The sequence below is a fragment of the Equus asinus genome, chromosome 1 (genome assembly GCF_041296235.1).
Source record: "Equus asinus isolate D_3611 breed Donkey chromosome 1, EquAss-T2T_v2, whole genome shotgun sequence".
Classification (NCBI taxonomy): Eukaryota; Metazoa; Chordata; class Mammalia; order Perissodactyla; family Equidae; genus Equus; species Equus asinus.
Window position 1 is genome coordinate 57,345,561 of NC_091790.1, and position 144,179 is coordinate 57,489,739.

The following is a 144,179-nucleotide window of genomic DNA, read 5'->3' on the forward strand; positions in this document are numbered from 1 at the left end:
AACTCGCTCTGCACAGTGCTCTAACAGCCTACCGGGAACATCTCTTACAAAGGCCTGTGAAACGCAGTTTCTTTGCGGGCCTGATCTGGCTGAAGTAGAACTTCTGCTCTGGGTGTGCTACATTGCCCTAGAGCTGCAAGGCAGAAAGTGCTGCGTTCTTTCCATAGGGGCAGATGGGCCCCAAAGCATCTTTTTTTTTGTTGTTGTGGTTTATTAATGTTATGATGGATTACAAGCTTGTGAAATTTCAGTTGTACATTTTTGTTAGTCATGTTGTGGGAACACCACTTCCCCCTCCGTGCCCTCCCCCCACCCCCCCTTTTCCCTGGTAACCACCCATCAGATCTCCTTCTCAATATACTAATTTCCACCTATGAGTGGAGTCATATAGAGTTCGTCTTTCTCTGACTGACTTATTTCGCTTAACATAATGCCCTCGAGGTCCATCCACATTGTTGTGAAGGGGCCAATGTCGTCTTTTTTTATGGCTGAGTAGTATTCCATTGTGTATATATACCACATCTTCTTTATCCAATCATCAGTTTCTGGGCATGTAGGCTGGTTCCACGTCTTGGCTATTGTAAATAATGCTGCGATGAACATAGGGGTGCAACGGACTCTTGAGATATCTGATATCAGGTTCTTAGGATAGATACCCAGTAATGGGATGGCTGGGTCATAGGGTATTTCTATTTTTAACTTTTTGAGAAATCTCCATACTGTTTTCCATAGTGGCTGTACCAGTTTGCATTCCCACCAACAGTGTATGAGGGTTCCTCTTTCTCCACAACCTCTCCAACATTTGTCGTTCTTGGTTTTGGATGTTTTTGCCAATCTAACGGGGGTAAGGTGATATCTTAGTGTAGTTTTGATTTGCATTTCCCTGATGATTAGCGATGATGAACATCTTTTCATGTGTCTATTGGCCATGTTCATATCTTCTTTTGAGAAATGTCTGTTCATGTCCTCTGCCCATTTTTTGATCGGGTTGTTTGTTTTTTTGTTGTTAAGCAGTGTGAGTTCTTTGTACCTATTCTCCTCAAACTCTTCCAGAAAATTGAGAAAGATGGAGAACTCCCTAACACATTCTATGAAGCCAACATCACTCTGATCCCCAAACCTGACAAGGACAACACAAAGAAGGAGAACTACAGGCCGATATCACTGATGAACATAGATGCAAAAATCCTCAACCAAATTTTGGCAAACCGATTACAGCAATACATCAAAAAGATTATACACCATGATCAAGTGGGATTTATACCAGGGACACAGGGATGGTTCAACACCCGCAAGTCAATCAACGTGATACACTACATCAACAAAATGAAAAACAAAAACCACATGATCATCTCAATAGACGCAGAGAAAGCATTCGACAAGATCCAACACCCATTTATGATAAAAACCCTCAGTAAAATGGGTATAGAAGGAAAGTACCTCAACATAATAAAGGCCATATATGATAGACCCACAGCCAACATCATACTCAATGGACAAAAGCTGAAAGCCATCCCTCTGAGGACAGGAACAAGACAAGGGTGCCCACTTTCACCACTCCTATTCAACATAGTACTGGAGGTGCTGGCCAGAGCAATTCGGCAGGAAAAAAATATGAAAGGAATCCAAATAGGTAACGAAGAAGTAAAACTCGCGTTGTTTGCAGACGACATGATCTTATACATAGAAAACCCCAAAGAATCCACAGGAAAACTATTAGAAATAATCAACAACTACAGCAAAGTAGCAGGGTATAAAATTAACGGGCCCCAAAGCATCTTGCTTCCAGCTCTCTGGGAAGCTAAGAAACAACTCGCTCTGCACAGTGCTCTAACAGCCTACCGGGAACATCTCTTACAAAGGCCTGTGAAACGCAGTTTCTTTGCGGGCCTGATCTGGCTGAAGTAGAACTTCTGCTCGGGGTGTGCTACATTGCCCTAGAGCTGCAAGGCACAAAGTGCTGCCTTCTTTCCAAAGGGTGAGAAGGGCCCAAAAGCATCTTGCTTCCAGCTCTTTGGGAAGCTAAGAAACAAGTCGCTCTGCACAGTGCTCTAACAGCCTACCGGGAACGTCTCTTACAAGGGCCTGTGAAACGAAGTTTCTTTGCAGGCCTGACCTGGCAGAAGTAGAACATATGCTCTGGGTGTGCTACATTGCCCTAGAGATGCAAGGCACAAAGTGCTGCCTTCTTTCCAAAGGGTGAGAAGGGCCCCAAAGCATCTTGCTTCCAGCTCTCTGGGAAGCTAAGAAACAAGTCGCTCTGCGCAGTGCTCTTACAGCCTACCGGGAACATCTCTTACAAAGGCCTGTGAAACGAAGTTTCTTTGCAGGCCTGACCTGGGAGAAGTAGAACATCTGCTCTGGGTGTGCTACATTGCCCTAGAGCTGCAAGGCACAACGTGCTGCCTTCTTTCCTTAAGGGCAGATGGCCCCTAAAGCATCTTGCTTCCAGCTCGTTGGGAAGCTAAGAAACAACTCGCTCTGCACAGTGCTCTAACAGCCTACCGGGAACATCTCTTACAAAGGCCTGTGAAACGCAGTTTCTTTGCGGGCCTGATCTGGCTGAAGTAGAACTTCTGCTGTGGGTGTGCTACATTGCCCTAGAGCTGCAAGGCACAAAGTGCTGCCTTCTTTCCAAAGGGTGAGAAGGGCCCCAAGGCATCTTGCTTCCAGCTCTTTGGGAAGCTAAGAAACAACTCGCTCTGCACAGTGCTCTAACAGCCTACGGGGAACATCTCTTACAAAGGCCTGTGAAACGCAGTTTCTTTGCGGGCCTGATCTGGCTGAAGTAGAACTTCTGCTGTGGGTGTGCTACATTGCCCTAGAGCTGCAAGGCAGAAAGTGCTGCGTTCTTTCCATAGGGGCAGATGGGCCCCAAAGCATCTTTTTTGTTGTTGTTGTTGTTTATTAATGTTATGATGGATTACAAGCTTGTGAAATTTCAGTTGTACATTTTTGTTAGTCATGTTGTGGGAACACCACTTCCCCCTCCGTGCCCTCCCCCCACCCCCCCTTTTCCCTGGTAACCACCCATCAGATCTCCTTCTCAATATACTAATTTCCACCTATGAGTGGAGTCATATAGAGTTCGTCTTTCTCTGACTGACTTATTTCGCTTAACATAATGCCCTCGAGGTCCATCCACATTGTTGTGAAGGGGCCAATGTCGTCTTTTTTTATGGCTGAGTAGTATTCCATTGTGTATATATACCACATCTTCTTTATCCAATCATCAGTTTCTGGGCATGTAGGCTGGTTCCACGTCTTGGCTATTGTAAATAATGCTGCGATGAACATAGGGGTGCAACAGACTCTTGAGATATCTGATATCAGGTTCTAAGGATAGATACCCAGTAATGGGATGGCTGGCTCATAGGGTATTTCTATTTTTAACTTTTTGAGAAATCTCCATACTGTTTTCCATAGTGGCTGTACCAGTTTGCATTCCCACCAACAGTGTATGAGGGTTCCTCTTTCTCCACAACCTCTCCCACATTTGTCGTTCTTGGTTTTGGATGTTTTTGCCAATCTAACGGGGGTAAGGTGATATCTTAGTGTAGTTTTGATTTGCATTTCCCTGATGATTAGCGATGATGAACATCTTTTCATGTGTCTATTGGCCATGTTCATATCTTCTTTTGAGAAATGTCTGTTCATGTCCTCTGCCCATTTTTTGATCGGGTTGTTTGTTTTTTTGTTGTTAAGCAGAGTGAGTTCTTTGTACCTATTCTCCTCAAACTGTTCCAGAAAATTGAGAAAGATGGAGAACTCCCTAACACATTCTATGAAGCCAACATCACTCTGATCCCCAAACCTGACAAGGACAACACAAAGAAGGAGAACTACAGGCCGATATCACTGATGAACATAGATGCAAAAATCCTCAACCAAATTTTGGCAAACCGATTACAGCAATACATCAAAAAGATTATACACCATGATCAAGTGGGATTTATACCAGGGACACAGGGATGGTTCAACACCCGCAAGTCAATCAACGTGATACACTACATCAACAAAATGAAAAACAAAAACCACATGATCATCTCAATAGACGCAGAGAAAGCATTCGACAAGATCCAACACCCATTTATGATAAAAACCCTCAGTAAAATGGGTATAGAAGGAAAGTACCTCAACATAATAAAGGCCATATATGATAGACCCACAGCCAACAGCATACTCAATGGACAAAATCTGAAAGCCATCCCTCTGAGGACAGGAACAAGACAAGGGTGCCCACTTTCACCACTCCTATTCAACATAGTACTGGAGGTGCTGGCCAGAGCAATTCGGCAGGAAAAAAAAATGAAAGGAATCCAAATAGGTAACGAAGAAGTAAAACTCGCGTTGTTTGCAGACGACATGATCTTATACATAGAAAACCCCAAAGAATCCACAGAAAAACTATTAGAAATAATCAACAACTACAGCAAAGTAGCAGGGTATAAAATTAACGGGCCCCAAAGCATCTTGCTTCCAGCTCTCTGGGAAGCTAAGAAACAACTCGCTGTGCACAGTGCTCTAACAGCCTACCGGGAACATCTCTTACAACGGCCTGTGAAACGCAGTTTCTTTGCATGCCAGATCTGGCTGAAGTAGAACTTCCGCTCGGGGTGTGCTACATTGCCCTAGAGCTGCAAGGCACAAAGTGCTGCCTTCTTTCCAAAGGGTGAGAAGGGCCCCAAGCATCTTGCTTCCAGCTCTTTGGGAAGCTAAGAAACAAGTCGCTCTGCACAGTGCTCTAACAGCCTACCAGGAACATCTCTTACAAGGGCCTGTGAAACGAAGTTTCTTTGCAGGCCTGACCTGGGAGAAGTAGAACATCTGCTCTGGGTGTGCTACATTGCCCTAGAGATGCAAGTCACAAAGTGCTGCCTTCTTTCCTTAAGGCCTGATGGCCCCTAAAGCATCTTGCTTCCAGCTCTTTGGGAAGCTAAGAAACAACTCGCTCTGCACAGTGCTCTAACAGCCTACAGGGAACATCTCTTACAAAGCCCTGTGAAACGCTGTTTCTTTGCAGGTGTGATGTAGCTGAAGTAGAACTTCTGCTCTGGGTGTGCTACATTGCCCTAGAGCTGCAAGGAACAAAGTGCTGCCTTCTTTCCAAAGGGTGAGAAGGGCCCCAAAGCATCTTGCTTCCGGCTCTCTGGGAAGCTAAGAAACAAGTCGCTCTGCACAGTGCTCTTACAGCCTACCGGGAACATCTCTTACAAAGGCCTGTGAAACGAAGTTTCTTTGCGGGCCTGATCTGGCTGAAGTAGAACTTCTGCTCGGGGTGTGCTACATTGCCCTAGAGCTGCAAGGCACAAAGTGCTGCCTTCTTTCCAAAGGGTGAGAAGGGCCCCAAAGTATCTTGCTTCCAGCTCTTTGGGAAGCTAAGAAACAAGTCGCTCTGCACAGTGCTCTAACAGCCTACCGGGAACATCTCTTACAAAGGCCTGTGAAACGCAGTTTCTTTGCGGGCCTGATCTGGCTGAAGTAGAACTTCTGCTCTGGGTGTGCTACATTGCCCTAGAGCTGCAAGGCAGAAAGTGCTGCGTTCTTTCCATAGGGGCAGATGGGCCCCAAAGCATCTTTTTTTTTGTTGTTGTGGTTTATTAATGTTATGATGGATTACAAGCTTGTGAAATTTCAGTTGTACATTTTTGTTAGTCATGTTGTGGGAACACCACTTCCCCCTCCGTGCCCTCCCCCCACCCCCCCTTTTCCCTGGTAACCACCCATCAGATCTCCTTCTCAATATACTAATTTCCACCTATGAGTGGAGTCATATAGAGTTCGTCTTTCTCTGACTGACTTATTTCGCTTAACATAATGCCCTCGAGGTCCATCCACATTGTTGTGAATGGGCCAATGTCGTCTTTTTTTATGGCTGAGTAGTATTCCATTGTGTATATATACCACATCTTCTTTATCCAATCATCAGTTTCTGGGCATGTAGGCTGGTTTCACGTCTTGGCTATTGTAAATAATGCTGCGATGAACATAGGGGTGCAACGGACTCTTGAGATATCTGATATCAGGTTCTTAGGATAGATACCCAGTAATGGGATGGCTGGGTCATAGGGTATTTCTATTTTTAACTTTTTGAGAAATCTCCATACTGTTTTCCATAGTGTCTGTACCAGTTTGCATTCCCACCAACAGTGTATGAGGGTTCCTCTTTCTCCACAACCTCTCCCACATTTGTCGTTCTTGGTTTTGGATGTTTTTGCCAATCTAACGGGGGTAAGGTGATATCTTAGTGTAGTTTTGATTTGCATTTCCCTGATGATTAGCGATGATGAACATCTTTTCATGTGTCTATTGGCCATGTTCATATCTTCTTTTGAGAAATGTCTGTTCATGTCCTCTGCCCATTTTTTGATCGGGTTGTTTGTTTTTTTGTTGTTAAGCAGTGTGAGTACTTTGTACCTATTCTCCTCAAACTGTTCCAGAAAATTGAGAAAGATGGAGAACTCCCTAACACATTCTATGAAGCCAACATCACTCTGATCCCCAAACCTGACAAGGACAACACAAAGAAGGAGAACTACAGGCCGATATCACTGATGAACATAGATGCAAAAATCCTCAACAAAATTTTGGCAAACCGATTACAGCAATACATCAAAAAGATTATACACCATGATCAAGTGGGATTTATACCAGGGACACAGGGATGGTTCAACACCCGCAAGTCAATCAACGTGATACACTACATCAACAAAATGAAAAACAAAAACCACATGATCATCTCAATAGACGCAGAGAAAGCATTCGACAAGATCCAACACCCATTTATGATAAAAACCCTCAGTCAAATGGGTATAGAAGGAAAGTACCTCAACATAATAAAGGCCATATACGATAGACCCACAGCCAACATCATACTCAATGGACAAAAGATGAAAGCCATCCCTCTGAGGACAGGAAGAAGACAAGGGTGCCCACTTTCACCACTCCTATTCAACATAGTACTGGAGGTGCTGGCCAGAGCAATTCGGCAGGAAAAAGAAATAAAATGAGTCCAAATAGGTAACGAAGAAGCAAAACTCGCGTTGTTTGCAGACGACATGATCTTATACATAGAAAACCCCAAAGAATCCACAGAAAAACTATTAGAAATAATGAACAACTACAGCAAAGTAGCAGGGTATACAATTAACGGGCCCCAAAGCATCTTGCTTCCAGCTCTCTGGGAAGCTAAGAAACAACTCGCTCTGCACAGTGCTCTAACAGCCTACCGGGAACATCTCTTACAAAGGCCTGTGAAACGCAGTTTCTTTGCAGGCCTGATCTGGCTGAAGTAGAACTTCTGCTCGGGGTGTGCTGCATTGCCCTAGAGCTGCAAGGTACAAAGTGCTGTGTTCTTTCCATAGGGGCAGATGGGCCCCAAAGCATCTTGCTTCCAGCTCTCTGGGAAGCTAAGAAACTAGTCGCTCTGCACAGTGCTCTTACAGCCTACCGGGAACATCTCTTACAAAGGCCTGTGAAACGCAGTTTCTTTGCAGGCCTGATCTGGCTGAAGAAGAACTTCTGCTCTGGGTGTGCTACTTTGCCCTAGAGCTGTAAGGCACAAAGTGCTGCCTTCTTTCCAAAGGGTGAGAAGGGCCCCAAAGCATCTTGCTTCCAGCTCTTTGCGAAGCTAAGAAACAACTCGCTCTGCACAGTGCTCTAACAGCCTACCAGGAACATCTCTTACAAAGGCCTGTGAAACGCAGTTTCTTTGCAGGCCTGATTTGGCTGAAGTAGAACTTCGGCTCTGGGTGTGCTACTTTGCCCTAGAGCTGCAAGGCACAAAGTGCTGCCTTCTTGCCATAGGGTGAGAAGGGCCCAAAAGCATCTTGCTTCCAGCTCTTTGGGAAGCTAAGAAACAACTCGCTCTGCACAGTGCTCTAACAGCCTACCGGGAACATCTCTTACAAAGGCCTGTGAAACGCAGTTTCTTTGCGGGCCTGATCTGGCTGAAGTAGAACTTCTGCTCTGGGTGTGCTACATTGCCCTAGAGCTGCAAGGCAGAAAGTGCTGCGTTCTTTCCATAGGGGCAGATGGGCCCCAAATCATCTTTTTTTTTTGTTTGTTTATTAATGTTATGATGGTTTACAAGCTTGTGAAATTTCAGTTGTACATTTTTGTTAGTCATGTTGTGGGAACACCACTTCCCCCTCCGTGCCCTCCCCCCACCCCCCCTTTTCCCTGGTAACCACCGATCAGATCTCCTTCTCAATATACTAATTTCCACCTATGAGTGGAGTCATATAGAGTTCGTCTTTCTCTGACTGACTTATTTCGCTTAACATAATGCCCTCGAGGTCCATCCACATTGTTGTGAAGGGGCCAATGTCGTCTTTTTTTATGGCTGAGTAGTATTCCATTGTGTATATATACCACATCTTCTTTATCCAATCATCAGTTTCTGGGCATGTAGGCTGGTTCCACGTCTTGGCTATTGTAAATAATGCTGCGATGAACATAGGGGTGCAACGGACTCTTGAGATATCTGATATCAGGTTCTTAGGATAGATACCCAGTAATGGGATGGCTGGGTCATAGGGTATTTCTATTTTTAACTTTTTGAGAAATCTCCATACTGTTTTCCATAGTGGCTGTACCAGTTTGCATTCCCACCAACAGTGTATGAGGGTTCCTCTTTCTCCACAACCTCTCCAACATTTGTCGTTCTTGGTTTTGGATGTTTTTGCCAATCTAACGGGGGTAAGGTGATATCTTAGTGTAGTTTTGATTTGCATTTCCCTGATGATTAGCGATGATGAACATCTTTTCATGTGTCTATTGGCCATATTCATATCTTCTTTTGAGAAATGTCTGTTCATGTCCTCTGCCCATTTTTTGATCGGGTTGTTTGTTTTTTTGTTGTTAAGCAGTGTGAGTTCTTTGTACCTATTCTCCTCAAACTGTTCCAGAAAATTGAGAAAGATGGAGAACTCCCTAACACATTCTATGAAGCCAACATCACTGTGATCCCCAAACCTGACAAGGACAACACAAAGAAGGAGAACTACAGGCCGATATCACTGATGAACATAGATGCAAAAATCCTCAACCAAATTTTGGCAAACCGATTACAGCAATACATCAAAAAGATTATACACCATGATCAAGTGGGATTTATACCAGGGACACAGGGATGGTTCAACACCCGCAAGTCAATCAACGTGATACACTACATCAACAAAATGAAAAACAAAAACCACATGATCATCTCAATAGACGCAGAGAAAGCATTCGACAAGATCCAACACCCATTTATGATAAAAACCCTCAGTAAAATGGGTATAGAAGGAAAGTACCTCAACATAATAAAGGCCATATATGATAGACCCACAGCCAACATCATACTCAATGGACAAAAGCTGAAAGCCATCCCTCTGAGGACAGGAACAAGACAAGGGTGCCCACTTTCACCACTCCTATTCAACATAGTACTGGAGGTGCTGGCCAGAGCAATTCGGCACGAAAAAAAATGAAGGGAATCCAAATAGGTAATTAAGAAGTAAAACTCGCGTTGTTTGCAGACGACATGATCTTATACATAGAAAACCCCAAAGAATCCACAGAAAAACTATTAGAAATAATCAACAACTACAGCAAAGTAGCAGGGTATAAAATTAACGGGCCCCATAGCATCTTGCTTCCAGCTCTCTGGGAAGCTAAGAAACAACTCGCTCTGCACAGTGCTCTAATAGCCTACCGGGAACATCTCTTACAAAGGCCTGTGAAACGCAGTTTCTTTGCAGGCCTGATCTGGCTGAAGTAGAACTTCTGCTCGGGGTGTGCTGCATTGCCCCAGAGCTGCAAGGCACGAAGTGCTGCGTTCTTTCCATAGGGGCAGAGGGGCCCCAAAGCATCTTGCTTCCAGCTCTCTGGGAAGCTAAGAAACTAGTCGCTCTGCACAGTGCTCTTACAGCCTACCGGGAACATCTCTTACAAAGGCCTGTGAAACGTAGTTTCTTTGCAGGTCTGATCTAGCTGAAGTAGAACTTCGGCTCTGGGTGTGCTACATTGCCCTAAAGCTGCAAGGCACAAAGTGCTGCCTTCTTTCCAAAGGGTGAGAGGGCCCCAAAGCATCTTGCTTCCAGCTCGTTGGAAAGCTAAGAAACAAGTCGCTCTGCACAGTACTCTAACAGCCTACCGGGAACATCTCTTACAAAGGCCTGTGAAACGAAGTTTCTTTGCAGGCCTGACCTGGCAGAAGTAGAACAACTGCTCTGGGTGTGCTACATTGCCCTAGAACTGCAAGGCACAAAGTGCTGCCTTCTTTCCTTAAGGGCAGATGGCCCCTAAAGCATCTTGCTTCCAGCTCCTTGGGAAGCTAAGAAACAACTCGCTCTGCACAGTGCTCTAACAGCCTACAGGGAACATCTCTTACAAAGGCCTGTGAAACGCAGTTTCTTTGCAGGTCTGATCTGGCTGAAGTAGAACAACTGCTTTGGGTGTGCTACATTGCCCTAGAGCTGCAAGGCAGAAAGTGCTGCGTTCTTTCCATAGGGGCAGATGGGCCCCAAAGCATCTTTTTTTTTTTTTTTTTTTGGTTATTAATGTTATGATGGATTACAAGCTTGTGAAATTTCAGTTGTACATTTTTGTTAGTCATGTTGTGGGAACACCACTTCCCCCTCCATGCCCTCCCCCCACGCCTCTTTTCCCTGGTCACCACCGATCAGATCTCCTTCTCAATATACTAATTTCCACCTATGAGTGGTGTCATATAGAGTTCGTCTTTCTCTGACTGACTTATTTCGCTTAACCTAATGCCCTCGAGGTCCATCCACATTGTTGTGAAGGGGCCAATTTTGTCTTTTTTTATGGCTGAGTAGTATTCCATTGTGTATATATACCACATCTTCTTTATCCAATCATCAGTTTCTGGGCATGTAGGCTGGTTCCACGTCTTGGCTATTGTAAATAATGCTGCGATGAACATAGGGGTGCAACGGACTCTTGAGATATCTGATATCAGGTTCTTAGGATAGATACCCAGTAATGGGATGGCTGGGTCATAGGGTATTTCTATTTTTAACTTTTTGAGAAATCTCCATACTGTTTTCCATAGTGGCTGTACCAGTTTGCATTCCCACCAACAGTGTATGAGGGTTCCTCTTTCTCCACAACCTCTCCAACATTTGTCGTTCTTGGTTTTGGATGTTTTTGCCAATCTAACGGGGGTAAGGTGATATCTTAGTGTAGTTTTGATTTGCATTTCCCTGATGATTAGCGATGATGAACATCTTTTCATGTGTCTATTGGCCATATTCATATCTTCTTTTGAGAAATGTCTGTTCATGTCCTCTGCCCATTTTTTGATCGGGTTGTTTGTTTTTTTGTTGTTAAGCAGTGTGAGTTCTTTGTACCTATTCTCCTCAAACTGTTCCAGAAAATTGAGAAAGATGGAGAACTCCCTAACACATTCTATGAAGCCAACATCACTGTGATCCCCAAACCTGACAAGGACAACACAAAGAAGGAGAACTACAGGCCGATATCACTGATGAACATAGATGCAAAAATCCTCAACCAAATTTTGGCAAACCGATTACAGCAATACATCAAAAAGATTATACACCATGATCAAGTGGGATTTATACCAGGGACACAGGGATGGTTCAACACCCGCAAGTCAATCAACGTGATACACTACATCAACAAAATGAAAAACAAAAACCACATGATCATCTCAATAGACGCAGAGAAAGCATTCGACAAGATCCAACACCCATTTATGATAAAAACCCTCAGTAAAATGGGTGTAGAAGGAAAGTACCTCAACATAATAAAGGCCATATATGATAGACCCACAGCCAACATCATACTCAATGGACAAAAGCTGAAAGCCATCCCTCTGAGGACAGGAACAAGACAAGGGTGCCCACTTTCACCACTCCTATTCAACATAGTACTGGAGGTGCTGGCCAGAGCAATTCGGCAGGAAAAAAAATAAAAGGAATCCAAATAGGTAACGAAGAAGTAAAACTCGCGTTGTTTGCAGACGACATGATCTTATACATAGAAAACCCCAAAGAATCCACAGAAAAACTATTAGGAATAATCAACAACTACAGCAAAGTAGCAGGGTGTACAATTAACGGGCCCCAAAGCATCTTGCTTCCAGCTCTCTGGGAAGCTAAGAAACAACTCGCTCTGCACAGTGCTCTAACAGCCTACCGGGAACATCTCTTACAAAGGCCTGTGAAACGCAGTTTCTTTGCAGGCCTGATCTGGCTGAAGTACAACTTCTGCTCGGGGTGTGCTGCATTGCCCTAGAGCTGCAAGGCACAAAGTGCTGCGTTCTTTCCATAGGGGCAATTGGGCCCCAAATCATCTTTTTTGTTTGTTTGTTTATTAATGTTATGATGGTTTACAAGCTTGTGAAATTTCAGTTGTACATTTTTGTTAGTCATGTTGTGGGAACACCACTTCCCCCTCCGTGCCCTCCCCCCACCCCCCCTTTTCCCTGGTAACCACCGATCAGATCTCCTTCTCAATATACTAATTTCCACCTATGAGTGGAGTCATATAGAGTTCGTCTTTCTCTGACTGACTTATTTCGCTTAACATAATGCCCTCGAGGTCCATCCACATTGTTGTGAAGGGGCCAATTTTGTCTTTTTTTATGGCTGAGTAGTATTCCATTGTGTATATATACCACATCTTCTTTATCCAATCATCAGTTTCTGGGCATGTAGGCTGGTTCCACGTCTTGGCTATTGTAAATAATGCTGCGATGAACATAGGGGTGCAACGGACTCTTGAGATATCTGATATCAGGTTCTTAGGATAGATACCCAGTAATGGGATGGCTGGGTCATAGGGTATTTCTATTTTTAACTTTTTGAGAAATCTCCATACTGTTTTCCATAGTGGCTGTACCAGTTTGCATTCCCACCAACAGTGTATGAGGGTTCCTCTTTCTCCACAACCTCTCCAACATTTGTCGTTCTTGGTTTTGGATGTTTTTGCCAATCTAACGGGGGTAAGGTGATATCTTAGTGTAGTTTTGATTTGCATTTCCCTGATGATTAGCGATGATGAACATCTTTTCATGTGTCTATTGGCCATATTCCTATCTTCTTTTGAGAAATGTCTGTTCATGTCCTCTGCCCATTTTTTGATCGGGTTGTTTGTTTTTTTGTTGTTAAGCAGTGTGAGTTCTTTGTACCTATTCTCCTCAAACTGTTCCAGAAAATTGAGAAAGATGGAGAACTCCCTAACACATTCTATGAAGCCAACATCACTCTGATCCCCAAACCTGACAAGGACAACACAAAGAAGGAGAACTACAGGCCGATATCACTGATGAACATAGATGCAAAAATCCTCAACAACATTTTGGCAAACCGATTACAGCAATACATCAAAAAGATTATACACCATGATCAAGTGGGATTTATACCAGGGACACAGGGGTGGTTCAACACCCGCAAGTCAATCAACGTGATACACTACATCAACAAAATGAAAAACAAAAACCACATGATCATCTCAATAGACGCAGAGAAAGCATTCGACAAGATCCAACACCCATTTATGATAAAAACCCTCAGTAAAACGGGTATAGAAGGAAAGTACCTCAACATAATAAAGGCCATATATGATAGACCCACAGCCAACATCATACTCAATGGACAAAAGCTGAAAGCCATCCCTCTGAGGACAGGAACAAGACAAGGGTGCCCACTTTCACCACTCCTATTCAACATAGTACTGGAGGTGCTGGCCAGAGGAATTCGGCAGGAAAAAAAATAAAAGGAATCCAAATAGGTAACGAAGAAGTAAAACTCGCGTTGTTTGCAGACGACATGATCTTATACATAGAAAACCCCAAAGAATCCACAGAAAAACTATTAGGAATAATCAACAACTACAGCAAAGTAGCAGGGTATAAAATTAACGGGCCCCAAAGCATCTTGCTTCCAGCTCTCTGGGAAGCTAAGAAACAACTCGCTCTGCACAGTGCTCTAACAGCCTACCAGGAACATCTCTTACAAAGGCCTGTGAAACGCAGTTTCTTTGCAGGCCTGATCTGGCTGAAGTAGAACTTCTGCTCGGGGTGTGCTGCATTGCCCTAGAGCTGCAAGGCACAAAGTGCTGCGTTCTTTCCATAGGGGCAGAGGGGCCCCAAAGCATCTTGCTTCCAGCTCTCTGGGAAGCTAAGAAACTAGTCGCTCTGCACAGTGCTCTTACAGCCTACCGGGAACATCTCTTACAAAGGCCTGTGAAACGAAGTTTCTTTGCAGGTCTGATCTAGCTGAAGTAGAACTTCGGCTCCTGGGTGTGCTACATTGCCCTAGAGCTACAAGGCACAAAGTGCTGCCTTCTTTCCAAAGGGTGAGTAGGGCCCCAAAGCATCTTGCTTCCAGCTGTTTGGGAAGCTAAGAAACGAGTCGCTCTGCACAGTGCTCTAACAGCCTACCCGGAACATCTCTTACAAAGGCCTGTGAAACGCAGTTTCTTTGCAGGCCTGACCTGGCAGATGTAGAACAACTGCTCTGGGTGTGCTACATTGCCCTAGAGATGCAAGGCACAAAGTGCTGCCTTCTTTCCTTAAGGGCAGATGGCCCCTAAATCATCTTGCTTCCAGCTCTTTGGGAAGCTAAGAAACAACTCGCTCTGCACAGTGCTCTAACAGCCTACCGGGAACATCTCTTACAAAGGCCTGTGAAACGCAGTTTCTTTGCAGGCCTGACCTTGCAGAAGTAGAACAACTGCTCTGGGTGTGCTACATTGCCCTAGAGCTGCAAGGCACAAAGTGCTGCCTTCTTTCCAAAGGGTGAGTAGGGCACCAAAGCATCTTGCTTCCAGGTCTTTGGGAAGCTAAGAAAGAACTCGCTCTGCACAGTGCTCTAACAGCCCCCCGGGAACATCTCTTACAAAGGCCTGTGAAACGCAGTTTCTTTGCAGGCCTGATCTGGCTGAAGTACAACTTCTGCTCTGGGTGTGCTACATTGCCCTAGAGCTGCAAGGCACAAAGTGCTGCCTTCTTTACTTAAGGGCAGATGGCCCCCAAAGCATCTTGCTTCCGGCTGTTCGGGAAGCTAAGAAACAACTCGCTCTGCACAGTGCTCTAACAGCCTACCGGGAACATCTGTTACAAAGGCCTGTGAAACGCAGTTTCTTTGCAGGCCTGACCTGGCAAAAGTAGAACATCTGCTCTGGGTGTGCTACATTGCCCTAGAGCTGCAAGGCACAAAGTGCTGCCTTCTTTCCTTAAGGGCAGATGGCCCCCAAAGCATCTTGCTTCCAGGTCTTTGGGAAGCTTAGAAAGAACTCGCTCTGCACAGAGCTCTAACAGCTTACGGGGAACATCTCTTACAAAGGCCTGTCAAACGCAGCTTCTTCGCAGGCCTGATCTGGCTGAAGTACAACTTCTGCTCTGGGTGTGCTACATTGCCCTAGAGCTGCAAGGCACCAAGTGCTGCCTTCTTTCCAAAGGGTGAGAAGGGCCCCAAAGCATCTTGCTTCCAGCTCTTTGGGAAGCTAGGAAACAACTCGCTCTGCACAGTGCTCTAACAGCCTACCGGGAACATCTCTTACAAAGGCCTGTGAAACGCAGTTTCCTTGCAGGCCTGATCTGGCTGAAGTACAACTTCTGCTCTGGGTGTGCTACATTGCCCTAGAGCTGCAAGGCACAAAGTGCTGCCTTCTTTCCAAAGGGTGAGAAGGGCCCCAAAGCATCTTGCTTCCGGCTCTTTGGGAAGCTAAGAAGCAAGTCGCTCTGCACAGTGCTCTAACAGCCTACCGGGAACATCTCTTACAAAGGCCTGTGAAACGAAGTTTCTTTGCATGCCTGACCTGGCAGAAGTAGAACATCTGCTCTGGGTGTGCTACATTGCCCTAGAGCTGCAAGGCACAAAGTGCCGCCTTCTTTCCTTAAGGGCAGATGGCCCCGAAAGCATCTTGTTCCAGGTCTTTGGGAAGCTAAGAAAGAACTCGCTCTGCACAGTGCTCTAACAGCCTACGGGGAACATCTCTTACAAAGGCCTGTCAAACGTAGTTTCTTGGCAGGCCTGATCTGGCTGAAGTACAACTCCTGCTCTGGGTGTGCTACATTGCCCTAGAGCTGCAAGTCACAAAGTGCTGCCTTCTTTCCAAAGGCTGAGTAGGGCACCAAAGCATCTTGCTTCCAGCTCTTTGGGAAGCTAAGAAACAACTCGCTCTGCACAGTGCTCTAACAGCCTACCGGGAACATCTCTTACAAAGGCCTGGAAATGCAGTTTCTTTGCGGGCCTGATCTGGCTGAAGTAGAACTTCTGCTCTGGGTGTGCTACATTGCCCTAGAGCTGCAAGGCACAAACTGCTGCCTTCTTTTCAAAGGGGCAGATGAGCCCCAAAGCATCTTGCTTCCAACTCTTTTGGAAGCTGAGAAACAACTCGCTCTGCACAGTGCTCTAACAGCCTACCGCGAACATGTCTTACAAAGGCCTGTGAAACGCAGTTTCTTTGCAGGCCTGATCTGGCTGAAGTAGAACTTCTGCTCTGGGTGTGCTACATTGCCCTAGAGCTGCAAGGCACAAAGTGCTGCCTTCTTGCCAAAGGGTGAGAAGGGCCCCAAAGCATCTTGCTTCCAGCTCTTTGGGAAGCTTAGAAACAACTCGCTCTGCACATTGCTCTAACAGCCTACCGGGAACATCTCTTACAAAGGCCTGTGAAACGCAGTTTCTTTGCGGGCCTGATCTGGCTGAAGTAGAACTTCTGCTCTGGGTGTGCTACATTGCCCTAGAGCTTCAAGGCAGAAAGTGCTGCGTTCTTTCCATAGGGGCAGATGGGCCCCAAAGCATCTTTTTTTTTTTTTTTTGGTTATTAATGTTATGATGGATTACAAGCTTGTGAAATTTCAGTTGTACATTTTTGTTAGTCATGTTGTGGGAACACCACTTCCCCCTCCGTGCCCTCCCCCCACCCCCCTTTTCCCTGGTCACCACCGATCAGATCTCCTTCTCAATATACTAATTTCCACCTATGAGTGGTGTCATATAGAGTTCGTCTTTCTCTGACTGACTTATTTCGCTTAACATAATGCCCTTGAAGTCCATCCACATTGTTGTGAAGGGGCCAATTTTGTCTTTTTTTATGGCTGAGTAGTATTCCATTGTGTATATATACCACATCTTCTTTATCCAATCATCAGTTTCTGGGCATGTAGGCTGGTTCCACGTCTTGGCTATTGTAAATAATGCTGCGATGAACATAGGGGTGCAACGGACTCTTGAGATATCTGATATCAGGTTCTTAGGATAGATACCCAGTAATGGGATGGCTGGGTCATAGGGTATTTCTATTTTTAACTTTTTGAGAAATCTCCATACTGTTTTCCATAGTGGCTGTACCAGTTTGCATTCCCACCAACAGTGTATGAGGCTTCCTCTTTCTCCACAACCTCTCCAACATTTGTCGTTCTTGGTTTTGGATGTTTTTGCCAATCTAACGGGGGTAAGGTGATATCTTAGTGTAGTTTTGATTTGCATTTCCCTGATGATTAGCGATGATGAACATCTTTTCATGTGTCTATTGGCCATATTCATATCTTCTTTTGAGAAATGTCTGTTCATGTCCTCTGCCCATTTTTTATCGGGTTGTATGTTTTTTTGTTGTTAAGCAGTGTGAGTTCTTTGTACCTATTCTCCTCAAACTGTTCCAGAAAATTGAGAAAGATGGAGAACTCCCTAACACATTCTATGAAGCCAACATCACTCTGATCCCCAAACCTGACAAGGACAACACAAAGAAGGAGAACTACAGGCCGATATCACTGATGAACATAGATGCAAAAATCCTCAACCAAATTTTGGCAAACCGATTACAGCAATACATCAAAAAGATTATACACCATGATCAAGTGGGATTTATACCAGGGACACAGGGATGGTTCAACACCCGCAAGTCAATCAACGTGATACACTACATCAACAAAATGAAAAACAAAAACCACATGATCATCTCAATAGACGCAGAGAAAGCATTCGACAAGATCCAACACCCATTTATGATAAAAACCCACAGTAAAATGGGTGTAGAAGGAAAGTACCTCAACATAATAAAGGCCATATATGATAGACCCACAGCCAACATCATACTCAATGGACAAAAGCTGAAAGCCATCCCTCTGAGGACAGGAACAAGACAAGGGTGCCCACTTTCACCACTCCTATTCAACATAGTACTGGAGGTGCTGGCCAGAGCAATTCGGCAGGAAAAAATATAAAAGGAATCCAAATAGGTAACGAAGAAGTAAAACTCGCGTTGTTTGCAGACAACATGATCTTATACATAGAAAACCCCAAAGAATCCACAGAAAAACTATTAGAAATAATCAACAACTACAGCAAAGTAGCAGGGTATAAAATTAACGGGCCCCAAAGCATCTTGCTTCCAGCTCTCTGGGAAGCTAAGAAACAACTCGCTCTGCACAGTGCTCTAACAGCCTACCGGGAACATCTCTTACAAAGGCCTGTGGAACGCAGTTTCTTTGCAGGCCTGATCTGGCTGAAGTAGAACTTCTGCTCTGGGTGTGCTGCATTGCCCTAGAGCTGCAAGGCACAAAGTGCTGCGTTCTTTCCATAGGGGCAGAGGGGCCCCAAAGCATCTTGCTTCCAGCTCTCTGGGAAGCTAAGAAACTAGTCGCTCTGCACAGTGCTCTTACAGCCTACCGGGAACATCTCTTACAAAGGCCTGTGAAACGAAGTTTCTTTGCAGGTCTGATCTAGCTGAAGTAGAACTTCGGCTCTGGGTGTGCTACATTGCCCTAGAGCTACAAGGCACAAAGTGCTGCCTTCTTTCCAAAGGGTGAGTAGGGCCCCAAACCATCTTGCTTCCAGCTGTTTGGGAAGCTAAGAAACGAGTCGCTCTGCACAGTGCTCTAACAGCCTACCCGGAACATCTCTTACAAAGGCCTGTGAAACGCAGTTTCTTTGCAGGCCTGACCTGGCAGATGTAGAACAACTGCTCTGGGTGTGCTACATTGCCCTAGAGATGCAAGGCACAAAGTGCTGCCTTCTTTCCTTAAGGGCAGATGGCCCCGAAAGCATCTTGCTTCCAGCTCTTTGGGAAGCTAAGAAACAACTCGCTCTGCACAGTGCTCTAACAGCCTACCGGGAACATCTCTTACAAAGGCCTGTGAAACGCAGTTTCTTTGCAGGCCTGACCTTGCAGAAGTAGAACAACTGCTCTGGGTGTGCTACATTGCCCTAGAGCTGCAAGGCACAAAGTGCTGCCTTCTTTCCAAAGGGTGAGTAGGGCACCAAAGCATCTTGCTTCCAGGTCTTTGGGAAGCTAAGAAAGAACTCGCTCTGCACAGTGCTCTAACAGCCTACCGGGAACATCTCTTACAAAGGCCTGTGAAACGCAGTTTCTTTGCAGGCCTGATCTGGCTGAAGTACAACTTCTGCTCTGGGTGTGCTACATTGCCCTAGAGCTGCAAGGCACAAAGTGCTGCCTTCTTTACTTAAGGGCAGATATCCCCCAAAGCATCTTGCTTCCGGCTGTTCGGGAAGCTAAGAAACAACTCGCTCTGCACAGTGCTCTAACAGCCTACCGGGAACATCTGTTACAAAGGCCTGTGAAACGCAGTTTCTTTGCAGGCCTGACCTGGCAAAAGTAGAACATCTGCTCTGGGTGTGCTACATTGCCCTAGAGCTGCAAGGCACAAAGTGCTGCCTTCTTTCCTTAAGGGCAGATGGCCCCCAAAGCATCTTGCTTCCAGGTCTTTGGGAAGCTAAGAAAGAACTCGCTCTGCACAGAGCTCTAACAGCTTACGGGGAACATCTCTTACAAAGGCCTGTCAAACGCAGCTTCTTCGCAGGCCTGATCTGGCTGAAGTACAACTTCTGCTCTGGGTGTGCTACATTGCCCTAGAGCTGCAAGGCACCAAGTGCTGCCTTCTTTCCAAAGGGTGAGAAGGGCCCCAAAGCATCTTGCTTCCAGCTCTTTGGGAAGCTAGGAAACAACTCGCTCTGCACAGTGCTCTAACAGCCTACCGGGAACATCTCTTACAAAGGCCTGTGAAACGCAGTTTCCTTGCAGGCCTGATCTGGCTGAAGTACAACTTCTGCTCTGGGTGTGCTACATTGCCCTAGAGCTGCAAGGCACAAAGTGCTGCCTTCTTTCCAAAGGGTGAGAAGGGCCCCAAAGCATCTTGCTTCCGGCTCTTTGGGAAGCTAAGAAGCAAGTCGCTCTGCACAGTGCTCTAACAGCCTACCGGGAACATCTCTTACAAAGGCCTGTGAAACGAAGTTTCTTTGCATGCCTGACCTGGCAGAAGTAGAACATCTGCTCTGGGTGTGCTACATTGCCCTAGAGCTGCAAGGCACAAAGTGCTGCCTTCTTTCCTTAAGGGCAGATGGCCCCGAAAGCATCTTGTTCCAGGTCTTTGGGAAGCTAAGAAAGAACTCGCTCTGCACAGTGCTCTAACAGCCTACGGGGAACATCTCTTACAAAGGCCTGTCAAACGTAGTTTCTTGGCAGGCCTGATCTGGCTGAAGTACAACTCCTGCTCTGGGTGTGCTACATTGCCCTAGAGCTGCAAGTCACAAAGTGCTGCCTTCTTTCCAAAGGCTGAGTAGGGCACCAAAGCATCTTGCTTCCAGCTCTTTGGGAAGCTAAGAAACAACTCGCTCTGCACATTGCTCTAACAGCCTACCGGGAACATCTCTTACAAAGGCCTGTGAAATGCAGTTTCTTTGCGGGCCTGATCTGGCTGAAGTAGAACTTCTGCTCTGGGTGTGCTACATTGCCCTAGAGCTGCAAGGCACAAAGTGCTGCCTTCTTGCCAAAGGGTGAGAAGGGCCCCAAAGCATCTTGCTTCCAACTCTTTTGGAAGCTAAGAAACAACTCGCTCTGCACAGTGCTCTAACAGCCTACCGGGAACATCTCTTACAAAGGCCTGTGAAACGCAGTTTCTTTGCGGGCCTGATCTGGCTGAAGTAGAACTTCTGCTCTGGGTGTGCTACATTGCCCTAGAGCTGCAAGGCACAAAGTGCTGCCTTCTTTTCGAAGGGGCAGATGAGCCCCAAAGCATCTTGCTTCCAACTCTTTTGGAAGCTGAGAAACAACTCGCTCTGCACAGTGCTCTAACAGCCTACCGCGAACATCTCTTACAAAGGCCTGTGAAACGCAGTTTCTTTGCAGGCCTGATCTGGCTGAAGTAGAACTTCTGCTCTGGGTGTGCTACATTGCCCTAGAGCTGCAAGGCACAAAGTGCTGCCTTCTTGCCAAAGGGTGAGAAGGGCCCCAAAGCATCTTGCTTCCAGCTCTTTGGGAAGCTAAGAAACAACTCGCTCTGCACATTGCTCTAACAGCCTACCGGGAACATCTCTTACAAAGGCCTGTGAAATGCAGTTTCTTTGCGGGCCTGATCTGGCTGAATTAGAACTTCTGCTCTGGGTGTGCTACATTGCCCTAGAGCTTCAAGGCAGAAAGTGCTGCGTTCTTTCCATAGGGGCAGATGGGCCCCAAAGCATCTTTTTTTTTTTTTTTTGGTTATTAATGTTATGATGGATTACAAGCTTGTGAAATTTCAGTTGTACATTTTTGTTAGTCATGTTGTGGGAACACCACTTCCCCCTCCTTGCCCTCCCCCCACCCCCCTTTTCCCTGGTCACCACCGATCAGATCTCCTTCTCAATATACTAATTTCCACCTATGAGTGGTGTCATATAGAGTTCGTCTTTCTCTGACTGACTTATTTCGCTTAACATAATGCCCTCGAAGTCCATCCACATTGTTGTGAAGGGGCCAATTTTGTCTTTTTTTATGGCTGAGTAGTATTCCATTGTGTATATATACCACATCTTCTTTATCCAATCATCAGTTTCTGGGCATGTAGGCTGGTTCCACGTCTTGGCTATTGTAAATAATGCTGCGATGAACATAGGGGTGCAACGGACTCTTGAGATATCTGATATCAGGTTCTTAGGATAGATACCCAGTAATGGGATGGCTGGGTCATAGGGTATTTCTATTTTTAACTTTTTGAGAAATCTCCATACTGTTTTCCATAGTGGCTGTACCAGTTTGCATTCCCACCAACAGTGTATGAGGCTTCCTCTTTCTCCACAACCTCTCCAACATTTGTCGTTCTTGGTTTTGAATGTTTTTGCCAATCTAACGGGGGTAAGGTGATATCTTAGTGTAGTTTTGATTTGCATTTCCCTGATGATTAGCGATGATGAACATCTTTTCATGTGTCTATTGGCCATATTCATATCTTCTTTTGAGAAATGTCTGTTCATGTCCTCTGCCCATTTTTTATCGGGTTGTATGTTTTGTTGTTGTTAAGCAGTGTGAGTTCTTTGTACCTATTCTCCTCAAACTGTTCCAGAAAATTGAGAAAGATGGAGAACTCCCTAACACATTCTATGAAGCCAACATCACTCTGATCCCCAAACCTGACAAGGACAACACAAAGAAGGAGAACTACAGGCCGATATCACTGATGAACATAGATGCAAAAATCCTCAACAAAATTTTGGCAAACCGATTTCAGCAATACATCAAAAAGATTATACACCATGATCAAGTGGGATTTATACCAGGGACACAGGGATGGTTCAACACCCGCAAGTCAATCAACGTGATACACTACATCAACAAAATGAAAAACAAAAACCACATGATCATCTCAATAGACGCAGAGAAAGCATTCGACAAGATCCAACACCCATTTATGATAAAAACCCACAGTAAAATGGGTGTAGAAGGAAAGTACCTCAACATAATAAAGGCCATATATGATAGACCCACAGCCAACATCATACTCAATGGACAAAAGCTGAAAGCCATCCCTCTGAGGACAGGAACAAGACAAGTGTGCCCACTTTCACCACTCCTATTCAACATAGTACTGGAGGTGCTGGCCAGAGGAATTCGGCAGGAAAAAAAATAAAAGGAATCCAAATAGGTAACGAAGAAGTAAAACTCGCGTTGTTTGCAGACGACATGATCTTATACATAGAAAACCCCAAAGAATCCACAGAAAAACTATTAGAAATAATCAACAACTACAGCAAAGTAGCAGGGTATAAAATTAACGGCCCCAAAGCATCTTGCTTCCAGCTCTCTGGGAAGCTAAGAAACAACTCGCTCTGCACAGTGCTCTAACAGCCTACCGGGAACATCTCTTACAAAGGCCTGTGAAACGCAGTTTCTTTGCAGGCCTGATCTGGCTGAAGTAGAACTTCTGCTCTGGGTGTGCTGCATTGCCCTAGAGCTGCAAGGCACAAAGTGCTGCGTTCTTTCCATAGGGGCAGAGGGGCCCCAAAGCATCTTGCTTCCAGCTCTCTGGGAAGCTAAGAAACTAGTCGCTCTGCACAGTGCTCTTACAGCCTACCGGGAACATCTCTTACAAAGGCCTGTGAAACGAAGTTTCTTTGCAGGTCTGATCTAGCTGAAGTAGAACTTCGGCTCTGGGTGTGCTACATTGCCCTAGAGCTACAAGGCACAAAGTGCTGCCTTCTTTCCAAAGGGTGAGTAGGGCCCCAAACCATCTTGCTTCCAGCTGTTTGGGAAGCTAAGAAACGAGTCGCTCTGCACAGTGCTCTAACAGCCTACCCGGAACATCTCTTACAAAGGCCTGTGAAACGCAGTTTCTTTGCAGGCCTGACCTGGCAGATGTAGAACAACTGCTCTGGGTGTGCTACATTGCCGTAGAGATGCAAGGCACAAAGTGCTGCCTTCTTTCCTTAAGGGCAGATGGCCCCTAAATCATCTTGCTTCCAGCTCTTTGGGAAGCTAAGAAACAACTCGCTCTGCACAGTGCTCTAACAGCCTACCGGGAACATCTCTTACAAAGGCCTGTGAAACGCAGTTTCTTTGCAGGCCTGACCTTGCAGAAGTAGAACAACTGCTCTGGGTGTGCTACATTGCCCTAGAGCTGCAAGGCACAAAGTGCTGCCTTCTTTCCAAAGGGTGAGTAGGGCACCAAAGCATCTTGCTTCCAGGTCTTTGGGAAGCTAAGAAAGAACTCGCTCTGCACAGTGCTCTAACAGCCTACCGGGAACATCTCTTACAAAGGCCTGTGAAACGCAGTTTCTTTGCAGGCCTGATCTGGCTGAAGTACAACTTCTGCTCTGGGTGTGCTACATTGCCCTAGAGCTGCAAGGCACAAAGTGCTGCCTTCTTTACTTAAGGGCAGATGGCCCCCAAAGCATCTTGCTTCCGGCTGTTCGGGAAGCTAAGAAACAACTCGCTCTGCACAGTGCTCTAACAGCCTACCGGGAACATCTGTTACAAAGACCTGTGAAACGCAGTTTCTTTGCAGGCCTGACCTGGCAAAAGTAGAACATCTGCTCTGGGTGTGCTACATTGCCCTAGAGCTGCAAGGCACAAAGTGCTGCCTTCTTTCCTTAAGGGCAGATGGCCCCCAAAGCATCTTGCTTCCAGGTCTTTGGGAAGCTAAGAAAGAACTCGCTCTGCACAGAGCTCTAACAGCTTACGGGGAACATCTCTTACAAAGGCCTGTCAAACGCAGCTTCTTCGCAGGCCTGATCTGGCTGAAGTACAACTTCTGCTCTGGGTGTGCTACATTGCCCTAGAGCTGCAAGGCACCAAGTGCTGCCTTCTTTCCAAAGGGTGAGAAGGGCCCCAAAGCATCTTGCTTCCAGCTCTTTGGGAAGCTAGGAAACAACTCGCTCTGCACAGTGCTCTAACAGCCTACCGGGAACATCTCTTACAAAGGCCTGTGAAATGCAGTTTCTTTGCGGGCCTGATCTGGCTGAAGTAGAACTTCTGCTCTGGGTGTGCTACATTGCCCTAGAGCTGCAAGGCACAAAGTGCTGCCTTCTTTTCGAAGGGGCAGATGAGCCCCAAAGCATCTTGCTTCCAACTCTTTTGGAAGCTGAGAAACAACTCGCTCTGCACAGTGCTCTAACAGCCTACCGGGAACATCTCTTACAAAGGCCTGTGAAACGCAGTTTCTTTGCAGGCCTGATCTTGCAGAAGTAGAACTTCTGCTCTGCGTGTGCTACATTGCCCTAGAGCTGCAAGGCACAAAGTGCTGCCTTCTTGCCAAAGGTTGAGAAGGGCCCCAAAGCATCTTGCTTCCAGCTCTTTGGGAAGCTAAGAAACAACTCGCTCTGCACAGTGCTCTAACAGCCTACCGCGAACATCTCTTACAAAGGCCTGTGAAACGCAGTTTCTTTGCAGGCCTGATCTGGGTGAAGTAGAACTTCTGCTCTGCGTGTGCTACATTGCCCTAGAGCTGCAATTCACAAAGTGCTGCCTTCTTGCCAAAGGGTGAGAAGGGCCCCAAAGCATCTTGCTTCCAGCTCTTTGGGAAGCTAAGAAACAACTCGCTCTGCACAGTGCTCTAACAGCCTACCGGGAACATCTCTTACAAAGGCCTGTGAAACGGAGTTTCTTTGCAGGCCTGATCTGGATGAAGTAGAACTTCTGCTCTGGGTGTGCTACATTGCCTTCAGCAGCTGCAAGGCACAAAGTGCTGCGTTCTTTCCATAGGGGCAGATGGGCCCCAAATCATCTTTATTTTTTTTTTCTTTATTAATGTTATGATGCATTACAAGCTTGTGAAATTTCAGTTGTACATTTTTGTTAGTCATGTTGTGGGAACACCACTTCCCCCTCCGTGCCCTCCCCCCACCCCCCCTTTTCCCTGGTAACCACCGATCAGATCTCCTTCTCAATATACTAATTTCCACCTATGAGTGGAGTCATATAGAGTTCGTCTTTCTCTGACTGACTTATTTCGCTTAACATAATGCCCTCGAGGTCCATCCACATTGTTGTGAAGGGGCCAATGTCGTCTTTTTTTATGGCTGCGTAGTATTCCATTGTGTATATATACCACATCTTCTTTATCCAATCATCAGTTTCTGGGCATGTAGGCTGGTTCCACGTCTTGGCTATTGTAAATAATGCTGCGATGAACATAGGGGTGCAACGGACTCTTGAGATATCTGATATCAGGTTCTTAGGATAGATACCCAGTAATGGGATGGCTGGGTCATAGGGTATTTCTATTTTTAACTTTTTGAGAAATCTCCATACTGTTTTCCATAGTGGCTGTACCAGTTTGCATTCCCACCAACAGTGTATGAGGGTTCCTCTTTCTCCACAACCTCTCCAACATTTGTCGTTCTTGGTTTTGGATGTTTTTGACAATCTAACGGGGGTAAGGTGATATCTTAGTGTAGTTTTGATTTGCATTTCCCTGATGATTAGCGATGATGAACATCTTTTCATGTGTCTATTGGCCATATTCATATCTTCTTTTGAGAAATGTCTGTTCATGTCCTCTGCCCATTTTTTATCGGGTTGTATGTTTTTTTGTTGTTAAGCAGTGTGAGTTCTTTGTACCTATTCTCCTCAAACTGTTCCAGAAAATTGAGAAAGATGGAGAACTCCCTAACACATTCTATGAAGCCAACATCACTCTGATCCCCAAACCTGACAAGGACAACACAAAGAAGGAGAACTACAGGCCGATATCACTGATGAACATAGATGCAAAAATCCTCAACCAAATTTTGGCAAACCGATTACAGCAATACATCAAAAAGATTATACACCATGATCAAGTGGGATTTATACCAGGGACACAGGGATGGTTCAACACCCGCAAGTCAATCAACGTGATACACTACATCAACAAAATGAAAAACAAAAACCACATGATCATCTCAATAGACGCAGAGAAAGCATTCGACAAGATCCAACACCCATTTATGATAAAAACCCACAGTAAAATGGGTGTAGAAGGAAAGTACCTCAACATAATAAATGCCATATATGATAGACCCACAGCCAACATCATACTCAATGGACAAAAGCTGAAAGCCATCCCTCTGAGGACAGGAACAAGACAAGTGTGCCCACTTTCACCACTCCTATTCAACATAGTACTGGAGGTGCTGGCCAGAGGAATTCGGAAGGAAAAAAAATAAAAGGAATCCAAATAGGTAACGAAGAAGTAAAACTCGCGTTGTTTGCAGACGACATGATCTTATACATAGAAAACCCCAAAGAATCCACAGAAAAACTATTAGAAATAATCAACAACTACAGCAAAGTAGCAGGGTATAAAATTAACGGCCCCAAAGCATCTTGCTTCCAGCTCTCTGGGAAGCTAAGAAACAACTCGCTCTGCACAGTGCTCTAACAGCCTACCGGGAACATCTCTTACAAAGGCCTGTGAAACGCAGTTTCTTTGCAGGCCTGATCTGGCTGAAGTAGAACTTCTGCTCTGGGTGTGCTGCATTGCCCTAGAGCTGCAAGGCACAAAGTGCTGCGTTCTTTCCATAGGGGCAGAGGGGCCCCAAAGCATCTTGCTTCCAGCTCTCTGGGAAGCGAAGAAACTAGTCGCTCTGCACAGTGCTCTTACAGCCTACCGGGAACATCTCTTACAAAGGCCTGTGAAACGAAGTTTCTTTGCAGGTCTGATCTAGCTGAAGTAGAACTTCGGCTCTGGGTGTGCTACATTGCCCTAGAGCTACAAGGCACAAAGTGCTGCCTTCTTTCCAAAGGGTGAGTAGGGCCCCAAACCATCTTGCTTCCAGCTGTTTGGGAAGCTAAGAAACGAGTCGCTCTGCACAGTGCTCTAACAGCCTACCCGGAACATCTCTTACAAAGGCCTGTGAAACGCAGTTTCTTTGCAGGCCTGACCTGGCAGATGTAGAACAACTGCTCTGGGTGTGCTACATTGCCCTAGAGATGCAAGGCACAAAGTGCTGCCTTCTTTCCTTAAGGGCAGATGGCCCCTAAATCATCTTGCTTCCAGCTCTTTGGGAAGCTAAGAAACAACTCGCTCTGCACAGTGCTCTAACAGCCTACCGGGAACATCTCTTACAAAGGCCTGTGAAACGCAGTTTCTTTGCAGGCCTGACCTTGCAGAAGTAGAACAACTGCTCTGGGTGTGCTACATTGCCCTAGAGCTGCAAGGCACAAAGTGCTGCCTTCTTTCCAAAGGGTGAGTAGGGCACCAAAGCATCTTGCTTCCAGGTCTTTGGGAAGCTAAGAAAGAACTCGCTCTGCACAGTGCTCTAACAGCCTACCGGGAACATCTCTTACAAAGGCCTGTGAAACGCAGTTTCTTTGCAGGCCTGATCTGGCTGAAGTACAACTTCTGCTCTGGGTGTGCTACATTGCCCTAGAGCTGCAAGGCACAAAGTGCTGCCTTCTTTACTTAAGGGCAGATGGCCCCCAAAGCATCTTGCTTCCGGCTGTTCGGGAAGCTAAGAAACAACTCGCTCTGCACAGTGCTCTAACAGCCTACCGGGAACATCTGTTACAAAGACCTGTGAAACGCAGTTTCTTTGCAGGCCTGACCTGGCAAAAGTAGAACATCTGCTCTGGGTGTGCTACATTGCCCTAGAGCTGCAAGGCACAAAGTGCTGCCTTCTTTCCTTAAGGGCAGATGGCCCCCAAAGCATCTTGCTTCCAGGTCTTTGGGAAGCTAAGAAAGAACTCGCTCTGCACAGAGCTCTAACAGCTTACGGGGAACATCTCTTACAAAGGCCTGTCAAACGCAGCTTCTTCGCAGGCCTGATCTGGCTGAAGTACAACTTCTGCTCTGGGTGTGCTACATTGCCCTAGAGCTGCAAGGCACCAAGTGCTGCCTTCTTTCCAAAGGGTGAGAAGGGCCCCAAAGCATCTTGCTTCCAGCTCTTTGGGAAGCTAGGAAACAACTCGCTCTGCACAGTGCTCTAACAGCCTACCGGGAACATCTCTTACAAAGGCCTGTGAAATGCAGTTTCTTTGCGGGCCTGATCTGGCTGAAGTAGAACTTCTGCTCTGGGTGTGCTACATTGCCCTAGAGCTGCAAGGCACAAAGTGCTGCCTTCTTTTCGAAGGGGCAGATGAGCCCCAAAGCATCTTGCTTCCAACTCTTTTGGAAGCTGAGAAACAACTCGCTCTGCACAGTGCTCTAACAGCCTACCGGGAACATCTCTTACAAAGGCCTGTGAAACGCAGTTTCTTTGCAGGCCTGACCTTGCAGAAGTAGAACTTCTGCTCTGCGTGTGCTACATTGCCCTAGAGCTGCAAGGCACAAAGTGCTGCCTTCTTGCCAAAGGTTGAGAAGGGCCCCAAAGCATCTTGCTTCCAGCTCTTTGGGAAGCTAAGAAACAACTCGCTCTGCACAGTGCTCTAACAGCCTACCGCGAACATCTCTTACAAAGGCCTGTGAAACGCAGTTTCTTTGCAGGCCTGATCTGGGTGAAGTAGAACTTCTGCTCTGCGTGTGCTACATTGCCCTAGAGCTGCAATTCACAAAGTGCTGCCTTCTTGCCAAAGGGTGAGAAGGGCCCCAAAGCATCTTGCTTCCAGCTCTTTGGGAAGCTAAGAAACAACTCGCTCTGCACAGTGCTCTAACAGCCTACCGGGAACATCTCTTACAAAGGCCTGTGAAACGGAGTTTCTTTGCAGGCCTGATCTGGATGAAGTAGAACTTCTGCTCTGGGTGTGCTACATTGCCTTCAGCAGCTGCAAGGCACAAAGTGCTGCGTTCTTTCCATAGGGGCAGATGGGCCCCAAATCATCTTTATTTTTTTTTTCTTTATTAATGTTATGATGCATTACAAGCTTGTGAAATTTCAGTTGTACATTTTTGTTAGTCATGTTGTGGGAACACCACTTCCCCCTCCGTGCCCTCCCCCCACCCCCCCTTTTCCCTGGTAACCACCGATCAGATCTCCTTCTCAATATACTAATTTCCACCTATGAGTGGAGTCATATAGAGTTCGTCTTTCTCTGACTGACTTATTTCGCTTAACATAATGCCCTCGAGGTCCATCCACATTGTTGTGAAGGGGCCAATGTCGTCTTTTTTTATGGCTGCGTAGTATTCCATTGTGTATATATACCACATCTTCTTTATCCAATCATCAGTTTCTGGGCATGTAGGCTGGTTCCACGTCTTGGCTATTGTAAATAATGCTGCGATGAACATAGGGGTGCAACGGACTCTTGAGATATCTGATATCAGGTTCTTAGGATAGATACCCAGTAATGGGATGGCTGGGTCATAGGGTATTTCTATTTTTAACTTTTTGAGAAATCTCCATACTGTTTTCCATAGTGGCTGTACCAGTTTGCATTCCCACCAACAGTGTATGAGGGTTCCTCTTTCTCCACAACCTCTCCAACATTTGTCGTTCTTGGTTTTGGATGTTTTTGCCAATCTAACGGGGGTAAGGTGATATCTTAGTGTAGTTTTGATTTGCATTTCCCTGATGATTAGCGATGATGAACATCTTTTCATGTGTCTATTGGCCATATTCATATCTTCTTTTGAGAAATGTCTGTTCATGTCCTCTGCCCATTTTTTATCGGGTTGTATGTTTTTTTGTTGTTAAGCAGTGTGAGTTCTTTGTACCTATTCTCCTCAAACTGTTCCAGAAAATTGAGAAAGATGGAGAACTCCCTAACACATTCTATGAAGCCAACATCACTCTGATCCCCAAACCTGACAAGGACAACACAAAGAAGGAGAACTACAGGCCGATATCACTGATGAACATAGATGCAAAAATCCTCAACCAAATTTTGGCAAACCGATTACAGCAATACATCAAAAAGATTATACACCATGATCAAGTGGGATTTATACCAGGGACACAGGGATGGTTCAACACCCGCAAGTCAATCAACGTGATACACTACATCAACAAAATGAAAAACAAAAACCACATGATCATCTCAATAGACGCAGAGAAAGCATTCGACAAGATCCAACACCCATTTATGATAAAAACCCACAGTAAAATGGGTGTAGAAGGAAAGTACCTCAACATAATAAATGCCATATATGATAGACCCACAGCCAACATCATACTCAATGGACAAAAGCTGAAAGCCATCCCTCTGAGGACAGGAACAAGACAAGTGTGCCCACTTTCACCACTCCTATTCAACATAGTACTGGAGGTGCTGGCCAGAGGAATTTGGAAGGAAAAAAAATAAAAGGAATCCAAATAGGTAACGAAGAAGTAAAACTCGCGTTGTTTGCAGACGACATGATCTTATACATAGAAAACCCCAAAGAATCCACAGAAAAACTATTAGAAATAATCAACAACTACAGCAAAGTAGCAGGGTATAAAATTAACGGCCCCAAAGCATCTTGCTTCCAGCTCTCTGGGAAGCTAAGAAACAACTCGCTCTGCACAGTGCTCTAACAGCCTACCGGGAACATCTCTTACAAAGGCCTGTGAAACGCAGTTTCTTTGCAGGCCTGATCTGGCTGAAGTAGAACTTCTGCTCTGGGTGTGCTGCATTGCCCTAGAGCTGCAAGGCACAAAGTGCTGCGTTCTTTCCATAGGGGCAGAGGGGCCCCAAAGCATCTTGCTTCCAGCTCTCTGGGAAGCGAAGAAACTAGTCGCTCTGCACAGTGCTCTTACAGCCTACCGGGAACATCTCTTACAAAGGCCTGTGAAACGAAGTTTCTTTGCAGGTCTGATCTAGCTGAAGTAGAACTTCGGCTCTGGGTGTGCTACATTGCCCTAGAGCTACAAGGCACAAAGTGCTGCCTTCTTTCCAAAGGGTGAGTAGGGCCCCAAACCATCTTGCTTCCAGCTGTTTGGGAAGCTAAGAAACGAGTCGCTCTGCACAGTGCTCTAACAGCCTACCCGGAACATCTCTTACAAAGGCCTGTGAAACGCAGTTTCTTTGCAGGCCTGACCTGGCAGATGTAGAACAACTGCTCTGGGTGTGCTACATTGCCCTAGAGATGCAAGGCACAAAGTGCTGCCTTCTTTCCTTAAGGGCAGATGGCCCCTAAATCATCTTGCTTCCAGCTCTTTGGGAAGCTAAGAAACAACTCGCTCTGCACAGTGCTCTAACAGCCTACCGGGAACATCTCTTACAAAGGCCTGTGAAACGCAGTTTCTTTGCAGGCCTGACCTTGCAGAAGTAGAACAACTGCTCTGGGTGTGCTACATTGCCCTAGAGCTGCAAGGCACAAAGTGCTGCCTTCTTTCCTTAGGGGCAGATGGCCCCCAAAGCATCTTGCTTCCAGGTCTTTGGTAAGCTAAGAAAGAACTCGCTCTGCACAGTGCTCTAACAGCCTACCGGGAACATCTCTTACAAAGGCCTGTGAAACGCAGTTTCTTTGCAGGCCTGATCTGGCTGAAGTACAACTTCTGCTCTGGGTGTGCTACATTGCCCTACAGCTGCAAGGCACAAAGTGCTGCCTTCTTTCCAAAGGGTGAGTAGGGCACCAAAGCATCTTGCTTCCAGCTGTTTGGGAAGCTAAGAAACAACTCGCTCTGCACAGTGCTCTAACAGCCTACCGGGAACATCTCTTACAAAGGCCTGTGAAATGCAGTTTCTTTGCGGGCCTGATCTGGCTGAAGTAGAACTTCTGCTCTGGGTGTGCTACATTGCCCTAGACCTGCAAGGTACAAAGTGCTGCCTTCTTTCCAAAGGGGCAGATGAGCCCCAAAGCATCTTGCTTCCAACTCTTTTGGAAGCTGAGAAACAACTCGTTCTGCACCGTGCTCTAACAGCCTACCGCGATCATCTCTTACAAAGGCCTGTGAAACGCAGTTTCTTTGCAGCCCTGATCTGGCTGAAGTAGAACTTCTGCTCTGCGTGTGCTACATTGCCCTAGAGCTGCAAGGCACAAAGTGCTGCCTTCTTGCCAAAGGGTGAGAAGGGCCCCAAAGCATCTTGCTTCCAGCTCTTTGGGAAGCTGAGAAACAAGTCGCTCTGCACAGTGCTCTAACAGCCTACCGCGAACATCTCTTACAAAGGCCTGTGAAACGCAGTTTCTTTGCAGGCCTGATCTGGGTGAAGTAGAACTTCTGCTCTGCGTGTGCTACATTGCCCTAGAGCTGCAATTCACAAAGTGCTGCCTTCTTGCCAAAGGGTGAGAAGGGACCCAAAGCATCTTGCTTCCAGCTCTTTGGGAAGCTAAGAAAGAACTCGCTCTGCACAGTGCTCTAACAGCCTACCGGGAACATCTCTTACAAAGGCCTGTGAAACGGAGTTTCTTTGCAGGCCTGATCTGGATGAAGTAGAACTTCTGCTCTGGGTGTGCTACATTGCCCTACAGCTGCAAGGCACAAAGTGCTGCGTTCTTTCCATAGGGGCAGATGGGCCCCAAATCATCTTTATTTTTTTTTATTTTTTTTTTGTTTATTAATGTTATGATGGATTACAAGCTTGTGAAATTTCAGTTGTACATTTTTGTTAGTCATGTTGTGGGAACACCACTTCCCCCTCCGTGCCCTCCCCCCACCCCCCCTTTTCCCTGGTAACCACCGATCAGATCTCCTTCTCAATATACTAATTTCCACCTATGAGTGGAGTCATATAGAGTTCGTCTTTCTCTGACTGACTTATTTCGCTTAAAATAATGCCCTCGAGGTCCATCCACATTGTTGTGAATGGGCCAATGTCGTCTTTTTTTATGGCTGAGTAGTATTCCATTGTGTATATATACCACATCTTCTTTATCCAATCATCAGTTTCTGGGCATGTAGGCTGGTTCCACGTCTTGGCTATTGTAAATAATGCTGCGATGAACATAGGGGTGCAACGGACTCTTGAGATATCTGATATCAGGTTCTTAGGATAGATACCCAGTAATGGGATGGCTGGGTCATAGGGTATTTCTATTTTTAACTTTTTGAGAAATCTCCATACTGTTTTCCATAGTGGCTGTACCAGTTTGCATTCCCACCAACAGTGTATGAGGCTTCCTCTTTCTCCACAACCTCTCCAACATTTGTCGTTCTTGGTTTTGGATGTTTTTGACAATCTAACGGGGGTAAGGTGATATCTTAGTGTAGTTTTGATTTGCATTTCCCTGATGATTAGCGATGATGAACATCTTTTCATGTGTCTATTGGCCATATTCCTATCTTCTTTTGAGAAATGTCTGTTCATGTCCTCTGCCCATTTTTTATCGGGTTGTATGTTTTTTTGTTGTTAAGCAGTGTGAGTTCTTTGTACCTATTCTCCTCAAACTGTTCCAGAAAATTGAGAAAGATGGAGAACTCCCTAACACATTATATGAAGCCAACATCACTCTGATCCCCAAACCTGACAAGGACAACACAAAGAAGGAGAACTACAGGCCGATATCACTGATGAACATAGATGCAAAAATCCTCAACCAAATTTTGGCAAACCGATTACAGCAATACATCAAAAAGATTATACACCATGATCAAGTGGGATTTATACCAGGGACACAGGGATGGTTCAACACCCGCAAGTCAATCAACGTGATACACTACATCAACAAAATGAAAAACAAAAACCACATGATCATCTCAATAGACGCAGAGAAAGCATTCGACAAGATCCAACACCCATTTATGATAAAAACCCTCAGTAAAATGGGTGTAGAAGGAAAGTACCTCAACATAATAAAGGCCATATATGATAGACCCACAGCCAACATCATACTCAATGGACAAAAGCTGAAAGCCATCCCTCTGAGGACAGGAACAAGACAAGGGTGCCCACTTTCACCACTCCTATTCAACATAGTACTGGAGGTGCTGGCCAGAGGAATTCGGCAGGAAAAAAAATAAAAGGAATCCAAATAGGTAACGAAGAAGTAAAACTCGCGTTGTTTGCAGACGACATGATCTTATACATAGAAAACCCCAAAGAATCCACAGAAAAACTATTAGAAATAATCAACAACTACAGCAAAGTAGCAGTGTATAAAATTAACGGCCCCAAAGCATCTTGCTTCCAGCTCTCTGGGAAGCTAAGAAACAACTCGCTCTGCACAGTGCTCTAACAGCCTACCGGGAACATCTCTTACAAAGGCCTGTGAAACGCAGTTTCTTTGCAGGCCTGATCTGGTTGAAGTAGAACTTCTGCTCTGGGTGTGCTGCATTGCCCTAGAGCTGCAAGGCACAAAGTGCTGCGTTCTTTCCATAGGGGCAGAGGGGCCCCAAAGCATCTTGCTTCCAGCTCTCTGGGAAGCTAAGAAACTAGTCGCTCTGCACAGTGCTCTTACAGCCTACCGGGAACATCTCTTACAAAGGCCTGTGAAACGAAGTTTCTTTGCAGGTCTGATCTAGCTGAAGTAGAACTTCGGCTCTGGGTGTGCTACATTGCCCTAGAGCTGCAAGGCACAAAGTGCTGCCTTCTTTCCAAAGGGTGAGTAGGGCCCCAAAGCATCTTGCTTCCAGCTGTTTGGGAAGCTAAGAAACAAGTCGCTCTGCATAGTGCTCTAACAGCCTACCCGGAACATCTCTTACAAAGGCCTGTGAAACGCAGTTTCTTTGCAGGCCTGACCTGGCAGAAGTAGAACAACTGCTCTGGGTGTGCTACATTGCCCTATAGATGCAAGGCACAAAGTGCTGCCTTCTTTCCTTAAGGGCAGATGGCCCCTAAATCATCTTACTTCCAGCTCTTTGGGAAGCTAAGAAACAACTCGCTCTGCACAGTGCTCTTACAGCCTACCGGGAACATCTCTTACAAAGGCCTGTGAAACGCAGTTTCTTTGCAGGCCTGACCTTGCAGAAGTAGAACAACTGCTCTGGGTGTGCTACATTGCCCTAGAGCTGCAAGGCACAAAGTGCTGCCTTCTTTCCTTAGGGGCAGATGGCCCCCAAAGCATCTTGCTCTCAGGTCTTTGGGAAGCTAAGAAAGAACTCGCTCTGCACAGTGCTCTAACAGCCTACCGGGAACATCTCTTACAAAGGCCTGTGAAACGCAGTTTCTTTGCAGGCCTGATCTGGCTGAAGTACAACTTCTGCTCTGGGTGTGCTACATTGCCCTAGAGCTGCAAGGCACAAAGTGCTGCCTTCTTTCCAAAGGGTGAGTAGGGCACCAAAGCATCTTGCTTCCAGCTGTTTGGGAAGCTAAGAAACAACTCGCTCTGCACAGTGCTCTAACAGCCTACCGGGAACATCTCTTACAAAGGCCTGTGAAATGCAGTTTCTTTGCGGGCCTGATCTGGCTGAAGTAGAACTTCTGCTCTGGGTGTGCTACATTGCCCTAGAGCTGCAAGGCACAAAGTGCTGCCTTCTTTTCGAAGGGGCAGATGAGCCCCAAAGCATCTTGCTTCCAACTCTTTTGGAAGCTGAGAAACAACTCGCTCTGCACCGTGCTCTAACAGCCTACCGCGATCATCTCTTACAAAGGCCTGTGAAACGCAGTTTCTTTGCAGGCCTGATCTGGCTGAAGTAGAACTTCCGCTCTGCGTGTGCTACATTGCCCTAGAGCTGCAAGGCACAAAGTGCTGCCTTCTTGCCAAAGGGTGAGAAGGGCCCCAAAGCATCTTGCTTCCAGCTCTTTGGGAAGCTAATAAACAACTCGCTCTGCACAGTGCTCTAACAGCCTACCGCGAACATCTCTTACAAAGGCCTGTGAAACGCAGTTTCTTTGCAGGCCTGATCTGGGTGAAGTAGAACTTCTGCTCTGGGTGTGCTACATTGCCCTAGAGCTGCAATTCACAAAGTGCTGCCTTCTTGCCAAAGGGTGAGAAGGGACCCAAAGCATCTTGCTTCCAGCTCTTTGGGAAGCTAAGAAAGAACTCGGTCTGCACAGTGCTCTAACAGCCTACCGGGAACATCTCTTACAAAGGCCTGTGAAACGGAGTTTCTTTGCAGGCCTGATCTGGATGAAGTAGAACTTCTGCGCTGGGTGTGCTACATTGCCCTAGAGCTGCAAGGCACAAAGTGCTGCGTTCTTTCCATAGGGGCAGATGGGCCCCAAATCATCTTTATTTTTTTTTTATTTTTTTTTTGTTTATTAATGTTATGATGGATTACAAGCTTGTGAAATTTCAGTTGTACATTTTTGTTAGTCATGTTGTGGGAACACCACTTCCCCCTCCGTGCCCTCCCCCCACCCCCCCTTTTCCCTGGTAACCACCGATCAGATCTCCTTCTCAATATACTAATTTCCACCTATGAGTGGAGTCATATAGAGTTCGTCTTTCTCGGACTGACTTATTTCGCTTAAAATAATGCCCTCGAGGTCCATCCACATTGTTGTGAATGGGCCAATGTCGTCTTTTTTCATGGCTGAGTAGTATTCCATTGTGTATATATACCACATCTTCTTTATCCAATCATCAGTTTCTGGGCATGTAGGCTGGTTCCACGTCTTGGCTATTGTAAATAATGCTGCGATGAACATAGGGGTGCAACGGACTCTTGAGATATCTGATATCAGGTTCTTAGGATAGATACCCAGTAATGGGATGGCTGGGTCATAGGGTATTTCTATTTTTAACTTTTTGAGAAATCTCCATACTGTTTTCCATAGTGGCTGTACCAGTTTGCATTCCCACCAACAGTGTATGAGGGTTCCTCTTTCTCCACAACCTCTCCAACATTTGTCGTTCTTGGTTTTGGATGTTTTTGCCAATCTAACGGGGGTAAGGTGATATCTTAGTGTAGTTTTGATTTGCATTTCCCTGATGATTAGCGATGATGAACATCTTTTCATGTGTCTATTGGCCATGTTCATATCTTCTTTTGAGAAATGTCTGTTCATGTCCTCTGCCCATTTTTTGATCGGGTTGTTTGTTTTTTTGTTGTTAAGCAGTGTGAGTTCTTTGTACCTATTCTCCTCAAACTGTTCCAGAAAATTGAGAAAGATGGAGAACTCCCTAACACATTCTATGAAGCCAACATCACTCTGATCCCCAAACCTGACAAGGACAACACAAAGAAGGAGAACTACAGGCCGATATCACTGATGAACATAGATGCAAAAATCCTCAACAAAATTTTGGCAAACCGATTACAGCAATACATCAAAAAGATTATACACCATGATCAAGTGGGATTTATACCAGGGACACAGGGATGGTTCAACACCCGCAAGTCAATCAACGTGATACACTACATCAACAAAATGAAAAACAAAAACCACATGATCATCTCAATAGACGCAGAGAAAGCATTCGACAAGATCCAACACCCATTTATGATAAAAACCCTCAGTAAAATGGGTGTAGAAGGAAAGTACCTCAACATAATAAAGGCCATATATGATAGACCCACAGCCAACATCATACTCAATGGACAAAAGCTGAAAGCCATCCCTCTGAGGACAGGAACAAGACAAGGGTGCCCACTTTCACCACTCCTATTCAACATAGTACTGGAGGTGCTGGCCAGAGCAATTCGGCAGGAAAAAAAAATAAAAGGAATCGAAATAGGTAACGAAGAAGTAAAACTCGCGTTGTTTGCAGACGACATGATCTTATACATAGAAAACCCCAAAGAATCCACAGAAAAACTATTAGAAATAATCAACAACTACAGCAAAGTAGCAGGGTATACAATTAACGGGCCCCAAAGCATCTTGCTTCCAGCTCTCTGGGAAGCTAAGAAACAACTCGCTCTGCACAGTGCTCTAACAGCCTACCGGGAACATCTCTTACAAAGGCGTGTGAAACGCAGTTTCTTTGCAGGCCTGATCTGGCTGAAGTAGAACTTCTGCTCTGGGTGTGCTGCATTGCCCTAGAGCTGCAAGGCACAAAGTGCTGCGTTCTTTCCATAGGGGCAGAGGGGCCCCAAAGCATCTTGCTTCCAGCTCTCTGGGAAGCTAAGAAACTAGTCGCTCTGCACAGTGCTCTTACAGCCTACCGGGAACATCTCTTACAAAGGCCTGTGAAACGAAGTTTCTTTGCAGGTCTGATCTAGCTGAAGTAGAACATCTGCTCTGGGTGTGCTACATTGCCCTAGAGCTGCAAGGCACAAAGTGCTGCCTTCTTTCCAAAGGGTGAGTAGGGCCCCAAAGCATCTTGCTTCCAGCTGTTTGGGAAGCTAAGATACAAGTCGCTCTGCACAGTGCTCTAACAGCCTACCCGGAACATCTCTTACAAAGGCCTGTGAAACGCAGTTTCTTTGCAGGCCTGACCTGGCAGAAGTAGAACAACTGCTCTGGGTGTGCTACATTGCCCTAGAGCTGCAAGGCACAAAGTGCTGCCTTCTTTCCTTAGGGGCAGATGGCCCTCAAAGCATCTTGCTTCCAGGTCTTTGGGAAGCTAAGAAAGAACTCGCTCTGCACAGTGCTCTAACAACCTACCGGGAACATCTCTTACAAAGGCCTGTGAAACGCAGTTTCTTTGCAGGCCTGATCTGGCTGAAGTAGAACTTCTGCTCTGGGTGTGCTGCATTGCCCTAGAGCTGCAAGGCACATATTGCTGCGTTCTTTCCATAGGGGCAGAGGGGCCCCAAAGCATCTTGCTTCCAGCTCTCTGGGAAGCTAAGAAACTAGTCGCTCTACACAGTGCTCTTACAGCCTACTGGGAACATCTCTTACAAAGGCCTGTGAAACGAAGTTTCTTTGCAGGTCTGATCTAGCGGAAGTAGAACTTCGGCTCTGGGTGTGGTACATTGCCCTAGAGCTGCAAGGCACAAAGTGCTGCCTTCTTTCCAAAGGGTGAGTAGGGCCCCAAAGCATCTTGCTTCCAGCTGTTTGGGAAGCTAAGATACAAGTCGCTCTGCACAGTGCTCTAACAGCCTACCCGGAACATCTCTTACAAAGGCCTGTGAAACGCAGTTTCTTTGCAGGCCTGACCTGGCAGAAGTAGAACAACTGCTCTGGGTGTGCTACATTGCCCTAGAGATGCAAGGCACAAAGTGCTGCCTTCTTTCCTTAAGGGCAGATGGCCCCTAAATCATCTTGCTTCCAGCTCTTTGGGAAGCTAAGAAACAGCTCGCTCTGCACAGTGCTCTAACAGCCTACCGGGAACATCTCTTACAAAGGCCTGTGAAACGCAGTTTGTTTGCAGGCCTGAACTTGCAGAAGTAGAACAACTGCTCTGGGTGTGCTACATTGCCCTAGAGCTGCAAGGCACAAAGTGCTGCCTTCTTTCCTTAGGGGCAGATGGCCCCCAAAGCATCTTGCTTCCAGGTCTTTGGGAAGCTAAGAAAGAACTCGCTCTGCACAGTGCTCTAACAGCCTACCGGGAACATCTCTTACAAAGGCCTGTGAAACGCAGTTTCTTTGCAGGCCTGATCTGGCTGAAGTACAACTTCTGCTCTGAGTGTGCTACATTGCCCTAGAGCTGCAAGGCAGAAAGTGCTGTCTTCTTTCCAAAGGGTGAGTAGGGCACCAAAGCATCTTGCTTCCAGCTGTTTGGGAAGCTAAGAAACAACTCGCTCTGCACAGTGCTCTAACAGCCTACCGGGAACATCTCTTACAAAGGCCTGTGAAATGCAGTTTCTTTGCGGGCCTGATCTGGCTGAAGTAGAACTTCTGCTCTGGGTGTGCTACATTGCCCTAGAGCTGCAAGGCACAAAGTGCTGCCTTCTTTTCGAAGGGGCAGATGAGCCCCAAAGCATCTTGCTTCCAACTCTTTTGGAAGCTGAGAAACAACTCGCTCTGCACAGTGCTCTAACAGCCTACAGGGAACATCTCTTACAAAGGCCTGTGAAACGCAGTTTCTTTGCAGGCCTGATCTGGCTGAAGTAGAACTTCTGCTCTGCGTGTGCTACATTGCCCTAGAGCTGCAAGGCACAAAGTGCTGCCTTCTTTACTTAAGGGCAGATGGCCCCCAAGGCATCTTGCTTCCGGCTGTTTGGGAAGCTAAGAAACAACTCGCTCTGCACAGTGCTCTAACAGCCTACCGGGAACATCTCTTACAAAGGCCTGTGAAACGCAGTTTCTTTGCAGGCCTGATCTGGCTGAAGTAGAACATCTGCTCTGGGTGTGCTACATTGCCCTAGAGCTGCAAGGCACAAAGTGCTGCCTTCTTTACTTAAGGGCAGATGGCCCCCAAAGCATCTTGCTTCCGGCTGTTCGGGAAGCTAAGAAACAACTCGCTCTGCACAGTGCTCTAACAGCCTACCGGGAACATCTGTTACAAAGGCCTGTGAAACGCAGTTTCTTTGCAGGCCTGATCTGGCTGAAGTAGAACTTCTGCTCTGGGTGTGCTACATTGCCCTAGAGCTGCAAGGCACAAAGTGCTGCCTTCTTGCCAAAGGGTGAGAAGGGCCCCAAAGCATCTTGCTTCCAGCTCTTTGGGAAGCTAAGAAACAACTCGCTCTGCACATTGCGCTACAGCCTACCGGGAACATCTCTTACAAAGGCCTGTGAAATGCAGTTTCTTTGCGGGCCTGATCTGGCTGAAGTAGAACTTCTGCTCTGGGTGTGCTACATTGCCCTAGAGCTTCAAGGCAAAAAGTGCTGCGTTCTTTCCATAGGGGCAGATGGGCCTCAAAGCATCTTTTTTTTTTTTTTTTTTTTTTGGTTATTAATGTTATGATGGATTACAAGCTTGTGAAATTTCAGTTGTACATTTTTGTTAGTCATGTTGTGGGAACACCACTTCCCCCTCCGTGCCCTCCCCCCACCCCCCCTTTTCCCTGGTCACCACCGATCAGATCTCCTTCTCAATATACTAATTTCCACCTATGAGTGGTGTCATATAGAGTTCGTCTTTCTCTGACTGACTTATTTCGCTTAACATAATGCCCTCGAGGTCCATCCACATTGTTGTGAAGGGGCCAATGTCGTCTTTTTTTATGACTGAGTAGTATTCCATTGTGTATATATACCACATCTTCTTTATCCAATCATCAGTTTCTGGGCATGTAGGCTGGTTCCACGTCTTGGCTATTGTAAATAATGCTGCGATGAACATAGGGGTGCAACGGACTCTTGAGATATCTGATATCAGGTTCTTAGGATAGATACCCAGTAATGGGATGGCTGGGTCATAGGGTATTTCTATTTTTAACTTTTTGAGAAATCTCCATACTGTTTTCCATAGTGGCTGTACCAGTTTGCATTCCCACCAACAGTGTATGAGGGTTCCTCTTTCTCCACAACCTCTCCAACATTTGTCGTTCTTGGTTTTGGATGTTTTTGCCAATCTAACGGGGGTAAGGTGATATCTTAGTGTAGTTTTGATTTGCATTTCCCTGATGATTAGCGATGATGAACATCTTTTCATGTGTCTATTGGCCATATTCATATCTTCTTTTGAGAAATGTCTGTTCATGTCCTCTGCCCATTTTTTGATCGGGTTGTTTGTTTTTTTGTTGTTAAGCAGTGTGAGTTCTTTGTACCTATTCTCCTCAAACTGTTCCAGAAAATTGAGAAAGATGGAGAACTCCCTAACACATTCTATGAAGCCAACATCACTCTGATCCCCCAACCTGACAAGGACAACACAAAGAAGGAGAACTACAGGCCGATATCACTGATGAACATAGATGTAAAAATCCTCAACAAAATTTTGGCAAACCGATTACAGCAATACATCAAAAAGATTATACACCATGATCAAGTGGGATTTATACCAGGGACACAGGGATGGTTCAACACCCGCAAGTCAATCAACGTGATACACTACATCAACAAAATGAAAAACAAAAACCACATGATCATCTCAATAGACGCAGAGAAAGCATTCGACAAGATCCAACACCCATTTATGGTAAAAACCCTCAGTAAAATGGGTGTAGAAGGAAAGTACCTCAACATAATAAAGGCCATATATGATAGACCCACAGCCAACATCATACTCAATGGACAAAAGCTGAAAGCCATCCCTCTGAGGACAGGAACAAGACAAGGGTGCCCACTTTCACCACTCCTATTCAACATAGTACTGGAGGTGCTGGCCAGAGCAATTCGGCAGGAAAAAAAAATGAAAGGAATGCAAATAGGTAACGAAGAAGTAAAACTCGCGTTGTTTGCAGACGACATGATCTTATACATAGAAAACCCCAAAGAATCCACAGAAAAACTATTAGAAATAATCAACAACTACAGCAAAGTAGCAAGGTATAAAATTAACGGGCCCCAAAGCATCTTGCTTCCAGCTCTCTGGGAAGCTAAGAAACAACTCGCTCTGCACAGTGCTCTAACAGCCTACCGGGAACATCTCTTACAAAGGCCTGTGAAACGCAGTTTCTTTGCAGGCCTGATCTGGCTGAAGTAGAACTTCTGCTCTGGGTGTGCTCCATTGCCCTAGAGCTGCAAGGCACAAAGTGCTGCGTTCTTTCCATAAGGGCAGAGGGGCCCCAAAGCATCTTGCTTCCAGCTCTCTGGGAAGCTAAGAAACTAGTCGCTCTGCACAGTGCTCTTACAGCCTACCGGGAACATCTCTTACAAAGGCCTGTGAAGCGAAGTTTCTTTGCAGGTCTGATCTAGCTGAAGTAGAACTTCGGCTCTGGGTGTGCTACATTGCCCTAGAGCTGCAAGGCACAAAGTGCTGCCTTCTTTCCAAAGGGTGAGTAGGGCCCCAAAGCATCTTGCTTCCAGCTGTTTGGGAAGCTAAGAAACAAGTCGCTGTGCACAGTGCTCTAACAGCCTACCCGGAACATCTCTTACAAAGGCCTGTGAAACGCAGTTTCTTTGCAGGCCTGACCTGGCAGAAGTAGAACAACTGCTCTGGGTGTGCTACATTGCCCTAGAGATGCAAGGCACAAAGTGCTGCCTTCTTTCCTTAAGGGCAGATGGCCCCTAAATCATCTTGCTTCCAGCTCTTTGGGAAGCTAAGAAACAACTCGCTCTGCACAGTGCTCTAACAGCCTACCGGGAACATCTCTTACAAAGGCCTGTGAAACGCAGTTTCTTTGCAGGCCTGATCTGGCTGAAGTAGAACTTCTGCTCTGGGTGTGCTGCATTGCCCTAGAGCTGCAAGGCACAAAGTGCTGCGTTCTTTCCATAGGGGCAGAGGGGCCCCAAAGCATCTTGCTTCCAGCTCTCTGGGAAGCTAAGAAACTAGTCGCTCTGCACAGTGCTCTTACAGCCTACCGGGAACATCTCTTACAAAGGCCTGTGAAACGAAGTTTCTTTGCAGGTCTGATCTAGCTGAAGTAGAACATCTGCTCTGGGTGTGCTACATTGCCCTAGAGCTGCAAGGCACAAAGTGCTGCCTTCTTTCCAAAGGGTGAGTAGGGCCCCAAAGCATCTTGCTTCCAGCTGTTTGGGAAGCTAAGATACAAGTCGCTCTGCACAGTGCTCTAACAGCCTACCCGGAACATCTCTTACAAAGGCCTGTGAAACGCAGTTTCTTTGCAGGCCTGACCTGGCAGAAGTAGAACAACTGCTCTGGGTGTGCTACATTGCCCTAGAGCTGCAAGGCACAAAGTGCTGCCTTCTTTCCTTAGGGGCAGATGGCCCTCAAAGCATCTTGCTTCCAGGTCTTTGGGAAGCTAAGAAAGAACTCGCTCTGCACAGTGCTCTAACAACCTACCGGGAACATCTCTTACAAAGGCCTGTGAAACGCAGTTTCTTTGCAGGCCTGATCTGGCTGAAGTAGAACTTCTGCTCTGGGTGTGCTGCATTGCCCTAGAGCTGCAAGGCACATATTGCTGCGTTCTTTCCATAGGGGCAGAGGGGCCCCAAAGCATCTTGCTTCCAGCTCTCTGGGAAGCTAAGAAACTAGTCGCTCTACACAGTGCTCTTACAGCCTACTGGGAACATCTCTTACAAAGGCCTGTGAAACGAAGTTTCTTTGCAGGTCTGATCTAGCGGAAGTAGAACTTCGGCTCTGGGTGTGGTACATTGCCCTAGAGCTGCAAGGCACAAAGTGCTGCCTTCTTTCCAAAGGGTGAGTAGGGCCCCAAAGCATCTTGCTTCCAGCTGTTTGGGAAGCTAAGATACAAGTCGCTCTGCACAGTGCTCTAACAGCCTACCCGGAACATCTCTTACAAAGGCCTGTGAAACGCAGTTTCTTTGCAGGCCTGACCTGGCAGAAGTAGAACAACTGCTCTGGGTGTGCTACATTGCCCTAGAGATGCAAGGCACAAAGTGCTGCCTTCTTTCCTTAAGGGCAGATGGCCCCTAAATCATCTTGCTTCCAGCTCTTTGGGAAGCTAAGAAACAGCTCGCTCTGCACAGTGCTCTAACAGCCTACCGGGAACATCTCTTACAAAGGCCTGTGAAACGCAGTTTCTTTGCAGGCCTGAACTTGCAGAAGTAGAACAACTGCTCTGGGTGTGCTACATTGCCCTAGAGCTGCAAGGCACAAAGTGCTGCCTTCTTTCCTTAGGGGCAGATGGCCCCCAAAGCATCTTGCTTCCAGGTCTTTGGGAAGCTAAGAAAGAACTCGCTCTGCACAGTGCTCTAACAGCCTACCGGGAACATCTCTTACAAAGGCCTGTGAAACGCAGTTTCTTTGCAGGCCTGATCTGGCTGAAGTACAACTTCTGCTCTGAGTGTGCTACATTGCCCTAGAGCTGCAAGGCAGAAAGTGCTGTCTTCTTTCCAAAGGGTGAGTAGGGCACCAAAGCATCTTGCTTCCAGCTGTTTGGGAAGCTAAGAAACAACTCGCTCTGCACAGTGCTCTAACAGCCTACCGGGAACATCTCTTACAAAGGCCTGTGAAATGCAGTTTCTTTGCGGGCCTGATCTGGCTGAAGTAGAACTTCTGCTCTGGGTGTGCTACATTGCCCTAGAGCTGCAAGGCACAAAGTGCTGCCTTCTTTTCGAAGGGGCAGATGAGCCCCAAAGCATCTTGCTTCCAACTCTTTTGGAAGCTGAGAAACAACTCGCTCTGCACAGTGCTCTAACAGCCTACAGGGAACATCTCTTACAAAGGCCTGTGAAACGCAGTTTCTTTGCAGGCCTGATCTGGCTGAAGTAGAACTTCTGCTCTGCGTGTGCTACATTGCCCTAGAGCTGCAAGGCACAAAGTGCTGCCTTCTTTACTTAAGGGCAGATGGCCCCCAAGGCATCTTGCTTCCGGCTGTTTGGGAAGCTAAGAAACAACTCGCTCTGCACAGTGCTCTAACAGCCTACCGGGAACATCTCTTACAAAGGCCTGTGAAACGCAGTTTCTTTGCAGGCCTGATCTGGCTGAAGTAGAACATCTGCTCTGGGTGTGCTACATTGCCCTAGAGCTGCAAGGCACAAAGTGCTGCCTTCTTTACTTAAGGGCAGATGGCCCCCAAAGCATCTTGCTTCCGGCTGTTCGGGAAGCTAAGAAACAACTCGCTCTGCACAGTGCTCTAACAGCCTACCGGGAACATCTGTTACAAAGGCCTGTGAAACGCAGTTTCTTTGCAGGCCTGATCTGGCTGAAGTAGAACTTCTGCTCTGGGTGTGCTACATTGCCCTAGAGCTGCAAGGCACAAAGTGCTGCCTTCTTGCCAAAGGGTGAGAAGGGCCCCAAAGCATCTTGCTTCCAGCTCTTTGGGAAGCTAAGAAACAACTCGCTCTGCACATTGCGCTAACAGCCTACCGGGAACATCTCTTACAAAGGCCTGTGAAATGCAGTTTCTTTGCGGGCCTGATCTGGCTGAAGTAGAACTTCTGCTCTGGGTGTGCTACATTGCCCTAGAGCTTCAAGGCAAAAAGTGCTGCGTTCTTTCCATAGGGGCAGATGGGCCTCAAAGCATCTTTTTTTTTTTTTTTTTTTTTTGGTTATTAATGTTATGATGGATTACAAGCTTGTGAAATTTCAGTTGTACATTTTTGTTAGTCATGTTGTGGGAACACCACTTCCCCCTCCGTGCCCTCCCCCCACCCCCCCTTTTCCCTGGTCACCACCGATCAGATCTCCTTCTCAATATACTAATTTCCACCTATGAGTGGTGTCATATAGAGTTCGTCTTTCTCTGACTGACTTATTTCGCTTAACATAATGCCCTCGAGGTCCATCCACATTGTTGTGAAGGGGCCAATGTCGTCTTTTTTTATGACTGAGTAGTATTCCATTGTGTATATATACCACATCTTCTTTATCCAATCATCAGTTTCTGGGCATGTAGGCTGGTTCCACGTCTTGGCTATTGTAAATAATGCTGCGATGAACATAGGGGTGCAACGGACTCTTGAGATATCTGATATCAGGTTCTTAGGATAGATACCCAGTAATGGGATGGCTGGGTCATAGGGTATTTCTATTTTTAACTTTTTGAGAAATCTCCATACTGTTTTCCATAGTGGCTGTACGAGTTTGCATTCCCACCAACAGTGTATGAGGCTTCCTCTTTCTCCACAACCTCTCCAACATTTGTCGTTCTTGGTTTTGGATGTTTTTGCCAATCTAACGGGGGTAAGGTGATATCTTAGTGTAGTTTTGATTTGCATTTCCCTGATGATTAGCGATGATGAACATCTTTTCATGTGTCTATTGGCCATATTCATATCTTCTTTTGAGAAATGTCTGTTCATGTCCTCTGCCCATTTTTTGATCGGGTTGTTTGTTTTTTTGTTGTTAAGCAGTGTGAGTTCTTTGTACCTATTCTCCTCAAACTGTTCCAGAAAATTGAGAAAGATGGAGAACTCCCTAACACATTCTATGAAGCCAACATCACTCTGATCCCCCAACCTGACAAGGACAACACAAAGAAGGAGAACTACAGGCCGATATCACTGATGAACATAGATGTAAAAATCCTCAACAAAATTTTGGCAAACCGATTACAGCAATACATCAAAAAGATTATACACCATGATCAAGTGGGATTTATACCAGGGACACAGGGATGGTTCAACACCCGCAAGTCAATCAACGTGATACACTACATCAACAAAATGAAAAACAAAAACCACATGATCATCTCAATAGACGCAGAGAAAGCATTCGACAAGATCCAACACCCATTTATGGTAAAAACCCTCAGTAAAATGGGTGTAGAAGGAAAGTACCTCAACATAATAAAGGCCATATATGATAGACCCACAGCCAACATCATACTCAATGGACAAAAGCTGAAAGCCATCCCTCTGAGGACAGGAACAAGACAAGGGTGCCCACTTTCACCACTCCTATTCAACATAGTACTGGAGGTGCTGGCCAGAGCAATTCGGCAGGAAAAAAAAATGAAAGGAATCCAAATAGGTAACGAAGAAGTAAAACTCGCGTTGTTTGCAGACGACATGATCTTATACATAGAAAACCCCAAAGAATCCACAGAAAAACTATTAGAAATAATCAACAACTACAGCAAAGTAGCAGGGTATAAAATTAACGGGCCCCAAAGCATCTTGCTTCCAGCTCTCTGGGAAGCTAAGAAACAACTCGCTCTGCACAGTGCTCTAACAGCCTACCGGGAACATCTCTTACAAAGGCCTGTGAAACGCAGTTTCTTTGCAGGCCTGATCTGGCTGAAGTAGAACTTCTGCTCTGGGTGTGCTCCATTGCCCTAGAGCTGCAAGGCACAAAGTGCTGCGTTCTTTCCATAAGGGCAGAGGGGCCCCAAAGCATCTTGCTTCCAGCTCTCTGGGAAGCTAAGAAACTAGTCGCTCTGCACAGTGCTCTTACAGCCTACCGGGAACATCTCTTACAAAGGCCTGTGAAGCGAAGTTTCTTTGCAGGTCTGATCTAGCTGAAGTAGAACTTCGGCTCTGGGTGTGCTACATTGCCCTAGAGCTGCAAGGCACAAAGTGCTGCCTTCTTTCCAAAGGGTGAGTAGGGCCCCAAAGCATCTTGCTTCCAGCTGTTTGGGAAGCTAAGAAACAAGTCGCTGTGCACAGTGCTCTAACAGCCTACCCGGAACATCTCTTACAAAGGCCTGTGAAACGCAGTTTCTTTGCAGGCCTGACCTGGCAGAAGTAGAACAACTGCTCTGGGTGTGCTACATTGCCCTAGAGATGCAAGGCACAAAGTGCTGCCTTCTTTCCTTAAGGGCAGATGGCCCCTAAATCATCTTGCTTCCAGCTCTTTGGGAAGCTAAGAAACAACTCGCTCTGCACAGTGCTCTAACAGCCTACCGGGAACATCTCTTAAAAAGGCCTGTGAAACGCAGTTTCTTTGCAGGCCTGAACTTGCAGAAGTAGAACAACTGCTCTGGGTGTGCTACATTGCCCTAGAGCTGCAAGGCACAACGTGCTGCCTTCTTTCCTTAGGGGCAGATGGCCCCCAAAGCATCTTGCTTCCAGGTCTTTGGGAAGCTAAGAAAGAACTCGCTCTGCACAGTGCTCTAACAGCCTACCAGGAACATCTCTTACAAAGGCCTGTGAAACGCAGTTTCTTTGCAGGCCTGATCTGGCTGAAGTACAACTTCTGCTCTGGGTGTGTTACATTGCCCTAGAGCTGCAAGGCACAAAGTGCTGCCTTCTTTCCAAAGGGTGAGTAGGGCACCAAAGCATCTTGCTTCCAGCTGTTTGGGAAGCTAAGAAACAACTCGCTCTGCACAGTGCTCTAACAGCCTACCGGGAACATCTCTTACAAAGGCCTGTGAAACGCAGTTTCTTTGCGGGCCTGATCTGGCTGAAGTAGAACTTCTGCTCTGCGTGTGCTACATTGCCCTAGAGCTGCAAGGCACAAAGTGCTGCCTTCTTTACTTAAGGGCAGATGGCCCCCAAGGCATCTTGCTTCCGGCTGTTTGGGAAGCTAAGAAACAACTCGCTCTGCACAGTGCTCTAACAGCCTACCGGGAACATCTCTTACAAAGGCCTGTGAAACGCAGTTTCTTTGCAGGCCTGATCTGGCTGAAGTAGAACATCTGCTCTGGGTGTGCTACATTGCCCTAGAGCTGCAAGGCACAAAGTGCTGCCTTCTTTACTTAAGGGCAGATGGCCCCCAAAGCATCTTGCTTCCGGCTGTTCGGGAAGCTAAGAAACAACTCGCTCTGCACAGTGCTCTAACAGCCTACCGGGAACATCTGTTACAAAGGCCTGTGAAACGCAGTTTCGTTGCAGGCCTGATCTGGCTGAAGTAGAACTTCTGCTCTGGGTGTGCTACATTGCCCTAGAGCTGCAAGGCACAAAGTGCTGCCTTCTTGCCAAAGGGTGAGAAGGGCCCCAAAGCATCTTGCTTCCAGCTCTTTGGGAAGCTAAGAAACAACTCGCTCTGCACATTGCGCTAACAGCCTACCGGGAACATCTCTTACAAAGGCCTGTGAAATGCAGTTTCTTTGCGGGCCTGATCTGGCTGAAGTAGAACTTCTGCTCTGGGTGTGCTACATTGCCCTAGAGCTTCAAGGCAAAAAGTGCTGCGTTCTTTCCATAGGGGCAGATGGGCCTCAAAGCATCTTTTTTTTTTTTTTTTTTTTTTGGTTATTAATGTTATGATGGATTACAAGCTTGTGAAATTTCAGTTGTACATTTTTGTTAGTCATGTTGTGGGAACACCACTTCCCCCTCCGTGCCCTCCCCCCACCCCCCCTTTTCCCTGGTCACCACCGATCAGATCTCCTTCTCAATATACTAATTTCCACCTATGAGTGGTGTCATATAGAGTTCGTCTTTCTCTGACTGACTTATTTCGCTTAACATAATGCCCTCGAGGTCCATCCACATTGTTGTGAAGGGGCCAATGTCGTCTTTTTTTATGACTGAGTAGTATTCCATTGTGTATATATACCACATCTTCTTTATCCAATCATCAGTTTCTGGGCATGTAGGCTGGTTCCACGTCTTGGCTATTGTAAATAATGCTGCGATGAACATAGGGGTGCAACGGACTCTTGAGATATCTGATATCAGGTTCTTAGGATAGATACCCAGTAATGGGATGGCTGGGTCATAGGGTATTTCTATTTTTAACTTTTTGAGAAATCTCCATACTGTTTTCCATAGTGGCTGTACGAGTTTGCATTCCCACCAACAGTGTATGAGGCTTCCTCTTTCTCCACAACCTCTCCAACATTTGTCGTTCTTGGTTTTGGATGTTTTTGCCAATCTAACGGGGGTAAGGTGATATCTTAGTGTAGTTTTGATTTGCATTTCCCTGATGATTAGCGATGATGAACATCTTTTCATGTGTCTATTGGCCATATTCATATCTTCTTTTGAGAAATGTCTGTTCATGTCCTCTGCCCATTTTTTGATCGGGTTGTTTGTTTTTTTGTTGTTAAGCAGTGTGAGTTCTTTGTACCTATTCTCCTCAAACTGTTCCAGAAAATTGAGAAAGATGGAGAACTCCCTAACACATTCTATGAAGCCAACATCACTCTGATCCCCCAACCTGACAAGGACAACACAAAGAAGGAGAACTACAGGCCGATATCACTGATGAACATAGATGTAAAAATCCTCAACAAAATTTTGGCAAACCGATTACAGCAATACATCAAAAAGATTATACACCATGATCAAGTGGGATTTATACCAGGGACACAGGGATGGTTCAACACCCGCAAGTCAATCAACGTGATACACTACATCAACAAAATGAAAAACAAAAACCACATGATCATCTCAATAGACGCAGAGAAAGCATTCGACAAGATCCAACACCCATTTATGGTAAAAACCCTCAGTAAAATGGGTGTAGAAGGAAAGTACCTCAACATAATAAAGGCCATATATGATAGACCCACAGCCAACATCATACTCAATGGACAAAAGCTGAAAGCCATCCCTCTGAGGACAGGAACAAGACAAGGGTGCCCACTTTCACCACTCCTATTCAACATAGTACTGGAGGTGCTGGCCAGAGCAATTCGGCAGGAAAAAAAAATGAAAGGAATCCAAATAGGTAACGAAGAAGTAAAACTCGCGTTGTTTGCAGACGACATGATCTTATACATAGAAAACCCCAAAGAATCCACAGAAAAACTATTAGAAATAATCAACAACTACAGCAAAGTAGCAGGGTATAAAATTAACGGGCCCCAAAGCATCTTGCTTCCAGCTCTCTGGGAAGCTAAGAAACAACTCGCTCTGCACAGTGCTCTAACAGCCTACCGGGAACATCTCTTACAAAGGCCTGTGAAACGCAGTTTCTTTGCAGGCCTGATCTGGCTGAAGTAGAACTTCTGCTCTGGGTGTGCTCCATTGCCCTAGAGCTGCAAGGCACAAAGTGCTGCGTTCTTTCCATAAGGGCAGAGGGGCCCCAAAGCATCTTGCTTCCAGCTCTCTGGGAAGCTAAGAAACTAGTCGCTCTGCACAGTGCTCTTACAGCCTACCGGGAACATCTCTTACAAAGGCCTGTGAAGCGAAGTTTCTTTGCAGGTCTGATCTAGCTGAAGTAGAACTTCGGCTCTGGGTGTGCTACATTGCCCTAGAGCTGCAAGGCACAAAGTGCTGCCTTCTTTCCAAAGGGTGAGTAGGGCCCCAAAGCATCTTGCTTCCAGCTGTTTGGGAAGCTAAGAAACAAGTCGCTGTGCACAGTGCTCTAACAGCCTACCCGGAACATCTCTTACAAAGGCCTGTGAAACGCAGTTTCTTTGCAGGCCTGACCTGGCAGAAGTAGAACAACTGCTCTGGGTGTGCTACATTGCCCTAGAGATGCAAGGCACAAAGTGCTGCCTTCTTTCCTTAAGGGCAGATGGCCCCTAAATCATCTTGCTTCCAGCTCTTTGGGAAGCTAAGAAACAACTCGCTCTGCACAGTGCTCTAACAGCCTACCGGGAACATCTCTTAAAAAGGCCTGTGAAACGCAGTTTCTTTGCAGGCCTGAACTTGCAGAAGTAGAACAACTGCTCTGGGTGTGCTACATTGCCCTAGAGCTGCAAGGCACAACGTGCTGCCTTCTTTCCTTAGGGGCAGATGGCCCCCAAAGCATCTTGCTTCCAGGTCTTTGGGAAGCTAAGAAAGAACTCGCTCTGCACAGTGCTCTAACAGCCTACCAGGAACATCTCTTACAAAGGCCTGTGAAACGCAGTTTCTTTGCAGGCCTGATCTGGCTGAAGTACAACTTCTGCTCTGGGTGTGCTACATTGCCCTAGAGCTGCAAGGCACAAAGTGCTGCCTTCTTTCCAAAGGGTGAGTAGGGCACCAAAGCATCTTGCTTCCAGCTGTTTGGGAAGCTAAGAAACAACTCGCTCTGCACAGTGCTCTAACAGCCTACCGGGAACATCTCTTACAAAGGCCTGTGAAATGCAGTTTCTTTGCGGGCCTGATCTGGCTGAAGTAGAACTTCTGCTCTGGGTGTGCTACATTGCCCTAGAGCTGCAAGGCACAAAGTGCTGCCTTCTTTTCGAAGGGGCAGATGAGCCCCAAAGCATCTTGCTTCCAACTCTTTTGGAAGCTGAGAAACAACTCGCTCTGCACAGTGCTCTAACAGCCTACCGCGATCATCTCTTACAAAGGCCTGTGAAACGCAGTTTCTTTGCAGGCCTGATCTGGCTGAAGTAGAACTTCTGCTCTGCGTGTGCTACATTGCCCTAGAGCTGCAAGGCACAAAGTGCTGCCTTCTTGCCAAAGGGTGAGAAGGGCCCCAAAGCATCTTGCTTCCAGCTCTTTGGGAAGCTAAGAAACAACTCGCTCTGCACAGTGCTCTATCAGCCTACCGGGAACATCTCTTACAAAGGCCTGTGAAACGGAGTTTCTTTGCAGGCCTGATCTGGCTGAAGTAGAACTTCTGCTCTGGGTGTGCTGCATTGCCCTAGAGCTGCAAGGCACATATTGCTGCGTTCTTTCCATAGGGGCAGAGGGGCCCCAAAGCATCTTGCTTCCAGCTCTCTGGGAAGCTAAGAAACTAGTCGCTCTACACAGTGCTCTTACAGCCTACTGGGAACATCTCTTACAAAGGCCTGTGAAACGAAGTTTCTTTGCAGGTCTGATCTAGCGGAAGTAGAACTTCGGCTCTGGGTGTGGTACATTGCCCTAGAGCTGCAAGGCACAAAGTGCTGCCTTCTTTCCAAAGGGTGAGTAGGGCCCCAAAGCATCTTGCTTCCAGCTGTTTGGGAAGCTAAGATACAAGTCGCTCTGCACAGTGCTCTAACAGCCTACCCGGAACATCTCTTACAAAGGCCTGTGAAACGCAGTTTCTTTGCAGGCCTGACCTGGCAGAAGTAGAACAACTGCTCTGGGTGTGCTACATTGCCCTAGAGATGCAAGGCACAAAGTGCTGCCTTCTTTCCTTAAGGGCAGATGGCCCCTAAATCATCTTGCTTCCAGCTCTTTGGGAAGCTAAGAAACAGCTCGCTCTGCACAGTGCTCTAACAGCCTACCGGGAACATCTCTTACAAAGGCCTGTGAAACGCAGTTTCTTTGCAGGCCTGAACTTGCAGAAGTAGAACAACTGCTCTGGGTGTGCTACATTGCCCTAGAGCTGCAAGGCACAAAGTGCTGCCTTCTTTCCTTAGGGGCAGATGGCCCCCAAAGCATCTTGCTTCCAGGTCTTTGGGAAGCTAAGAAAGAACTCGCTCTGCACAGTGCTCTAACTGCCTACCGGGAACATCTCTTACAAAGGCCTGTGAAACGCAGTTTCTTTGCAGGCCTGATCTGGCTGAAGTACAACTTCTGCTCTGAGTGTGCTACATTGCCCTAGAGCTGCAAGGCAGAAAGTGCTGTCTTCTTTCCAAAGGGTGAGTAGGGCACCAAAGCATCTTGCTTCCAGCTGTTTGGGAAGCTAAGAAACAACTCGCTCTGCACAGTGCTCTAACAGCCTACCGGGAACATCTCTTACAAAGGCCTGTGAAATGCAGTTTCTTTGCGGGCCTGATCTGGCTGAAGTAGAACTTCTGCTCTGGGTGTGCTACATTGCCCTAGAGCTGCAAGGCACAAAGTGCTGCCTTCTTTTCGAAGGGGCAGATGAGCCCCAAAGCATCTTGCTTCCAACTCTTTTGGAAGCTGAGAAACAACTCGCTCTGCACAGTGCTCTAACAGCCTACAGGGAACATCTCTTACAAAGGCCTGTGAAACGCAGTTTCTTTGCAGGCCTGATCTGGCTGAAGTAGAACTTCTGCTCTGCGTGTGCTACATTGCCCTAGAGCTGCAAGGCACAAAGTGCTGCCTTCTTTACTTAAGGGCAGATGGCCCCCAAGGCATCTTGCTTCCGGCTGTTTGGGAAGCTAAGAAACAACTCGCTCTGCACAGTGCTCTAACAGCCTACCGGGAACATCTCTTACAAAGGCCTGTGAAACGCAGTTTCTTTGCAGGCCTGATCTGGCTGAAGTAGAACATCTGCTCTGGGTGTGCTACATTGCCCTAGAGCTGCAAGGCACAAAGTGCTGCCTTCTTTACTTAAGGGCAGATGGCCCCCAAAGCATCTTGCTTCCGGCTGTTCGGGAAGCTAAGAAACAACTCGCTCTGCACAGTGCTCTAACAGCCTACCGGGAACATCTGTTACAAAGGCCTGTGAAACGCAGTTTCTTTGCAGGCCTGATCTGGCTGAAGTAGAACTTCTGCTCTGGGTGTGCTACATTGCCCTAGAGCTGCAAGGCACAAAGTGCTGCCTTCTTGCCAAAGGGTGAGAAGGGCCCCAAAGCATCTTGCTTCCAGCTCTTTGGGAAGCTAAGAAACAACTCGCTCTGCACATTGCGCTAACAGCCTACCGGGAACATCTCTTACAAAGGCCTGTGAAATGCAGTTTCTTTGCGGGCCTGATCTGGCTGAAGTAGAACTTCTGCTCTGGGTGTGCTACATTGCCCTAGAGCTTCAAGGCAAAAAGTGCTGCGTTCTTTCCATAGGGGCAGATGGGCCTCAAAGCATCTTTTTTTTTTTTTTTTTTTTTTGGTTATTAATGTTATGATGGATTACAAGCTTGTGAAATTTCAGTTGTACATTTTTGTTAGTCATGTTGTGGGAACACCACTTCCCCCTCCGTGCCCTCCCCCCACCCCCCCTTTTCCCTGGTCACCACCGATCAGATCTCCTTCTCAATATACTAATTTCCACCTATGAGTGGTGTCATATAGAGTTCGTCTTTCTCTGACTGACTTATTTCGCTTAACATAATGCCCTCGAGGTCCATCCACATTGTTGTGAAGGGGCCAATGTCGTCTTTTTTTATGACTGAGTAGTATTCCATTGTGTATATATACCACATCTTCTTTATCCAATCATCAGTTTCTGGGCATGTAGGCTGGTTCCACGTCTTGGCTATTGTAAATAATGCTGCGATGAACATAGGGGTGCAACGGACTCTTGAGATATCTGATATCAGGTTCTTAGGATAGATACCCAGTAATGGGATGGCTGGGTCATAGGGTATTTCTATTTTTAACTTTTTGAGAAATCTCCATACTGTTTTCCATAGTGGCTGTACCAGTTTGCATTCCCACCAACAGTGTATGAGGGTTCCTCTTTCTCCACAACCTCTCCAACATTTGTCGTTCTTGGTTTTGGATGTTTTTGCCAATCTAACGGGGGTAAGGTGATATCTTAGTGTAGTTTTGATTTGCATTTCCCTGATGATTAGCGATGATGAACATCTTTTCATGTGTCTATTGGCCATATTCATATCTTCTTTTGAGAAATGTCTGTTCATGTCCTCTGCCCATTTTTTGATCGGGTTGTTTGTTTTTTTGTTGTTAAGCAGTGTGAGTTCTTTGTACCTATTCTCCTCAAACTGTTCCAGAAAATTGAGAAAGATGGAGAACTCCCTAACACATTCTATGAAGCCAACATCACTCTGATCCCCCAACCTGACAAGGACAACACAAAGAAGGAGAACTACAGGCCGATATCACTGATGAACATAGATGTAAAAATCCTCAACAAAATTTTGGCAAACCGATTACAGCAATACATCAAAAAGATTATACACCAAGATCAAGTGGGATTTATACCAGGGACACAGGGATGGTTCAACACCCGCAAGTCAATCAACGTGATACACTACATCAACAAAATGAAAAACAAAAACCACATGATCATCTCAATAGACGCAGAGAAAGCATTCGACAAGATCCAACACCCATTTATGGTAAAAACCCTCAGTAAAATGGGTGTAGAAGTAAAGTACCTCAACATAATAAAGGCCATATATGATAGACCCACAGCCAACATCATACTCAATGGACAAAAGCTGAAAGCCATCCCTCTGAGGACAGGAACAAGACAAGGGTGCCCACTTTCACCACTCCTATTCAACATAGTACTGGAGGTGCTGGCCAGAGCAATTCGGCAGGAAAAAAAAATGAAAGGAATCCAAATAGGTAACGAAGAAGTAAAACTCGCGTTGTTTGCAGACGACATGATCTTATACATAGAAAACCCCAAAGAATCCACAGAAAAACTATTAGAAATAATCAACAACTACAGCAAAGTAGCAGGGTATAAAATTAACGGGCCCCAAAGCATCTTGCTTCCAGCTCTCTGGGAAGCTAAGAAACAACTCGCTCTGCACAGTGCTCTAACAGCCTACCGGGAACATCTCTTACAAAGGCCTGTGAAACGCAGTTTCTTTGCAGGCCTGATCTGGCTGAAGTAGAACTTCTGCTCTGGGTGTGCTCCATTGCCCTAGAGCTGCAAGGCACAAAGTGCTGCGTTCTTTCCATAAGGGCAGAGGGGCCCCAAAGCATCTTGCTTCCAGCTCTCTGGGAAGCTAAGAAACTAGTCGCTCTGCACAGTGCTCTTACAGCCTACCGGGAACATCTCTTACAAAGGCCTGTGAAGCGAAGTTTCTTTGCAGGTCTGATCTAGCTGAAGTAGAACTTCGGCTCTGGGTGTGCTACATTGCCCTAGAGCTGCAAGGCACAAAGTGCTGCCTTCTTTCCAAAGGGTGAGTAGGGCCCCAAAGCATCTTGCTTCCAGCTGTTTGGGAAGCTAAGAAACAAGTCGCTGTGCACAGTGCTCTAACAGCCTACCCGGAACATCTCTTACAAAGGCCTGTGAAACGCAGTTTCTTTGCAGGCCTGACCTGGCAGAAGTAGAACAACTGCTCTGGGTGTGCTACATTGCCCTAGAGATGCAAGGCACAAAGTGCTGCCTTCTTTCCTTAAGGGCAGATGGCCCCTAAATCATCTTGCTTCCAGCTCTTTGGGAAGCTAAGAAACAACTCGCTCTGCACAGTGCTCTAACAGCCTACCGGGAACATCTCTTAAAAAGGCCTGTGAAACGCAGTTTCTTTGCAGGCCTGAACTTGCAGAAGTAGAACAACTGCTCTGGGTGTGCTACATTGCCCTAGAGCTGCAAGGCACAACGTGCTGCCTTCTTTCCTTAGGGGCAGATGGCCCCCAAAGCATCTTGCTTCCAGGTCTTTGGGAAGCTAAGAAAGAACTCGCTCTGCACAGTGCTCTAACAGCCTACCAGGAACATCTCTTACAAAGGCCTGTGAAACGCAGTTTCTTTGCAGGCCTGATCTGGCTGAAGTACAACTTCTGCTCTGGGTGTGCTACATTGCCCTAGAGCTGCAAGGCACAAAGTGCTGCCTTCTTTCCAAAGGGTGAGTAGGGCACCAAAGCATCTTGCTTCCAGCTGTTTGGGAAGCTAAGAAACAACTCGCTCTGCACAGTGCTCTAACAGCCTACCGGGAACATCTCTTACAAAGGCCTGTGAAATGCAGTTTCTTTGCGGGCCTGATCTGGCTGAAGTAGAACTTCTGCTCTGGGTGTGCTACATTGCCCTAGAGCTGCAAGGCACAAAGTGCTGCCTTCTTTTCGAAGGGGCAGATGAGCCCCAAAGCATCTTGCTTCCAACTCTTTTGGAAGCTGAGAAACAACTCGCTCTGCACAGTGCTCTAACAGCCTACCGCGATCATCTCTTACAAAGGCCTGTGAAACGCAGTTTCTTTGCAGGCCTGATCTGGCTGAAGTAGAACTTCTGCTCTGCGTGTGCTACATTGCCCTAGAGCTGCAAGGCACAAAGTGCTGCCTTCTTGCCAAAGGGTGAGAAGGGCCCCAAAGCATCTTGCTTCCAGCTCTTTGTGAAGCTAAGAAACAACTCGCTCTGCACAGTGCTCTATCAGCCTACCGGGAACATCTCTTACAAAGGCCTGTGAAACGGAGTTTCTTTGCAGGCCTGATCTGGCTGAAGTAGAACTTCTGCTCTGGGTGTGCTACATTGCCCTAGAGCTGCAAGGCACAAAGTGCTGCGTTCTTTCCATAGGGGCAGATGGGCCCCAAAGCATCTTTTTTTTTTTTGTTTTGTTTATTAATGTTATGATGGATTACAAGCTTGTGAAATTTCAGTTGTACATTTTTGTTAGTCATGTTGTGGGAACACCACTTCCCCCTCCGTGCCCTCCCCCCACCCCCCCTTTTCCCTGGTAACCACCGATCAGATCTCCTTCTCAATATACTAATTTCCACCTATGAGTGGAGTCATATAGAGTCTGTCTTTCTCTGACTGACTTATTTCGCTTAACATAATGCCCTCGAGGTCCATCCACATTGTTGTGACTGGGCCAATGTCGTCTTTTTTTATGGCTGAGTAGTATTCCATTGTTTATATATTCCACATCTTCTTTATCCAATCATCAGTTTCTGGGCATGTAGGCTGGTTCCACGTCTTGGCTATTGTAAATAATGCTGCGATGAACATAGGGGTGCAACGGACTCTTGAGATATCTGATATCAGGTTCTTAGGATAGATACCTAGTAATGGGATGGCTGGGTCATAGGGTATTTCTATTTTTAACTTTTTGAGAAATCTCCATACTGTTTTCCATAGTGGCTGTACCAGTTTGCATTCCCACCAACAGTGTATGAGGGTTCCTCTTTCTCCACAACCTCTCCAACATTTGTCGTTCTTGGTTTTGGATGTTTTTGCCAATCTAACGGGGGTAAGGTGATATCTTAGTGTAGTTTTGATTTGCATTTCCCTGATGATTAGCGATGATGAACATCTTTTCATGTGTCTATTGGCCATATTCATATCTTCTTTTGAGAAATGTCTGTTCATGTCCTCTGCCCATTTTTTGATCGGGTTGTTTGTTTTTTTGTTGTTAAGCAGTGTGAGTTCTTTGTACCTATTCTCCTCAAACTGTTCCAGAAAATTGAGAAAGATGGAGAACTCCCTAACACATTCTATGAAGCCAACATCACTCTGATCCCCAAACCTGACAAGGACAACACAAAGAAGGAGAACTACAGGCCGATATCACTGATGAACATAGATGTAGAAATCCTCAACAAAATTTTGGCAAACCGATTACAGCAATACATCAAAAAGATTATACACCATGATTAAGTGGGATTTATACCAGGGACACAGGGATGGTTCAACACCCGCAAGTCAATCAACGTGATACACTACATCAACAAAATGAAAAACAAAAACCACATGATCATCTCAATAGACGCAGAGAAAGCATTCGACAAGATCCAACACCCATTTATGATAAAAACCCTCAGTAAAATGGGTATAGAAGGAAAGTACCTCAACATAATAAAGGCCATATATGATAGACCCACAGCCAACATCATACTCAATGGACAAAAGCTGAAAGCCATCCCTCTGAGGACAGGAACAAGACAAGGGTGTCCACTTTCACCACTCCTATTCAACATAGTACTGGAGGTGCTGGCCAGAGCAATTCGGCAGGAAAAAAAAAATAAAAGGAATAGAAATAGGTAACGAAGAAGTAAAACTCGCGTTGTTTGCAGACGACATGATCTTATACATAGAAAACCCCAAAGAATCCACAGAAAAACTATTAGAAATAATCAACAACTACAGAAAAGTAGCAGGGTATAAAATTAACGGGCCCCAAAGCATCTTGCTTCCAGCTCTCTGGGAAGCTAAGAAACAACTCGCTCTGCACAGTGCTCTAACAGCCTACCGGGAACATCTCTTACAAAGGCCTGTGAAACGGAGTTTCTTTGCAGGCCTGATATGGATGAAGTAGAACTTCTGCTCTGGGTGTGCTACATTGCCCTACAGCTGCAAGGCACAAAGTGCTGCGTTCTTTCCATAGGGGCAGATGGGCCCTAAATCATCTTTATTTTTTTTTTATTTTTTCTTTGTTTATTAATGTTATGATGGATTACAAGCTTGTGAAATTTCAGTTGTACATTTTTGTTAGTCATGTTGTGGGAACACCACTTCCCCCTCCGTGCCCTCCCCCCACCCCCCCTTTTCCCTGGTAACCACCGATCAGATCTCCTTCTCAATATACTAATTTCCACCTATGAGTGGAGTCATATAGAGTTCGTCTTTCTCTGACTGACTTATTTCGCTTAAAATAATGCCCTCGAGGTCCATCCACATTGTTGTGAATGGGCCAATTTCGTCTTTTTTTATGGCTGAGTAGTATTCCATTGTGTATATATACCACATCTTCTTTATCCAATCATCAGTTTCTGGGCATGTAGGCTGGTTCCACGTCTTGGCTATTGTAAATAATGCTGCGATGAACATAGGGGTGCAACGGACTCTTGAGATATCTGATATCAGGTTCTTAGGATAGATTCCCAGTAATGGGATGGCTGGGTCATAGGGTATTTCTATTTTTAACTTTTTGAGAAATCTCCATACTGTTTTCCATAGTGGCTGTACCAGTTTGCATTCCCACCAACAGTGTATGAGGGTTCCTCTTTCTCCACAACCTCTCCAACATTTGTCGTTCTTGGTTTTGGATGTTTTTGCCAATCTAACGGGGGTAAGGTGATATCTTCGTGTAGTTTTGATTTGCATTTCCCTGATGATTAGCGATGATGAACATCTTTTCATGTGTCTATTGGCCATATTCATATCTTCTCTTGAGAAATGTCTGTTCATGTCCTCTGCCCATTTTTTGATCGGGTTTTTTGTTTTTTTGTTGTTAAGCAGTGTGAGTTCTTTGTACCTATTCTCCTCAAACTGTTCCAGAAAATTGAGAAAGATGGAGAACTCCCTAACACATTCTATGAAGCCAACATCACTCTGATCCCCAAACCTGACAAGGACAACACAAAGAAGGAGAACTACAGGCCGATATCACTAATGAACATAGATGCAAAAATCCTCAACAAAATTTTGGCAAACCGATTACAGCAATACATCAAAAAGATTATACACCATGATCAAGTGGGATTTATACCAGGGACACAGGGATGGTTCAACACCCGCAAGTCAATCAACGTGATACACTACATCAACAAAATGAAAAACAAAAACCACATGATCATCTCAATAGACGCAGAGAAAGCATTCGACAAGATCCAACACCCACTTATGATAAAAACCCTCAGTAAAATGGGTGTAGAAGGAAAGTACCTCAACATAATAAAGGCCATATATGATAGACCCACAGCCAACATCATACTCAATGGACAAAAGCTGAAAGCCATCCCTGTGAGGACAGGAACAAGACAAGGGTGCCCACTTTCACCACTCCTATTCAACATAGTACTGGAGGTGCTGGCCAGAGCAATTCGGCAGGAAAAAAAAATAAAAGGAATCGAAATAGGTAACGAAGAAGTAAAACTCGCGTTGTTTGCAGACGACATGATCTTATACATAGAAAACCCCAAAGAATCCACAGAAAAACTATTAGGAATAATCAACAACTACAGAAAAGTAGCAGGGTATACAATTAACGGGCCCCAAAGCATCTTGCTTCCAGCTCTCTGGGAAGCTAAGAAACAACTCGCTCTGCACAGTGCTCTAACAGCCTACCGGGAACATCTCTTACAAAGGCCTGTGAAACGCAGTTTCTTTGCAGGCCTGATCTGGCTGAAGTAGAACTTCTGCTCTGGGTGTGCTGCATTGCCCTAGAGCTGCAAGGCACAAAGTGCTGCGTTCTTTCCATAGGGGCAGAGGGGCCCCAAAGCATCTTGCTTCCAGCTCTCTGGGAAGCTAAGAAACTAGTCGCTCTGCACAGTGCTCTTACAGCCTACCGGGAACATCTCTTACAAAGGCCTGTGAAACGCAGTTTCTTTGCAGGCCTGATCTGGCTGAAGTACAACTTCTGCTCTGGGTGTGCTACATTGCCCTAGAGCTGCAAGGCACAAAGTGCTGTCTTCTTTCCAAAGGGTGAGTAGGGCACCAAAGCATCTTGCCTCCAGCTGTTTGGGAAGCTAAGAAACAACTCGCTCTGCACAGTGCTCTAACAGCCTACCGGGAACATCTCTTACAAAGGCCTGTGAAATGCAGTTTCTTTGCGGGCCTGATCTGGCTGAAGTAGAACTTCTGCTCTGGGTGTGCTACATTGTCCTAGAGTTGCAAGGCACAAAGTGCTGCCTTCTTTTCGAAGGGGCAGATGAGCCCCAAAGCATCTTGCTTCCAACTCTTTTGGAAGATGAGAAACAACTCGCTCTGCACAGTGCTCTAACAGCCTACCGCGATCATCTCTTACAAAGGCCTGTGAAACGCAGTTTCTTTGCAGGCCTGATCTGGCTGAAGTAGAACTTCTGCTCTGCGTGTGCTACATTGCCCTAGAGCTGCAAGGCACAAAGTGCTGCCTTCTTGCCAAAGGGTGAGAAGGGCCCCAAAGCATCTTGCTTCCAGCTCTTTGGGAAGCTAAGAAACAACTCGCTCTGCACAGTGCTCTATCAGCCTACCGGGAACATCTCTTACAAAGGCCTGTGAAACGGAGTTTCTTTGCAGGCCTGACCTGGCAGAAGTAGAACAACTGCTCTGGGTGTGCTACATTGCCCTAGAGCTGCAAGGCACCAAGTGCTGCCTTCTTTCCAAAGGGTGAGAAGGGCCCCAAAGCATCTTGCTTCCAGCTCTTTGGGAAGCTAGGAAACAACTCGCTCTGCACAGTGCTCTAACAGCCTACCGGGAACATCTCTTACAAAGGCCTGTGAAACGCAGTTTCCTTGCAGGCCTGATCTGGCTGAAGTACAACTTCTGCTCAGGGTGTGCTACATTGCCCTAGAGCTGCAAGGCACAAAGTGCTGCCTTCTTTCCAAAGGGTGAGAAGGGCCCCAAAGCATCTTGCTTCTGGCTCTTTGGGAAGCTAAGAAGCAAGTCGCTCTGCACAGTGCTCTAACAGCCTACCTGGAACATCTCTTACAAAGGCCTGTGAAACGAAGTTTCTTTGCATGCCTGACCTGGCAGAAGTAGAACGTCTGCTCTGGGTGTGCTACATTGCCCTAGAGCTGCAAGGCACAAAGTGCTGCCTTCTTTACTTAAGGGCAGATGGCCCCCAAGGCATCTTGCTTCCGGCTGTTTGGGAAGCTAAGAAACAACTCGCTCTGCACAGTGCTCTAACAGCCTACCGGGAACATCTGTTACAAAGGCCTGTGAAACGCAGTTTCTTTGCAGGCCTGACCTGGCAAAAGTAGAACATCTGCTCTGGGTGTGCTACATTGCCGTAGAGCTGCAAGGCACAAAGTGCTGCCTTCTTTCCTTAAGGGCAGATGGCCCCCAAAGCATCTTGCTTCCAGGTCTTTGGGAAGCTAAGAAAGAACTCGCTCTGCACAGTGCTCTAACAGCTTACGGGGAACATCTCTTACAAAGGCCTGTCAAACGCAGCTTCTTTGCAGGCCTGATCTGGCTGAAGTACAACTTCTGCTCTGGGTGTGCTACATTGCCCTAGAGCTGCTATTCACCAAGTGCTGCCTTCTATCCAAAGGGTGAGAAGGGCCCCAAAGCATCTTGCTTCCAGCTCTTTGGGAAGCTAGGAAACAACTCGCTCTGCACAGTGCTCTAACAGCCTACCGGGAACATGTCTTACAAAGGCCTGTGAAACGCCGTTTACTTGCAGGCCTGATCTGGCTGAAGTACAACTTCTGCTCTGGGTGTGCTACATTGCCCTAGAGCTGCAAGGCACAAAGTGCTGCCTTCTTTCCAAAGGGTGAGAAGGGCCCCAAAGCATCTTGCTTCCGGCTCTTTGGGAAGCTAAGAAGCAAGTCGCTCTGCACAGTGCTGTAACAGCCTACCGGGAACATCTCTTACAAATGCCTGTGAAACGAAGTTTCTTTGCATGCCTGACCTGGCAGAAGTAGAACATCTGCTCTGTGTGTGCTACATTGCCCTAGAGCTGCAAGGCACAAAGTGCTGCCTTCTTTCCAAAGGGTGAGAAGGGCCCCAAAGCATCTTGCTTCCGGCTCTTTGGGAAGCTAAGAAGCAAGTCGCTCTGCACAGTGCTGTAACAGCCTACCGGGAACATCTCTTACAAATGCCTGTGAAACGAAGTTTCTTTGCATGCCTGACCTGGCAGAAGTAGAACATCTGCTCTGTGTGTGCTACATTGCCCTAGAGCTGCAAGGCACAAAGTGCTGCCTTCTTTACTTAAGGGCAGATGGCCCCCAAAGCATCTTGCTTCCGGCTGTTTGGGAAGCTAAGAAACAACTCGCTCTGCACAGTGCTCTAACAGCCTACCGGGAACATCTCTTACAAACGCCTGTGAAACGCAGTTTCTTTGCAGGCCTGACCTGGCAGAAGCAGAACATCTGCTCTGGGTGTGCTACATTGCCCTAGAGCTGCAAGGCACAAAGTGCTGCCTTCTTTCCTTAAGGGCAGATGGCCCCCAAAGCATCTTGTTCCAGGTCTTTGGGAAGCTAAGAAAGAACTCGCTCTGCACAGTGCTCTAACAGCCTACGGGGAACATCTCTTACAAAGGCCTGTCAAACGTAGTTTCTTGGCAGGCCTGATCTGGCTGAAGTAGAACGTCTGCTCTGGGTGTGCTACATTGCCCTAGAGCTGCAAGGCACAAAGTGCTGCCTTCTTTACTTAAGGGCAGATGGCCCCCAAGGCATCTTGCTTCCGGCTGTTTGGGAAGCTAAGAAACAACTCGCTCTGCACAGTGCTCTAACAGCCTACCGGGAACATCTGTTACAAAGGCCTGTGAAACGCAGTTTCTTTGCAGGCCTGACCTGGCAAAAGTAGAACATCTGCTCTGGGTGTGCTACATTGCCGTAGAGCTGCAAGGCACAAAGTGCTGCCTTCTTTCCTTAAGGGCAGATGGCCCCCAAAGCATCTTGCTTCCAGGTCTTTGGGAAGCTAAGAAAGAACTCGCTCTGCACAGTGCTCTAACAGCTTACGGGGAACATCTCTTACAAAGGCCTGTCAAACGCAGCTTCTTTGCAGGCCTGATCTGGCTGAAGTACAACTTCTGCTCTGGGTGTGCTACATTGCCCTAGAGCTGCTATTCACCAAGTGCTGCCTTCTATCCAAAGGGTGAGAAGGGCCCCAAAGCATCTTGCTTCCAGCTCTTTGGGAAGCTAGGAAACAACTCGCTCTGCACAGTGCTCTAACAGCCTACCGGGAACATGTCTTACAAAGGCCTGTGAAACGCCGTTTACTTGCAGGCCTGATCTGGCTGAAGTACAACTTCTGCTCTGGGTGTGCTACATTGCCCTAGAGCTGCAAGGCACAAAGTGCTGCCTTCTTTCCAAAGGGTGAGAAGGGCCCCAAAGCATCTTGCTTCCGGCTCTTTGGGAAGCTAAGAAGCAAGTCGCTCTGCACAGTGCTGTAACAGCCTACCGGGAACATCTCTTACAAATGCCTGTGAAACGAAGTTTCTTTGCATGCCTGACCTGGCAGAAGTAGAACATCTGCTCTGTGTGTGCTACATTGCCCTAGAGCTGCAAGGCACAAAGTGCTGCCTTCTTTACTTAAGGGCAGATGGCCCCCAAAGCATCTTGCTTCCGGCTGTTTGGGAAGCTAAGAAACAACTCGCTCTGCACAGTGCTCTAACAGCCTACCGGGAACATCTCTTACAAACGCCTGTGAAACGCAGTTTCTTTGCAGGCCTGACCTGGCAGAAGCAGAACATCTGCTCTGGGTGTGCTACATTGCCCTAGAGCTGCAAGGCACAAAGTGCTGCCTTCTTTCCTTAAGGGCAGATGGCCCCCAAAGCATCTTGTTCCAGGTCTTTGGGAAGCTAAGAAAGACCTCGCTCTGCACAGTGCTCTAACAGCCTACGGGGAACATCTCTTACAAAGGCCTGTCAAACGTAGTTTCTTGGCAGGCCTGATCTGGCTGAAGTACAACTTCTGCTCTGGGTGTGCTACATTGCCCTAGAGCTGCAAGGCACAAAGTGCTGCCTTCTTTCCAAAGGCTCAGTAGGGCACCAAAGCATCTTGCTTCCAGCTCTTTGGGAAGCTAAGAAACAACTCGCTCTGCACAGTGCTCTAACAGCCTACCGGGAACATCTCTTACAAAGGCCTGTGAAATGCAGTTTCTTTGCGGGCCTGATCTGGCTGAAGTAGAACTTCTGCTCTGAGTGTGCTACATTGCCCTAGAGCTGCAAGGCACAAACTGCTGCCTTCTTTCCAAAGGGGCAGATGAGCCCCAAAGCATCTTGCTTCCAACTCTTTTGGAAGCTGAGAAACAACTCGCTCTGCACAGTGCTCTAACAGCCTACCGCGAACATCTCTTACAAAGGCCTGTGAAACGCAGTTTCTTTGCAGGCCTGATCTGGCTGAAGTAGAACTTCTGCTCTGGGTGTGCTACATTGCCCTAGAGCTGCAAGGCACAAAGTGCTGCCTTCTTGCCAAAGGGTGAGAAGGGCCCCAAAGCATCTTGCTTCCAGCTCTTTGGGAAGCTAAGAAACAACTCGCTCTGCACATTGCGCTAAGAGCCTACCGGGAACATCTCTTACAAAGGCCTGTGAAATGCAGTTTCTTTGCGGGCCTGATCTGGCTGAAGTAGAACTTCTGCTCTGGGTGTGCTACATTGCCCTAGAGCTTCAAGGCAAAAAGTGCTGCGTTCTTTCCATAGGGGCAGATGGGCCCCAAAGCATCTTTTTTTTTTTTTTTTTTTTGGTTATTAATGTTATGATGGATTACAAGCTTGTGAAATTTCAGTTGTACATTTTTGTTAGTCATGTTGTGGGAACACCACTTCCCCCTCCGTGCCCTCCCCCCACCCCCCCTTTTCCCTGGTCACCACCGATCAGATCTCCTTCTCAATATACTAATTTCCACCTATGAGTGGTGTCATATAGAGTTCGTCTTTCTCTGACTGACTTATTTCGCTTAACATAATGCCCTCGAGGTCCATCCACATTGTTGTGACTGGGCCAATGTCGTCTTTTTTTATGGCTGAGTAGTATTCCATTGTGTATATATACCACATCTTCTTTATCCAATCATCAGTTTCTGGGCATGTAGGCTGGTTCCACGTCTTGGCTATTGTAAATAATGCTGCGATGAACATAGGGGTGCAACGGACTCTTGAGATATCTGATATCAGGTTCTTAGGATAGATACCCAGTAATGGGATGGCTGGGTCATAGGGTATTTCTATTTTTAACTTTTTGAGAAATCTCCATACTGTTTTCCAAAGTGGCTGTACCAGTTTGCATTCCCACCAACAGTGTATGAGGCTTCCTCTTTCTCCACAACCTCTCCAACATTTGTCGTTCTTGGTTTTGGATGTTTTTGACAATCTAACGGGGGTAAGGTGATATCTTAGTGTAGTTTTGATTTGCATTTCCCTGATGATTAGCGATGATGAACATCTTTTCATGTGTCTATTGGCCATGTTCATATCTTCTTTGGAGAAATGTCTGTTCATGTCCTCTGCCCATTTTTTGATCGGGTTGTTTGTTTTTTTGTTGTTAAGCAGTGTGAGTTCTTTGTACCTATTCTCCTCAAACTGTTCCAGAAAATTGAGAAAGATGGAGAACTCCCTAACACATTCTATGAAGCCAACATCACTCTGATCCCCCAACCTGACAAGGACAACACAAAGAAGGAGAACTACAGGCCGATATCACTGATGAACATAGATGCAAAAATCCTCAACCAAATTTTGGCAAACCGATTACAGCAATACATCAAAAAGATTATACACCATGATCAAGTGGGATTTATACCAGGGACACAGGGATGGTTCAACACCCGCAAGTCAATCAACGTGATACACTACATCAACAAAATGAAAAACAAAAACCACATGATCATCTCAATAGACGCAGAGAAAGCATTCGACAAGATCCAACACCCATTTATGATAAAAACCCTCAGTAAAATGGGTATAGAAGGAAAGTACCTCAACATAATAAAGGCCATATAGGATAGACCCACAGCCAACAGCATACTCAATGGACAAAAGCTGAAAGCCATCCCTCTGAGGACAGGAACAAGACAAGGGTGCCCACTTTCACCACTCCTATTCAACATAGTACTGGAGGTGCTGGCCAGAGCAATTCGGCAGGAAAAAAAAATAAAAGGAATCCAAATAGGTAACGAAGAAGTAAAACTCGCGTTGTTTGGAGACGACATGATCTTATACATAGAAAACCCCAAAGAATCCACAGAAAAACTATTAGAAATAATCAACAACTACAGCAAAGTAGCAGGGTATAAAATTAACGGACCCAAAGCATCTTGCTTCCAGCTCTCTGGGAAGCTAAGAAACAACTCGCTCTGCACAGTGCTCTAACAGAATACCGGGAACATCTCTTACAAAGGCCTGTGAAACGAAGTTTCTTTGCAGGTCTGATCTAGCTGAAGTAGAACTTCGGCTCTGGGTGTGCTACATTGCCCTAGAGCTGCAAGGCACAAAGTGCTGCCTTCTTTCCAAAGGGTGAGAAGGGCCCCAAAGCATCTTGCTTCCAGCTCCTTGGGAAGCTAAGAAACAACTAGCTCTGCACAGTTCTCTAACAGCCTACCGGGAACATCTCTTACAAAGGTCTGTGAAACGAAGTTTCTTTGCAGGCCTGACCTGGCAGAAGTAGAACAACTGCTCTGGGTGTGCTACATTGCCCTAGAGCTGCAAGTCACAAAGTGCTGCCTTCTTTCCAAAGGGTGAGAAGGGCCCCAAAGCATCTTGCTTCCACCTCTTTGGGAAGCTAAGAAACAACTCGCTCTGCACAGTGCTCTAACAGCCTACAAGGAACATCTCTTACAAAGGCCTGTGAAATGCAGATGCTTTGCAGGTCTGATCTAGCTGAAGTAGAACTTCTGCTCTGGGTGTGCTACATTGCCCTAGATCTGCAAGGCACAAAGTGCTGCCTTCTTTCCAAAGGGTGAGAAGGCCCCCAAAGCATCTTGCTTCCAGCTCTCTGGGAAGCTAAGAAACAAGTCGCTCTGCACAGTGCTCTTACAGCCTACCGGCAACATCTCTTACAAAGGCCTGTGAAACGAAGTTTCTTTGCAGGCCTGACATGGCAGAAGTAGAACAACTGCTCTGGGTGTGCTACATTGCCCTAGAGCTGCAATGCAGAAGGGCTGCCTTCTTTCCTTAAGGGCAGATGGCCCCTAAAGCATCTTGCTTGCAGCTCGTTGGGAAGCTAAGAAACACCTCGCTCTGCACAGTGCTCTAACAGCCTACCGGGAACATCTCTTACAAAGGCCTGTGAAACGCAGTTTCTTTGCGGGCCTGATCTGGCTGAAGTAGAACTTCTGCTCTGGGTGTGCTACATTGCGCTAGAGCTGCAAGGCACAAAGTGCTGCATTCTTTCCATAGGGGCAGATGGGCCCCAAACATCTATTTTTTTTTTTTTTTTGTTTATTAATGTTATGATGGTTTAAGAGCTTGTGAAATTTCATTTGTACATTTTTGTTAGTCATGTTGTGGGAACAACACTTCCCCCTCCGTGCCCTCCCCCCACCCCCCCTTTTCCCTTGTAACCACCGATCAGATCTCCTTCTCAATATACTAATTTCCACCTATGAGTGGAGTCATATAGAGTTCGTCTTTCTCTGACTGACTTATTTCGCTTAACATAATGCCCTCGAGGTCCATCCACATTGTTGTGAAGGGGCCAATGTCGTCTTTTTTTATGGCTGCGTAGTATTCCATTGTGTATATATACCACATCTTCTTTATCCAATCATCAGTTTCTGGGCATGTAGGCTGGTTCCACGTCTTGGCTATTGTAAATAATGCTGCGATGAACATAGGGGTGCAACGGACTCTTGAGATATCTGATATCAGGTTCTTAGGATAGATACCCAGTAATGGGATGGCTGGGTCATAGGGTATTTCTATTTTTAACTTTTTGAGAAATCTCCATACTGTTTTCCATAGTGGCTGTACCAGTTTGCATTCCCACCAACAGTGTATGAGGGTTCCTCTTTCTCCACAACCTCTCCAACATTTGTCGTTCTTGGTTTTGGATGTTTTTGCCAATCTAACGGGGGTAAGGTGATATCTTAGTGTAGTTTTGATTTGCATTTCCCTGATGATTAGCGATGATGAACATCTTTTCATGTGTCTATTGGCCATGTTCATATCTTCTTTGGAGAAATGTCTGTTCATGTCCTCTGCCCATTTTTTGATCGGGTTGTTTGTTTTTTTGTTGTTAAGCAGTGTGAGTTCTTTGTACCTATTCTCCTCAAACTGTTCCAGAAAATTGAGAAAGATGGAGAACTCCCTAACACATTCTATGAAGCCAACATCACTCTGATCCCCAAACCTGACAAGGACAACACAAAGAAGGAGAACTACAGGCCGATATCACTGATGAACATAGATGCAAAAATCCTCAACCAAATTTTGGCAAACCGATTACAGCAATACATCAAAAAGATTATACACCATGATCAAGTGGGATTTATACCAGGGACACAGGGATGGTTCAACACCCGCAAGTCAATCAACGTGATACACTACATCAACAAAATGAAAAACAAAAACCACATGATCATCTCAATAGACGCAGAGAAAGCATTCGACAAGATCCAACACCCATTTATGATAAAAACCCTCAGTAAAACGGGTATAGAAGGAACGTACCTCAACATAATAAAGGCCATATATGATAGACCCACAGCCAACATCATACTCAATGGACAAAAGCTGAAAGCCATCCCTCTGAGGACAGGAACAAGACAAGGGTGTCCACTTTCACCACTCCTATTCAACATAGTACTGGAGGTGCTGGCCAGAGCAATTCGGCAGGAAAAAAAAATAAAAGGAATCCAAATAGTTAACGAAGAAGTAAAACTCGCGTTGTTTGCAGACGACATGATCTTATACATAGAAAACCCCAAAGAATCCACAGAAAAACTATTAGAAATAATCAACAACTACAGCAAAGTAGCAGGGGATACAATTAACGGGCCCCAAAGCATCTTGCTTCCAGCTCTCTGGGAAGCTAAGAAACAACTCGCTCTGCACAGTGCTCTAACAGCCTACCGGGAACATCTCTTACAAAGGCCTGTGAAATGCAGTTTCTTTGCAGGCCTGATCTGGCTGAAGTACAACTTCTGCTGTGGGTGTGCTACATTGCCCTAGAGCTGCAAGGCACAAAGTGCTGCCTTCATTTCAAAGGGGCAGATGAGCCCCAAAGCATCTTGCTTCCAACTCTTTTGGAAGCTGAGAAACAACTCGCTCTGCACAGTGCTCTAACAGCCTACCGCGAACATCTCTTACAAAGGCCTGTGAAACGCAGTTTCTTTGCATGCCTGATCTGGCTGAAGTAGAACTTCTGCTCTGGGTGTGCTACATTGCCTTAGAGCTGCAAGGCACAAAGTGCTGCCTTCTTGCCAAAGGGTGAGAAGGGCCCCAAAGCATCTTGCTTCCAGCTCTTTGGGAAGCTAAGAAACAACTCGCTCTGCACAGTGCTCTAACAGCCTACCGGGAACATCTCTTACAAAGGCCTGTGAAACGCAGTTTCTTTGCGGGCCTGATCTGGCTGAAGTAGAACTTCTGCTCTGGGTGTGCTACATTGCCCTAGAGCTGCAAGGCACAAAGTGCTGCGCTCTTTCCATAGGGGCAGATGGGCCCCAAAGCATCTTTTTTTTTTGTTTGTTTATTAATGTTATGATGGATTACAAGCTTGTGAAATTTCAGTTGTACATTTTTGTTAGTCATGTTGTGGGAACACCACTTCCCACTCCGTGCCCTCCCCCCACCCCCCCTTTTCCCTGGTAACCACCGATCAGATCTCCTTCTCAATATACTAATTTCCACCTATGAGTGGAGTCATATAGAGTTCGTCTTTCTCTGACTGACTTATTTCGCTTAACATAATGCCCTCGAGGTCCATCCACATTGTTGTGAAGGGGCCAATGTCGTCTTTTTTTATGGCTGAGTAGTATTCCATTGTGTATATATACCACATCTTCTTTATCCAATCATCAGTTTCTGGGCATGTAGGCTGGTTCCACGTCTTGGCTATTGTAAATAATGCTGCGATGAACATAGGGGTGCAACGGACTCTTGAGATATCTGATATCAGGTTCTTAGGATAGATACCCAGTAATGGGATGGCTGGGTCATAGGGTATTTCTATTTTTAACTTTTTGAGAAATCTCCATACTGTTTTCCAAAGTGGCTGTACCAGTTTGCATTCCCACCAACAGTGTATGAGGCTTCCTCTTTCTCCACAACCTCTCCATTTGTTGTTCTTGGTTTTGGATGTTTTTGCCAATCAAACGGTGGTAAGGTGATATCTTAGTGTAGTTTTGATTTGCATTTCCCTGATGATTAGCGATGATGAACATCTTTTCATGTGTCTATTGGCCATATTCCTATCTTCTTTTGAGAAATGTCTGTTCATGTCCTCTGCCCATTTTTTGATCGGGTTGTTTGTTTTTTTGTTGTTAAGCAGTGTGAGTTCTTTGTACCTATTCTCCTCAAACTGTTCCAGAAAATTGAGAAAGATGGAGAACTCCCTAACACATTCTATGAAGCCAACATCACTCTGATCCCCCAACCTGACAAGGACAACACAAAGAAGGAGAACTACAGGCCGATATCACTGATGAACATAGATGCAAAAATCCTCAACAAAATTTTGGCAAACCGATTACAGCAATACATCAAAAAGATTATACACCATGATCAAGTGGGATTTATACCAGGGACACAGGGATGGTTCAACACCCGCAAGTCAATCAACGTGATACACTACATCAACAAAATGAAAAACAAAAACCACATGATCATCTCAATAGACGCAGAGAAAGCATTCGACAAGATCCAACACCCATTTATGATAAAAACCCTCAGTAAAATGGGTATAGAAGGAAAGTACCTCAACATAATAAAGGCCATATATGATAGACCCACAGCCAACATCATACTCAATGGACAAAAGCTGAAAGCCATCCCTCTGAGGACAGGAACAAGACAAGGGTGTCCACTTTCACCACTCCTATTCAACATAGTACTGGAGGTGCTGGCCAGAGCAATTCGGCAGGAAAAAAAAATAAAAGGAATCCAAATAGTTAACGAAGAAGTAAAACTCGCGTTGTTTGCAGACGACATGATCTTATACATAGAAAACCCCAAAGAATCCACAGAAAAACTATTAGAAATAATCAACAACTACAGCAAAGTAGCAGGGGATACAATTAACGGGCCCCAAAGCATCTTGCTTCCAGCTCTCTGGGAAGCTAAGAAACAACTCGCTCTGCACAGTGCTCTAACAGCCTACCGGGAACATCTCTTACAAAGGCCTGTGAAATGCAGTTTCTTTGCAGGCCTGATCTGGCTGAAGTACAACTTCTGCTCTGGGTGTGCTACATTGCCCTAGAGCTGCAAGGCACAAAGTGCTGCCTTCATTTCAAAGGGGCAGATAAGCCCCAAAGCATCTTGCTTCCAACTCTTTTGGAAGCTGAGAAACAACTCGCTCTGCACAGTGCTCTAACAGCCTACCGCGAACATCTCTTACAAAGGCCTGTGAAACGCAGTTTCTTTGCATGCCTGATCTGGCTGAAGTAGAACTTCTGCTCTGGGTGTGCTACATTGCCTTAGAGCTGCAAGGCACAAAGTGCTGCCTTCTTGCCAAAGGGTGAGAAGGGCCCCAAAGCATCTTGCTTCCAGCTCTTTGGGAAGCTAAGAAACAACTCGCTCTGCACAGTGCTCTAACAGCCTACCGGGAACATCTCTTACAAAGGCCTGTGAAACGCAGTTTCTTTGCGGGCCTGATCTGGCTGAAGTAGAACTTCTGCTCTGGGTGTGCTACATTGCCCTAGAGCTGCAAGGCACAAAGTGCTGCGCTCTTTCCATAGGGGCAGATGGGCCCCAAAGCATCTTTTTTTTCTTTTTGTTTATTAATGTTATGATGGATTACAAGCTTGTGAAATTTCAGTTGTACATTTTTGTTAGTCATGTTGTGGGAACACCACTTCCCACTCCGTGCCCTCCCCCCACCCCCCCTTTTCCCTGGTAACCACCGATCAGATCTCCTTCTCAATATACTAATTTCCACCTATGAGTGGAGTCATATAGAGTTCGTCTTTCTCTGACTGACTTATTTCGCTTAACATAATGCCCTCGAGGTCCATCCACATTGTTGTGAAGGGGCCAATGTCGTCTTTTTTTATGGCTGAGTAGTATTCCATTGTGTATATATACCACATCTTCTTTATCCAATCATCAGTTTCTGGGCATGTAGGCTGGTTCCACGTCTTGGCTATTGTAAATAATGCTGCGATGAACATAGGGGTGCAACGGACTCTTGAGATATCTGATATCAGGTTCTTAGGATAGATACCCTGTAATGGGATGGCTGGGTCATAGGGTATTTCTATTTTTAACTTTTTGAGAAATCTCCATACTATTTTCCAAAGTGGCTGTACCAGTTTGCATTCCCACCAACAGTGTATGAGGGTTCCTCTTTCTCCACAACCTCTCCATTTGTCGTTCTTGGTTTTGGATGTTTTTGCCAATCAAACGGTGGTAAGGTGATATCTTAGTGTAGTTTTGATTTGCATTTCCCTGATGATTAGCGATGATGAACATCTTTTCATGTGTCTATTGGCCATATTCCTATCTTCTTTTGAGAAATGTCTGTTCATGTCCTCTGCCCATTTTTTGATCGGGTTGTTTGTTTTTTTGTTGTTAAGCAGTGTGAGTTCTTTGTACCTATTCTCCTCAAACTGTTCCAGAAAATTGAGAAAGATGGAGAACTCCCTAACACATTCTATGAAGCCAACATCACTCTGATCCCCCAACCTGACAAGGACAACACAAAGAAGGAGAACTACAGGCCGATATCACTGATGAACATAGATGCAAAAATCCTCAACCAAATTTTGGCAAACCGATTACAGCAATACATCAAAAAGATTATACACCATGATCAAGTGGGATTTATACCAGGGACACAGGGATGGTTCAACACCCGCAAGTCAATCAACGTGATACACTACATCAACAAAATGAAAAACAAAAACCACATGATCATCTCAATAGACGCAGAGAAAGCATTCGACAAGATCCAACACCCATTTATGATAAAAACCCTCAGTCAAATGGGTATAGAAGGAAAGTACCTCAACATAATAAAGGCCATATATGATAGACCCACAGCCAACATCATACTCAATGGACAAAAGCTGAAAGCCATCCCTCTGAGGACAGGAACAAGACAAGGGTGTCCACTTTCACCACTCCTATTCAACATAGTACTGGAGGTGCTGGCCAGAGCAATTCGGCAGGAAAAAAAAATAAAAGGAATCCAAATAGTTAACGAAGAAGTAAAACTCGCGTTGTTTGCAGACGACATGATCTTATACATAGAAAACCCCAAAGAATCCACAGAAAAACTATTAGAAATAATCAACAACTACAGCAAAGTAGCAGGGGATACAATTAACGGGCCCCAAAGCATCTTGCTTCCAGCTCTCTGGGAAGCTAAGAAACAACTCGCTCTGCACAGTGCTCTAACAGCCTACCGGGAACATCTCTTACAAAGGCCTGTGAAATGCAGTTTCTTTGCAGGCCTGATCTGGCTGAAGTACAACTTCTGCTCTGGGTGTGCTACATTGCCCTAGAGCTGCAAGGCACAAAGTGCTGCCTTCATTTCAAAGGGGCAGATAAGCCCCAAAGCATCTTGCTTCCAACTCTTTAGGAAGCTGAGAAACAACTCGCTCTGCACAGTGCTCTAACAGCCTACCGCGAACATCTCTTACAAAGGCCTGTGAAACGCAGTTTCTTTGCATGCCTGATCTGGCTGAAGTAGAACATCTGCTCTGGGTGTGCTACATTGCCTTAGAGCTGCAAGGCACAAAGTGCTGCCTTCTTGCCAAAGGGTGAGAAGGGCCCCAAAGCATCTTGCTTCCAGCTCTTTGGGAAGCTAAGAAACAACTCGCTCTGCCCAGTGCTCTAACAGCCTACCGGGAACATCTCTTACAAAGGCCTGTGAAACGCAGTTTCTTTGCGGGCCTGATCTGGCTGAAGTAGAACTTCTGCTCTGGGTGTGCTACATTGCCCTAGAGCTGCAGGCACAAAGTGCTGCGTTCTTTCCATAGGGGCAGATGGGCCCCAAAGCATCTTTTTTTTCTTTTTGTTTATTAATGTTATGATGGATTACAAGCTTGTGAAATTTCAGTTGTACATTTTTGTTAGTCATGTTGTGGGAACACCACTTCCCACTCCGTGCCCTCCCCCCACCCCCCCTTTTCCCTGGTAACCACCGATCAGATCTCCTTCTCAATATACTAATTTCCACCTATGAGTGGAGTCATATAGAGTTCGTCTTTCTCTGACTGACTTATTTCGCTTAACATAATGCCCTCGAGGTCCATCCACATTGTTGTGAAGGGGCCAATGTCGTCTTTTTTTATGGCTGAGTAGTATTCCATTGTGTATATATACCACATCTTCTTTATCCAATCATCAGTTTCTGGGCATGTAGGCTGGTTCCACGTCTTGGCTATTGTAAATAATGCTGCGATGAACATAGGGGTGCAACGGACTCTTGAGATATCTGATATCAGGTTCTTAGGATAGATACCCTGTAATGGGATGGCTGGGTCATAGGGTATTTCTATTTTTAACTTTTTGAGAAATCTCCATACTATTTTCCAAAGTGGCTGTACCAGTTTGCATTCCCACCAACAGTGTATGAGGGTTCCTCTTTCTCCACAACCTCTCCATTTGTCGTTCTTGGTTTTGGATGTTTTTGCCAATCAAACGGTGGTAAGGTGATATCTTAGTGTAGTTTTGATTTGCATTTCCCTGATGATTAGCGATGATGAACATCTTTCCATGTGTCTATTGGCCATATTCCTATCTTCTTTTGAGAAATGTCTGTTCATGTCCTCTGCCCATTTTTTGATCGGGTTGTTTGTTTTTTTGTTGTTAAGCAGTGTGAGTTCTTTGTACCTATTGTCCTCAAACTGTTCCAGAAAATTGAGAAAGATGGAGAACTCCCTAACACATTCTATGAAGCCAACATCACTCTGATCCCCCAACCTGACAAGGACAACACAAAGAAGGAGAACTACAGGCCGATATCACTGATGAACATAGATGCAAAAATCCTCAACCAAATTTTGGCAAACCGATTACAGCAATACATCAAAAAGATTATACACCATGATCAAGTGGGATTTATACCAGGGACACAGGGATGGTTCAACACCCGCAAGTCAATCAACGTGATACACTACATCAACAAAATGAAAAACAAAAACCACATGATCATCTCAATAGACGCAGAGAAAGCATTCGACAAGATCCAACACCCATTTATGATAAAAACCCTCAGTCAAATGGGTATAGAAGGAAAGTACCTCAACATAATAAAGGCCATATATGATAGACCCACAGCCAACATCATACTCAATGGACAAAAGCTGAAAGCCATCCCTCTGAGGACAGGAACAAGACAAGGGTGTCCACTTTCACCACTCCTATTCAACATAGTACTGGAGGTGCTGGCCAGAGCAGTTCGGCAGGAAAAAAAATGAAAGGAATCCAAATAGGTAACGAAGAAGTAAAACTCGCGTTGTTTGCAGACGACATGATCTTATACATAGAAAACCCCAAAGAATCCACAGAAAAACTATTAGAAATAATCAACAACTACAGCAAAGTAGCAGGGGAGACAATTAACGGGCCCCAAAGCATCTTGCTTTCAGCTCTCTGGGAAGCTAAGAAACAACTCGCTCTGCACAGTGCTCTAACAGCCTACCGGGAACATCTCTTACAAAGGCCTGTGAAATGCAGTTTCTTTGCAGGCCTGATCTGGCTGAAGTACAACTTCTGCTCTGGGTGTGCTACATTGCCCTAGAGCTGCAAGGCACAAAGTGCTGCCTTCATTTCAAAGGGGCAGATGAGCCCCAAAGCATCTTGCTTCCAACTCTTTTGGAAGCTGAGAAACAACTCGCTCTGCACAGTGCTCTAACAGCCTACCGCGAACATCTCTTACAAAGGCCTGTGAAACGCAGTTTCTTTGCATGCCTGATCTGGCTGAAGTAGAACTTCTGCTCTGGGTGTGCTACATTGCCTTAGAGCTGCAAGGCACAAAGTGCTGCCTTCTTGCCAAAGGGTGAGAAGGGCCCCAAAGCATCTTGCTTCCAGCTCTTTGGGAAGCTAAGAAACAACTCGCTCTGCACAGTGCTCTAACAGCCTACCGGGAACATCTCTTACAAAGGCCTGTGAAACGCAGTTTCTTTGCGGGCCTGATCTGGCTGAAGTAGAACTTCTGCTCTGGGTGTGCTACATTGCCCTAGAGCTGCAAGGCACAAAGTGCTGCGTTCTTTCCATAGGGGCAGATGGGCCCCAAAGCATCTTTTTTTTCTTTTTGTTTATTAATGTTATGATGGATTACAAGCTTGTGAAATTTCAGTTGTACATTTTTGTTAGTCATGTTGTGGGAACACCACTTCCCACTCCGTGCCCTCCCCCCACCCCCCCTTTTCCCTGGTAACCACCGATCAGATCTCCTTCTCAATATACTAATTTCCACCTATGAGTGGAGTCATATAGAGTTCGTCTTTCTCTGACTGACTTATTTCGCTTAACATAATGCCCTCGAGGTCCATCCACATTGTTGTGAAGGGGCCAATGTCGTCTTTTTTTATGGCTGAGTAGTATTCCATTGTGTATATATACCACATCTTCTTTATCCAATCATCAGTTTCTGGGCATGTAGGCTGGTTCCACGTCTTGGCTATTGTAAATAATGCTGCGATGAACATAGGGGTGCAACGGACTCTTGAGATATCTGATATCAGGTTCTTAGGATAGATACCCTGTAATGGGATGGCTGGGTCATAGGGTATTTCTATTTTTAACTTTTTGAGAAATCTCCATACTATTTTCCAAAGTGGCTGTACCAGTTTGCATTCCCACCAACAGTGTATGAGGGTTCCTCTTTCTCCACAACCTCTCCAACATTCGTCGTTCTTGGTTTTGGATGTTTTTGCCAATCTAACGGTGGTAAGGTGATATCTTAGTGTAGTTTTGATTTGCATTTCCCTGATGATTAGCGATGATGAACATCTTTCCATGTGTCTATTGGCCATATTCCTATCTTCTTTTGAGAAATGTCTGTTCATGTCCTCTGCCCATTTTTTGATCGGGTTGTTTGTTTTTTTGTTGTTAAGCAGTGTGAGTTCTTTGTACCTATTGTCCTCAAACTGTTCCAGAAAATTGAGAAAGATGGAGAACTCCCTAACACATTCTATGAAGCCAACATCACTCTGATCCCCCAACCTGACAAGGACAACACAAAGAAGGAGAACTACAGGCCGATATCACTGATGAACATAGATGCAAAAATCCTCAACCAAATTTTGGCAAACCGATTACAGCAATACATCAAAAAGATTATACACCATGATCAAGTGGGATTTATACCAGGGACACAGGGATGGTTCAACACCCGCAAGTCAATCAACGTGATACACTACATCAACAAAATGAAAAACAAAAACCACATGATCATCTCAATAGACGCAGAGAAATCATTCGACAAGATCCAACACCCATTTATGATAAAAACCCTCAGTAAAATGGGTATAGAAGGAAAGTACCTCAACATAATAAAGGCCATATATGATAGACCCACAGCCAACATCATACTCAATGGACAAAAGCTGAAAGCCATCCCTCTGAGGACAGGAACAAGACAAGGGTGTCCACTTTCACCACTCCTATTCAACATAGTACTGGAGGTGCTGGCCAGAGCAATTCGGCAGGAAAAAAAAATAAAAGGAATCCAAATAGTTAACGAAGAAGTAAAACTCGCGTTGTTTGCAGACGACATGATCTTATACATAGAAAACCCCAAAGAATCCACAGAAAAACTATTAGAAATAATCAACAACTACAGCAAAGTAGCAGGGGATACAATTAACGGGCCCCAAAGCATCTTGCTTCCAGCTCTCTGGGAAGCTAAGAAACAACTCGCTCTGCACAGTGCTCTAACAGCCTACCGGGAACATCTCTTACAAAGGCCTGTGAAATGCAGTTTCTTTGCAGGCCTGATCTGGCTGAAGTACAACTTCTGCTCTGGGTGTGCTACATTGCCCTAGAGCTGCAAGGCACAAAGTGCTGCCTTCATTTCAAAGGGGCAGATAAGCCCCAAAGCATCTTGCTTCCAACTCTTTTGGAAGCTGAGAAACAACTCGCTCTGCACAGTGCTCTAACAGCCTACCGCGAACATCTCTTACAAAGGCCTGTGAAACGCAGTTTCTTTGCGGGCCTGATCTGGCTGAAGTAGAACTTCTGCTCTGGGTGTGCTACATTGCCCTAGAGCTGCAAGGCACAAAGTGCTGCGTTCTTTCCATAGGGGCAGATGGGCCCCAAAGCATCTTTTTTTTCTTTTTGTTTATTAATGTTATGATGGATTACAAGCTTGTGAAATTTCAGTTGTACATTTTTGTTAGTCATGTTGTGGGAACACCACTTCCCACTCCGTGCCCTCCCCCCACCCCCCCCTTTTCCCTGGTAACCACCGATCAGATCTCCTTCTCAATATACTAATTTCCACCTATGAGTGGAGTCATATAGAGTTCGTCTTTCTCTGACTGACTTATTTCGCTTAACATAATGCCCTCGAGGTCCATCCACATTGTTGTGAAGGGGCCAATGTCGTCTTTTTTTATGGCTGAGTAGTATTCCATTGTGTATATATACCACATCTTCTTTATCCAATCATCAGTTTCTGGGCATGTAGGCTGGTTCCACGTCTTGGCTATTGTAAATAATGCTGCGATGAACATAGGGGTGCAACGGACTCTTGAGATATCTGATATCAGGTTCTTAGGATAGATACCCTGTAATGGGATGGCTGGGTCATAGGGTATTTCTATTTTTAACTTTTTGAGAAATCTCCATACTATTTTCCAAAGTGGCTGTACCAGTTTGCATTCCCACCAACAGTGTATGAGGGTTCCTCTTTCTCCACAACCTCTCCATTTGTCGTTCTTGGTTTTGGATGTTTTTGCCAATCAAACGGTGGTAAGGTGATATCTTAGTGTAGTTTTGATTTGCATTTCCCTGATGATTAGCGATGATGAACATCTTTTCATGTGTCTATTGGCCATATTCATATCTTCTTTTGAGAAATGTCTGTTCATGTCCTCTGCCCATTTTTTGATCGGGTTGTTTGTTTTTTTGTTGTTAAGCAGTGTGAGTTCTTTGTACCTATTCTCCTCAAACTGTTCCAGAAAATTGAGAAAGATGGAGAACTCCCTAACACATTCTATGAAGCCAACATCACTCTGATCCCCCAACCTGACAAGGACAACACAAAGAAGGAGAACTACAGGCCGATATCACTGATGAACATAGATGCAAAAATCCTCAACCAAATTTTGGCAAACCGATTACAGCAATACATCAAAAAGATTATACACCATGATCAAGTGGGATTTATACCAGGGACACAGGGATGGTTCAACACCCGCAAGTCAATCAACGTGATACACTACATCAACAAAATGAAAAACAAAAACCACATGATCATCTCAATAGACGCAGAGAAATCATTCGACAAGATCCAACACCCATTTATGATAAAAACCCTCAGTAAAATGGGTATAGAAGGAAAGTACCTCAACATAATAAAGGCCATATATGATAGACCCACAGCCAACATCATACTCAATGGACAAAAGCTGAAAGCCATCCCTCTGAGGACAGGAACAAGACAAGGGTGTCCACTTTCACCACTCCTATTCAACATAGTACTGGAGGTGCTGGCCAGAGCAATTCGGCAGGAAAAAAAAATAAAAGGAATCCAAATAGTTAACGAAGAAGTAAAACTCGCGTTGTTTGCAGACGACATGATCTTATACATAGAAAACCCCAAAGAATCCACAGAAAAACTATTAGAAATAATCAACAACTACAGCAAAGTAGCAGGGGATACAATTAACGGGCCCCAAAGCATCTTGCTTCCAGCTCTCTGGGAAGCTAAGAAACAACTCGCTCTGCACAGTGCTCTAACAGCCTACCGGGAACATCTCTTACAAAGGCCTGTGAAATGCAGTTTCTTTGCAGGCCTGATCTGGCTGAAGTACAACTTCTGCTCTGGGTGTGCTACATTGCCCTAGAGCTGCAAGGCACAAAGTGCTGCCTTCATTTCAAAGGGGCAGATAAGCCCCAAAGCATCTTGCTTCCAACTCTTTTGGAAGCTGAGAAACAACTCGCTCTGCACAGTGCTCTAACAGCCTACCGCGAACATCTCTTACAAAGGCCTGTGAAACGCAGTTTCTTTGCGGGCCTGATCTGGCTGAAGTAGAACTTCTGCTCTGGGTGTGCTACATTGCCCTAGAGCTGCAAGGCACAAAGTGCTGCGTTCTTTCCATAGGGGCAGATGGGCCCCAAAGCATCTTTTTTTTCTTTTTGTTTATTAATGTTATGATGGATTACAAGCTTGTGAAATTTCAGTTGTACATTTTTGTTAGTCATGTTGTGGGAACACCACTTCCCACTCCGTGCCCTCCCCCCACCCCCCCCTTTTCCCTGGTAACCACCGATCAGATCTCCTTCTCAATATACTAATTTCCACCTATGAGTGGAGTCATATAGAGTTCGTCTTTCTCTGACTGACTTATTTCGCTTAACATAATGCCCTCGAGGTCCATCCACATTGTTGTGAAGGGGCCAATGTCGTCTTTTTTTATGGCTGAGTAGTATTCCATTGTGTATATATACCACATCTTCTTTATCCAATCATCAGTTTCTGGGCATGTAGGCTGGTTCCACGTCTTGGCTATTGTAAATAATGCTGCGATGAACATAGGGGTGCAACGGACTCTTGAGATATCTGATATCAGGTTCTTAGGATAGATACCCTGTAATGGGATGGCTGGGTCATAGGGTATTTCTATTTTTAACTTTTTGAGAAATCTCCATACTATTTTCCAAAGTGGCTGTACCAGTTTGCATTCCCACCAACAGTGTATGAGGGTTCCTCTTTCTCCACAACCTCTCCATTTGTCGTTCTTGGTTTTGGATGTTTTTGCCAATCAAACGGTGGTAAGGTGATATCTTAGTGTAGTTTTGATTTGCATTTCCCTGATGATTAGCGATGATGAACATCTTTTCATGTGTCTATTGGCCATATTCATATCTTCTTTTGAGAAATGTCTGTTCATGTCCTCTGCCCATTTTTTGATCGGGTTGTTTGTTTTTTTGTTGTTAAGCAGTGTGAGTTCTTTGTACCTATTCTCCTCAAACTGTTCCAGAAAATTGAGAAAGATGGAGAACTCCCTAACACATTCTATGAAGCCAACATCACTCTGATCCCCCAACCTGACAAGGACAACACAAAGAAGGAGAACTACAGGCCGATATCACTGATGAACATAGATGCAAAAATCCTCAACCAAATTTTGGCAAACCGATTACAGCAATACATCAAAAAGATTATACACCATGATCAAGTGGGATTTATACCAGGGACACAGGGATGGTTCAACACCCGCAAGTCAATCAACGTGATACACTACATCAACAAAATGAAAAACAAAAACCACATGATCATCTCAATAGACGCAGAGAAATCATTCGACAAGATCCAACACCCATTTATGATAAAAACCCTCAGTAAAATGGGTATAGAAGGAAAGTACCTCAACATAATAAAGGCCATATATGATAGACCCACAGCCAACATCATACTCAATGGACAAAAGCTGAAAGCCATCCCTCTGAGGACAGGAACAAGACAAGGGTGTCCACTTTCACCACTCCTATTCAACATAGTACTGGAGGTGCTGGCCAGAGCAATTCGGCAGGAAAAAAAAATAAAAGGAATCCAAATAGTTAACGAAGAAGTAAAACTCGCGTTGTTTGCAGACGACATGATCTTATACATAGAAAACCCCAAAGAATCCACAGAAAAACTATTAGAAATAATCAACAACTACAGCAAAGTAGCAGGGGATACAATTAACGGGCCCCAAAGCATCTTGCTTCCAGCTCTCTGGGAAGCTAAGAAACAACTCGCTCTGCACAGTGCTCTAACAGCCTACCGGGAACATCTCTTACAAAGGCCTGTGAAATGCAGTTTCTTTGCAGGCCTGATCTGGCTGAAGTACAACTTCTGCTCTGGGTGTGCTACATTGCCCTAGAGCTGCAAGGCACAAAGTGCTGCCTTCATTTCAAAGGGGCAGATATGCCCCAAAGCATCTTGCTTCCAACTCTTTTGGAAGCTGAGAAACAACTCGCTCTGCACAGTGCTCTAACAGCCTACCGCGAACATCTCTTACAAAGGCCTGTGAAACGCAGTTTCTTTGCGGGCCTGATCTGGCTGAAGTAGAACTTCTGCTCTGGGTGTGCTACATTGCCCTAGAGCTGCAAGGCACAAAGTGCTGCGTTCTTTCCATAGGGGCAGATGGGCCCCAAAGCATCTTTTTTTTCTTTTTGTTTATTAATGTTATGATGGATTACAAGCTTGTGAAATTTCAGTTGTACATTTTTGTTAGTCATGTTGTGGGAACACCACTTCCCACTCCGTGCCCTCCCCCCACCCCCCCCTTTTCCCTGGTAACCACCGATCAGATCTCCTTCTCAATATACTAATTTCCACCTATGAGTGGAGTCATATAGAGTTCGTCTTTCTCTGACTGACTTATTTCGCTTAACATAATGCCCTCGAGGTCCATCCACATTGTTGTGAAGGGGCCAATGTCGTCTTTTTTTATGGCTGAGTAGTATTCCATTGTGTATATATACCACATCTTCTTTATCCAATCATCAGTTTCTGGGCATGTAGGCTGGTTCCACGTCTTGGCTATTGTAAATAATGCTGCGATGAACATAGGGGTGCAACGGACTCTTGAGATATCTGATATCAGGTTCTTAGGATAGATACCCTGTAATGGGATGGCTGGGTCATAGGGTATTTCTATTTTTAACTTTTTGAGAAATCTCCATACTATTTTCCAAAGTGGCTGTACCAGTTTGCATTCCCACCAACAGTGTATGAGGGTTCCTCTTTCTCCACAACCTCTCCATTTGTCGTTCTTGGTTTTGGATGTTTTTGCCAATCAAACGGTGGTAAGGTGATATCTTAGTGTAGTTTTGATTTGCATTTCCCTGATGATTAGCGATGATGAACATCTTTTCATGTGTCTATTGGCCATATTCATATCTTCTTTTGAGAAATGTCTGTTCATGTCCTCTGCCCATTTTTTGATCGGGTTGTTTGTTTTTTTGTTGTTAAGCAGTGTGAGTTCTTTGTACCTATTCTCCTCAAACTGTTCCAGAAAATTGAGAAAGATGGAGAACTCCCTAACACATTCTATGAAGCCAACATCACTCTGATCCCCCAACCTGACAAGGACAACACAAAGAAGGAGAACTACAGGCCGATATCACTGATGAACATAGATGCAAAAATCCTCAACCAAATTTTGGCAAACCGATTACAGCAATACATCAAAAAGATTATACACCATGATCAAGTGGGATTTATACCAGGGACACAGGGATGGTTCAACACCCGCAAGTCAATCAACGTGATACACTACATCAACAAAATGAAAAACAAAAACCACATGATCATCTCAATAGACGCAGAGAAAGCATTCGACAAGATCCAACACCCATTTATGATAAAAACCCTCAGTAAAATGGGTATAGAAGGAAAGTACCTCAACATAATAAAGGCCATATATGATAGACCCACAGCCAACATCATACTCAATGGACAAAAGCTGAAAGCCATCCCTCTGAGGACAGGAACAAGACAAGGGTGTCCACTTTCACCACTCCTATTCAACATAGTACTGGAGGTGCTGGCCAGAGCAATTCGGCAGGAAAAAAAAATAAAAGGAATCCAAATAGTTAACGAAGAAGTAAAACTCGCGTTGTTTGCAGACGACATGATCTTATACATAGAAAACCCCAAAGAATCCACAGAAAAACTATTAGAAATAATCAACAACTACAGCAAAGTAGCAGGGGATACAATTAACGGGCCCCAAAGCATCTTGCTTCCAGCTCTCTGGGAAGCTAAGAAACAACTCGCTCTGCACAGTGCTCTAACAGCCTACCGGGAACATCTCTCACAAAGGCCTGTGAAATGCAGTTTCTTTGCAGGCCTGATCTGGCTGAAGTACAACTTCTGCTCTGGGTGTGCTACATTGCCCTAGAGCTGCAAGGCACAAAGTGCTGCCTTCATTTCAAAGGGGCAGATAAGCCCCAAAGCATCTTGCTTCCAACTCTTTTGGAAGCTGAGAAACAACTCGCTCTGCACAGTGCTCTAACAGCCTACCGCGAACATCTCTTACAAAGGCCTGTGAAACGCAGTTTCTTTGCATGCCTGATCTGGCTGAAGTAGAACATCTGCTCTGGGTGTGCTACATTGCCTTAGAGCTGCAAGGCACAAAGTGCTGCCTTCTTGCCAAAGGGTGAGAAGGGCCCCAAAGCATCTTGCTTCCAGCTCTTTGGGAAGCTAAGAAACAACTCGCTCTGCACAGTGCTCTAACAGCCCACCGGGAACATCTCTTACAAAGGCCTGTGAAACGCAGTTTCTTTGCGGGCCTGATCTGGCTGAAGTAGAACTTCTGCTCTGGGTGTGCTACATTGCCCTAGAGCTGCAGGCACAAAGTGCTGCGTTCTTTCCATAGGGGCAGATGGGCCCCAAAGCATCTTTTTTTTCTTTTTGTTTATTAATGTTATGATGGATTACAAGCTTGTGAAATTTCAGTTGTACATTTTTGTTAGTCATGTTGTGGGAACACCACTTCCCACTCCGTGCCCTCCCCCCACCCCCCCTTTTCCCTGGTAACAACCGATCAGATCTCCTTCTCAATATACTAATTTCCACCTATGAGTGGAGTCATATAGAGTTCGTCTTTCTCTGACTGACTTATTTCGCTTAACATAATGCCCTCGAGGTCCATCCACATTGTTGTGAAGGGGCCAATGTCGTCTTTTTTTATGGCTGAGTAGTATTCCATTGTGTATATATACCACATCTTCTTTATCCAATCATCAGTTTCTGGGCATGTAGGCTGGTTCCACGTCTTGGCTATTGTAAATAATGCTGCGATGAACATAGGGGTGCAACGGACTCTTGAGATATCTGATATCAGGTTCTTAGGATAGATACCCTGTAATGGGATGGCTGGGTCATAGGGTATTTCTATTTTTAACTTTTTGAGAAATCTCCATACTATTTTCCAAAGTGGCTGTACCAGTTTGCATTCCCACCAACAGTGTATGAGGGTTCCTCTTTCTCCACAACCTCTCCAACATTCGTCGTTCTTGGTTTTGGATGTTTTTGCCAATCTAACGGTGGTAAGGTGATATCTTAGTGTAGTTTTGATTTGCATTTCCCTGATGATTAGCGATGATGAACATCTTTTCATGTGTCTATTGGCCATATTCCTATCTTCTTTTGAGAAATGTCTGTTCATGTCCTCTGCCCATTTTTTGATCGGGTTGTTTGTTTTTTTGTTGTTAAGCAGTGTGAGTTCTTTGTACCTATTGTCCTCAAACTGTTCCAGAAAATTGAGAAAGATGGAGAACTCCCTAACACATTCTATGAAGCCAACATCACTCTGATCCCCCAACCTGACAAGGACAACACAAAGAAGGAGAACTACAGGCCGATATCACTGATGAACATAGATGCAAAAATCCTCAACAAAATTTTGGCAAACCGATTACAGCAATACATCAAAAAGATTATACACCATGATCAAGTGGGATTTATACCAGGGACACAGGGATGGTTCAACACCCGCAAGTCAATCAACGTGATACACTACATCAACAAAATGAAAAACAAAAACCACATGATCATCTCAATAGACGCAGAGAAAGCATTCGACAAGATCCAACACCCATTTATGATAAAAACCCTCAGTAAAATGGGTATAGAAGGAAAGTACCTCAACATAATAAAGGCCATATATGATAGACCCACAGCCAACATCATACTCAATGGACAAAAGCTGAAAGCCATCCCTCTGAGGACAGGAACAAGACAAGGGTGCCCACTTTCACCACTCCTATTCAACATAGTACTGGAGGTGCTGGCCAGAGCAATTCGGCAGGAAAAAAAAAAAAAGGAATCCAAATAGTTAACGAAGAAGTAAAACTCGCGTTGTTTGCAGACGACATGATCTTATACATAGAAAACCCCAAAGAATCCACAGAAAAACTATTAGAAATAATCAACAACTACAGCAAAGCAGCAGGGGATACAATTAACGGGCCCCAAAGCATCTTGCTTCCAGCTCTCTGGGAAGCTAAGAAACAACTCGCTCAGCACAGTGCTCTAACAGCCTACCGGGAACATCTCTTACAAAGGCCTGTGAAACGCAGTTTCTTTGCGGGCCTGATCTGGCTGAAGTAGAACTTCTGCTCTGGGTGTGCTACATTGCCCTAGAGCTGCAAGGCACAAAGTGCTGCGTTCTTTCCATAGGGGCAGATGGGCCCCAAAGCATCTTTTTTTTCTTTTTGTTTATTAATGTTATGATGGATTACAAGCTTGTGAAATTTCAGTTGTACATTTTTGTTAGTCATGTTGTGGGAACACCACTTCCCACTCCGTGCCCTCCCCCCACCCCCCCTTTTCCCTGGTAACCACCGATCAGATCTCCTTCTCAATATACTAATTTCCACCTATGAGTGGAGTCATATAGAGTTCGTCTTTCTCTGACTGACTTATTTCGCTTAACATAATGCCCTCGAGGTCCATCCACATTGTTGTGAAGGGGCCAATGTCGTCTTTTTTTATGGCTGAGTAGTATTCCATTGTGTATATATACCACATCTTCTTTATCCAATCATCAGTTTCTGGGCATGTAGGCTGGTTCCACGTCTTGGCTATTGTAAATAATGCTGCGATGAACATAGGGGTGCAACGGACTCTTGAGATATCTGATATCAGGTTCTTAGGATAGATACCCTGTAATGGGATGGCTGGGTCATAGGGTATTTCTATTTTTAACTTTTTGAGAAATCTCCATACTATTTTCCAAAGTGGCTGTACCAGTTTGCATTCCCACCAACAGTGTATGAGGGTTCCTCTTTCTCCACAACCTCTCCATTTGTCGTTCTTGGTTTTGGATGTTTTTGCCCATCAAACGGTGGTAAGGTGATATCTTAGTGTAGTTTTGATTTGCATTTCCCTGATGATTAGCGATGATGAACATCTTTTCATGTGTCTATTGGCCATATTCCTATCTTCTTTTGAGAAATGTCTGTTCATGTCCTCTGCCCATTTTTTGATCGGGTTGTTTGTTTTTTTGTTGTTAAGCAGTGTGAGTTCTTTGTACCTATTCTCCTCAAACTGTTCCAGAAAATTGAGAAAGATGGAGAACTCCCTAACACATTCTATGAAGCCAACATCACTCTGATCCCCCAACCTGACAAGGACAACACAAAGAAGGAGAACTACAGGCCGATATCACTGATGAACATAGATGCAAAAATCCTCAACCAAATTTTGGCAAACCGATTACAGCAATACATCAAAAAGATTATACACCATGATCAAGTGGGATTTATACCAGGGACACAGGGATGGTTCAACACCCGCAAGTCAATCAACGTGATACACTACATCAACAAAATGAAAAACAAAAACCACATGATCATCTCAATAGACGCAGAGAAAGCATTCGACAAGATCCAACACCCATTTATGATAAAAACCCTCAGTAAAACGGGTATAGAAGGAAAGTACCTCAACATAATAAAGGCCATATATGATAGACCCACAGCCAACATCATACTCAATGGACAAAAGCTGAAAGCCATCCCTCTGAGGACAGGAACAAGACAAGGGTGCCCACTTTCACCACTCCTATTCAACATAGTACTGGAGGTGCTGGCCAGAGCAATTCGGCAGGAAAAAAAAATGAAAGGAATCCAAATAGGTAACGAAGAAGTAAAACTCGCGTTGTTTGCAGACGACATGATCTTATACATAGAAAACCCCAAAGAATCCACAGAAAAACTATTAGAAATAATGAACAACTACAGCAAAGTAGCAGGGTATAAAATTAACGGGCCCCAAAGCATCTTGCTTCCAGCTCTCTCTGAAGCTAAGAAGCAACTCGCTCTGCACAGTGCTCTAACAGCCTACCGGGAACATCTCTTACAAAGGCCTGTGAAACGCAGTTTCTTTGCGGGCCTGATCTGGCTGAAGTAGAACTTCTGCTCGGGGTGTGCTACATTGCCCTAGAGCTGCAAGGCACAAAGTGCTGCCTTCTTTCCAAAGGGTGAGAAGGGCCCCAAAGCATCTTGCTTCCAGCTCTTTGGGAAGATAAGAAACAAGTCGCTCTGCACAGTGCTCTAACAGCCTACCAGGAACGTCTCTTACAAGGGCCTGTGAAACGAAGTTTCTTTGCAGGCCTGACCTGGCAGAAGTAGAACATATGCTCTGGGTGTGCTACATTGCCCTAGAGATGCAAGGCACAAAGTGCTGCCTTCTTTCCAAAGGGTGAGAAGGGCCCCAAAGCATCTTGCTTCCAGCTCTCTGGGAAGCTAAGAAACAAGTCGCTCTGCGCAGTGCTCTTACAGCCTACCGGGAACATCTCTTACAAAGTCCTGTTAAACGAAGTTTCTTTGCAGGCCTGACCTGGGAGAAGTAGAACATCTGCTCTGGGTGTGCTACATTGCCCTAGAGCTGCAAGGCACAAAGTGCTGCCTTCTTTCCTTAAGGGCAGATGGCCCCTAAAGCATCTTGCTTCCAGCTCGTTGGGAAGCTAAGAAACAACTCGCTCTGCACAGTGCTCTAACAGCCTACCGGGAACATCTCTTACAAAGGCCTGTGAAACGCAGTTTCTTTGCGGGCCTGATCTGGCTGAAGTAGAACTTCTGCTCTGGGTGTGCTACATTGCCCTAGAGCTGCAAGGCACAAAGTGCTGCGTTCTTTCCATAGGGGCAGATGGGCCCCAAAGCATCTTTTTTTTTTTTTTGTTTATTAATGTTATGATGGATTACAAGCTTGTGAAATTTCAGTTGTACATTTTTGTTAGTCATGTTGTGGGAACACCACTTCCCCCTCCGTGCCCTCCCCCCACCCCCCCTTTTCCCTGGTAACCACCCATCAGATCTCCTTCTCAATATACTAATTTCCACCTATGAGTGGAGTCATATAGAGTTCGTCTTTCTCTGACTGACTTATTTCGCTTAACATAATGCCCTCGTGGTCCATCCACATTGTTGTGAAGGGGCCAATGTCGTCTTTTTTTATGGCTGAGTAGTATTCCATTGTGTATATATACCACATCTTCTTTATCCAATCATCAGTTTCTGGGCATGTAGGCTGGTTCCACGTCTTGGCTATTGTAAATAATGCTGCGATGAACATAGGGGTGCAACGGACTCTTGAGATATCTGATATCAGGTTCTTAGGATAGATACCCAGTAATGGGATGGCTGGGTCATAGGATATTTCTATTTTTAACTTTTTGAGAAATCTCCATACTGTTTTCCATAGTGGCTGTACCAGTTTGCATTCCCACCAACAGTGTATGAGGGTTCCTCTTTCTCCACAACCTCTCCCACATTTGTCGTTCTTGGTTTTGGATGTTTTTGCCAATCTAACGGGGGTAAGGTGATATCTTAGTGTAGTTTTGATTTGCATTTCCCTGATGATTAGCGATGATGAACATCTTTTCATGTGTCTATTGGCCATGTTCATATCTTCTTTTGAGAAATGTCTGTTCATGTCCTCTGCCCATTTTTTGATCGGGTTGTTTGTTTTTTTGTTGTTAAGCAGTGTGAGTTCTTTGTACCTATTCTCCTCAAACTGTTCCAGAAAATTGAGAAAGATGGAGAACTCCCTAACACATTCTATGAAGCCAACATCACTCTGATCCCCAAACCTGACAAGGACAACACAAAGAAGGAGAACTACAGGCCGTTATCACTGATGAACATAGATGCAAAAATCCTCAACCAAATTTTGGCAAACCGATTACAGCAATACATCAAAAAGATTATACACCATGATCAAGTGGGATTTATACCAGGGACACAGGGATGGTTCAACACCCGCAAGTCAATCAACGTGATACACTACATCAACAAAATGAAAAACAAAAACCACATGATCATCTCAATAGACGCAGAGAAAGCATTCGACAAGATCCAACACCCATTTATGATAAAAACCCTCAGTAAAATGGGTATAGAAGGAAAGTACCTCAACATAATAAAGGCCATATATGATAGACCCACAGCCAACATCATACTCAATGGACAAAAGCTGAAAGCCATCCCTCTGAGGACAGGAACAAGACAAGGGTGCCCACTTTCACCACTCCTATTCAACATAGTACTGGAGGTGCTGGCCAGAGCAATTCGGCAGGAAAAAAAAATGAAAGGAATCCAAATAGGTAACGAAGAAGTAAAACTCGCGTTGTTTGCAGACGACATGATCTTATACATAGAAAACCCCAAAGAATCCACAGAAAAACTATTAGAAATAATCAACAACTACAGCAAAGTAGCAGGGTATAAAATCAACGGGCCCCAAAGCATCTTGCTTCCAGCTCTCTGGGAAGCTAAGAAACAACTCGCTCTGCACAGTGCTCTAACAGCCTACCGGGAACATCTCTTACAACGGCCTGTGAAACGCAGTTTCTTTGCATGCCAGATCTGGCTGAAGTAGAACTTCCGCTCGGGGTGTGCTACATTGCCCTAGAGCTGCAAGGCACAAAGTGCTGCCTTCTTTCCAAAGGGTGAGAAGGGCCCCAAAGCATCTTGCTTCCAGCTCTTTGGGAAGCTAAGAAACAAGTCGCTCTGCACAGTGCTCTAACAGCCTACCAGGAACATCTCTTATAAGGGCCTGTGAAACGAAGTTTCTTTGCAGGCCTGAACTGGGAGAAGTAGAACATCTGCTCTGGGTGTGTTACATTGCCCTAGAGATGCAAGGCACAAAGTGCTGCCTTCTTTCCTTAAGGGCAGATGGCCCCTAAAGCATCTTGCTTCCAGCTCTTTGGGAAGCTAAGAAACAACTCGCTCTGCACAGTGCTCTAACAGCCTACAGGGAACATCTCTTACAAAGGCCTGTGAAACGCAGTTTCTTTGCAGGCCTGACCGGGGAGAAGTAGAACATCTGCTCTGGGTGTGCTACATTGCCCTAGAGCTGCAAGGCACAAAGTGCTGCCTTCTTTCCAACGGGTGAGAAGGGCCCCAAAGCATCTTGCTTCCGGCTGTTTGGGAAGCTGAGAAACAAGTCGCTCTGCACAGTGCTCTAACAGCCTACCGGGAACATCTCTTACAAAGGCCTGTGAAACGCAGTTTCTTTGCAGGCCAGATCTGGCTGAAGTAGAACTTCTGCTCTGGGTGTGCTACATTGCCCTAGAGCTGCAAGGCACAAAGTGCTGCCTTCTTTCCAAAGGGTGAGAAGGGCCCCAAAGCATCTTGCTTCCAGCTTTCTGGGAAGCTAAGAAACAAGTCGCTCTGCACAGTGCTCTTACAGCCTACCGGGAACATCTCTTACAAAGGCCTGTGAAACGAAGTTTCTTTGCAGGCCTGACCTGGGAGAAGTAGAACATCTGCTCTGGGTGTGCTACATTGCCCTAGAGCTGAAAGGCACAAAGTGCTGCCTTCTTTCCTTAAGGGCAGATGGCCCCTAAAGCATCTTGCTTCCAGCTCTTTGGGAAGCTAAGAAACAACTAGCTCTGCACAGTGCTCTAACAGCCTACAGGGAACATCTCTTACAAAGGCCTGTGAAACGAAGTATCTTTGCATGCCAGATCTGGCTGAAGTAGAACTTCTGCTCAGGGTGTGCTGCATTGCCCTAGAGCTGCAAGGCACAAAGTGCTGCGTTCTTTCCATAGGGGCAGATGGGCCCCAAAGCATCTTGCTTCCAGCTCTCTGGGAAGCTAAGAAACTAGTCGCTCTGCACAGTGCTCTTACAGCCTACCGGGAACATCTCCTACAAGGGCCTGTGAAACGAAGTTTCTTTGCAGGCCTGACCTGGCAGAAGTAGAACATCTGCTCTGGGTGTGCTACATTGCCCTAGAGATGCAAGGCACAAAATGCTGCCTTCTTTCCTTAAGGGCAGATGGACCCTAAAGCATCTTGCTTCCAGCTCGTTGTGAAGCTAAGAAACAACTCGCTCTGCACAGTGCTCTAACAGACTACAGGGAACATCACTTACAAAGGCCTGTGAAACGCAGTTTCTTTGCAGGTGTGATGTAGCTGAAGTAGAACTTCTGCTCTGGGTGTGCTACATTGCCCTAGAGCTGCAAGGCACAAAGTGCTGCCTTCTTTCCAAAGGGTGAGAATGGCCCCAAAGCATTTTGCTTCCGGCTCTCTGGGAAGCTAAGAAACAAGTCACTCTGCACAGTGCTCTTACAGCCTACCGGGAACATCTCTTACAAAGGCCTGTGAAACGAAGTTTCTTTGCAGGCCTGACCTGGAAGAAGTAGAACATCTGCTCTGGGTGTGCTACATTGCCCTAGAGCTGCAAGGCACAAAGTGCTGCCTTCTTTCCTTAAGGGCAGATGGCCCCTAAAGTATCTTGCTTCCAGCTCTTTGGGAAGCTAAGCAACAACTCGCTCTGCACAGTGCTCTAACAGCCTACCGGGAACATCTCTTACAAAGGCCTGTGAAACGCAGTTTCTTTGCGGGCCTGATCAGGCTGAAGTAGAACTTCTGCTGTGGGTGTGCTACATTGCCCTAGAGCTGCAAGGCACAAAGTGCTGCCTTCTTTCCAAAGGGTGAGAAGGGCCCAAAAGCATCTTGCTTCCGGCTGTTTGGGAAGCTGAGAAACAACTCGCTCTGCACAGTGCTCTAACAGCCTACCGGGAACATCTCTTACAAAGGCCTGTGAAACGCAGTTTCTTTGCGGGCCTGATCTGGCTGAAGTAGAACTTCTGCTCTGGGTGTGCTACATTGCCCTAGAGCTGCAAGGCAGAAAGTGCTGCGTTCTTTCCATAGGGGCAGATGGGCCCCAAAGCATCTTTTTTTTTTGTTTGTTTATTAATATTATGATGGATTACAAACTTGTGAAATTTCAGTTGTACATTTTTGTTAGTCATGTTGTGGGAACACCACTTCCCCCTCCGTGCCCTCCCCCAACCCCCCCTTTTCCCTGGTAACCACCCATCAGATCTCCTTCTCAATATACTAATTTCCACCTATGAGTGGAGTCATATAGAGTTCGTCTTTCTCTGACTGACTTATTTCGCTGAACATAATGCCCTCGAGGTCCATCCACATTGTTGTGAATCGGCCAATGTCGTCTTTTTTTATGGCTGAGTAGTATTCCATTGTGTATATATACCACATCTTCTTTATCCAATCATCAGTTTCTGGGCATGTATGCTGGTTCCACGTCTTGGCTATGGTAAATAATGCTGCGATGAACATAGGGGTGCAACGGACTCTTGAGATATCTGATATCAGGTTCTTAGGATAGATACCCAGTAATGGGATGGCTGGGTCATAGGGTATTTCTATTTTTAACTTTTTGAGAAATCTCCATACTGTTTTCCATAGTGGCTGTACCAGTTTGCATTCCCACCAACAGTGTATGAGGGTTCCTCTTTCTCCACAACCTCTCCCACATTTGTCGTTCTTGGTTTTGGATGTTTTTGCCAATCTAACGGGGGTAAGGTGATATCTTAGTGTAGTTTTGATTTGCATTTCCCTGATGATTAGCGATGATGAACATCTTTTCATGTGTCTATTGGCCATGTTCATATCTTCTTTTGAGAAATGTCTGTTCATGTCCTCTGCCCATTTTTTGATCGGGTTGTTTGTTTTTTTGTTGTTAAGCAGAGTGAGTTCTTTGTACCTATTCTCCTCAAACTGTTCCAGAAAATTGAGAAAGATGGAGAACTCCCTAACACATTCTATGAAGCCAACATCACTCTGATCCCCAAACCTGACAAGGACAACACAAAGAAGGAGAACTACAGGCCGTTATCACTGATGAACATAGATGCAAAAATCCTCAACCAAATTTTGGCAAACCGATTACAGCAATACATCAAAAAGATTATACACCATGATCAAGTGGGATTTATACCAGGGACACAGGGATGGTTCAACACCCGCAAGTCAATCAACGTGATACACTACATCAACAAAATGAAAAACAAAAACCACATGATCATCTCAATAGACGCAGAGAAAGCATTCGACAAGATCCAACACCCATTTATGATAAAAACCCTCAGTCAAATGGGTATAGAAGGAAAGTACCTCAACATAATAAAGGCCATATATGATAGACCCACAGCCAACATCATACTCAATGGACAAAAGCTGAAAGCCATCCCTCTGAGGACAGGAACAAGACAAGGGTGCCCACTTTCACCACTCCTATTCAACATAGTACTGGAGGTGCTGGCCAGAGCAATTCGGCAGGAAAAAAAAATGAAAGGAATCCAAATAGGTAACGAAGAAGTAAAACTCGCGTTGTTTGCAGACGACATGATCTTATACATAGAAAACCCCAAAGAATCCACAGAAAAACTATTAGAAATAATCAACAACTACAGCAAAGTAGCAGGGTATAAAATCAACGGGCCCCAAAGCATCTTGCTTCCAGCTCTCTGGGAAGCTAAGAAACAACTCGCTCTGCACAGTGCTCTAACAGCCTACCGGGAACATCTCTTACAAGGGCCTGTGAAACGAAGTTTCTTTGCAGGCCTGACCTGGCAGAAGTAGAACATCTGCTCTGGGTGTGCTACATTGCCCTAGAGATGCAAGGCACAAAGTGCTGCCTTCTTTCCTTAAGGGCAGATGACCCCTAAATCATCTTGCTTCCAGCTCTCTGGGAAGCTAAGAAACAACTCGCTCTGCTCAGTGCTCTAACAGCCTACCGGGAACATCTCTTACAAAGGCCTGTGAAACGCAGTTTCTTTGCGGGCCTGATCTGGCTGAAGTAGAACTTCTGCTCGGGGTGTGCTACATTGCCCTAGAGCTGCAAGGCACAAAGTGCTGCCTTCTTTCCAAAGGGTGAGAAGGGCCCCAAGGCATCTTGCTTCCAGCTCTTTGGGAAGCTAAGAAACAACTCGCTCTGCACAGTTCTCTAACAGCCTACCGGGAACATCTCTTACAAAGGCCTGTGAAACGCAGTTTCTTTGCGGGCCTGATCTGGCTGAAGTAGAACTTCTGCTCTGGGTGTGCTACATTGCCCTAGAGCTGCAAGGCAGAAAGTGCTGCGTTCTTTCCATAGGGGCAGATGGGCCCCAAAGCATCTTTTTTGTTGTTGTTGTTGTTTATTAATGTTATGATGGATTACAAGCTTGTGAAATTTCAGTTGTACATTTTTGTTAGTCATGTTGTGGGAACACCACTTCCCCCTCCGTGCCCTTCCCCCACCCCCCTTTTCCCTGGTAACCACCCATCAGATCTCCTTGTCAATATACTAATTTCCACCTATGAGTGGAGTCATATAGAGTTCGTCTTTCTCTGACTGACTTATTTCGCTTAACATAATGCCCTCGAGGTCCATCCACATTGTTGTGAAGGGGCCAATGTCGTCTTTTTTTATGGCTGAGTAGTATTCCATTGTGTATATATACCACATCTTCTTTATCCAATCATCAGTTTCTGGGCATGTAGGCTGGTTCCACGTCATGGCTATTGTAAATAATGCTGTGATGAACATAGGGGTGCAACGGACTCTTGAGATATCTGATATCAGGTTCTTAGGATAGATACCCAGTAATGGGATGGCTGGGTCATAGGGTATTTCTATTTTTAACTTTTTGAGAAATCTCCATACTGTTTTCCATAGTGGCTGTACCAGTTTGCATTCCCACCAACAGTGTATGAGGGTTCCTCTTTCTCCACAACCTCTCCAACATTCGTCGTTCTTGGTTTTGGATGTTTTTGCCAATCTAACGGGGGTAAGGTGATATCTTAGTGTAGTTTTGATTTGCATTTCCCTGATGATTAGCGATGATGAACATCTTTTCATGTGTCTATTGGCCATGTTCATATCTTCTTTTGAGAAATGTCTGTTCATGTCCTCTGCCCATTTTTTGATCGGGTTGTTTGTTTTTTTGTTGTTAAGCAGTGTGAGTTCTTTGTACCTATTCTCCTCAAACTGTTCCAGAAAATTGAGAAAGATGGAGAACTCCCTAACACATTCTATGAAGCCAACATCACTCTGATCCCCCAACCTGACAAGGACAACACAAAGAAGGAGAACTACAGGCCGATATCACTGATGAACATAGATGCAAAAATCCTCAACCAAATTTTGGCAAACCGATTACAGCAATACATCAAAAAGATTGTACACCATGATCAAGTGGGATTTATACCAGGGACACAGGGATGGTTCAACACCCGCAAGTCAATCAACGTGATACACTACATCAACAAAATGAAAAACAAAAACCACATGATCATCTCAATAGACGCAGAGAAAGCATTCGACAAGATCCAACACCCATTTATGATAAAAACCCTCAGTAAAATGGGTATAGAAGGAAAGTACCTCAACATAATAAAGGCCATATATGATAGACCCACAGCCAACAGCATACTCAATGGACAAAAGCTGAAAGCCATCCCTCTGAGGACAGGAACAAGATAAGGGTGCCCACTTTCACCACTCCTATTCAACATAGTACTGGAGGTGCTGGCCAGAGCAATTCGGCAGGAAAAAAAAATGAAAGGAATCCAAATAGGTAACGAAGAAGTAAAACTCGCGTTGTTTGCAGACGACATGATCTTATACATAGAAAACCCCAAAGAATCCACAGAAAAACTATTAGAAATAATCAACAACTACAGCAAAGTAGCAGGGTATAAAATTAACGGGCCCCAAAGCATCTTGCTTCCAGCTCTCTGGGAAGCTAAGAAACAACTCGCTCTGCACAGTGCTCTAACAGCCTACCGGGAACATCTCTTACAACGGCCTGTGAAACGCAGTTTCTTTGCATGCCAGATCTGGCTGAAGTAGAACTTCCGCTCGGGGTGTGCTACATTGCCCTAGAGCTGCAAGGCACAAAGTGCTGCCTTCTTTCCAAAGGGTGAGAAGGGCCCCAAAGCATCTTGCTTCCAGCTCTTTGGGAAGCTAAGAAACAAGTCGCTCTGCACAGTGCTCTAACAGCCTACCAGGAACATCTCTTATAAGGGCCTGTGAAACGAAGTTTCTTTGCAGGCCTGAACTGGGAGAAGTAGAACATCTGCTCTGGGTGTGTTACATTGCCCTAGAGATGCAAGGCACAAAGTGCTGCCTTCTTTCCTTAAGGGCAGATGGCCCCTAAAGCATCTTGCTTCCAGCTCTTTGGGAAGCTAAGAAACAACTCGCTCTGCACAGTGCTCTAACAGCCTACAGGGAACATCTCTTACAAAGGCCTGTGAAACGCAGTTTCTTTGCAGGCCTGACCGGGGAGAAGTAGAACATCTGCTCTGGGTGTGCTACATTGCCCTAGAGCTGCAAGGCACAAAGTGCTGCCTTCTTTCCAACGGGTGAGAAGGGCCCCAAAGCATCTTGCTTCCGGCTGTTTGGGAAGCTGAGAAACAAGTCGCTCTGCACAGTGCTCTAACAGCCTACCGGGAACATCTCTTACAAAGGCCTGTGAAACGCAGTTTCTTTGCAGGCCAGATCTGGCTGAAGTAGAACTTCTGCTCTGGGTGTGCTACATTGCCCTAGAGCTGCAAGGCACAAAGTGCTGCCTTCTTTCCAAAGGGTGAGAAGGGCCCCAAAGCATCTTGCTTCCAGCTTTCTGGGAAGCTAAGAAACAAGTCGCTCTGCACAGTGCTCTTACAGCCTACCGGGAACATCTCTTACAAAGGCCTGTGAAACGAAGTTTCTTTGCAGGCCTGACCTGGGAGAAGTAGAACATCTGCTCTGGGTGTGCTACATTGCCCTAGAGCTGAAAGGCACAAAGTGCTGCCTTCTTTCCTTAAGGGCAGATGGCCCCTAAAGCATCTTGCTTCCAGCTCTTTGGGAAGCTAAGAAACAACTAGCTCTGCACAGTGCTCTAACAGCCTACAGGGAACATCTCTTACAAAGGCCTGTGAAACGAAGTATCTTTGCATGCCAGATCTGGCTGAAGTAGAACTTCTGCTCAGGGTGTGCTGCATTGCCCTAGAGCTGCAAGGCACAAAGTGCTGCGTTCTTTCCATAGGGGCAGATGGGCCCCAAAGCATCTTGCTTCCAGCTCTCTGGGAAGCTAAGAAACTAGTCGCTCTGCACAGTGCTCTTACAGCCTACCGGGAACATCTCCTACAAGGGCCTGTGAAACGAAGTTTCTTTGCAGGCCTGACCTGGCAGAAGTAGAACATCTGCTCTGGGTGTGCTACATTGCCCTAGAGATGCAAGGCACAAAATGCTGCCTTCTTTCCTTAAGGGCAGATGGACCCTAAAGCATCTTGCTTCCAGCTCGTTGTGAAGCTAAGAAACAACTCGCTCTGCACAGTGCTCTAACAGACTACAGGGAACATCACTTACAAAGGCCTGTGAAACGCAGTTTCTTTGCAGGTGTGATGTAGCTGAAGTAGAACTTCTGCTCTGGGTGTGCTACATTGCCCTAGAGCTGCAAGGCACAAAGTGCTGCCTTCTTTCCAAAGGGTGAGAAGGGCCCCAAAGCATTTTGCTTCCGGCTCTCTGGGAAGCTAAGAAACAAGTCACTCTGCACAGTGCTCTTACAGCCTACCGGGAACATCTCTTACAAAGGCCTGTGAAACGAAGTTTCTTTGCAGGCCTGACCTGGAAGAAGTAGAACATCTGCTCTGGGTGTGCTACATTGCCCTAGAGCTGCAAGGCACAAAGTGCTGCCTTCTTTCCTTAAGGGCAGATGGCCCCTAAAGTATCTTGCTTCCAGCTCTTTGGGAAGCTAAGAAACAACTCGCTCTGCACAGTGCTCTAACAGCCTACCGGGAACATCTCTTACAAAGGCCTGTGAAACGCAGTTTCTTTGCGGGCCTGATCAGGCTGAAGTAGAACTTCTGCTGTGGGTGTGCTACATTGCCCTAGAGCTGCAAGGCACAAAGTGCTGCCTTCTTTCCAAAGGGTGAGAAGGGCCCAAAAGCATCTTGCTTCCGGCTGTTTGGGAAGCTGAGAAACAACTCGCTCTGCACAGTGCTCTAACAGCCTACCGGGAACATCTCTTACAAAGGCCTGTGAAACGCAGTTTCTTTGCGGGCCTGATCTGGCTGAAGTAGAACTTCTGCTCTGGGTGTGCTACATTGCCCTAGAGCTGCAAGGCAGAAAGTGCTGCGTTCTTTCCATAGGGGCAGATGGGCCCCAAAGCATCTTTTTTTTTTGTTTGTTTATTAATGTTATGATGGATTACAAACTTGTGAAATTTCAGTTGTACATTTTTGTTAGTCATGTTGTGGGAACACCACTTCCCCCTCCGTGCCCTCCCCCAACCCCCCCTTTTCCCTGGTAACCACCCGTCAGATCTCCTTCTCAATATACTAATTTCCACCTATGAGTGGAGTCATATAGAGTTCGTCTTTCTCTGACTGACTTATTTCGCTGAACATAATGCCCTCGAGGTCCATCCACATTGTTGTGAATCGGCCAATGTCGTCTTTTTTTATGGCTGAGTAGTATTCCATTGTGTATATATACCACATCTTCTTTATCCAATCATCAGTTTCTGGGCATGTATGCTGGTTCCACGTCTTGGCTATGGTAAATAATGCTGCGATGAACATAGGGGTGCAACGGACTCTTGAGATATCTGATATCAGGTTCTTAGGATAGATACCCAGTAATGGGATGGCTGGGTCATAGGGTATTTCTATTTTTAACTTTTTGAGAAATCTCCATACTGTTTTCCATAGTGGCTGTACCAGTTTGCATTCCCACCAACAGTGTATGAGGGTTCCTCTTTCTCCACAACCTCTCCCACATTTGTCGTTCTTGGTTTTGGATGTTTTTGCCAATCTAACGGGGGTAAGGTGATATCTTAGTGTAGTTTTGATTTGCATTTCCCTGATGATTAGCGATGATGAACATCTTTTCATGTGTCTATTGGCCATGTTCATATCTTCTTTTGAGAAATGTCTGTTCATGTCCTCTGCCCATTTTTTGATCGGGTTGTTTGTTTTTTTGTTGTTAAGCAGTGTGAGTTCTTTGTACCTATTCTCCTCAAACTGTTCCAGAAAATTGAGAAAGATGGAGAACTCCCTAACACATTCTATGAAGCCAACATCACTCTGATCCCCAAACCTGACAAGGACAACACAAAGAAGGAGAACTACAGGCCGATATCACTGATGAACATAGATGCAAAAATCCTCAACCAAATTTTGGCAAACCGATTACAGCAATACATCAAAAAGATTATACACCATGATCAAGTGGGATTTATACCAGGGACACAGGGATGGTTCAACACCCGCAAGTCAATCAACGTGATACACTACATCAACAAAATGAAAAACAAAAACCACATGATCATCTCAATAGACGCAGAGAAAGCATTCGACAAGATCCAACACCCATTTATGATAAAAACCCGCAGTAAAATGGGTATAGAAGGAAAGTACCTCAACATAATAAAGGCCATATATGATAGACCCACAGCCAACATCATACTCAATGGACAAAAGCTGAAAGCCATCCCTCTGAGGACAGGAACAAGACAAGGGTGCCCACTTTCACCACTCCTATTCAACATAGTACTGGAGGTGCTGGCCAGAGCAATTCGGCAGGAAAAAAAAATGAAAGGAATCCAAATAGGTAACGAAGAAGTAAAACTCGCGTTGTTTGCAGACGACATGATCTTATACATAGAAAACCCCAAAGAATCCACAGAAAAACTATTAGAAATAATCAACAACTACAGCAAAGTAGCAGGGTATAAAATCAACGGGCCCCAAAGCATCTTGCTTCCAGCTCTCTGGGAAGCTAAGAAACAACTCGCTCTGCACAGTGCTCTAACAGCCTACCGGGAACATCTCTTACAAGGGCCTGTGAAACGAAGTTTCTTTGCAGGCCTGACCTGGCAGAAGTAGAACATCTGCTCTGGGTGTGCTACATTGCCCTAGAGATGCAAGGCACAAAGTGCTGCCTTCTTTCCTTAAGGGCAGATGACCCCTAAATCATCTTGCTTCCAGCTCTCTGGGAAGCTAAGAAACAACTCGCTCTACTCAGTGCTCTAACAGCCTACCGGGAACATCTCTTACAAAGGCCTGTGAAACGCAGTTTCTTTGCGGGCCTGATCTGGCTGAAGTAGAACTTCTGCTCGGGGTGTGCTACATTGCCCTAGAGCTGCAAGGCACAAAGTGCTGCCTTCTTTCCAAAGGGTGAGAAGGGCCCCAAGGCATCTTGCTTCCAGCTCTTTGGGAAGCTAAGAAACAACTCGCTCTGCACAGTTCTCTAACAGCCTACCGGGAACATCTCTTACAAAGGCCTGTGAAACGCAGTTTCTTTGCGGGCCTGATCTGGCTGAAGTAGAACTTCTGCTGTGGGTGTGCTACATTGCCCTAGAGCTGCAAGGCAGAAAGTGCTGCGTTCTTTCCATAGGGGCAGATGGGCCCCAAAGCATCTTTTTTGTTGTTGTTGTTGTTTATTAATGTTATGATGGATTACAAGCTTGTGAAATTTCAGTTGTACATTTTTGTTAGTCATGTTGTGGGAACACCACTTCCCCCTCCGTGCCCTTCCCCCACCCCCCTTTTCCCTGGTAACCACCCATCAGATCTCCTTGTCAATATACTAATTTCCACCTATGAGTGGAGTCATATAGAGTTCGTCTTTCTCTGACTGACTTATTTCGCTTAACATAATGCCCTCGAGGTCCATCCACATTGTTGTGAAGGGGCCAATGTCGTCTTTTTTTATGGCTGAGTAGTATTCCATTGTGTATATATACCACATCTTCTTTATCCAATCATCAGTTTCTGGGCATGTAGGCTGGTTCCACGTCATGGCTATTGTAAATAATGCTGTGATGAACATAGGGGTGCAACGGACTCTTGAGATATCTGATATCAGGTTCTTAGGATAGATACCCAGTAATGGGATGGCTGGGTCATAGGGTATTTCTATTTTTAACTTTTTGAGAAATCTCCATACTGTTTTCCATAGTGGCTGTACCAGTTTGCATTCCCACCAACAGTGTATGAGGGTTCCTCTTTCTCCACAACCTCTCCAACATTCGTCGTTCTTGGTTTTGGATGTTTTTGCCAATCTAACGGGGGTAAGGTGATATCTTAGTGTAGTTTTGATTTGCATTTCCCTGATGATTAGCGATGATGAACATCTTTTCATGTGTCTATTGGCCATGTTCATATCTTCTTTTGAGAAATGTCTGTTCATGTCCTCTGCCCATTTTTTGATCGGGTTGTTTGTTTTTTTGTTGTTAAGCAGTGTGAGTTCTTTGTACCTATTCTCCTCAAACTGTTCCAGAAAATTGAGAAAGATGGAGAACTCCCTAACACATTCTATGAAGCCAACATCACTCTGATCCCCCAACCTGACAAGGACAACACAAAGAAGGAGAACTACAGGCCGATATCACTGATGAACATAGATGCAAAAATCCTCAACCAAATTTTGGCAAACCGATTACAGCAATACATCAAAAAGATTATACACCATGATCAAGTGGGATTTATACCAGGGACACAGGGATGGTTCAACACCCGCAAGTCAATCAACGTGATACACTACATCAACAAAATGAAAAACAAAAACCACATGATCATCTCAATAGACGCAGAGAAAGCATTCGACAAGATCCAACACCCATTTATGATAAAAACCCTCAGTCAAATGGGTATAGAAGGAAAGTACCTCAACATAATAAAGGCCATATATGATAGACCCACAGCCAACATCATACTCAATGGACAAAAGCTGAAAGCCATCCCTCTGAGGACAGGAACAAGACAAGGGTGCCCACTTTCACCACTCCTATTCAACATAGTACTGGAGGTGCTGGCCAGAGCAATTCGGCAGGAAAAAAAAATGAAAGGAATCCAAATAGGTAACGAAGAAGTAAAACTCGCGTTGTTTGCAGACGACATGATCTTATACAAGGAAAATCCCAAAGAATCCACAGAAAAACTATTAGAAATAATCAACAACTACAGCAAAGTAGCAGGGTATAAAATTAACGGGCCCCAAAGCATCTTGCTTCCAGCTCTCTGGGAAGCTAAGAAACAACTCGCTCTGCACAGTGCTCTAACAGCCTACCGGGAACATCTCTTACAACGGCCTGTGAAACGCAGTTTCTTTGCATGCCAGATCTGGCTGAAGTAGAACTTCCGCTCGGGGTGTGCTACATTGCCCTAGAGCTGCAAGGCACAAAGTGCTGCCTTCTTTCCAAAGGGTGAGAAGGGCCCCAAAGCATCTTGCTTCCAGCTCTTTGGGAAGCTAAGAAACAAGTCGCTCTGCACAGTGCTCTAACAGCCTACCAGGAACATCTCTTATAAGGGCCTGTGAAACGAAGTTTCTTTGCAGGCCTGAACTGGGAGAAGTAGAACATCTGCTCTGGGTGTGTTACATTGCCCTAGAGATGCAAGGCACAAAGTGCTGCCTTCTTTCCTTAAGGGCAGATGGCCCCTAAAGCATCTTGCTTCCAGCTCTTTGGGAAGCTAAGAAACAACTCGCTCTGCACAGTGCTCTAACAGCCTACAGGGAACATCTCTTACAAAGGCCTGTGAAACGCAGTTTCTTTGCAGGCCTGACCGGGGAGAAGTAGAACATCTGCTCTGGGTGTGCTACATTGCCCTAGAGCTGCAAGGCACAAAGTGCTGCCTTCTTTCCAACGGGTGAGAAGGGCCCCAAAGCATCTTGCTTCCGGCTGTTTGGGAAGCTGAGAAACAAGTCGCTCTGCACAGTGCTCTAACAGCCTACCGGGAACATCTCTTACAAAGGCCTGTGAAACGCAGTTTCTTTGCAGGCCAGATCTGGCTGAAGTAGAACTTCTGCTCTGGGTGTGCTACATTGCCCTAGAGCTGCAAGGCACAAAGTGCTGCCTTCTTTCCAAAGGGTGAGAAGGGCCCCAAAGCATCTTGCTTCCAGCTTTCTGGGAAGCTAAGAAACAAGTCGCTCTGCACAGTGCTCTTACAGCCTACCGGGAACATCTCTTACAAAGGCCTGTGAAACGAAGTTTCTTTGCAGGCCTGACCTGGGAGAAGTAGAACATCTGCTCTGGGTGTGCTACATTGCCCTAGAGCTGAAAGGCACAAAGTGCTGCCTTCTTTCCTTAAGGGCAGATGGCCCCTAAAGCATCTTGCTTCCAGCTCTTTGGGAAGCTAAGAAACAACTAGCTCTGCACAGTGCTCTAACAGCCTACAGGGAACATCTCTTACAAAGGCCTGTGAAACGAAGTATCTTTGCATGCCAGATCTGGCTGAAGTAGAACTTCTGCTCAGGGTGTGCTGCATTGCCCTAGAGCTGCAAGGCACAAAGTGCTGCGTTCTTTCCATAGGGGCAGATGGGCCCCAAAGCATCTTGCTTCCAGCTCTCTGGGAAGCTAAGAAACTAGTCGCTCTGCACAGTGCTCTTACAGCCTACCGGGAACATCTCCTACAAGGGCCTGTGAAACGAAGTTTCTTTGCAGGCCTGACCTGGCAGAAGTAGAACATCTGCTCTGGGTGTGCTACATTGCCCTAGAGATGCAAGGCACAAAATGCTGCCTTCTTTCCTTAAGGGCAGATGGACCCTAAAGCATCTTGCTTCCAGCTCGTTGTGAAGCTAAGAAACAACTCGCTCTGCACAGTGCTCTAACAGACTACAGGGAACATCACTTACAAAGGCCTGTGAAACGCAGTTTCTTTGCAGGTGTGATGTAGCTGAAGTAGAACTTCTGCTCTGGGTGTGCTACATTGCCCTAGAGCTGCAAGGCACAAAGTGCTGCCTTCTTTCCAAAGGGTGAGAAGGGCCCCAAAGCATTTTGCTTCCGGCTCTCTGGGAAGCTAAGAAACAAGTCACTCTGCACAGTGCTCTTACAGCCTACCGGGAACATCTCTTACAAAGGCCTGTGAAACGAAGTTTCTTTGCAGGCCTGACCTGGAAGAAGTAGAACATCTGCTCTGGGTGTGCTACATTGCCCTAGAGCTGCAAGGCACAAAGTGCTGCCTTCTTTCCTTAAGGGCAGATGGCACCTAAAGTATCTTGCTTCCAGCTCTTTGGGAAGCTAAGAAACAACTCGCTCTGCACAGTGCTCTAACAGCCTACCGGGAACATCTCTTACAAAGGCCTGTGAAACGCAGTTTCTTTGCGGGCCTGATCAGGCTGAAGTAGAACTTCTGCTGTGGGTGTGCTACATTGCCCTAGAGCTGCAAGGCACAAAGTGCTGCCTTCTTTCCAAAGGGTGAGAAGGGCCCAAAAGCATCTTGCTTCCGGCTGTTTGGGAAGCTGAGAAACAACTCGCTCTGCACAGTGCTCTAACAGCCTACCGGGAACATCTCTTACAAAGGCCTGTGAAACGCAGTTTCTTTGCGGGCCTGATCTGGCTGAAGTAGAACTTCTGCTCTGGGTGTGCTACATTGCCCTAGAGCTGCAAGGCAGAAAGTGCTGCGTTCTTTCCATAGGGGCAGATGGGCCCCAAAAAATCTTTTTTTTTTGTTTGTTTATTAATGTTATGATGGATTACAAACTTGTGAAATTTCAGTTGTACATTTTTGTTAGTCATGTTGTGGGAACACCACTTCCCCCTCCGTGCCCTCCCCCAACCCCCCCTTTTCCCTGGTAACCACCCATCAGATCTCCTTCTCAATATACTAATTTCCACCTATGAGTGGAGTCATATAGAGTTCGTCTTTCTCTGACTGACTTATTTCGCTGAACATAATGCCCTCGAGGTCCATCCACATTGTTGTGAATCGGCCAATGTCGTCTTTTTTTATGGCTGAGTAGTATTCCATTGTGTATATATACCACATCTTCTTTATCCAATCATCAGTTTCTGGGCATGTATGCTGGTTCCACGTCTTGGCTATGGTAAATAATGCTGCGATGAACATAGGGGTGCAACGGACTCTTGAGATATCTGATATCAGGTTCTTAGGATAGATACCCAGTAATGGGATGGCTGGGTCATAGGGTATTTCTATTTTTAACTTTTTGAGAAATCTCCATACTGTTTTCCATAGTGGCTGTACCAGTTTGCATTCCCACCAACAGTGTATGAGGGTTCCTCTTTCTCCACAACCTCTCCCACATTTGTCGTTCTTGGTTTTGGATGTTTTTGCCAATCTAACGGGGGTAAGGTGATATCTTAGTGTAGTTTTGATTTGCATTTCCCTGATGATTAGCGATGATGAACATCTTTTCATGTGTCTATTGGCCATGTTCATATCTTCTTTTGAGAAATGTCTGTTCATGTCCTCTGCCCATTTTTTGATCGGGTTGTTTGTTTTTTTGTTGTTAAGCAGTGTGAGTTCTTTGTACCTATTCTCCTCAAACTGTTCCAGAAAATTGAGAAAGATGGAGAACTCCCTAACACATTCTATGAAGCCAACATCACTCTGATCCCCAAACCTGACAAGGACAACACAAAGAAGGAGAACTACAGGCCGTTATCACTGATGAACATAGATGCAAAAATCCTCAACCAAATTTTGGCAAACCGATTACAGCAATACATCAAAAAGATTATACACCATGATCAAGTGGGATTTATACCAGGGACACAGGGATGGTTCAACACCCGCAAGTCAATCAACGTGATACACTACATCAACAAAATGAAAAACAAAAACCACATGATCATCTCAATAGACGCAGAGAAAGCATTCGACAAGATCCAACACCCATTTATGATAAAAACCCTCAGTAAAATGGGTATAGAAGGAAAGTACCTCAACATAATAAAGGCCATATATGATAGACCCACAGCCAACATCATACTCAATGGACAAAAGCTGAAAGCCATCCCTCTGAGGACAGGAACAAGACAAGGGTGCCCACTTTCACCACTCCTATTCAACATAGTACTGGAGGTGCTGGCCAGAGCAATTCGGCAGGAAAAAAAAATGAAAGGAATCCAAATAGGTAACGAAGAAGTAAAACTCGCGTTGTTTGCAGACGACATGATCTTATACATAGAAAACCCCAAAGAATCCACAGAAAAACTATTAGAAATAATCAACAACTACAGCAAAGTAGCAGGGTATAAAATCAACGGGCCCCAAAGCATCTTGCTTCCAGCTCTCTGGGAAGCTAAGAAACAACTCGCTCTGCACAGTGCTCTAACAGCCTACCGGGAACATCTCTTACAAGGGCCTGTGAAACGAAGTTTCTTTGCAGGCCTGACCTGGCAGAAGTAGAACATCTGCTCTGGGTGTGCTACATTGCCCTAGAGATGCAAGGCACAAAGTGCTGCCTTCTTTCCTTAAGGGCAGATGACCCCTAAATCATCTTGCTTCCAGCTCTCTGGGAAGCTAAGAAACAACTCGCTCTGCTCAGTGCTCTAACAGCCTACCGGGAACATCTCTTACAAAGGCCTGTGAAACGCAGTTTCTTTGCGGGCCTGATCTGGCTGAAGTAGAACTTCTGCTCGGGGTGTGCTACATTGCCCTAGAGCTGCAAGGCACAAAGTGCTGCCTTCTTTCCAAAGGGTGAGAAGGGCCCCAAGGCATCTTGCTTCCAGCTCTTTGGGAAGCTAAGAAACAACTCGCTCTGCACAGTTCTCTAACAGCCTACCGGGAACATCTCTTACAAAGGCCTGTGAAACGCAGTTTCTTTGCGGGCCTGATCTGGCTGAAGTAGAACTTCTGCTCTGGGTGTGCTACATTGCCCTACAGCTGCAAGGCAGAAAGTGCTGCGTTCTTTCCATAGGGGCAGATGGGCCCCAAAGCATCTTTTTTGTTGTTGTTGTTGTTTATTAATGTTATGATGGATTACAAGCTTGTGAAATTTCAGTTGTACATTTTTGTTAGTCATGTTGTGGGAACACCACTTCCCCCTCCGTGCCCTTCCCCCACCCCCCTTTTCCCTGGTAACCACCCATCAGATCTCCTTGTCAATATACTAATTTCCACCTATGAGTGGAGTCATATAGAGTTCGTCTTTCTCTGACTGACTTATTTCGCTTAACATAATGCCCTCGAGGTCCATCCACATTGTTGTGAAGGGGCCAATGTCGTCTTTTTTTATGGCTGAGTAGTATTCCATTGTGTATATATACCACATCTTCTTTATCCAATCATCAGTTTCTGGGCATGTAGGCTGGTTCCACGTCATGGCTATTGTAAATAATGCTGTGATGAACATAGGGGTGCAACGGACTCTTGAGATATCTGATATCAGGTTCTTAGGATAGATACCCAGTAATGGGATGGCTGGGTCATAGGGTATTTCTATTTTTAACTTTTTGAGAAATCTCCATACTGTTTTCCATAGTGGCTGTACCAGTTTGCATTCCCACCAACAGTGTATGAGGGTTCCTCTTTCTCCACAACCTCTCCAACATTCGTCGTTCTTGGTTTTGGATGTTTTTGCCAATCTAACGGGGGTAAGGTGATATCTTAGTGTAGTTTTGATTTGCATTTCCCTGATGATTAGCGATGATGAACATCTTTTCATGTGTCTATTGGCCATGTTCATATCTTCTTTTGAGAAATGTCTGTTCATGTCCTCTGCCCATTTTTTGATCGGGTTGTTTGTTTTTTTGTTGTTAAGCAGTGTGAGTTCTTTGTACCTATTCTCCTCAAACTGTTCCAGAAAATTGAGAAAGATGGAGAACTCCCTAACACATTCTATGAAGCCAACATCACTCTGATCCCCCAACCTGACAAGGACAACACAAAGAAGGAGAACTACAGGCCGATATCACTGATGAACATAGATGCAAAAATCCTCAACCAAATTTTGGCAAACCGATTACAGCAATACATCAAAAAGATTATACACCATGATCAAGTGGGATTTATACCAGGGACACAGGGATGGTTCAACACCCGCAAGTCAATCAACGTGATACACTACATCAACAAAATGAAAAACAAAAACCACATGATCATCTCAATAGACGCAGAGAAAGCATTCGACAAGATCCAACACCCATTTATGATAAAAACCCTCAGTCAAATGGGTATAGAAGGAAAGTACCTCAACATAATAAAGGCCATATATGATAGACCCACAGCCAACATCATACTCAATGGACAAAAGCTGAAAGCCATCCCTCTGAGGACAGGAACAAGACAAGGGTGCCCACTTTCACAACTCCTATTCAACATAGTACTGGAGGTGCTGGCCAGAGCAATTCGGCAGGAAAAAAAAATGAAAGGAATCAAAATAGGTAACGAAGAAGTAAAACTCGCGTTGTTTGCAGACGACATGATCTTATACATAGAAAACCCCAAAGAATCCACAGAAAAACTATTAGAAATAATCAACAACTACAGCAAAGTAGCAGGGTATAAAATCAACGGGCCCCAAAGCATCTTGCTTCCAGCTCTCTGGGAAGCTAAGAAACAACTCGCTCTGCACAGTGCTCTAACAGCCTACCGGGAACATCTCTTACAAAGGCCTGTGAAACGCAGTTTCTTTGCAGGCCTGACCGGGGAGAAGTAGAACATCTGCTCTGGGTGTGCTACATTGCCCTAGAGATGCAAGGCACAAAGTGCTGCCTTCTTTCCAAAGGGTGAGAAGGGCCAAAAAGCATCTTGCTTCCGGCTGTTTGGGAAGCTGAGAAACAACTCGCTCTGCACAGTGCTCTAACAGCCTACCGGGAACATCTCTTACAAAGGCCTGTGAAATGCAGTTTCTTTGCGGGCCTGATCTGGCTGAAGTAGAACTTCTGCTGTGGGTGTGCTACATTGCCCTAGAGCTGCAAGGTACAAAGTGCTGCCTTCTTTCCAAAGGGTGAGAAGGGCCCCAAAGCATCTTGCTTCCGGCTGTTTGGGAAGATGAGAAACAAGTCGCTCTGCACAGTGCTCTAACAGCCTACCGGGAACATCTCTTACAAAGGCCTGTGAAACGCAGCTTCTTTGCAGGCCAGATCTGGCTGAAGTAGAACTTCTGCTCTGGGTGTGCTGCATTGCCCTAGAGCTGCAAGGCACAAAGTGCTGCCTTCTTTCCAAAGGGTGAGAAGGGCCCCAAAGCATCTTGCTTCCAGCTTTCTGGGAAGCTAAGTAACAAGTCGCTCTGCACAGTGCTCTTACAGCCTACCGGGAACATCTCTTACAAAGGCCTGTGAAACGCAGTTTCTTTGCGGGCCTGATCAGGCTGAAGTAGAACTTCTGCTGTGGGTGTGCTACATTGCCCTAGAGCTGCAAGGCACAAAGTGCTGCCTTCTTTCCAAAGGGTGAGAAGGGCCCAAAAGCATCTTGCTTCCGGCTGTTTGGGAAGCTGAGAAACAACTCGCTCTGCACAGTGCTCTAACAGCCTACCGGGAACATCTCTTACAAAGGCCTGTGAAACGCAGTTTCTTTGCGGGCCTGATCTGGCTGAAGTAGAACTTCTGCTCTGGGTGTGCTACATTGCCCTAGAGCTGCAAGGCAGAAAGTGCTGCGTTCTTTCCATAGGGGCAGATGGGCCCCAAAGCATCTTTTTTTTTTGTTTGTTTATTAATGTTATGATGGATTACAAACTTGTGAAATTTCAGTTGTACATTTTTGTTAGTCATGTTGTGGGAACACCACTTCCCCCTCCGTGCCCTCCCCCAACCCCCCCTTTTCCCTGGTAACCACCCATCAGATCTCCTTCTCAATATACTAATTTCCACCTATGAGTGGAGTCATATAGAGTTCGTCTTTCTCTGACTGACTTATTTCGCTGAACATAATGCCCTCGAGGTCCATCCACATTGTTGTGAATCGGCCAATGTCGTCTTTTTTTATGGCTGAGTAGTATTCCATTGTGTATATATACCACATCTTCTTTATCCAATCATCAGTTTCTGGGCATGTATGCTGGTTCCACGTCTTGGCTATGGTAAATAATGCTGCGATGAACATAGGGGTGCAACGGACTCTTGAGATATCTGATATCAGGTTCTTAGGATAGATACCCAGTAATGGGATGGCTGGGTCATAGGGTATTTCTATTTTTAACTTTTTGAGAAATCTCCATACTGTTTTCCATAGTGGCTGTACCAGTTTGCATTCCCACCAACAGTGTATGAGGGTTCCTCTTTCTCCACAACCTCTCCAACATTCGTCGTTCTTGGTTTTGGATGTTTTTGCCAATCTAACGGTGGTAAGGTGATATCTTAGTGTAGTTTTGATTTGCATTTCCCTGATGATTAGCGATGATGAACATCTTTTCATGTGTCTATTGGCCATGTTCATATCTTCTTTTGAGAAATGTCTGTTCATGTCCTCTGCCCATTTTTTGATCGGGTTGTTTGTTTTTTTGTTGTTAAGCAGTGTGAGTTCTTTGTACCTATTCTCCTCAAACTGTTCCAGAAAATTGAGAAAGATGGAGAACTCCCTAACACATTCTATGAAGCCAACATCACTCTGATCCCCCAACCTGACAAGGACAACACAAAGAAGGAGAACTACAGGCCGATATCACTGATGAACATAGATGCAAAAATCCTCAACCAAATTTTGGCAAACCGATTACAGCAATACATCAAAAAGATTATACACCATGATCAAGTGGGATTTATACCAGGGACACAGGGATGGTTCAACACCCGCAAGTCAATCAACGTGATACACTACATCAACAAAATGAAAAACAAAAACCACATGATCATCTCAATAGACGCAGAGAAAGCATTCGACAAGATCCAACACCCATTTATGATAAAAACCCTCAGTCAAATGGGTATAGAAGGAAAGTACCTCAACATAATAAAGGCCATATATGATAGACCCACAGCCAACATCATACTCAATGGACAAAAGCTGAAAGCCATCCCTCTGAGGACAGGAACAAGACAAGGGTGCCCACTTTCACAACTCCTATTCAACATAGTACTGGAGGTGCTGGCCAGAGCAATTCGGCAGGAAAAAAAAATGAAAGGAATCAAAATAGGTAACGAAGAAGTAAAACTCGCGTTGTTTGCAGACGACATGATCTTATACATAGAAAACCCCAAAGAATCCACAGAAAAACTATTAGAAATAATCAACAACTACAGCAAAGTAGCAGGGTATAAAATCAACGGGCCCCAAAGCATCTTGCTTCCAGCTCTCTGGGAAGCTAAGAAACAACTCGCTCTGCACAGTGCTCTAACAGCCTACCGGGAACATCTCTTACAAAGGCCTGTGAAACGCAGTTTCTTTGCAGGCCTGACCGGGGAGAAGTAGAACATCTGCTCTGGGTGTGCTACATTGCCCTAGAGATGCAAGGCACAAAGTGCTGCCTTCTTTCCAAAGGGTGAGAAGGGCCAAAAAGCATCTTGCTTCCGGCTGTTTGGGAAGCTGAGAAACAACTCGCTCTGCACAGTGCTCTAACAGCCTACCGGGAACATCTCTTACAAAGGCCTGTGAAATGCAGTTTCTTTGCGGGCCTGATCTGGCTGAAGTAGAACTTCTGCTGTGGGTGTGCTACATTGCCCTAGAGCTGCAAGGTACAAAGTGCTGCCTTCTTTCCAAAGGGTGAGAAGGGCCCCAAAGCATCTTGCTTCCGGCTGTTTGGGAAGATGAGAAACAAGTCGCTCTGCACAGTGCTCTAACAGCCTACCGGGAACATCTCTTACAAAGGCCTGTGAAACGCAGCTTCTTTGCAGGCCAGATCTGGCTGAAGTAGAACTTCTGCTCTGGGTGTGCTGCATTGCCCTAGAGCTGCAAGGCACAAAGTGCTGCCTTCTTTCCAAAGGGTGAGAAGGGCCCCAAAGCATCTTGCTTCCAGCTTTCTGGGAAGCTAAGTAACAAGTCGCTCTGCACAGTGCTCTTACAGCCTACCGGGAACATCTCTTACAAAGGCCTGTGAAACGCAGTTTCTTTGCGGGCCTGATCAGGCTGAAGTAGAACTTCTGCTGTGGGTGTGCTACATTGCCCTAGAGCTGCAAGGCACAAAGTGCTGCCTTCTTTCCAAAGGGTGAGAAGGGCCCAAAAGCATCTTGCTTCCGGCTGTTTGGGAAGCTGAGAAACAACTCGCTCTGCACAGTGCTCTAACAGCCTACCGGGAACATCTCTTACAAAGGCCTGTGAAACGCAGTTTCTTTGCGGGCCTGATCTGGCTGAAGTAGAACTTCTGCTCTGGGTGTGCTACATTGCCCTAGAGCTGCAAGGCAGAAAGTGCTGCGTTCTTTCCATAGGGGCAGATGGGCCCCAAAGCATCTTTTTTTTTTGTTTGTTTATTAATGTTATGATGGATTACAAACTTGTGAAATTTCAGTTGTACATTTTTGTTAGTCATGTTGTGGGAACACCACTTCCCCCTCCGTGCCCTCCCCCAACCCCCCCTTTTCCCTGGTAACCACCCATCAGATCTCCTTCTCAATATACTAATTTCCACCTATGAGTGGAGTCATATAGAGTTCGTCTTTCTCTGACTGACTTATTTCGCTGAACATAATGCCCTCGAGGTCCATCCACATTGTTGTGAATCGGCCAATGTCGTCTTTTTTTATGGCTGAGTAGTATTCCATTGTGTATATATACCACATCTTCTTTATCCAATCATCAGTTTCTGGGCATGTATGCTGGTTCCACGTCTTGGCTATGGTAAATAATGCTGCGATGAACATAGGGGTGCAACGGACTCTTGAGATATCTGATATCAGGTTCTTAGGATAGATACCCAGTAATGGGATGGCTGGGTCATAGGGTATTTCTATTTTTAACTTTTTGAGAAATCTCCATACTGTTTTCCATAGTGGCTGTACCAGTTTGCATTCCCACCAACAGTGTATGAGGGTTCCTCTTTCTCCACAACCTCTCCCACATTTGTCGTTCTTGGTTTTGGATGTTTTTGCCAATCTAACGGGGGTAAGGTGATATCTTAGTGTAGTTTTGATTTGCATTTCCCTGATGATTAGCGATGATGAACATCTTTTCATGTGTCTATTGGCCATGTTCATATCTTCTTTTGAGAAATGTCTGTTCATGTCCTCTGCCCATTTTTTGATCGGGTTGTTTGTTTTTTTGTTGTTAAGCAGTGTGAGTTCTTTGTACCTATTCTCCTCAAACTGTTCCAGAAAATTGAGAAAGATGGAGAACTCCCTAACACATTCTATGAAGCCAACATCACTCTGATCCCCAAACCTGACAAGGACAACACAAAGAAGGAGAACTACAGGCCGTTATCACTGATGAACATAGATGCAAAAATCCTCAACCAAATTTTGGCAAACCGATTACAGCAATACATCAAAAAGATTATACACCATGATCAAGTGGGATTTATACCAGGGACACAGGGATGGTTCAACACCCGCAAGTCAATCAACGTGATACACTACATCAACAAAATGAAAAACAAAAACCACATGATCATCTCAATAGACGCAGAGAAAGCATTCGACAAGATCCAACACCCATTTATGATAAAAACCCTCAGTAAAATGGGTATAGAAGGAAAGTACCTCAACATAATAAAGGCCATATATGATAGACCCACAGCCAACATCATACTCAATGGACAAAAGCTGAAAGCCATCCCTCTGAGGACAGGAACAAGACAAGGGTGCCCACTTTCACCACTCCTATTCAACATAGTACTGGAGGTGCTGGCCAGAGCAATTCGGCAGGAAAAAAAAATGAAAGGAATCCAAATAGGTAACGAAGAAGTAAAACTCGCGTTGTTTGCAGACGACATGATCTTATACATAGAAAACCCCAAAGAATCCACAGAAAAACTATTAGAAATAATCAACAACTACAGCAAAGTAGCAGGGTATAAAATCAACGGGCCCCAAAGCATCTTGCTTCCAGCTCTCTGGGAAGCTAAGAAACAACTCGCTCTGCACAGTGCTCTAACAGCCTACCGGGAACATCTCTTACAAGGGCCTGTGAAACGAAGTTTCTTTGCAGGCCTGACCTGGCAGAAGTAGAACATCTGCTCTGGGTGTGCTACATTGCCCTAGAGATGCAAGGCACAAAGTGCTGCCTTCTTTCCTTAAGGGCAGATGACCCCTAAATCATCTTGCTTCCAGCTCTCTGGGAAGCTAAGAAACAACTCGCTCTGCTCAGTGCTCTAACAGCCTACCGGGAACATCTCTTACAAAGGCCTGTGAAACGCAGTTTCTTTGCGGGCCTGATCTGGCTGAAGTAGAACTTCTGCTCGGGGTGTGCTACATTGCCCTAGAGCTGCAAGGCACAAAGTGCTGCCTTCTTTCCAAAGGGTGAGAAGGGCCCCAAGGCATCTTGCTTCCAGCTCTTTGGGAAGCTAAGAAACAACTCGCTCTGCACAGTTCTCTAACAGCCTACCGGGAACATCTCTTACAAAGGCCTGTGAAACGCAGTTTCTTTGCGGGCCTGATCTGGCTGAAGTAGAACTTCTGCTGTGGGTGTGCTACATTGCCCTAGAGCTGCAAGGCAGAAAGTGCTGCGTTCTTTCCATAGGGGCAGATGGGCCCCAAAGCATCTTTTTTGTTGTTGTTGTTGTTTATTAATGTTATGATGGATTACAAGCTTGTGAAATTTCAGTTGTACATTTTTGTTAGTCATGTTGTGGGAACACCACTTCCCCCTCCGTGCCCTTCCCCCACCCCCCTTTTCCCTGGTAACCACCCATCAGATCTCCTTGTCAATATACTAATTTCCACCTATGAGTGGAGTCATATAGAGTTCGTCTTTCTCTGACTGACTTATTTCGCTTAACATAATGCCCTCGAGGTCCATCCACATTGTTGTGAAGGGGCCAATGTCGTCTTTTTTTATGGCTGAGTAGTATTCCATTGTGTATATATACCACATCTTCTTTATCCAATCATCAGTTTCTGGGCATGTAGGCTGGTTCCACGTCATGGCTATTGTAAATAATGCTGTGATGAACATAGGGGTGCAACGGACTCTTGAGATATCTGATATCAGGTTCTTAGGATAGATACCCAGTAATGGGATGGCTGGGTCATAGGGTATTTCTATTTTTAACTTTTTGAGAAATCTCCATACTGTTTTCCATAGTGGCTGTACCAGTTTGCATTCCCACCAACAGTGTATGAGGGTTCCTCTTTCTCCACAACCTCTCCAACATTCGTCGTTCTTGGTTTTGGATGTTTTTGCCAATCTAACGGGGGTAAGGTGATATCTTAGTGTAGTTTTGATTTGCATTTCCCTGATGATTAGCGATGATGAACATCTTTTCATGTGTCTATTGGCCATGTTCATATCTTCTTTTGAGAAAAGTCTGTTCATGTCCTCTGCCCATTTTTTGATCGGGTTGTTTGTTTTTTTGTTGTTAAGCAGTGTGAGTTCTTTGTACCTATTCTCCTCAAACTGTTCCAGAAAATTGAGAAAGATGGAGAACTCCCTAACACATTCTATGAAGCCAACATCACTCTGATCCCCCAACCTGACAAGGACAACACAAAGAAGGAGAACTACAGGCCGATATCACTGATGAACATAGATGCAAAAATCCTCAACCAAATTTTGGCAAACCGATTACAGCAATACATCAAAAAGATTATACACCATGATCAAGTGGGATTTATACCAGGGACACAGGGATGGTTCAACACCCGCAAGTCAATCAACGTGATACACTACATCAACAAAATGAAAAACAAAAACCACATGATCATCTCAATAGACGCAGAGAAAGCATTCGACAAGATCCAACACCCATTTATGATAAAAACCCTCAGTCAAATGGGTATAGAAGGAAAGTACCTCAACATAATAAAGGCCATATATGATAGACCCACAGCCAACATCATACTCAATGGACAAAAGCTGAAAGCCATCCCTCTGAGGACAGGAACAAGACAAGGGTGCCCACTTTCACAACTCCTATTCAACATAGTACTGGAGGTGCTGGCCAGAACAATTCGGCAGGAAAAAAAAATGAAAGGAATCAAAATAGGTAACGAAGAAGTAAAACTCGCGTTGTTTGCAGACGACATGATCTTATACATAGAAAACCCCAAAGAATCCACAGAAAAACTATTAGAAATAATCAACAACTACAGCAAAGTAGCAGGGTATAAAATCAACGGGCCCCAAAGCATCTTGCTTCCAGCTCTCTGGGAAGCTAAGAAACAACTCGCTCTGCACAGTGCTCTAACAGCCTACCGGGAACATCTCTTACAAAGGCCTGTGAAACGCAGTTTCTTTGCAGGCCTGACCGGGGAGAAGTAGAACATCTGCTCTGGGTGTGCTACATTGCCCTAGAGATGCAAGGCACAAAGTGCTGCCTTCTTTCCAAAGGGTGAGAAGGGCCAAAAAGCATCTTGCTTCCGGCTGTTTGGGAAGCTGAGAAACAACTCGCTCTGCACAGTGCTCTAACAGCCTACCGGGAACATCTCTTACAAAGGCCTGTGAAATGCAGTTTCTTTGCGGGCCTGATCTGGCTGAAGTAGAACTTCTGCTGTGGGTGTGCTACATTGCCCTAGAGCTGCAAGGTACAAAGTGCTGCCTTCTTTCCAAAGGGTGAGAAGGGCCCCAAAGCATCTTGCTTCCGGCTGTTTGGGAAGATGAGAAACAAGTCGCTCTGCACAGTGCTCTAACAGCCTACCGGGAACATCTCTTACAAAGGCCTGTGAAACGCAGCTTCTTTGCAGGCCAGATCTGGCTGAAGTAGAACTTCTGCTCTGGGTGTGCTGCATTGCCCTAGAGCTGCAAGGCACAAAGTGCTGCCTTCTTTCCAAAGGGTGAGAAGGGCCCCAAAGCATCTTGCTTCCAGCTTTCTGGGAAGCTAAGAAACAAGTCGCTCTGCACAGTGCTCTTACAGCCTACCGGGAACATCTCTTACAAAGGGCTGTGAAACGAAGTTTCTTTGCAGGCCTGACCTGGGAGAAGTAGAACTTCTGCTCTGGGTGTGCTACATTGCCCTAGAGCTGCAAGGCACAAAGTGCTGACTTCTTTCCTTAAGGGCAGATGGCCCCTAAAGCATCTTGCTTCCAGCTCTTTGGGAAGCTAAGAAACAACTCGCTCTGCACAGTGCTCTAACAGTCTACAGGGAACATCTCTTACAAAGGCCTGTGAAACGAAGTATCTTTGCATGCCAGATCTGGCTGAAGTAGAACTTCTGCTCAGGGTGTGCTGCATTGCCCTAGAGCTGCAAGGCACAAAGTGCTGCGTTCTTTCCATAGGGGCAGATGGGCCCCAAAGCATCTTGCTTCCAGCTCTCTGGGAAGCTAAGAAACTAGTCGCTCTGCACAGTGCTCTTACAGCCTACCGGAAACATCTCCTACAAGGTCCTGTGAAACGAAGTTTCTTTGTAGGCCTGACCTGGCAGAAGTAGAACATCTGCTCTGGGTGTGCTACATTGCCCTAGAGCTGCAAGGCACAAAGTGCTGCCTTCTTTCCTTAAGGGCAGATGGCCCCTAAAGCATCTTGCTTCCAGCTCGTTGGGAAGCTAAGAAACAACTCGCTCTGCACAGTGCTCTAACAGCCTACAGGGAACATCTCTTACAAAGGCCTGTGAAACGCAGTTTCTTTGCAGGTGTGATGTAGCTGAAGTAGAACTTCTGCTCTGGGTGTGCTACATTGCCCTAGAGCTGCAAGGCACAAAGTGCTGCCTTCTTTCCAAAGGGTGAGAAGGGCCCCAAAGCATCTTGCTTCCGGCTCTCTGGGATGCTAAGAAACAAGTCGCTCTGCACAGTGCTCTTACAGCCTACCGGGAACATCTCTTACAAAGGCATGTGAAACGAAGTTTCTTTGCAGGCCTGACATGGGAGAAGTAGAACATCTGCTCTGGGTGTGCTACATTGCCCTAGAGCTGCAAGGCACAAAGTGCTGCCTTCTTTCCTTAAGGGCAGATGGCCCCTAAAGCATCTTGCTTCCAGCTCGTTGGGAAGCTAAGAAACAACTCGCTCTGCACAGTGCTCTAACAGCCTACCGGGAACATCTCTCACAAAGGCCTGTGAAATGCAGTTTCTTTGCGGGCCTGATCTGGCTGAAGTAGAACTTCTGCTGTGGGTGTGCTACATTGCCCTAGACCTGCAAGGTACAAAGTGCTGCCTTCTTTCCAAAGGGTGAGAAGAGCCCCAAAGCATCTTGCTTCCGGCTGTTTGGGAAGCTGAGAAACAAGTCACTCTGCACACTGCTCTAACAGCCTACCGGGAACATCTCTTACAAAGGCCTGTGAAACGCAGTTTCTTTGCAGGCCAGATCTGGCTGAAGTAGAACTTCTGCTCGGGGTGTGCTACATTGCCCGAGAGCTGCAAGGCACAAGGTGCTGCCTTCTTTCCAAAGGGTGAGAAGGGCCCCAAAGCATCTTGCTTCCGGCTCTCTGGGAAGCTAAGAAACAAGTCGCTCTGCACAGTGCTCTTACAGCCTACCGGGAACATCTGTTACAAAGGCCTGTTTAACGAAGTTTCTTTGCAGGCCTGATCTGGGAGAAGTAGAACATCTGCTCTGGGTGTGCTACATTGCCCTAGACCTGCAAGGCACAAAGTGCTGCCTTCTTTCCTTAAGGGCAGATGGCCCCTAAAGCATCTTGCTTCCAGCTCGTTGGGAAGCTAAGAAACAACTCGCTCTGCACAGTGCTCTAACAGCCTACCGAGGACATCTCTTACAAAGGCCTGTGAAATGCAGTTTCTTTGCGGGCCTGATCTGGCTGAAGTAGAACTTCTGCTGTGGGTGTGCTACATTGCCCTAGAGCTGCAAGGCACAAAGTGCTGCGTTCTTTCCTTAAGGGCAGATGGCCCCTAAAGCATCTTGCTTCCAGCTCGTTGGGAAGCTAAGAAACAACTCGCTCTGCACAGTGCTCTAACAGCCTACCGGGAACATCTCTTACAAAGGCCTGTGAAATGCAGTTTCTTTGCGGGCCTGATCTGGCTGAAGTAGAACTTCTGCTGTGGGTGTGCTACATTGCCCTAGAGCTGCAAGGTACAAAGTGCTGCCTTCTTTCCAAAGGGTGAGAAGGGCCCCAAAGCATCTTGCTTCTGGCTGTTTGGGAAGCTGAGAAACAAGTCGCTCTGCACAGTGCTCTAACAGCCTACCGGGAACATCTCTTACATAGGCCTGTGAAACGCAGTTTCTTTGCAGGCCAGATCTGGCTGAAGTAGAACTTCTGCTCTGGGTGTGCTACATGGCCCTAGAGCTGCAAGGCACAAAGTGCTGCCTTCTTTCCAAAGGGTGAGAAGGGCCCCAAAGCATCTTGCTTCCAGCTTTCTGGGAAGCTAAGAAACAAGTCGCTCTGCACAGTGCTCTTACAGCCTACCGGGAACATCTCTTACAAAGGCCTGTGAAACGAAATTTCTTTGCAGGCCTGACCTGGGAGAAGTAGAACTTCTGCTCTGGGTGTGCTACATTGCCCTAGAGCTGCAAGGCACAAAGTGCTGCGTTCTTTCCATAGGGGCAGATGGGCCCCAAAGCATCTTGCTTCCAGCTCTCTGGGAAGCTAAGAAACTAGTCGCTCTGCACAGTGCTCTTACAGCCTACCGGGAACATCTCCTACAAGGTCCTGTGAAACGAAGTTTCTTTGTAGGCCTGACCTGGCAGAAGTAGAACATCTGCTCTGGGTGTGCTACATGGCCCTAGAGCTGCAAGGCACAAAGTGCTGCCTTCTTTCCTTAAGGGCAGATGGCCCCTAAAGCATCTTGCTTCCAGCTCGTTGGGAAGCTAAGAAACAACTCGCTCTGCACAGTGCTCTAACAGCCTACAGGGAACATCTCTTACAAAGGCCTGTGAAACGCAGTTTCTTTGCAGGTGTGATGTAGCTGAAGTAGAACTTCTGCTCTGGGTGTGCTACATTGCCCTAGAGCTGCAAGGCACAAAGTGCTGCCTTCTTTCCAAAGGGTGAGAAGGGCCACAAAGCATCTTGCTTCCGGCTCTCTGGGATGCTAAGAAACAAGTCGCTCTGCACAGTGCTCTTACAGCCTACCGGGAACATCTCTTACAAAGGCATGTGAAACGAAGTTTCTTTGCAGGCCTGACATGGGAGAAGTAGAACATCTGCTCTGGGTGTGCTACATTGCCCTAGAGCTGCAAGGCACAAAGTGCTGCCTTCTTTCCTTAAGGGCAGATGGCCCCTAAAGCATCTTGCTTCCAGCTCGTTGGGAAGCTAAGAAACAACTCGCTCTGCACAGTGCTCTAACAGCCTACCGGGAACATCTCTCACAAAGGCCTGTGAAATGCAGTTTCTTTGCGGGCCTGATCTGGCTGAAGTAGAACTTCTGCTGTGGGTGTGCTACATTGCCCTAGACCTGCAAGGTACAAAGTGCTGCCTTCTTTCCAAAGGGTGAGAAGAGCCCCAAAGCATCTTGCTTCCGGCTGTTTGGGAAGCTGAGAAACAAGTCACTCTGCACACTGCTCTAACAGCCTACCGGGAACATCTCTTACAAAGGCCTGTGAAACGCAGTTTCTTTGCAGGCCAGATCTGGCTGAAGTAGAACTTCTGCTCGGGGTGTGCTACATTGCCCGAGAGCTGCAAGGCACAAAGTGCTGCCTTCTTTCCAAAGGGTGAGAAGGGCCCCAAAGCATCTTGCTTCCGGCTCTCTGGGAAGCTAAGAAACAAGTCGCTCTGCACAGTGCTCTTACAGCCTACCGGGAACATCTGTTACAAAGGCCTGTTTAACGAAGTTTCTTTGCAGGCCTGATCTGGGAGAAGTAGAACATCTGCTCTGGGTGTGCTACATTGCCCTAGACCTGCAAGGCACAAAGTGCTGCCTTCTTTCCTTAAGGGCAGATGGCCCCTAAAGCATCTTGCTTCCAGCTCGTTGGGAAGCTAAGAAACAACTCGCTCTGCACAGTGCTCTAACAGCCTACCGAGGACATCTCTTACAAAGGCCTGTGAAATGCAGTTTCTTTGCGGGCCTGATCTGGCTGAAGTAGAACTTCTGCTGTGGGTGTGCTACATTGCCCTAGAGCTGCAAGGCACAAAGTGCTGCGTTCTTTCCTTAAGGGCAGATGGCCCCTAAAGCATCTTGCTTCCAGCTCGTTGGGAAGCTAAGAAACAACTCGCTCTGCACAGTGCTCTAACAGCCTACCGGGAACATCTCTTACAAAGGCCTGTGAAATGCAGTTTCTTTGCGGGCCTGATCTGGCTGAAGTAGAACTTCTGCTGTGGGTGTGCTACATTGCCCTAGAGCTGCAAGGTACAAAGTGCTGCCTTCTTTCCAAAGGGTGAGAAGGGCCCCAAAGCATCTTGCTTCTGGCTGTTTGGGAAGCTGAGAAACAAGTCGCTCTGCACAGTGCTCTAACAGCCTACCGGGAACATCTCTTACATAGGCCTGTGAAACGCAGTTTCTTTGCAGGCCAGATCTGGCTGAAGTAGAACTTCTGCTCTGGGTGTGCTACATGGCCCTAGAGCTGCAAGGCACAAAGTGCTGCCTTCTTTCCAAAGGGTGAGAAGGGCCCCAAAGCATCTTGCTTCCAGCTTTCTGGGAAGCTAAGAAACAAGTCGCTCTGCACAGTGCTCTTACAGCCTACCGGGAACATCTCTTACAAAGGCCTGTGAAACGAAATTTCTTTGCAGGCCTGACCTGGGAGAAGTAGAACTTCTGCTCTGGGTGTGCTACATTGCCCTAGAGCTGCAAGGCACAAAGTGCTGCGTTCTTTCCATAGGGGCAGATGGGCCCCAAAGCATCTTGCTTCCAGCTCTCTGGGAAGCTAAGAAACTAGTCGCTCTGCACAGTGCTCTTACAGCCTACCGGGAACATCTCCTACAAGGTCCTGTGAAACGAAGTTTCTTTGTAGGCCTGACCTGGCAGAAGTAGAACATCTGCTCTGGGTGTGCTACATGGCCCTAGAGCTGCAAGGCACAAAGTGCTGCCTTCTTTCCTTAAGGGCAGATGGCCCCTAAAGCATCTTGCTTCCAGCTCGTTGGGAAGCTAAGAAACAACTCGCTCTGCACAGTGCTCTAACAGCCTACAGGGAACATCTCTTACAAAGGCCTGTGAAACGCAGTTTCTTTGCAGGTGTGATGTAGCTGAAGTAGAACTTCTGCTCTGGGTGTGCTACATTGCCCTAGAGCTGCAAGGCACAAAGTGCTGCCTTCTTTCCAAAGGGTGAGAAGGGCCACAAAGCATCTTGCTTCCGGCTCTCTGGGATGCTAAGAAACAAGTCGCTCTGCACAGTGCTCTTACAGCCTACCGGGAACATCTCTTACAAAGGCATGTGAAACGAAGTTTCTTTGCAGGCCTGACATGGGAGAAGTAGAACATCTGCTCTGGGTGTGCTACATTGCCCTAGAGCTGCAAGGCACAAAGTGCTGCCTTCTTTCCTTAAGGGCAGATGGCCCCTAAAGCATCTTGCTTCCAGCTCGTTGGGAAGCTAAGAAACAACTCGCTCTGCACAGTGCTCTAACAGCCTACCGGGAACATCTCTCACAAAGGCCTGTGAAATGCAGTTTCTTTGCGGGCCTGATCTGGCTGAAGTAGAACTTCTGCTGTGGGTGTGCTACATTGCCCTAGACCTGCAAGGTACAAAGTGCTGCCTTCTTTCCAAAGGGTGAGAAGAGCCCCAAAGCATCTTGCTTCCGGCTGTTTGGGAAGCTGAGAAACAAGTCACTCTGCACACTGCTCTAACAGCCTACCGGGAACATCTCTTACAAAGGCCTGTGAAACGCAGTTTCTTTGCAGGCCAGATCTGGCTGAAGTAGAACTTCTGCTCGGGGTGTGCTACATTGCCCGAGAGCTGCAAGGCACAAAGTGCTGCCTTCTTTCCAAAGGGTGAGAAGGGCCCCAAAGCATCTTGCTTCCGGCTCTCTGGGAAGCTAAGAAACAAGTCGCTCTGCACAGTGCTCTTACAGCCTACCGGGAACATCTGTTACAAAGGCCTGTTTAACGAAGTTTCTTTGCAGGCCTGATCTGGGAGAAGTAGAACATCTGCTCTGGGTGTGCTACATTGCCCTAGACCTGCAAGGCACAAAGTGCTGCCTTCTTTCCTTAAGGGCAGATGGCCCCTAAAGCATCTTGCTTCCAGCTCGTTGGGAAGCTAAGAAACAACTCGCTCTGCACAGTGCTCTAACAGCCTACCGAGGACATCTCTTACAAAGGCCTGTGAAATGCAGTTTCTTTGCGGGCCTGATCTGGCTGAAGTAGAACTTCTGCTGTGGGTGTGCTACATTGCCCTAGAGCTGCAAGGCACAAAGTGCTGCGTTCTTTCCTTAAGGGCAGATGGCCCCTAAAGCATCTTGCTTCCAGCTCGTTGGGAAGCTAAGAAACAACTCGCTCTGCACAGTGCTCTAACAGCCTACCGGGAACATCTCTTACAAAGGCCTGTGAAATGCAGTTTCTTTGCGGGCCTGATCTGGCTGAAGTAGAACTTCTGCTGTGGGTGTGCTACATTGCCCTAGAGCTGCAAGGTACAAAGTGCTGCCTTCTTTCCAAAGGGTGAGAAGGGCCCCAAAGCATCTTGCTTCTGGCTGTTTGGGAAGCTGAGAAACAAGTCGCTCTGCACAGTGCTCTAACAGCCTACCGGGAACATCTCTTACATAGGCCTGTGAAACGCAGTTTCTTTGCAGGCCAGATCTGGCTGAAGTAGAACTTCTGCTCTGGGTGTGCTACATGGCCCTAGAGCTGCAAGGCACAAAGTGCTGCCTTCTTTCCAAAGGGTGAGAAGGGCCCCAAAGCATCTTGCTTCCAGCTTTCTGGGAAGCTAAGAAACAAGTCGCTCTGCACAGTGCTCTTACAGCCTACCGGGAACATCTCTTACAAAGGCCTGTGAAACGAAATTTCTTTGCAGGCCTGACCTGGGAGAAGTAGAACTTCTGCTCTGGGTGTGCTACATTGCCCTAGAGCTGCAAGGCACAAAGTGCTGCGTTCTTTCCATAGGGGCAGATGGGCCCCAAAGCATCTTGCTTCCAGCTCTCTGGGAAGCTAAGAAACTAGTCGCTCTGCACAGTGCTCTTACAGCCTACCGGGAACATCTCCTACAAGGTCCTGTGAAACGAAGTTTCTTTGTAGGCCTGACCTGGCAGAAGTAGAACATCTGCTCTGGGTGTGCTACATTGCCCTAGAGCTGCAAGGCACAAAGTGCTGCCTTCTTTCCTTAAGGGCAGATGGCCCCTAAAGCATCTTGCTTCCAGCTCGTTGGGAAGCTAAGAAACAACTCGCTCTGCACAGTGCTCTAACAGCCTACAGGGAACATCTCTTACAAAGGCCTGTGAAACGCAGTTTCTTTGCAGGTGTGATGTAGCTGAAGTAGAACTTCTGCTCTGGGTGTGCTACATTGCCCTAGAGCTGCAAGGCACAAAGTGCTGCCTTCTTTCCAAAGGGTGAGAAGGGCCCCAAAGCATCTTGCTTCCGGCTCTCTGGGATGCTAAGAAACAAGTCGCTCTGCACAGTGCTCTTACAGCCTACCGGGAACATCTCTTACAAAGGCATGTGAAACGAAGTTTCTTTGCAGGCCTGACATGGGAGAAGTAGAACATCTGCTCTGGGTGTGCTACATTGCCCTAGAGCTGCAAGGCACAAAGTGCTGCCTTCTTTCCTTAAGGGCAGATGGCCCCTAAAGCATCTTGCTTCCAGCTCTTTGGGAAGCTAAGAAACAACTCGCTCTGCAGAGTGCTCTAACAGCCTACAGGGAACATCTCTTACAAAGGCCTGTGAAACGCAGTTTCTTTGCAGGTGTGATGTAGCTGAAGTAGAACTTCTGCTCTGGGTGTGCTACATTGCCCTAGAGCTGCAAGGCACAAAGTGCTGCCTTCTTTCCAAAGGGTGAGAAGGGCCCCAAAGCATCTTGCTTCCGGCTTTCTGGGATGCTAAGAAACAAGTCGCTCTGCACAGTGCTCTTACAGCCTACCGGGAACATCTCTTACAAAGGCATGTGAAACGAAGTTTCTTTGCAGGCCTGACATGGGAGAAGTAGAACATCTGCTCTGGGTGTGCTACATTGCCCTAGAGCTGCAAGGCACAAAGTGCTGCCTTCTTTCCTTAAGGGCAGATGGCCCCTAACGCATCTTGCTTCCAGCTCGTTGGGAAGCTAAGAAACAACTCGCTCTGCACAGTGCTCTAACAGCCTACCGGGAACATCTCTCACAAAGGCCTGTGAAATGCAGTTTCTTTGCGGGCCTGATCTGGCTGAAGTAGAACTTCTGCTGTGGGTGTGCTACATTGCCCTAGACCTGCAAGGTACAAAGTGCTGCCTTCTTTCCAAAGGGTGAGAAGAGCCCCAAAGCATCTTGCTTCCGGCTGTTTGGGAAGCTGAGAAACAAGTCACTCTGCACACTGCTCTAACAGCCTACCGGGAACATCTCTTACAAAGGCCTGTGAAACGCAGTTTCTTTGCAGGCCAGATCTGGCTGAAGTAGAACTTCTGCTCGGGGTGTGCTACATTGCCCGAGAGCTGCAAGGCACAAAGTGCTGCCTTCTTTCCAAAGGGTGAGAAGGGCCCCAAAGCATCTTGCTTCCGGCTCTCTGGGAAGCTAAGAAACAAGTCGCTCTGCACAGTGCTCTTACAGCCTACCGGGAACATCTGTTACAAAGGCCTGTTTAACGAAGTTTCTTTGCAGGCCTGACCTGGGAGAAGTAGAACATCTGCTCTGGGTGTGCTACATTGCCCTAGACCTGCAAGGCACAAAGTGCTGCCTTCTTTCCTTAAGGGCAGATGGCCCCTAAAGCATCTTGCTTCCAGCTCGTTGGGAAGCTAAGAAACAACTCGCTCTGCACAGTGCTCTAACAGCCTACCGAGGACATCTCTTACAAAGGCCTGTGAAATGCAGTTTCTTTGCGGGCCTGATCTGGCTGAAGTAGAACTTCTGCTGTGGGTGTGCTACATTGCCCTAGAGCTGCAAGGTACAAAGTGCTGCCTTCTTTCCAAAGGGTGAGAAGGGCCCCAAAGCATCTTGCTTCTGGCTGTTTGGGAAGCTGAGAAACAAGTCGCTCTGCACAGTGCTCTAACAGCCTACCAGGAACATCTCTTACATAGGCCTGTGAAACGCAGTTTCTTTGCAGGCCAGATCTGGCTGAAGTAGAACTTCTGCTCTGGGTGTGCTACATTGCCCTAGAGCTGCAAGGCACAAAGTGCTGCCTTCTTTCCAAAGGGTGAGAAGGGCCCCAAAGCATCTTGCTTCCAGCTTTCTGGGAAGCTAAGAAACAAGTCGCTCTGCACAGTGCTCTTACAGCCTACCGGGAACATCTCTTACAAAGGCCTGTGAAACGAAATTTCTTTGCAGGCCTGACCTGGGAGAAGTAGAACATCTGCTCTGGGTGTGCTACATTGCCCTAGAGCTGAAAGGCACAAAGTGCTGCCTTCTTTCCTTAAGGGCAGATGGCCCCTAAAGCATCTTGCTTCCAGCTCTTTGGGAAGCTAAGAAACAACTCGCTCTGCACAGTGCTCTAACAGCCTACAGGGAACATCTCTTACAAAGGCCTGTGAAACGAAGTATCTTTGCATGCCAGATCTGGCTGAAGTAGAACTTCTGCTCAGGGTGTGCTGCATTGCCCTAGAGGTGCAAGGCACAAAGTGCTGCCTTCTTTCCATAGGGGCAGATGGGCCCCAAAGCATCTTGCTTCCAGCTCTCTGGGAAGCTAAGAAACTAGTCGCTCTGCACAGTGCTCTTACAGCCTACCGGGAACATCTCTTACAAAGGCCTGTGAAACGCAGTTTCTTTGCGGGCCTGATCTGGCTGAAGTAGATCTTCTGCTGTGGGTGTGCTACATTGCCCTAGAGCTGCAAGGCACAAAGTGCTGCCTTCTTTCCAAAGGGTGAGAAGGGCCGAAAAGCATCTTGCTTCCGGCTGTTTGGGAAGCTGAGAAACAACTCGCTCTGCACAGTGCTCTAACAGCCTACAGGGAACATCTCTTACAAAGGCTTGTGAAACGCAGTTTCTTTGCAGGCCTGACCGGGGAGAAGTAGAACATCTGCTCTGGGTGTGCTACATTGCCCTAGAGCTGCAAGGCACAAAGTGCTGCCTTCTTTCCAAGGGGTGAGAAGGGCCCCAAAGCATCTTGCTTCCAGCTTTCTGGGAAGCTAAGAAACAAGTCGCTCTGCACAGTGCTCTTACAGCCTACCGGGAACATCTCTTACAAAGGCCTGTGAAACGAAGTTTCTTTGCAGGCCTGACCTGGGAGAAGTAGAACATCTGCTCTGGGTGTGCTACATTGCCCTAGAGCTGCAAGGCACAAAGTGCTGCCTTCTTTCCTTAAGGGCAGATGGCCCCTAAAGCATCTTGCTTCCAGCTCTTTGGGAAGCTAAGAAACAAGTCGCTCTGCACAGTGCTCTTACAGCCTACCGGGAACATCTCTTACAAAGGCCTGTGAAACGAAGTTTCTTTGCAGGCCTGACCTGGGAGAAGTAGAACATCTGCTCTGGGTGTGCTACATTGCCCTAGAGCTGCAAGGCACAAAGTGCTGCCTTCTTTCCTTAAGGGCAGATGGCCCCTAAAGCATCTTGCTTCCAGCTCTTTGGGAAGCTAAGAAACAACTCGCTCTGCACAGTGCTCTAACAGCCTACCGGGACCATCTCTTACAAAGGCCTGTGAAATGCAGTTTCTTTGCGGGCCTGATACGGCTGGAGTAGAACTTCTGCTCTGGGTGTGCTACATTGCCCTAGAGCTGCAAGGCACAAAGTGCTGCCTTCTTTCCATAGGGGCAGATGGGCCCCAAAGCATCTTGCTTCCAGCTCTCTGGGAAGCTAAGAAACTAGTCGCTCTGCACAGTGCTCTTACAGCCTACCGGGAACATCTCCTACAAGGGCCTGTGAAACGAAGTTTCTTTGCAGGCCTGACCTGGCAGAAGTAGAACATCTGCTCTGGGTGTGCTACATTGCCCTAGAGATGCAAGGCACAAAATGCTGCCTTCTTTCCTTAAGGGCAGATGGCCCCTAAAGCATCTTGCTTCCAGCTCGTTGTGAAGCTAAGAAACAACTCGCTCTGCACAGTGCTCTAACAGCCTACAGGGAACATCTCTTACAAAGGCCTTTGAAACGCAGTTTCTTTGCAGGTGTGATGTAGCTGAAGTAGAACTTCTGCTCTGGGTGTGCTACATTGCCCTAGAGCTGCAAGGCACAAAGTGCTGCCTTCTTTCCAAAGGGTGAGAAGGGCCCCAAAGCATCTTGCTTCCGGCTCTCTGGGAAGCTAAGAAACAAGTCACTCTGCACAGTGCTCTTACAGCCTACCGGGAACATCTCTTACAAAGGCCTGTGAAACGAAGTTTCTTTGCAGGCCTGACATGGGAGAAGTAGAACATCTGCTCTGGGTGTGCTACATTGCCCTAGAGCTGCAAGGCACAAAGTGCTGCCTTCTTTCCTTAAGGGCAGATGGCCCCTAAAGCATCTTGCTTCCAGCTCGTTGGGAAGCTAAGAAACAACTCGCTCTGCACAGTGCTCTAACAGCCTACCGGGAACATCTCTCACAAAGGCCTGTGAAATGCAGTTTCTTTGCGGGCCTGATCTGGCTGAAGTAGAACTTCTGCTGTGGGTGTGCTACATTGCCCTAGACCTGCAAGGTACAAAGTGCTGCCTTCTTTCCAAAGGGTGAGAAGAGCCCCAAAGCATCTTGCTTCCGGCTGTTTGGGAAGCTGAGAAACAAGTCACTCTGCACACTGCCCTAACAGCCTACCGGGAACATCTCTTACAAAGGCCTGTGAAACGCAGTTTCTTTGCAGGCCAGATCTGGCTGAAGTAGAACTTCTGCTCGGGGTGTGCTACATTGCCCGAGAGCTGCAAGGCACAAAGTGCTGCCTTCTTTCCAAAGGGTGAGAAGGGCCCCAAAGCATCTTGCTTCCGGCTCTCTGGGAAGCTAAGAAACAAGTCGCTCTGCACAGTGCTCTTACAGCCTACCGGGAACATCTGTTACAAAGGCCTGTTTAACGAAGTTTCTTTGCAGGCCTGATCTGGGAGAAGTAGAACATCTGCTCTGGGTGTGCTACATTGCCCTAGACCTGCAAGGCACAAAGTGCTGCCTTCTTTCCTTAAGGGCAGATGGCCCCTAAAGCATCTTGCTTCCAGCTCGTTGGGAAGCTAAGAAACAACTCGCTCTGCACAGTGCTCTAACAGCCTACCGAGGACATCTCTTACAAAGGCCTGTGAAATGCAGTTTCTTTGCGGGCCTGATCTGGCTGAAGTAGAACTTCTGCTGTGGGTGTGCTACATTGCCCTAGAGCTGCAAGGCACAAAGTGCTGCGTTCTTTCCTTAAGGGCAGATGGCCCCTAAAGCATCTTGCTTCCAGCTCGTTGGGAAGCTAAGAAACAACTCGCTCTGCACAGTGCTCTAACAGCCTACCGGGAACATCTCTTACAAAGGCCTGTGAAATGCAGTTTCTTTGCGGGCCTGATCTGGCTGAAGTAGAACTTCTGCTGTGGGTGTGCTACATTGCCCTAGAGCTGCAAGGTACAAAGTGCTGCCTTCTTTCCAAAGGGTGAGAAGGGCCCCAAAGCATCTTGCTTCTGGCTGTTTGGGAAGCTGAGAAACAAGTCGCTCTGCACAGTGCTCTAACAGCCTACCGGGAACATCTCTTACATAGGCCTGTGAAACGCAGTTTCTTTGCAGGCCAGATCTGGCTGAAGTAGAACTTCTGCTCTGGGTGTGCTACATGGCCCTAGAGCTGCAAGGCACAAAGTGCTGCCTTCTTTCCAAAGGGTGAGAAGGGCCCCAAAGCATCTTGCTTCCAGCTTTCTGGGAAGCTAAGAAACAAGTCGCTCTGCACAGTGCTCTTACAGCCTACCGGGAACATCTCTTACAAAGGCCTGTGAAACGAAATTTCTTTGCAGGCCTGACCTGGGAGAAGTAGAACTTCTGCTCTGGGTGTGCTACATTGCCCTAGAGCTGCAAGGCACAAAGTGCTGCGTTCTTTCCATAGGGGCAGATGGGCCCCAAAGCATCTTGCTTCCAGCTCTCTGGGAAGCTAAGAAACTAGTCGCTCTGCACAGTGCTCTTACAGCCTACCGGGAACATCTCCTACAAGGTCCTGTGAAACGAAGTTTCTTTGTAGGCCTGACCTGGCAGAAGTAGAACATCTGCTCTGGGTGTGCTACATTGCCCTAGAGCTGCAAGGCACAAAGTGCTGCCTTCTTTCCTTAAGGGCAGATGGCCCCTAAAGCATCTTGCTTCCAGCTCGTTGGGAAGCTAAGAAACAACTCGCTCTGCACAGTGCTCTAACAGCCTACAGGGAACATCTCTTACAAAGGCCTGTGAAACGCAGTTTCTTTGCAGGTGTGATGTAGCTGAAGTAGAACTTCTGCTCTGGGTGTGCTACATTGCCCTAGAGCTGCAAGGCACAAAGTGCTGCCTTCTTTCCAAAGGGTGAGAAGGGCCCCAAAGCATCTTGCTTCCGGCTCTCTGGGATGCTAAGAAACAAGTCGCTCTGCACAGTGCTCTTACAGCCTACCGGGAACATCTCTTACAAAGGCATGTGAAACGAAGTTTCTTTGCAGGCCTGACATGGGAGAAGTAGAACATCTGCTCTGGGTGTGCTACATTGCCCTAGAGCTGCAAGGCACAAAGTGCTGCCTTCTTTCCTTAAGGGCAGATGGCCCCTAAAGCATCTTGCTTCCAGCTCGTTGGGAAGCTAAGAAACAACTCGCTCTGCACAGTGCTCTAACAGCCTACCGGGAACATCTCTCACAAAGGCCTGTGAAATGCAGTTTCTTTGCGGGCCTGATCTGGCTGAAGTAGAACTTCTGCTGTGGGTGTGCTACATTGCCCTAGACCTGCAAGGTACAAAGTGCTGCCTTCTTTCCAAAGGGTGAGAAGAGCCCCAAAGCATCTTGCTTCCGGCTGTTTGGGAAGCTGAGAAACAAGTCACTCTGCACACTGCTCTAACAGCCTACCGGGAACATCTCTTACAAAGGCCTGTGAAACGCAGTTTCTTTGCAGGCCAGATCTGGCTGAAGTAGAACTTCTGCTCGGGGTGTGCTACATTGCCCGAGAGCTGCAAGGCACAAAGTGCTGCCTTCTTTCCAAAGGGTGAGAAGGGCCCCAAAGCATCTTGCTTCCGGCTCTCTGGGAAGCTAAGAAACAAGTCGCTCTGCACAGTGCTCTTACAGCCTACCGGGAACATCTGTTACAAAGGCCTGTTTAACGAAGTTTCTTTGCAGGCCTGATCTGGGAGAAGTAGAACATCTGCTCTGGGTGTGCTACATTGCCCTAGACCTGCAAGGCACAAAGTGCTGCCTTCTTTCCTTAAGGGCAGATGGCCCCTAAAGCATCTTGCTTCCAGCTCGTTGGGAAGCTAAGAAACAACTCGCTCTGCACAGTGCTCTAACAGCCTACCGAGGACATCTCTTACAAAGGCCTGTGAAATGCAGTTTCTTTGCGGGCCTGATCTGGCTGAAGTAGAACTTCTGCTGTGGGTGTGCTACATTGCCCTAGAGCTGCAAGGCACAAAGTGCTGCGTTCTTTCCTTAAGGGCAGATGGCCCCTAAAGCATCTTGCTTCCAGCTCGTTGGGAAGCTAAGAAACAACTCGCTCTGCACAGTGCTCTAACAGCCTACCGGGAACATCTCTTACAAAGGCCTGTGAAATGCAGTTTCTTTGCGGGCCTGATCTGGCTGAAGTAGAACTTCTGCTGTGGGTGTGCTACATTGCCCTAGAGCTGCAAGGTACAAAGTGCTGCCTTCTTTCCAAAGGGTGAGAAGGGCCCCAAAGCATCTTGCTTCTGGCTGTTTGGGAAGCTGAGAAACAAGTCGCTCTGCACAGTGCTCTAACAGCCTACCGGGAACATCTCTTACATAGGCCTGTGAAACGCAGTTTCTTTGCAGGCCAGATCTGGCTGAAGTAGAACTTCTGCTCTGGGTGTGCTACATGGCCCTAGAGCTGCAAGGCACAAAGTGCTGCCTTCTTTCCAAAGGGTGAGAAGGGCCCCAAAGCATCTTGCTTCCAGCTTTCTGGGAAGCTAAGAAACAAGTCGCTCTGCACAGTGCTCTTACAGCCTACCGGGAACATCTCTTACAAAGGCCTGTGAAACGAAATTTCTTTGCAGGCCTGACCTGGGAGAAGTAGAACTTCTGCTCTGGGTGTGCTACATTGCCCTAGAGCTGCAAGGCACAAAGTGCTGCGTTCTTTCCATAGGGGCAGATGGGCCCCAAAGCATCTTGCTTCCAGCTCTCTGGGAAGCTAAGAAACTAGTCGCTCTGCACAGTGCTCTTACAGCCTACCGGGAACATCTCCTACAAGGTCCTGTGAAACGAAGTTTCTTTGTAGGCCTGACCTGGCAGAAGTAGAACATCTGCTCTGGGTGTGCTACATTGCCCTAGAGCTGCAAGGCACAAAGTGCTGCCTTCTTTCCTTAAGGGCAGATGGCCCCTAAAGCATCTTGCTTCCAGCTCGTTGGGAAGCTAAGAAACAACTCGCTCTGCACAGTGCTCTAACAGCCTACAGGGAACATCTCTTACAAAGGCCTGTGAAACGCAGTTTCTTTGCAGGTGTGATGTAGCTGAAGTAGAACTTCTGCTCTGGGTGTGCTACATTGCCCTAGAGCTGCAAGGCACAAAGTGCTGCCTTCTTTCCAAAGGGTGAGAAGGGCCCCAAAGCATCTTGCTTCCGGCTCTCTGGGATGCTAAGAAACAAGTCGCTCTGCACAGTGCTCTTACAGCCTACCGGGAACATCTCTTACAAAGGCATGTGAAACGAAGTTTCTTTGCAGGCCTGACATGGGAGAAGTAGAACATCTGCTCTGGGTGTGCTACATTGCCCTAGAGCTGCAAGGCACAAAGTGCTGCCTTCTTTCCTTAAGGGCAGATGGCCCCTAAAGCATCTTGCTTCCAGCTCTTTGGGAAGCTAAGAAACAACTCGCTCTGCAGAGTGCTCTAACAGCCTACAGGGAACATCTCTTACAAAGGCCTGTGAAACGCAGTTTCTTTGCAGGTGTGATGTAGCTGAAGTAGAACTTCTGCTCTGGGTGTGCTACATTGCCCTAGAGCTGCAAGGCACAAAGTGCTGCCTTCTTTCCAAAGGGTGAGAAGGGCCCCAAAGCATCTTGCTTCCGGCTTTCTGGGATGCTAAGAAACAAGTCGCTCTGCACAGTGCTCTTACAGCCTACCGGGAACATCTCTTACAAAGGCATGTGAAACGAAGTTTCTTTGCAGGCCTGACATGGGAGAAGTAGAACATCTGCTCTGGGTGTGCTACATTGCCCTAGAGCTGCAAGGCACAAAGTGCTGCCTTCTTTCCTTAAGGGCAGATGGCCCCTAAAGCATCTTGCTTCCAGCTCGTTGGGAAGCTAAGAAACAACTCGCTCTGCACAGTGCTCTAACAGCCTACCGGGAACATCTCTTACAAAGGCCTGTGAAACGCAGTTTCTTTGCGGGCCTGATCTGGCTGAAGTAGATCTTCTGCTGTGGGTGTGCTACATTGCCCTAGAGCTGCAAGGCACAAAGTGCTGCCTTCTTTCCAAAGGGTGAGAAGGGCCGAAAAGCATCTTGCTTCTGGCTGTTTGGGAAGCTGAGAAACAAATCGCTCTGCACAGTGCTCTAACAGCCTACAGGGAACATCTCTTACAAAGGCTTGTGAAACGCAGTTTCTTTGCAGGCCTGACCGGGGAGAAGTAGAACATCTGCTCTGGGTGTGCTACATTGCCCTAGAGCTGCAAGGCACAAAGTGCTGCCTTCTTTCCAACGGGTGAGAAGGGCCCCAAAGCATCTTGCTTCCAGCTTTCTGGGAAGCTAAGAAACAAGTCGCTCTGCACAGTGCTCTTACAGCCCACCGGGAACATCTCTTACAAAGGCCTGTGAAACGAAGTTTCTTTGCAGGCCTGACCTGGGAGAAGTAGAACATCTGCTCTGGGTGTGCTACATTGCCCTAGAGCTGCAAGGCACAAAGTGCTGCCTTCTTTCCTTAAGGGCAGATGGCCCCTAAAGCATCTTGCTTCCAGCTCTTTGGGAAGCTAAGAAACAAGTCGCTCTGCACAGTGCTCTTACAGCCTACCGGGAACATCTCTTACAAAGGCCTGTGAAACGAAGTTTCTTTGCAGGCCTGACCTGGGAGAAGTAGAACATCTGCTCTGGGTGTGCTACATTGCCCTAGAGCTGCAAGGCACAAAGTGCTGCCTTCTTTCCTTAAGGGCAGATGGCCCCTAAAGCATCTTGCTTCCAGCTCTTTGGGAAGCTAAGAAACAACTCGCTCTGCACAGTGCTCTAACAGCCTACCGGGAACATCTCTTACAAAGGCCTGTGAAATGCAGTTTCTTTGCGGGCCTGATACGGCTGGAGTAGAACTTCTGCTCTGGGTGTGCTACATTGCCCTAGAGCTGCAAGGCACAAAGTGCTGCCTTCTTTCCATAGGGGCAGATGGGCCCCAAAGCATCTTGCTTCCAGCTCTCTGGGAAGCTAAGAAACTAGTCGCTCTGCACAGTGCTCTTACAGCCTACCGGGAACATCTCCTACAAGGGCCTGTGAAACGACGTTTCTTTGCAGGCCTGACCTGGCAGAAGTAGAACATCTGCTCTGGGTGTGCTACATTGCCCTAGAGATGCAAGGCACAAAATGCTGCCTTCTTTCCTTAAGGGCAGATGGCCCCTAAAGCATCTTGCTTCCAGCTCGTTGTGAAGCTAAGAAACAACTCGCTCTGCACAGTGCTCTAACAGCCTACAGGGAACATCTCTTACAAAGGCCTTTGAAACGCAGTTTCTTTGCAGGTGTGATGTAGCTGAAGTAGAACTTCTGCTCTGGGTGTGCTACATTGCCCTAGAGCTGCAAGGCACAAAGTGCTGCCTTCTTTCCAAAGGGTGAGAAGGGCCCCAAAGCATCTTGCTTCCGGCTCTCTGGGAAGCTAAGAAACAAGTCACTCTGCACAGTGCTCTTACAGCCTACCGGGAACATCTCTTACAAAGGCCTGTGAAACGAAGTTTCTTTGCAGGCCTGACCTAGAAGAAGTAGAACATCTGCTCTGGGTGTGCTACATGGCCCTAGAGCTGCAAGGCACAAAGTGCTGCCTTCTTTCCTTAAGGGCAGATGGCCCCTAAAGTATCTTGCTTCCAGCTCTTTGGGAAGCTAAGAAACAACTCGCTCTGCACAGTGCTGTAACAGCCTACCGGGAACATCTCTTACAAAGGCCTGTGAAACGCAGTTTCTTTGCGGGCCTGATCTGGCTGAAGTAGATCTTCTGCTGTGGGTGTGCTACATTGCCCTAGAGCTGCAAGGCACAAAGTGCTGCCTTCTTTCCAAAGGGTGAGAAGGGCCCAAAAGCATCTTGCTTCCGGCTGTTTGGGAAGCTGAGAAACAACTCGCTCTGCACAGTGCTCTAACAGCCTACAGGGAACATCTCTTACAAAGGCCTGTGAAACGCAGTTTCTTTGCAGGCCTGACCGGGGTGAAGTAGAACATCTGCTCTGGGTGTGCTACATTGCCCTAGAGCTGCAAGGCACAAAGTGCTGCCTTCTTTCCAATGGGTGAGAAGGGCCCCAAAGCATCTTGCTTCCAGCTTTCTGGGAAGCTAAGAAACAAGTCGCTCTGCACAGTGCTCTTACAGCCTACCGGGAACATCTCTTACAAAGGCCTGTGAAACGAAGTTTCTTTGCAGGCCTGACCTGGGAGAAGTAGAACATCTGCTCTGGGTGTGCTACATTGCCCTAGAGCTGCAAGGCACAAAGTGCTGCCTTCTTTCCTTAAGGGCAGATGGCCCCTAAAGCATCTTGCTTCCAGCTCTTTGGGAAGCTAAGAAACAACTCGCTCTGCACAGTGCTCTAACAGCCTACCGAGGACATCTCTTACAAAGGCCTGTGAAATGCAGTTTCTTTGCGGGCCTGATCTGGCTGAAGTAGAACTTCTGCTGTGGGTGTGCTACATTGCCCTAGAGCTGCAAGGTACAAAGTGCTGCCTTCTTTCCAAAGGGTGAGAAGGGCCCCAAAGCATCTTGCTTCTGGCTGTTTGGGAAGCTGAGAAACAATTCGCTCTGCACAGTGCTCTAACAGCCTACCGGGAACATCTCTTACATAGGCCTGTGAAACGCAGTTTCTTTGCAGGCCAGATCTGGCTGAAGTAGAACTTCTGCTCTGGGTGTGCTACATTGCCCTAGAGCTGCAAGGCACAAAGTGCTGCCTTCTTTCCAAAGGGTGAGAAGGGCCCCAAAGCATCTTGCTTCCAGCTTTCTGGGAAGCTAAGAAACAAGTCGCTCTGCACAGTGCTCTTACAGCCTACCGGGAACATCTCTTACAAAGGCCTGTGAAACGAAGTTTCTTTGCAGGCCTGACCTGGGAGAAGTAGAACATCTGCTCTGGGTGTGCTACATTGCCCTAGAGCTGCAAGGCACAAAGTGCTGCCTTCTTTCCTTAAGGGCAGATGGCCCCTAAAGCATCTTGCTTCCAGCTCTTTGGGAAGCTAAGAAACAAGTCGCTCTGCACAGTGCTCTTACAGCCTACCGGGAACATCTCTTACAAAGGCCTGTGAAACGAAGTTTCTTTGCAGGCCTGACCTGGGAGAAGTAGAACATCTGCTCTGGGTGTGCTACATTGCCCTAGAGCTGAAAGGCACAAAGTGCTGCCTTCTTTCCTTAAGGGCAGATGGCCCCTAAAGCATCTTGCTTCCAGCTCTTTGGGAAGCTAAGAAACAACTCGCTCTGCACAGTGCTCTAACAGCCTACAGGGAACATCTCTTACAAAGGCCTGTGAAACGAAGTATCTTTGCATGCCAGATCTGGCTGAAGTAGAACTTCTGCTCAGGGTGTGCTGCATTGCCCTAGAGGTGCAAGGCACAAAGTGCTGCCTTCTTTCCATAGGGGCAGATGGGCCCCAAAGCATCTTGCTTCCAGCTCTCTGGGAAGCTAAGAAACTAGTCGCTCTGCACAGTGCTCTTACAGCCTACCGGGAACATCTCTTACAAAGGCCTGTGAAACGCAGTTTCTTTGCGGGCCTGATCTGGCTGAAGTAGATCTTCTGCTGTGGGTGTGCTACATTGCCCTAGAGCTGCAAGGCACAAAGTGCTGCCTTCTTTCCAAAGGGTGAGAAGGGCCGAAAAGCATCTTGCTTCCGGCTGTTTGGGAAGCTGAGAAACAACTCGCTCTGCACAGTGCTCTAACAGCCTACAGGGAACATCTCTTACAAAGGCCTGTGAAACGAAGTTTCTTTGCAGGCCTGACCTGGGAGAAGTAGAACATCTGCTCTGGGTGTGCTACATTGCCCTAGAGCTGCAAGGCACAAAGTGCTGCCTTCTTTCCTTAAGGGCAGATGGCCCCTAAAGCATCTTGCTTCCAGCTCTTTGGGAAGCTAAGAAACAACTCGCTCTGCACAGTGCTCTAACAGCCTACCGGGAACATCTCTTACAAAGGCCTGTGAAATGCAGTTTCTTTGCGGGCCTGATACGGCTGGAGTAGAACTTCTGCTCTGGGTGTGCTACATTGCCCTAGAGCTGCAAGGCACAAAGTGCTGCCTTCTTGCCAAAGGGTGAGAAGGGCCCCAAAGCATCTTGCTTCCAGCTCTTTGGGAAGCTAAGAAACAACTCGCGCTGCACAGTGCTCTAACAGCCTACCGGGAACATCTCTTACAAAGGCCTGTGAAACGCAGTTTCTTTGCGGGCCTGATCTGGCTGAAGTAGAACTTCTGCTCTGGGTGTGCTACATTGCCCTAGAGCTGCAAGGCAGAAAGTGCTGCGTTCTTTCCATAGGGGCAGATGGGCCCCAAAGCATCTTTTTTTTGTTGTTGTTGTTTATTAATGTTATGATGGATTACAAGCTTGTGAAATTTCAGTTGTACATTTTTGTTAGTCATGTTGTGGGAACACCACTTCCCCCTCCGTGCCCTCCCCCCACCCCCCCTTTTCCTTGGTAACCACCGATCAGATCTCCTTCTCAATATACTAATTTCCACCTATGAGTGGAGTCATATAGAGTTCGTCTTTCTCTGACTGACTTATTTCGCTTAACATAATGCCCTCGAGGTCCATCCACATTGTTGTGAATGGGCCAATGTCGTCTTTTTTTATGGCTGAGTAGTATTCCATTGTGTATATATACCACATCTTCTTTATCCAATCATCAGTTTCTGGGCATGTAGGCTGGTTCCACGTCTTGGCTATTGTAAATAATGCTGCGATGAACATAGGGGTGCAACGGCCACTTGAGATATCTGATATCAGGTTCTTAGGATAGATACCCAGTAATGGGATGGCTGGGCCATAGGGTATTTCTATTTTTAACTTTTTGAGAAGTCTCCATACTGTTTTCCATAGTGGCTGTACCAGTTTGCATTCCCACCAACAGTGTATGAGTGTTCCTCTTTCTCCACAACCTCTCCCACATTTGTCGTTCTTGGTTTTGGATGTTTTTGCCAATCTAACGGGGGTAAGGTGATATCTTAGTGTAGTTTTGATTTGCATTTCCCTGATGATTAGCGATGATGAACATCTTTTCATGTGTCTATTGGCCATGTTCATATCTTCTTTGGAGAAATGTCTGTTCATGTCCTCTGCCCATTTTTTGATCGGGTTGTTTGTTTTTTTGTTGTTAAGCAGTGTGAGTTCTTTGTACCTATTCTCCTCAAACTGTTCCAGAAAATTGAGAAAGATGGAGAACTCCCTAACACATTCTATGAAGCCAACATCACTCTGATCCCCCAACCTGACAAGGACAACACAAAGAAGGAGAACTACAGGCCGATATCACTGATGAACATAGATGCAAAAATCCTCAACCAAATTTTGGCAAACCGATTACAGCAATACATCAAAAAGATTATACACCATGATCAAGTGGGATTTATACCAGGGACACAGGGATGGTTCAACACCCGCAAGTCAATCAACGTGATACACTACATCAACAAAATGAAAAACAAAAACCACATGATCATCTCAATAGACGCAGAGAAAGCATTCGACAAGATCCAACACCCATTTATGATAAAAACCCTCAGTCAAATGGGTATAGAAGGAAAGTACCTCAACATAATAAAGGCCATATATGATAGACCCACAGCCAACATCATACTCAATGGACAAAAGCTGACAGCCATCCCTCTGAGGACAGGAACAAGACAAGGGTGCCCACTTTCACCACTCCTATTCAACATAGTACTGGAGGTGCTGGCCAGAGCAATTCGGCAGGAAAAAAAAATGAAAGGAATCCAAATAGGTAACGAAGAAGTAAAACTCGCGTTGTTTGCAGACGACATGATCTTATACATAGAAAACCCCACAGAATCCACAGAAAAACTATTAGAAATAATCAACAACTACAGCAAAGTAGCAGGGTATAAAATTAACCGGCCCCAAAGCATCTTGCTTCCAGCTCTCTGGGAAGCTAAGAAACAACTCGCTCTGCACAGTGCTCTAACAGCCTACCGGGAACATCTCTTACAAAGGCCTGTGAAACGCAGTTTCTTTGCATGCCAGATCTGGCTGAAGTAGAACTTCCGCTCGGGGTGTGCTACATTGCCCTAGAGCTGCAAGGCACAAAGTGCTGCCTTCTTTCCAAAGGGTGAGAAGGGCCCCAAAGCATCTTGCTTCCAGCTCTTTGGGAAGCTAAGAAACAAGTCGCTCTGCACAGTGCTCTAACAGCCTACCGGGAACATCTCTTACAAAGGCCTGTGAAATGCAGTTTCTTTGCGGGCCTGATCTGGCTGAAGTAGAACTTCTGCTGTGGGTGTGCTACATTGCCCTAGAGCTGCAAGGCAGAAAGTGCTGCGTTCTTTCCATAGGGGCAGATGGGCCCCAAAGCATCTTTTTTTTTTTTTTTTTGTTTATTAATGTTATGATGGATTACAAGCTTGTGAAATTTCAGTTGTACATTTTTGTTAGTCATGTTGTGGGAACACCACTTCCCCCTCCGTGCCCTCCCCCCACCCCCCCTTTTCCCTGGTAACCACCCATCAGATCTCCTTCTCAATATACTAATTTCCACCTATGAGTGGAGTCATATAGAGTTCGTCTTTCTCTGACTGACTTATTTCGCTTAACATAATGCCCTCGAGGTCCATCCACATTGTTGTGAATGGGCCACTTTCGTCTTTTTTTATGGCTGAGTAGTATTCCATTGTGTATATATACCACATCTTCTTTATCCAATCATCAGTTTCTGGGCATGTAGGCTGGTTCCACGTCTTGGCTATTGTAAATAATGCTGCGATGAACATAGGGGTGCAACGGACTCTTGAGATATCTGATATCAGGTTCTTAGGATAGATACCCAGTAATGGGATGGCTGGCTCATAGGGTATTTCTATTTTTAACTTTTTGAGAAATCTCCATACTGTTTTCCATAGTGGCTGTACCAGTTTGCATTCCCACCAACAGTGTATGAGGGTTCCTCTTTCTCCACAACCTCTCCCACATTAGTCGTTCTTGGTTTTGGATGTTTTTGCCAATCTAACGGGGGTAAGGTGATATCTTAGTGTAGTTTTGATTTGCATTTCCCTGATGATTAGCGATGATGAACATCTTTTCATGTGTCTATTGGCCATGTTCATATCTTCTTTTGAGAAATGTCTGTTCATGTCCTCTGCCCATTTTTTGATCGGGTTGTTTGTTTTTTTGTTGTTAAGCAGTGTGAGTTCTTTGTACCTATTCTCCTCAAACTGTTCCAGAAAATTGAGAAAGATGGAGAACTCCCTAACACATTCTATGAAGCCAACATCACTCTGATCCCCCAACCTGACAAGGACAACACAAAGAAGGAGAACTACAGGCCGATATCACTGATGAACATAGATGCAAAAATCCTCAACCAAATTTTGGCAAACCGATTACAGCAATACATCAAAAAGATTATACACCATGATCAAGTGGGATTTATACCAGGGACACAGGGATGGTTCAACACCCGCAAGTCAATCAACGTGATACACTACATCAACAAAATGAAAAACAAAAACCACATGATCATCTCAATAGACGCAGAGAAAGCATTCGACAAGATCCAACACCCATTTATGATAAAAACCCTCAGTAAAATGGGTATAGAAGGAAAGTACCTCAACATAATAAAGGCCATATATGATAGACCCACAGCCAACATCATACTCAATGGACAAAAGCTGAAAGCCATCCCTCTGAGGACAGGAACAAGACAAGGGTGCCCACTTTCACAACTCCTATTCAACATAGTACTGGAGGTGCTGGCCAGAGCA